Source organism: Carcharhinus amblyrhynchos, chromosome 3 (genome assembly GCF_965287045.1).
Source record: "Carcharhinus amblyrhynchos chromosome 3, sCarAmb.v2.hapA, whole genome shotgun sequence".
NCBI classification, from domain to species: domain Eukaryota; kingdom Metazoa; phylum Chordata; class Chondrichthyes; order Carcharhiniformes; family Carcharhinidae; genus Carcharhinus; species Carcharhinus amblyrhynchos.
This window is the reverse complement of record NC_137326.1, coordinates 84,945,847-85,090,025: the sequence shown is the minus strand read 5'-3', so window position 1 is coordinate 85,090,025 and position 144,179 is coordinate 84,945,847. Positions and strand designations below refer to the sequence as shown.

Sequence of the window (144,179 nt, the reverse complement as noted above, 5' to 3'; positions counted from 1 at the left end):
AATACACTTCTCGTCTGCAGTATGGATCTTTCTGTGGATCACAGGAGTATGCTTCTGCTCTGCAGTATGGATCTTTCTGTGGATCACAGGAGTATGCTTCTTGTCTGCAGTATGGATCTTTCTGTGGATCACAGGAGTATGCTTCTTGTCTGCAGTATGGATCTTTCTGTGGATCACAGGAGTACGCTTCTGCTCTGCCATATGGATCTTTCTGTGGATCAACAGGGTACTTATCAGTTCTGCAGTATGGATCCTTCTGTGGGTCACAGGAATATGCTTCTGCTCTGCAGTATGGGTCCTTCTGTGGGTCACAGGAATACGCTTCTTGTCTGCAGTATGGATCCTTCTGTGGATCACAGGAGTATGCTTCTGCTCTGCAGTATGGATCTCTGTAAGGGTCACATTGCTTCTGAGTAGAAACTACTTGCTTGTGAAGAACAGTTGGCTGACATTCAGGATCTTTTTTTGTGTCGCATTCCTCTTCACGCAGACGCTGCAGACGTGCTCGATACGAGTCATGGAACTCATCTCTGTTCTTGGCCTTAAGATATTGCAGATAAACTGAGTCCATTTCATTTACCTGAAATAAAATGGAATTAGTGGTGGATAATAGGGGGTGTTGCAAAAGTCTGGCATATTTTATAATTACTTTTCACTAACTTGTATCTACTGACCAAATAGTTGATGTTCCTGTTTGATAAACTGCAATTCATAATTTCCTTATCCTCCACTTTATTTTTATCTGATACACTCAATCCAGAGGTTAATAAGTCTTTCTAAAGCCAGTGATTGTGAGATAGGTGAGAATATCTGTGCAGTTGGTTTATTTGCTATGCATTCTCTCTCTACTGCAAAGTTATCAGTTCATCTTAGTTCATCTCTCTGGCAATCCAGTTGAGATTAGTGAGCCACCATTTGATTTTGCAACATTCAACCTGAAGTTTGAACTCCTAATCACTCCAGGCAAGTCATCGAAGAGGAGAGATTTTGAGGTGACCCAATTGCAATTTGTAAAAAGGAATTAATGGAGTGAATCCAATCAAATTGTTCAATGCGCTAAGTGAAATAATTAGGAAGACACAACCCAAAAATTGAGAACTCTCTGCAGATCAGAAGGGTGCTTATCAGTTCTGCAGTTTGTATCTTTCTCTGGATCACAGGCCTATGTTTCTGTTCTACAGAGCAAGAAGATGGTTGGGCAAGATTTCTCACCAAAAAATTGTGCAATAAATGAGCAGAAAGGACCACAGGCTTAGACAAGTTAATTCCATCCAATTAGATACTTCTACGGAGAGAGAAGGAAAGGAGGTGCATGATGAAAGATGGAAATAAGAGATTTATTCAGTGTCACAGGGTTCAGCAATATTTCTCCATAGCATCATCACTCAGGTTCCACTGAAAACCATTTCTGTTGTATTATAGGCAAATACCATGCAAAGATAATTCTGTTTTCTATCTAAATAGTACCTATGAATCATTTCCATGGTTTGCCCTCAGAAAAGAATATCATATAGATGAAGTCCATAGATTTTAATATGTGCCTTTAGATTAAACAGATATGAGTGGCTGAGTGCTTCAGGTAATTTACTGGGCCAGAATTTGCTGTAAGAGAGCATCTCATGGCATCTGCCATTACTTTGACTTATCCTTGTCTCACTCAGCTCAAAAATGTGTTGTCCAAGAGCTTTTGAAAGTGCAAACAAATAAATATACAGAAAGAGATACAGAGAATCTGAGACCTGAGAGCACAGGATATCCCTTTAATATCTATGAGTTTTAAGGATTGGTTAATAAATGCAGGAAGGATGGAGTGGTGACGACAGAGCATTGGATATAAGTGGGGGAATTCAATGTTTAATCAGATAAAGCATGAAACAAAGAAAATAAATATTAGATTAAAAGTGAGAATAAAGATGCAGAAATGAGAACTGCTTAAAAATACTTGACATTTCTAAAATCCCAAAAAGTTCAAAATCTGAAGGAATGAAACTCCAAACTTCTAAAAGTTTTTTTTGGTGCCAGAGGGATTGACAGTCATTTACACTTATCACATCATTAAAAAAGTAATTACACGTGTAATTACAAGACTTAACTTTTTATTGTAAGTTCAATGGACAAATACAGCAAGTTTCTAAAAACGATGGGGAGACTAAGGGCAAGACATCAGTTTCCGTTAATGGCAGAATAGCACAACATAGGCAGCAACTATTTAGATATTGACATTTAACCATGCACCTGCTCCTCATCAGAGGTTTACCCATAAGTAGAGGGGCACAGTGGTTAGCACGGCTGCTTCACAGCACCAAGGACCCAGATTCAATTCCAGCCTTGGGTGACAGTCTGTGTGGAGCTTGTGTGTTCTCCCTATGTCTGGGTTGGGTTTCCCCAGACACTCTGGTTTCCTCCCACACCCCAAAGTTGTGCAGGTTAGGTGGATTGGCCATAATAAATTGACGATTAGGGGGTGATTTTACCATCACGTTGTATGCATTTTCAGGCAACTCATGGTGGTAAAGTTGGGCATAAAGCACTTAGCACAATTGGTGCCGGTTTTCGCGACCAGCGCCATTTTATGAGCGCCGGATTTCTAGCACGGTCAACCTCTTGCCGGAAATGTGTGGGAGGCAGGTTAATATATGGAAATTTATTATAATGCTATTTTACATATGCTTAGCGAGCCGGGCACTCAATCATGATCCGTCCCCCCTTTATGATCTCAACAGGAAAGGTTCTTGCCGGCGAGGAATAGACATGCTCCCAGTGACTGGGGAGCAGTCGACTTGCCCATGCCTTTGGAACCTTAGGCCATTGAGGGCCCCAGGGAGGCCAAAGGCAAGGAGGCTGCCCTTTAGGTAGTGCCAGACTGGCAATGCCACCCTCCCATGTGGGCAATGCCAGTCTGCCACCTGGGCAATGCCCACTGGGCACCTGGGCAATACCCAAGTGGTAGTGCCGGGTGTGGGACTGAAGGAGGCAAGACCAGTAGGGTGAGGCCAATGGGAGAGGGGCTAATGGGGGAGGGTGCCCACTGCCAGTCTGCAGGGAATAGTGATGGGGGAGGGAGAGAGAGGGGGCAGTGATCAGTGGGAGGGAGAGCAGCAGGTCCATGACCAATGCGGGGGAGGGCAGTGGGTTCATAGTCAGTGGAGGAGGGGGAGTCCACAATTGGTCTGGGCAGCGGAGGGTGTCAGGCAGGGCCATATCTCAGTTGTGGAGGTGGCAGCTGCTTCAGGCAGCCTGCACTAGCAGAGGCCTGACAGCTGTCTCTTTTCTGTCTGATCCCTGCCACTGATAATGCACAATCTCGCTCTGCAGAGTTTTGGGTGCATTAAGCCCCACCCACTGGCTTCAGCAATGAGCAACAGGCTTGCTGATATTTTTGCAGGCAGGCCGCATATGGAAGGGAGGGTGGTGGGGTTAGAGCCTGAAAACATGCCCAAAAGATGGGTCTGAAACGTTCCAAGTTTCAAGTCTGCCCAGCATTTAGAAAAAAAATGGTAAAATAGGGGCCTTAGTGTCCAAAATATGTGTAAGTTAGGGGAATTAGTCGGGTAAATACGTGAGGTTACGGGGATAGGGCCTGGGTAAGATGCTCTCTCAGAGAGTCGGTGCAGACTTGAAGGCCATTCTAACTGCAAATGTCATTGGCCTTGCTATTATTCTGACATTGTCCATTGTCTGATAACTCAGGTAACTCTATCTATTTTGCATACATAAATCCCTCTTTCATAAGAACAATGGTACTTACTCCTTCATAAAATCCAATATCACTGAAATGATGATATGCAGCCCAGAAATCTGGGTGCTGTTGATGTTGATGCTTTTTTGTGTGTCGCTTGGAACGTGTCAGTTTCTGTAAGAAGTTTGTTGCTTCTTTGGGCTCCACAGTAACTTTCTGTTCATCAACTGGGAGAGACAGAAAACATGGAGTTGGCTGAGATCAAGGCTATTAGTCTTGCCAAAGTCCACCAAGTCTGAAAAGTCAGATCTGTGGAAAATAAATTGGAAACCTTTCCATTTTCATGAGTTTTGGCTAAAACAAACTTCTGCTAATTTAAAATTTAAAGAGGACTGTAAGCAGCATTTATTTAAAATAAATTTTTAAAGTTGTACCAGAACTCATTCTGAAGCAAAACTTGTTACACTACTTGTCATTCATTATTACACTACTTCATATGTCTCCAGGCAAGATACTTCTAAAAGCATCCAGATACTAATTTCCATTTCCAGTAAAGACAATGGAACATAATTGCCATCCCATCTTGAAGACCCTGGGCATAATTGCCTAACCGAAACTAGTCTATTCTGGTCTTCTTGAAATACAGTAAAAAGTCTGACAACACCAGGTTTCAGTCCAACCGATTTATTCGTCGGTTGGACTGAAACCTGGTGTTGTCAGACTTTTTACTGTGTTTACCCCAGTCCAACGCCGGCATATTCACATCACTTCTTGAAATATACATAGGAGTTTAAAAGTCAGCTTGCTGCTGGCCTACTGGTGTCCATCTGTCAATCTGTGTGAGTATGCCGTGTGAAAAAGCAGTTGGAAGTTTTCCATACTGAAAGTGTGATACAATAACTGAGCACAGCCCCTGCAAAAATAGCCAGATATTACAAGAATAGCTCAAAACTCTTTCTTTGACTATGGAAGTGAATCAGTCAGCAGAAGGATCGCAGCATGAAAAAGAAATTAAATCTCCCAATCAAACTACAGATCAACTGAATTGAAGAGTCAACTACCCAGCTACAGAAGTCAACTTTCCTAGAGCTAATTTGTAATGGCCGCAACACTCATCATCTACTCCTTACAACTCTAGGACTTTTCTGTATAACTTTTTATTTATATTTACTTACTATTGGACTCGATTCATAGTTCTAATCCATACAAATGTAGATGCATGTGCATTACTCCCTAGCCTTTTAATCATTAATAAACTTATTCCATCTTAACTGAAGTAAACCTAGTTGAGTTGGCTCTTTTTAAAGGTAACTGTTGGGTCTGAAACAGATATTCAAGGGGATGGGTACCTTGTTAGATTAAACCTTTGTGGCTACTAACAGAGAGTAGGTTGAATAAAGGCATGGAATCAGTCAGTGCCCCTCACCCGGGCTTGTAACAAGTTTGTGGGTAAACGAGCTGGACGGTGACAGATCAAGGGGTCTCACCCGAATCAATAATTTTTAGGGATACTTACCTAGGACTGGTCATAACAAGGGGAAAACCAATTCGAAGAGGGAGAGAAAGAAGGCTTGCTCATCAGATGACAACAACAATTTATATGTTTAAAGTGCACAGAGCAAAACATCCCAAAAGCTCTGACAAAATTAATAACAATAAAAACACCAAGCCACAGAAAGAGAAATCAGAATAAATGACCAATAATTAGGTCAAAGAAGTAGATTTGCAGAAGTATCTTAAAGGAGATGGAGATAGAGGCAAAAAGGTGTAGGGAGAGAATTTCAGATCTTAGCTGAAAGCATGGCCACCAGTGGTGAAACAATTAAAATTGGGGATGCTACAACGTTTCAGAATGTGAAGAGTGCAGAATCTACTGATGACCATGAAAGCATTGTTGATTGTTGGAAAAACTCTTCTGGTTCATTAATATCCTTTAGGGAAGGAAATCTGCCATCCTTCCCTGGCCTGGCCTATATGCGACTCCAGAGCCACAACAATGTGGTTGACGCTCAACTACCCTCTGAATAAGGACAACTAAGGATGGGCAATAAATGCTGGCCAGCCAGTGATATCCATGTTCCACTTATGAATAAAACAAAAACTATGGAAGGCCACAGGTAGGTTAGGGAGGATGAGGAGGAATAGTTCATCAAAAAACGTAATCTGTGACGGGTTCAAAGATGGGTTCAAATTTAAAATGACAATGTATTTAGAGAAGAAACGTTTGGAAGTATTTGTGTGTTAACATAATAGAAATCAATGGAAAATCTGTTGTTCGAGTCTCCATACAACTCAATTTAGCAGAAAATTTTAGTTATATTTAACTTTTCTAGTGTTAACAAACAGCTGATTGTCACTAAAAATACAATCAGTACTTGGATACCTGGTACCAAATCACTATTCATGCACAAAGTTCCACTTCTCCAAGAGACATAACTTAGTACTGCAACTCATGCCAGATGGGAAATAGGTACTGATGTTGAATCATTAGGTATAAATTTATACACAATACTTCCAATATCATTTATAGGCAATAAAAAAGTTATAGTTATTGGATGAAAATTAAACTAATGAGTTTCCTATAATTTAAGAAATTATTTTAGAAAGAAATACAAGTTGAATAAATAATGTGAGTTTCTTGAAGAGATCTGTCAAGAGAGTTGATCAAGCCAGTGATAGAGCCATTGATCTAAAAATAAGACATTTTGAAAAACTCAGCAAGTCTGGCAGCATCTGTGGAGAGAGAAACAGAGTTAATGTTTTGGGTCCATCTGACTCATCTTCAGAGCTGAAAAGAGGTAGATGGAGTTTTCTGCTGTTGAAAAGATGGACTGGAGCAGATGGAGCAAATTAGAAGGTCAATGATAGAGGCTGAAGCTCAAGACAGATTAGATGACAAAGATGTCATGGACACAAGACAAAGAGAGTGGTAATGATAGTGTTAAAGACTAAAGCAGATATCAAGAATTGCATGAAGGTCAGATGGCAGAATGTGTTCCTAGCAGAACAAGGGTCAGCACTTTCTGAAAGCAAAACATGAGAGCAAGTTACAGACTGGTGATCGGGGATTGGGGGGAGGGGGCTGGGGTAGAGTGAGGGGTGTGGGGGTTTGTGGAAAAAGTATAAAACAGCGGACAGTTGTTGCATTCAATGTTAAGTGCAGATGCTATAAAGGGCCTAATCGGAAGATGAGATTTTGTTCCCCTAGTTTGCATTGAGCTTCACTGCATCATTGTAGCAGGCCAAAGACAGAAATGTGGCCTTGAGAACAAGCCAGAGAATTGAAATGGCAACAACAGTAAGGTCAGAATCAAGCTTATAGATTGAGCGAATGTGTTCTGCAAAGCAGCTACCCAGTCTGCATCTAGTCTCCATAATGCAGAGGAAACTGCATTATGATCAGCGAATAAAGGAGACCAAATTGAAAAAAGTGCAAGTAAATTGCTGCTTCACCTAGCTGGGAGGAGTGTTTTGAGCATTTTAGTTAAGTTATACTTCTTGCGACTGCATGGGAAGGTGCCACGGGAAGAGGATGAGGTGTTCAGGGTGACAGAGGAGTGAACCAGGCTGTCACAGAGGGAACAGTTTGTACAGAATACTGACAGTGGAGGTAAGGGGAAGATGCATTTAGCGGTGACATCATACTAGAGTTGGCAGAAATGGCAGAGGATGTTGCTTTAAATATGGAAACTGGTGGGGTGAAAGATGAGGACAAAGAGAAACTTATCAAAGTTATTGGAGAGAAAGGGAGAGCGAGGGGAAAAGTTCAAGAGATGGGTCAGACACGGTTGAGGGCCCTGTCAGGCACAGTGGGGGGCAAATCTCGGCTCAGTGAAAAGGAAGACACATCAAAAGTGCCATTGTAGAAAATAGCATTATTGAAACACATGCAACAGTGGTGGAGGAACTGGGAGAATGGGATGGAGTCCTGGTATGAGGAGGTGTAGTCAAGGTAGCTATGGGAGTCAGTGGGCTTAAATATTGGTAGACAGTCTATCACCAGAAATAGAGACAGCGAGGTTAAGGAAAAGAAAGGAAGGGAAGTGTCAGAGATGAACCATGTGAATGTAAGAGAGGGGTGGAAATTGGAAGCAAATTGGTTAATTTTTCCAGGTCCAGGCAAGAGAACAAAGTGGTATTGATGTCAGTTATCAATGTACCAGAAAAAGAGTTGTGGAGGGGGCTGGATTATCTCAATCTGTTTGCTAGTTATAGTGTCACTGCAACCAGAGATATGTTCCTGAGACAAGGATGGGAAAGTCAATTAAGGCTCCCACTGGTGTTCATGAACCAGCACACGTTGCTAGATGTGAATGTTCATAGATGTTATAGGGGACTAATCAAGCTTGGCTGTGAACTCTCTCCATGCTTAAATAACTTTCCCAAAACTCACCTTTAATGCCGGACATGAATATTGGACACTCAGTGATCTACCAGACTATGCCAAATAACAAGGGCCATACCAAAGCAAAGGATAAATCCTTTCAGAAGAGAAAACAGGCTGATTTGAAGTATAGAATGTCTGGTTATGTTATGGCCTATCATTTTACCGCATGTGATTTTTAAAGTAAAACATTCAAGTACATTGTCTAATCCACCAGGATCCTCAGGTTTTAACAATGGCCCATTTAAAATAGTACTTTACTGATTTACTAATTGTGACTATAATGGTAATTTAAACATAAATCCAAATTTATGAATGGAAAAAACACTAGTTAAATACTCCATCATAAAAGCTAAGTGGCAGACTTACTGATCTTTTTTAGATTTCCCAATTCCCCTCCCCCCACACTTCCTTGAAGGCGGTGCCTCAAATTGAAGGGATGTTTCTTGGGCACTGACACCTTTCAGCTACCTCACCCAAGAACGGCTCCTTTTCATACGTGAGCTCAGAGATTGCCAGCAAGGTCTTTCACTTTCACCAGGAGGTGAGATTGGGGGTGGAGGGGATTGGATGGGGGTGGGGGGGGGGCGGTGGGTGGAACGCAAAGGGAAGAAATACACCAAAATTATCTCCAGCAGAGGTCATTAGATAGTGAACAACTGCTGGAATTCTCTTTGACTGTTCTCTAGCAGGGTGTATGGGGGATTGGTGGGGGGGGGGGGGGGGGGGGGAGGTGGGGATGGGGTGTAATTACAACATTCTTCTGTCTGTTCCAGCAATGGCCTGCTCACTGGTCACAGAGCAAAGATCAAACCTGAAACCCACCTGCTTGATATGGCTTAATAACACACCATGCAGCACAGCTACCAACTATATCATCTGGGAGAGCCCAAGACTGCTTTTTAACTAGTTTTTGCTAACAGGAAAGCAAACGGATTGCCCCCTCAGTAATTCCTAGCTGCGCAGATGGTTCCTGCCATGTTTCATTAGCATGCAGCCAGTTACTTACCATTCCTCTTAAAGAGCTGGCGCAGCACGTTAGCCTCCAGCGTGTCTGAAAGAGAGCAGCAACAAAGCAAACCAGATGTGACAGACTGAAAAAACAAGAGTAGGCTCACTACCTGCTAACCAGGATGTTCTCTGCACACAGCAGGAACCTCATGTTTCAGGGCTACAGGTGGTATTTTAGTGAAGTAACCTTCAAATGCTTTAGGTCTTTAATCCCAGTACTAAATCAGCAGGAGTTAGTTGTTAATGTGACTGAATGGAAAACCAGGCCTAAAACTACAAAGTTAAACTAATCTGCCCGAGGCGTTATAGAAATAAAACCTACTACCGCCTCCTGGCCAGGCATTTTGCATATTTATTCCAGATTTATAAATTTTAAAAAATGTTTGCTCAACAACAAAGAAAATAACAGATTATTTTTAACAAAGATTGAAAACTAATTAACAAGGCAATTCAGATGAACTGTCATCACCGTTGAAGCTTGACTCCTTCTCAACAAATTTAAGGGTAGAATGATATCTTTAAATTGTATCTTAATTTTAGTTTAATTTAGTTTTAATGATATGCATATTTCCTGTCCCATAACACCTAAAATTTAACATGCTGGAAATTTTCAGTGTTGCAAAGTGGTTAAATGAATCCTGGAACCCCGTACCCAACAGTACTGTCAGAGCACCAGATGGATTACAGCAATTCAAAAAGGCAATTCTGAAGGGCAATTAGGAATGGGTGATAAATGCTGGTATTGTTAGTGATGCCCAGATTCTAAGAATGAATCATATATAAAGATAGTTGTGAGTTTCATTTAAAGCTGGAATTTAGTTACTGTCTTGCCAAGATCATCCAAACATTGACATTGAATTTATTATTCATTATTCATTCATGGCACATGGGCATCACTGGCTGGGCCAGCATTTATTGCCTGTCCCTAGCTGCCTTTGGAGAGTAGTTGAGTGTCAACAACTGCTGTAGCTCTGGAGACCCATGTAGGCCAGACTGGGTAAGGACGGCAGATTTCCTTCCCTAAAGGATATTAGTGACAATCGACAATTGTTTCATAGTCATCAATAGGTTCTTAATTCCATTTTTTTTAATTGAATTCAAATTCCACCAGCTGTCATGGCACAATTCAAACCCCGGGTCCCCAGAACATTAGCTGAGTTTCTGGATTAACAGTCCAGTGATGATACACTAGGCCATCACCTCCCCCAGTACAGTATAGTATATCTTTTAATAAATTACAAGTGATTTGTTTACATTCATACACAATATAGACATATTTATTGTTCCCTCCATCTAAAAATGGCAGCTGCATAGATCAGACATTGTGACAAGTGACTTGAAGATAGATAACGTCACAAAGGGCTAGTTTTGCAATGCTTCATTTCAACAAATTGTCAGTTATTAAGCTATTAATTAGAATATTTTTATTTCCATTATTTAATGAATAACTTACAGAACTGTATTTTTCAGTCCGGCCCAGCTGGGGTGTTATGATTATCAAAGGCTTACTTTTACTCACTCATGAATCAAAATGGAACCAGAGCCAATGACCCTTGAGTAATGAGGAACTCATTACTGAGCAACTCGTGTTACCATGTTTTTCCCATTAAAGAAAATAGACATTCAATGAATTTCAGGAACAATGGAACAAAGAACCTTTGTTATATTCCTCTCTAGTTTTTATTTTGTTCCTATCCAATGATTCACAGAAACATTGAAAATACTTAATTTCAGGATTCCAGGTGGTGTAAGTGCATCGATCTTTGATTGAGTCTGATCAGAACATGAGTTCATCCCCCCAACATGACTTCCCACAGTGACTCCCTACGATGGCTAAGCTAACCTGGAAAAGTACTAAAGAACTGTCTTAGGTACCTTTTAAAGAAAAGAAAGGAGAAAAATATCAGGAGATAAAGAAACTGATGCTTTTCTTGATTATTTCTTTGAAGCCAACCCATGTTTAAAGTTTATTTATTAGTGTCACAAGAGGCTTACACGCTCTGGCACCTGTTCAGGTACACTGAGGGAGAATTTAGCATGGGCAGTGCAGCTAACCAGCATGTCTTTCAGACTGTGTGAGGAAACGGGAGCACCCTGAGGAAACACATGCAAACTTGGGGAGAACATGCAGGCTCCACACAGACGGTGACCCAACCTGGGAATCTAACCCTGGTCACTGGCGCTGTGAGATAGCACTGCTAACCACTGTGCCACCATGCCTGGGTTACCTTCTGTGGAACTCTAAGAACAAGTCACGTGTCTACACACAACCAAGGACAGGTGCATGACTTGGATTGGGGTGTACATAGAAGGAGCAAGTTGATTCATTCAATTAGGAGAGTTCATTTGCAAAAAAAACTTAAGTAAATTGGCTGATTCTGAAAAATGCAACATTTTAGGTTTTGATTTTGATGTGATTGTTCTAGTAGTTTTAACAGATGCTGCAAAGAAAGATTGTTTCCTCTGGCTGGAGGGTGGGTTACCTGGAGGACACAGATTTAAGATAATTGTAAAAAAGAACTGGAGAGGAAATGAGTTTTGCTTTTACATCCAGTGGGTTGTTATGATCAGGAATCTACTACTTGAAGGGGCAGTGAAAGCAGAGTCATTAGTAAGTTTCAAAATTCAATTTTGGATACATATATATGATCAGGGAAAACTTGTGGAGAAAAGAACTGGACAGTGGGACCAATTGGGACCTCATTCAAATAGCCAGTAAAAGAGATATGGGCTAAAATGGCATTTTCCTGAGCTGTATCATTCTATGAAGCAGGAAACTTTATTGATAGCAAATGTTAAAAATGGCACGAGCTGATGATATCCAAAAACTTTTAAGCTGTCAAACGATTTAGCTAAATGAGTACAATTGGAAAAGCCACAATTCCAGTAAGTCTATTTTAAGCATGAGGACAGGGAACCACCTAAACATAGCTGATATCCGTAAGAGCATTCTTGTGAGGTTACGATCAAGACTTTAAGACAAAGCTGAAGGAAAGTCCAAAATTACAGACTTTTAAAGTGTGAACTAATTGCATTAATGCATTTTCAACAAATAGCCAACATTGTACAAAAGTAAACTGACCTGTTAGGAAAATATGCAATTCATTATAATTTGGTATTAAAACTACTAATTTAATATATAATGATTTAATTCATACTAACATAATGTATAATAATTGGCTTTGAAATTGAAACAGTTTGGATATTCAGCCAGATGCAGTGCAGGTGTGTAGCATTTAATCACCATAAATGCAGAAAGAAAATAGAAAATCTCTCATTAAACATTGAAAGCGGCTAAAATAAGCCCACTCACCGGGTAAGAACAAGACGGTTAGAACCATGGTAGCCAGGATCAAAGACAGCATGTTCCCCTTTGTGCAGCCCATGTTAACCTATATTTTAACACCTGTGTACACTGTGGAAAAACATAATAAAAGATGTGTTTAATTGCCTCTTATGATGTGGAGTGCAAATTGATGGTTCATTTCCACGTACAGTCTGGGATTAATAACATCCTATTGACCAACATGGAGGAAAATTATAGATGCAGTATATGATGTGACGATTGTTAGAAACAGGAAAGACTGTAAGCACATTCCTTTTCCATAAACCAACTCCACTTTCTCCATTCATCTTCCTTCTAAAATTAATTCTTCCCTTCAGTGACCATCCCAGGTCACACATTTTAAAATTCTATCGCATAGGTACAAAGAACAAAGAAAAGTACAGCACAGGAACAGGCCCTTCGGCCCTCCAAGTCTGCGCTGCTCATGCACCCAACTCAACTATTCATTTGTATCCCTCTATTCCCAGTCTGTTCATGTGGCTATCTAGATAAGTCTTAAATGATCCCAGTGTGTCAGCCTCAACCACCTTGCTTGGCAGTGCATTCCAGGCCCCCACCATCCTCTGTGTAAAATACATCTCCCTGACATCTGTGTTGAACCTTGCCCCCCTCACCTTGAACTTGTGACCCCTAGTGTTCATCACCCCCGACCTGGGAAAAAGCTTCCCACTGTTCACCTTATCTATATCCTTCATAATTTTATACACCTCTGTCAGGTCACCCTTCATCCTTTGTTTTTCCAGGGAGAACAACCCCAGTTTGCCCAATCTCTCCTCATAGCTAAGACCCTTCATACCAGGCAACATCCTGGTAAACCTTTTCTGTACTCTCTCCAAAGCGACCATGTTCTTCTGGTAGTGTGGCGACCAGAACTGGGCGCAGTATCCCAAATGTGGCCTAACCAACGCTCTATATAGCTGCAACATTATATGCTAATATTCAGTCCAGCTTCCCTTCTTATTGATCAACTTGAACCTTTTCTCCTGTTACTGTCTTCAACTTAGTAAATAATTAATTGGTTCCTTTCATAATTTTGAAAACATAAAATAGGTTGAAGAAAACAAGCCTGACCTCTTTGACATTCCTGTGGCTGGACATCTTTGTTGAACCCTGAATCCCATCAGCAATATTAAGGAAATCACACAGAATATATATTTTTTAAAGAGGCACTAAAGAAGCAATAATCCAAACTTACATATTTTGCAATATTATGGTACACAGATCTAAGTGGTCATTACTAAAACATTTTAATATGTTTTTATATTGGATCGAAGAGGTGTAGCATTGTGCACTTGTGATGGGCCAGTCTAGAAAAGGCAGAAACAAAGCAAAACGAATTGCAACTTGGTTTATTTTCACTGGGTCAAAATCCTGAAACTTCTCCAACAGCATTGTAGGAGAATCTTCACCACAGATACAGCAGCAGTTCCAATAGAAAGCCTGCTACCATCTTCTCGAGAGCAACCAGGGAGAGGCTATAAACATCAGCCTTGCCCGTGATGCCTAAATAGAGTGAATGATCACGTTGTACTTGATGTGCACTGGATAATTACAGATGTGTTTATTCTCCTCAATGTATTTTCACAAATGCTCTTCCCTTTTTAGTGATAGCATCTACTTCTTGCTGGATGGTATGTAAAGTTTACTTGCCCAAATAGCCATTATTTATGTGTGTTTAGACAGTGACTACCAGTAGCAATTCCACTGCAGGGGAGCACCACAGTTAGGCTTGACCCTGTCTTCACTGCCATGGAACAGCTTTAGGAATGTTTAGGGCTCTGATGAAGGGTATTTAGACTTGAAACATTGGTTCTATTCTCTCCCCACAAATGCTGTCAGACCTGCTGAGATTTTCCTGCATTTTCTATTAGGAATGTCAAACTTCACTGACTTTCTGTTCCAGGATCCCAAGATCAGAGGCTAATTGTGGTAGAGCTACTACCTGTGTCACCCTGATTGGCTAACTCAGGGATCAAACATGAAAACCTTTCTGGTTTGTCTGCCTGTTCAGCAGAATGACTTGCTGACTCCTCATGAGATTTGGAATTTAATATTATTATTAAATTAAATTAATGCAAGACCACAATCACTGCATCACAGAGTTATAGAATCATTCAGTCCATCAGACCAAAGCCCTACAATCCTATCACATCCAGTCTTAAATGGTGGCAATTTAACGACTATCATGAGGAGATGGTTTCAGGAACATACCCATCCCCAACAACAGCAGAGCCTAGCTTGTAAGTTCAAAATACAAGCATGAAATGATTGTAACTATCTTCAGCCAGATGTGCCCAGTGGATGATCCAGTTGTGCCCAACTGATGATCCAGCTCAGTCTCCTCCTGAGATCTCCTGAATCACAGAAACCAATCTTCAGCCAAAGTGATTCTCTTCACGAGATGTCAGAGATCGGTTGAGCACTCTGGATACAATAAAGGCTCTGGGCTCCGACAACATTGCCCAGGTGTGACAAATAGCATGTAAAATCCACTCCAGCTAATTACTGCCCCAGCAGGTTACTCTCAAACATCTGCCACATGTTGGAAAATATGTTGACGATGCCAAGGAGCACCTGCTCACCAAAGTCCAGTTTGCATTCCATCAGGATCACTTAGTTTCAGCCTTGGTCCAAGACCTGGATTTCAGAATTCCAGAACTGAGGTGAAATGGCTGCCCTTGACATCTGGGCTGATGGTGGATGGAGCTCTAGCAAAATTTGAAGACAATGGGAATCAGGGATAACCATGACTGGTTGGAGGCGGAAATAGCACAAAGGAAGCTGGTTGTGGATTCAAAGGCCAATCATCTCAGCCTTAGAACATCGCTGGAGAATATTCTCAGGGTAGTGTCCTAGGCCTAACCATCTGCAGCAGTTTTGTCAATGATCTTTGTTCCAGCATTAAGTCAGGGATGGCATGGTGGCATGGTCCCTTACAGCACCAGGGACTTGGATTTGATTCCAGCCTTGGGTCACTGTCTGTGTGGCATTTGTACATTCTCCCCTTGTCTACGTGGGTTTCCTCCGGGCACTCTGCTTTCCTCCCACAGTTCAAAGATATGCAGGTTAGGTGGATTGACTGTGCTATGGCATTACCATTGCCAATCCCCCACCATCAGTACTCTAGGGGCACCCTTGACCAGAATCAGAACTGGACCGGCCATATATATGCTGCGCCTACAGGAACATGTTAGAGGCTGGGATTCTGCAGCCAGAGGGACTCATTTCCTGCCCCCCAAAGCTTCTTGACCTTCCACAATGTGCAAGTAAGAAGTCTCATTCAAGACAAAGCAGTCCATTTGATTGTCATCCTATCTGTCACTTTAACATTCATATTAATTATGATAGACTGTTATGTCTGCTATCTACAACTTGCATTCCAAAACTTCCTTGACAACACCTCTCACTTAGAATTGGAGTAGGCACTTGGGAATGGCACCAGATTCTCATTCAAGACACACATTATTCTGACGTGGAAATATATCACCACTCCTCTATGGTTACTGGGACACAATTCCTTGCCTAACTGCATTTTGGAAGTATCTCCACTGCAGACTACAGCAGTCCAAAATTTCACCACCATCCTTTCAAGGGATGGGGGCAACAAATGATAGCCCTGCGAACAGCAGCCATAAATAAATGATTTTCTGACTCAGTGTATTAGGACATTTTACAAAAATTATGAAAATCGAAATTACTTCAGCTGAAATGGATGTGACTCAGTGTGAAATGTAAAGTAAGCTGCAGGGGTTTCTCAAAACAAAACTGGAAATTCTAGAGGAGCTTTGATCATGCTTTATTCAAGAATATATTGTTTTATAGCATACTAAAACAGCAAGTTTTCTGGCAATGAATCTGGAGATTACTAGTCAAAATGTGTGTCAGATGAATCTGTAAAATTGCCAGATACAAACCAGCAACAAAGCAAACTGCTTTAATCTGCTTTACTATCTCCTTTTACTTGGAGTCATCTGAATAATTCTGCTGGTAATGAGTTTTCAGTTATTGTCAGGGCAGTACAATGTTCCCCTCCGTACCAACTGGGGCCCTTGAGTTTTCTTTAATCATAGGATGAAAGGAACATATAAACTAGCAGGGAAACTACTGGATGATGTGATAAAATACTAACACTTCAGACTGCTTACCAAAAGCAGCACAAACCATAATGCTATAAATGTTTCTCATTATATAATTGCAGACAGCCCAGTAACTCACTGATTTTTCTGCTGAGGTAAACACTTTTTTTACAACTGGATCCTATCTATCTTCAGAATTCAGCAGATGTTAATATGTCTGAGATTTCAAATTTAAAAGTTAGTGAGAATTTTAAATGGTGTTTTATTATTTTAAATGAGGGTATTTTCCGTAGGTAGCAAAAATAACAAAATCTGACGAAATCTGAGGAAAAATTGAAACAAAGATATTGGAAATACTGGCAAGGAAAAAGAGGTTTGTCAGCATCTGAAAGAGACCTTGGCAGGGGTGTGGGTGGGGAGTTGAAGGGATGGATTTTCTGCCAGTTGGAGAACCAGTAACACTCCCATGATACTCTTTTCAGGACAGTCCACCAAACCTGATCAGATAGTGACAATGCCACTGATGATACTTCCCCAGTACCAAGACTCCAGAGGCAGAAGTCCCACCTAGTGGGCAGCTCTTGTATGCAACAGCATCACTGAGGAGTCGCTGCTGCTGGAGAGACAACTCCCCCAACCCCACTCTCTGAAGTCCCAGGATCCCAAAGAACCTAGGCTACGGATCAGTAATATGATTCAGGAGTTTCACAGGGTGGGGGAGGTCAGTGGGAGAGGGAGTAGGGGGGGTGCAGAAACAAGAACAGGGCTTAGTTCTCAATGGCAACCCTCACCCCGCACTTCTTTATGTCCAGTCCCTCGGTCAGGCACTGATTGCTTTTGTTTGAGGAACACCCCTCCCGGTGGCAAGCAGCCCATATAGGTTCACGTGTCATGGCGACTGACCCACATGGAGCTTAGTTAATCACACTGGTAGCAGTATGAAGTCCTTAAGTAGTCATTAATTGGACAATTAAGGACCCCAATAGAGGTTGACCTCGGGCCTTCTAGCCTAGAACTTAATTCTGCTGGATCCGGAATGGTCCTGGGATTTCAGTATGACGTCCAAGTAAGTGCCCTTCCTGCCTTCAAGATCACCACCAGCGAGAGCAAAAGATTCTGCCCCCCTGTTTTAAATACCCAAGAACCATCTCTCTCAAATAATTACTAACTCAGCAACCCCAACGCACGGAAAGTCTACAGGGTGCCTCAAGTTAACATCGCTTTGTCTTTCTGATGTTGATATACCCACACCAACAATTTTATATTGTAGAAAAATGAAAGCTTACAGAAGTGAGCAGTTCACCATATTCCATTTTAATCATGACAATGTGCCACGTGTCAAAGTGTTTGGAACTGATTTACGTTGTGTCAGCTGTTCAAGACACAAATGGCTATAATAGCGATTTAACATTCACTATAAGGACATTGCTGTGAAGAAATCAACAGCAAGGAAGTAATCCCTTTGTGTATTCCCGAACCACGTTAAGTGTCAGTTCTGCGTATGGCGTCTACATGGAAAAGTCTGAAAACGATCGGCCTTCTAACCTTGTGCTGTCGTTATGTGTGTAACTGAGCCTCAGTAAAATGTCAGCTGGCAGTGCTGCTTTAGTCTGAAGCTTTGCCCTATCCCTCAGTATTTGCAGTAGCAGTGCTGGTATAGTCTGAGACTTTGCCCTATCCTTAGCATTTGCATTACTTGAATATAAACAGATGATAGTGGTGATTCTGAGCCTTTTTCATTACCTGAGCTCTCCAATGCAAAACTTAGAGAATGGTATAAACCATCTCAGTGGTACTTGCCATGCCACACAATGAATTATTAAAAAAATCCCCTCCTTGGCAGTGGTACCACCACATAAAGAAATGGCAGAAAAGATATTTTACTGAAAATCGCAGGATGCATTTCTATTATTGTATGAAGAATTTTCCAAGTTCTTATGCCACATTTAAGAATTGCATTTGAGCAGAACTCAATAGCCTTCCTCCTTCGCTCCCACTAAACAACTGTTTTGGAGGATAATTTTTGGATTGGATTGGTTGTGGGGACAAATACTGACTGAATCTTAAGATGCCAATCTTGCATGATTCCTAGAGTGAGAGCTTACAAAAGCAAGCAGTCTTTATGTTATAGCAATCTATCTTCAGTAAAACCGTCCCTTTAAAAACAAATTTCCTAATTTTACCCTACTGCCAAATGCCCTGACTTCTTGATGGCTTATAATTGTAAATTCTTCACTCAAGCACCTATTTTTAATGCGTGAGTTGAGACTGCAGAAGTTGGTAAGCTGTTCAACTATGGGGGCATCACAATTAAGCCCAAACCATTTTTTAGAATGGGTGGGATTCTCCCAAAGAAATTCTAAATGCCAAATTTACGTAAAAACTGGAGTAAATCTCGTTTTTTTCAGCAGGATTTTCAAAATTAATCTCCAACACTCTGAGTACTGCAGAGTGCACTGGCGTGAATATCATTTAAAAGCTATGGACAGGACCTATTCCCACTAGAGAAGCCAGAGGCATAGCGCTGAGCAGGCCACTGTGCATACACCAATCTGTCAGCGTGGAGATCGATGCGTGTGCAGTAGCCGTGCTCTGCTAGTCTTCTGATCACTGGCCAGCTCAATCACTGGCCAGCCCCACAAACCCCAATTGGCCCCTGCACCAACTGACTGCTAGCCTCCCAGATGCGTTCAGGCTGGCTTTGACCCCCACTCCATCCCTTCCCAGCAGGCTAACCCACCCCTCACCCCAATGCCCAGATCTGATCACCAATCTCCCTCCCTCTGTCACCAAGCTGAGTGCAGAGTGGACCACCCCCACCCCTGCTGATCTCCACCAGAGGCCCCAGCAACCTCATTTGGCGTCTTTGGCCACATCCCCTTGGCACTGCCAGAAATTGGCGCACAGCTGATTAGTAATTTGAAATTTGGATTTCCATATGACTAGCAGGCACGGGACGGTATTCTCCTGGCCTGCTTGTGTCTCCCCCCTCCACTACACCCCCTGCCCTCCGCCAGGAGAGGCCCCCATGGCATTTGCAACTCTTCCCCACTAACAGGAAACAGGCGTCCTCACCTTGCTGGTGGGCACAGAGGATATCGAGGCCCTGGGAGGTTAGGGGCAAGGAGGGGTGCCCCTTGAGCAATACCAGCCTGGCAGTGCCAGCCTGGCACTGCCCAAGGGGAAAACTGGCAATGCTCACTGGGTATCTTGACACCAGGCAGGGATGACACGTGGTGGGGGGACACCTGCTGCCGCTCTGCAAGTGGGATTATGGAGGGGTGATCGGGTCTGGCAATGAGGGGGAGAGGGATTCAAAGTTGGCTCAGGAGGAGCTCCAGTCAGCCAGCAATTGAGGGGGGAGGTATTTGGGAAGATCAGCGATTTGGGGGTTCCGAGAAGGCCAACAAGCGGAGGGCTCATAAAAGGTCAGTGATCGGGGGGTTCCAGGGAAGGCCAGCAATTGCAATGGCACTTCAGCACCGTGCTGTCAGCCTCTCAGGTGGGAACCCGAGCCCACCACTTTCTGGTGTCTAGGCATTCAGCCTTGTGGGAAATTCATTCCTGTAATCCTGTCCGTTGGGCAGTTAGTTTTGTTTTGGGAGAATCCAGCTAGGATATACAGAAATCAGAATATTCCTTCACCGACAGAGTATTTTAGAATTCAATTTTTCTAAAATCAGTTTTAATATATTTTGTTACTAAAATTTGGATTGCTGATCAAAACTCAAAATCATTAGCGCCCCTTAATTATACCATCATTTTCAAACTTGAAAAACAGCTGCTATTCTTTTTGAACCATTAAAAATATTTCTGACTCCTCAGCTGGTTGGAGTTAGAATATGTTATTTTTCCCTGCTGCTAGTCTCCTGCTAAAGTAAATGTGTCTGTGTGTGTGTGTGTGTTTTTAATATAAACATTACATTTATAAAGGTACTAGGGAAGCCAGGAGATTACATTGAATTAGTCCTCCTTTGTGCCTCTGAACTAATCTGCTCATGTTGAATGCTGCTAAGTCAACAATGCACTTATTTCACTTGTTAAACTCTGTCCTTGCAATTTCTCCAGCACTTCATTTGCTACAATGGAATTTCAGCCAAGCTGTAAGTTTCCTTTCGATCAGTCATCACAACTATCCCACCAGACAGAAGGAGAAAAACATTGTGGTGGGAGCAAAAACATATATTGCTCCCATTCCATGCCTTTGTGTTTCCGACCTGCCCACTCGGAATAATTTCATTCAAAATTACCATTGATTTTAAGTATTGTTCAAACGAAAAAGGTATAATAATGAGGTGAAAGTGGTCGATCTGATAGTTAATTAATAATGTGATGGCACGTGTGGATGTTCTGACTTTTTCGACAACTTCCTTGCTGGAACACTGACACAAAGTTTAAACTAAGGAGATGCTATTTACAAAAAGCAAGTTCTGCTGTTGAACATTAAAGTTGGATGCTCATCTTGGGAATTAGTTATGGAGCACTTATTCCCTTAATTTAAATGAGGAGGGTATGATCTATATTCAGTTGAACACTGTGATAGTAGCACATTAGATAGCACTGCTGCCTCACAGCGCCAGGAATCTGGGTTTGATTGGCAGACTATCTGTGTGGAGTTTGCATAAATTCCTTATGCAGGATTTTATAATCTCGCTCAGGCAAGATTTGTAAGATCCCACCCGAGGCCAATGGAGAATTGCGTTCTGCGAGCATCACTCACCCTGATTCTAGAATGGGTGAGGCGGTAAAATTCCTGCCCTCATATCTGCCTGAGTTTCCTCCAGGTGTTCCAGTTTCCTCCCACAGCCCAAAGATGTATAGGTTAGATGGATTGACCATGCTAAAATTCCCCTTAGTTTCCAAAAATGGTAGGTTAGAGAGATTAGCCATAGTAAATGCACGGGGTTACAGAGATAGGGTGGGGTGGGAAATGGCCTGAGTAGGATGCTTTTTCAGAGAGTCAGTGCAGACATGATGGGCTAAATGGCTTCCTTCTGCATAGTAGGAATTTTATGTTTCTATGTGGAAGGTACAAGTGTTCTTATTTCATGCATTTTTTGTGGGTTCCTTTGTATACACTGTTGAAACCAAAGTGGAGTGTGAGATAGACATAATTAGTCATGGCCATGATAATCCTCCTTAGCAATTATGGCTGGAATTCTCTGACCTCACCCCCAGCTAGGATTCTCCAGTCCCACTGCAGTGAATGTAGATTTAGCTGAGCACCAAATTCTCCATTCTTGCTGGCAGTAGTAGTTGGGTTTGCGAAGACTGGAGAATTCCAGCCCATAAGTGTGTAAAGCCTTTTGTAATAATGACTTCATCATCTACAAAACAATAAACATTACCAAAAAACGGATTTAAAATACTCATAATTCAACAGGACCATGTTCAGAAAACAAGGGCACAGTCACACAAATTTACCCCCTTTTCCCACATCAAAAGCCATAATAAATAACATATTGATGAGGCTTAGCTAACTGATGCCAATTAAACCTGCATTGCAAGCAACCTTATGTTGTGAAATTGTGCCCACTGGGAATTCAGTTAGAATTCCTCAAACTGTTTTTATTTGGGTTCACGAGAAACTATCTGAGACATGAAACCTGATGTCCATCCAAATGAACTGTACTAAAAAGTTCCAGATGCGATAGCGGCTGTTCTAACAAAGCACAACTCTGACCTCGAATTTGAGCTCTTCCTGCTATATTGTTGCGCACTAACTAATTTACATGTAACTCCATATTCACACAATCAAACAGCACAGTCTGAAAGTTTTTTAAATTGAATATATCAGTATTTTTCTGAAGCAAACCTTATAATATTTTAATGAATAGAACTTGCGAGGTTATTGTTTTCCTCTCTTCACGCTCTCCAGGAGTATGGTGCAGAAAAAACTTGCAGGCTGATGGGCACTCTGAGAACATTCATTCCATGGTCATTACTAACTTCACACAGCCAACAAGTTGATGAGCCCTATATTGTGGGTTTAATGAGCCCCAGTTTGTGAAATGGGGCATGTATAATGGGTGTCACAGTGGCACAGTGGGTAGCACTGCTGTCTCACAGCTCCAGGGACCCGGGTTCAATTTTGGTCTTGGGTGGCTGTCTGTGTAGAACTTGTACATTCTCCCCGTATCTGCGGGGGTTTCCTCTGGATGCTCCAATTTTCTCCCACAGTCCAAAGACCTGCAGATTATGTTGATTGGCCATGCTAAATTGCTCTCAGTGTCAGGGGCATTAGAAGGGTAAATATGTGGGATTACGGGGATAGGGTCTGAGTGGGATTGTTGTTGATGCAGGCTCAATGGGCCGAATGGCCTCTTTCTGCACTTTAGGGATTCTATGATACTGTGATTCTATAATCTTGGGGAAGTAACTAATTCCAAAGCAATGAATCTCAAAAATGCTTTCCGAAGATGTATTGTTGCAGTGTAATTTTCTCTGCAGGGCTAATGATTTATGGGCAGCATGTTGGCACAGCAGTTAGCACTGCTGCCTCACAATGTCAGAGACCCAAGTTTGTTTCCAGCCTTGGGTGACTGGAGTTTGCACATTCTCTACATTACTGCGTGGATTTCCTCTGGGTGTTCCAGTTTCCTCACATACTCCAAGATGTGCAAGTTAGATGGATTGGCCTTGGTAAATTGTCTCTTGGTGCCCAAAGATGTGTAAATTAGAGGATTAGTGGCATAAATGTATGGGGTACGGGGATAGGGTGGCAGGGGTGATCCTGGGTAAGATGCTCTGTCGCAAGGCTGCTGGAGACCCGATGGGCCAAATGAACTCCTTCATAATGTATGGATTCTATGATTCATGCCGATACTTTAACAGAGGAGGCAGGTAGGAATTAACTTCTGATGCATTCATTTGCCTGTGCCCAATTTTATGTTGCAATATCTTCACAGATAACAAGGGTGGCTAATCTGCTTGTCCTATTAGAAGAAATCCCACCAATAATTTTTCAAGCCTGGAAATGAGCGTTTTCAATTGAACCAGTAGAAATCTGAGTCTTACATTTGAAAATATTTAAGAATGGAGAACTCCAATTGGCTATCTAGGAGGCATTCACTCCCAGCTTAGACATTAGTAATGGTTCAAACATTTGTACATTCTTGTGTCTGAACCGTCCACTGATGTCCAGCACTAAACTACATTACTAAATAACAGCCTAAAGCTGGTTAAAACATATGGTTAGATAGTCCAGCACATTACCTTTAGGGGCATATAGGGTGAACACCAACACATCTACATGGCAAACAACCACACCCAGATTAGGTTACCAGACATTGGTCCAGATGACTCTCTCAGCTCCAACACTGGTGGCTCCAAGTGCCAGACTCTGGGAACTTGCTTCTGTTAGCATACTGAACATAGTGAGTAGTCAAGGAGTAATGGCTAAACACTTGGCCAATTTCAGACCTTGTCAGCCCCATCACCACAGCTTAGCTGACCTTAGCTGATACCAAGGCTGGAATCAAATCCAGGTCTCTGGCATTGTGATGCAGCAGTGCTAACCACTGTGCTGCAGTGCCACCCATAAATCATTACCACTGCAGAGAAAATAAAACTACACTGCAACTATAATCTTCAGAACGCATTTTTGAAGTTCATTGCTTTGGAACTGGTCACTTGCCTCAAGATTATGGAATCATGGAACCAAAGAATCCCTAAAGTGCAGAAAATGGCCATTTGGCCCATTGAGACTGCACCAACAATAATCCCACTCGGACCCTACTCCCGCAACCCCATGTTTTGACGTAAAAATCACCTAATATTCACTCAAAGTACATACAAATGCATGAGCAGAATCGGCAGTAGGATATTGCATCCTCCTGAAATTTGGTTCTTTTAAGCATTGGCACGCCATTTAATTTGTTTGCTATCTGATCTTGTCCCAATCTATACTCAAGCTGCTGAATAGAAAAATGAACTGTTTCATCTGGTCAGGTAAAGCACCATTACAGACAACAGCAACTGATAAAGGCCACCGAGACTTTTTTGTGCAGTGTTAAGTATGTCTTATTAGAAACAAAATCCCCTTTTTGGACTGGCAAGCACAAAAATTGTCACAGCAAAGATTTGTCCAACAGAACTAATCACTTTGTAGTTTGTACTTTGAGTGTTTAATTTATGCCAATATCTACATTATTTTCCAAACAAACAAAGGTTATTCTTCATTTTCTCAATTATTCAAAAGTATTCCTTTTTTCCACTGATAATTTAAAAATTATTATTAACAAAAATTATTATTTTGTTATTTAGAATTATAGAATCCCTACAGTACGGAAGGAGACCATTCGGCCCATTGAGCCTGCACCGATCACAATCCTACCCAGGCCCTATTCCCGTAACCGCACACATTTATCCTGCTAATCCCCCTGACACAGGCATCAATTTAGCACGGCCAATCAGCCTAACCCACACATCTTTGGACTGTGGGAGGAAACCCATGCAGACATGGGGAGAAAGTGCAAACTCCACACAGACAGTGACCCGAGGCCGAAACTGAACCAGGGTCCCTGGCTCTATGAGACAGAATGTTAACCACTGTGCCACCATGCTGCTGTGTTTTCAAAATATTAATTTAAAATGGTAGAATAAGCCGGGGTGGAACATATGCCAGATACATAGGAGGATGTGGGACCACTATCCTGAAATGGAAAGACACCAAAGTGACTTGGATCCACATCCTGAAAACTCACTCAAGTAATTCCCCCTCATTAACCCCACAACACCTCACTGCGGACAAAAAGTGGTCGATTGGTACAAAATGCACAGGAATAATAATCCAATCCAATTAAAATCCTAGGAAAGAGAGCATCATACTTATACCCACTGACCAACTATTCCACCCACAATCTTATCCTGAAGCACATCATGAGCAAGTTGATAGACTCATTGTATAAAACACTTTTATAAAAATGTTTAACTTCACAAATATGCAAAGAAGAATAACTTAATTTAAAATTTCATAATATTGTATAAAATCAAAAGCAGCTCACCGGTTTTTCATAGGTATCATTACCTAGATTTCTTTCCCCCCCCCTCCCAGTATCTCTAATTTGAGTTAAGCAAATCTTCAGTAACTTCACAGGGTAATGTTGTCAGCTCTCCCAGGCGACACTGCTGTTGCTGCTGGTCTATTGGAAATCCTAGGGACCACCTTGCTCCTGTGATCCTGCAACCTTTCAGAGCTCTGCTGAGTCTAACAGGACTACAGCTCAAGGAGCACCTTTTTAAATCAGAAACAAATAAGCACCTCACAAGGAAGGAGAATGCAGGAAACTGCAAAGTGATTGGTTCCTGATATCTGTCCAATAAACTCCTGTAACCAACCGGCCAATTAGGACACTAAACACACACGTTCTGGTCTTCCAGGCTGTAACTTCTGTTACAATTTTGCAGACTACTTTTGAAAAAATATAAAATTCACCACAGAAAGAAGATGCACAGTATTAAGCAGCAAATATTTAATATATCATTTTAATACACATAGCTAAAATTAAAGGAAATATAAAGGGCATTCATACAGAAGTCGTTTTGTTTAAAACACGTCAGATGTAATTTTTCCAATGAAATAGCTTTTAAACAATGAAAAACATGAGAAGGACATTGAAAATGATGGTAACAACTATTTCTGAACTAATATCTACCAGTAGGTAAATTCCAGAAGATATAAAGCCACCAAATCTCAGGAAATAACAATTAATAATCCAAATCATTTTGAACCATTTTGAAAAATTTTGTAAAATTGAGATTCAAATCTTATAAGAAGTTTGATTTCATTGATTTCTCCCTAAACTTTCATTAATGCCATATGTGTTTTAATAGGGAACACAATGCAGACTAAATTCTACCGCCCCCAAGAATGGGTGTGGTGATCACAATGCAGATGAACCCATGCCTGTGACTTCCGGTTCAAGCAGTTTGCCAGTCCGTTGCTGTCTGCTAACTTGAATGCAGCTTGAAGCCAGTGGTCACCATGATGTTGAATTGCTAGACATCTAAGCAGGGGTGCCAAAGTTATGAGAGGCTGGTGCTAGTTAAATCATTTGAACTGATGGCATTTACCCTCATTCTGAACATTTTTTTTACTATAGTCATCACCACTCCCTTTGCCTTCTGTTTTATGACATTTTTATGATTTAATCTCTGGCATAGCCTACCCTAATTCCAGACCTTCCCTATTGTTCTTCCCCCAGCCCCTTTGGACATCACACCACCCACCATGTCTGCTCTCCTTCAGTTCTGAAGAGACATTTTCAACTCAAAATGCTAATTCAGTTTCTCTCTCCACAGATGCTGTCAGACAAGCTGTGTATTTCCAGCACTTTCTGTTGATGTTACTTAAAGCCAGCCTGCACGTCTTCAGGGTGAATTGCACTGTGTTTAGAGCAGCTAGTCGAAGTTGTTTTGGAACACATTGATGTGGAAAAGTCCTCATTAATGGAACTACATGTGGGAGAGACACTGTTCCAAGTTTCTCTGATGCTGCACTGGAAATTATGGCTCAGGATGTGGAAAAGGAGAATAGCGAGGGGCCAAGGAGACCTAGTGGAGAAACGCTCGAATGATGGTGGGAACAGATAGCCAGGAGTTGAACCCTGAAGTCCTGGATACAGTGCATCAGAAACGCAGAGAAATTGAGGACAAATTCCATATCCCACCAACTACCAACAATCTCTACCAATCACAACTCTTGCTCAACATTAAATAAAAACAGGAAATGTAAGAGCAGGGTGGGGAAATCAGGAATAGGCTGCATCTCTCCTCATGAAACCTGAGGGGCCCCACACTCGGAGCAGAATGACTGCAGTGTGAGTGGAACCCACACTCAGGTAGCGGAATGAGGACAAAGAGGAGAAGCTGCCCGACAGTCCAAAACCAATTGAAGGTGCTTGCCTAAAGGTAAATCTCAGTGGGTCATGGAAGGCTGCTCAGCTCCGCACCTCTTGCGAACTAGGAGGAGCAGGGTGCCCTCTGGGAATGAGCTAGATATGCTAGTTGCTGATCTCATGATTCAGGCATGCCTCCTCTGTCACAAGAGGAAGATACTTGGCTGTACAGCCGCCCGAGCCTCCCTTCATTAGTGATTATGCCATTAAATGCTGTACAGCCAATTAGCTGTTTAGTGGAGGCCAACTGTTAACTCTTTGCAAGGCTGCAACATCACACAGGTAACAGTGATGTGCCCCCCTATGCAAGGTGTGATAGTGATGTCTATCATCATGCACCCCAATCAAGGACACGATGAAGTGCATCAGCGATGTCCCCCATCAGAGTGCAAACACTGGTGACATGCAGCCACTCTAACGTGATGCCAGGTTTCTTTTGGGGGGGCTTGAGGGATGGGACAATGCAGACTTTTGGTGCTAGTGATACCTTAGTGGGTCCATGTGCTGCATCCTGCTGGAATTGACAGACGTCAATGCTGAGATGTAGCTATAGTGTCCGAGTGGAGGGTGTGAGGGATGGCATTGAAGCACTCACCAAGTGTTCATTCATGGTAGTCCCAGAGGAATTGAGGGATGAGGGTCAGGACTCTCTTGTGAAGCCTTATAGAACATTGTAATGTTCTATACAATGCATGGTCTGGAGGATCATGGAGCCTGTCAAGTTGGCTATCCTCCTTATTGACATACAGCAATGGCAGAGACACTGACATGCTGCGGCACCTGGCCAGGACCAATGCCCTACAGAAGAGGAAGAGGCTGGGTCTGTTGCTGTTACGGGAGCAGCACCACAGACGCATAAGTACTGGCTGAGGGTTTTCTGAAGTCGGTCATTGTACCTGCAGATGTTAGAGATGCAGTGTCATACAAGGTTGTGTCTGTACTGGGAGACAGTGGACCACCTCTGCCAGACCCTCCAAGGGCTGACACCACGTGGAATGTGAGGACACCCACTGCCTATGGCCCTTAAACTCACAGTCGCTCTGAATTTCTACATGGGTAGCTTATTTCAAGGCAGCATGGGCAACATGTGTGGTATCTCCCAATCAGCCACAAACAAATGTATCTGGGGGATTACAGGTGCTCTTTGTGCGAGGGATTCAAAGTGGACAAATCTCCAGATCCTGATAATGTTCATCCCAGGGTACTTAAGGAAGTTGTCCTGGAAATAGTAGTTCCATTGGTGGTTACTTTCCAAAAGTCTTTGGACTCTGGATTGGTTCCTACAGATTGGAGAGTAGCTAATGTAAATCACTATTCAAAAAGGGAGGTAATGAGAAAACAGGGAACAATAGACCAGTGAGCCAAATGTCGGTACTGGGGAAGTTGCTAGAGTCTATTATCAAGGATTTCATATCTCAACATTTGGAAGACAGTGGTATAATCAGACAATGTCAGGACAGATTTACAGAAGGGAAATCATACTTGACGAATCTATTGGAATACTTTGAGAATGTAACTAAAAGAGTTGACCAAGGAGAATTGGTGAATGTGGTTTATTTAGACTTTCAGAAGGCTTTCGACGAGGTCTCACATGACAGACTAGCATGTAAAGTTAAAGCACATGGGATTGCAGGTAATGTCTTCAGATGGATAGAAAGCTGGTCAGCAGATAGGAAGCAAAGAGTTGCATAAATGGGTCTTTTTCCAATTGGTAGTCAGTGACTAGTGGGGTAACGCAGGGATCTGTGCTCGGATTCCAATTATTTACATTATATATTAATGATTGGAAGAGGGAACTAAAGTTCAAGTTTGCAAACGATACAAAGTTGAGTGGGAGGATGAGTTGTGAGGAAGAGGCAGAGATGCTTCAGCATGTTTCAGACAGGTTGAGTTTGTGGGCATGTGCATGGCAGATGTAATATAACATGGTTAAGTGAGAAGTTATCCACTTTGGTAGCAATAATAGGAAGATAGATTAATACCTGAATGAGTGTAAATTGAAGGAGGTGGATACTCAGTGAGACCTTGGAGTCCTTGTGCATCAGTCACGGAAAATAAGCGCGCAGGCTTTTTTTCTATTGATTCATTGGGCATGGGTGTCACGGGCCGGCCAGCATTTATTGCCCATCCCTAGTTGCCTGAGGGCAGTTGAGAATCAGCCACATTGCGTGGCTCCGGAGTCACATATAGGCCACATTAGGTAAGGATGGCAGATTTCCCTCCCTAAAGTACATTAGTGAACCAGATGGGTTTTTTACGATAATTACCAATGGTTTCATGATCATCTTTATACACTTCATTACATTTTTTTATTGAATTCAAATTTCACCATCTCTGATGATGGCATTCGAACCTGGGTCCCCTGAATTACTAATCCTGTGACAATGCCACTATTGCACCGCGTCTCCTTTGATTATTTGTGATAAGTTCACCCCAACGAACTTACAAAAAAACAGAGGGCGGAATGCTCTGGGACAAGTGCTGTGGTGTGTAGCTCCAATGGTACTGACAAGAATGGCAGGATCCCACATCAAGTTCTGTGCGGAAGGCTCATTAATTATGCACAGGTGAATTTCCCTCCAACTCTCCTTGCAGGCTGGTTGCTGATTCATCTGCTTGCCCTCAGCTGGTGTTTTGAAGGTCCCAGAGCCATATTTAAATAACCGTCCAGTACACTCATCAGAAAGGATAAAGGAGGATAAAGGCTAGCAGTCTCAAAAGGAAGTCTATTCCTTGATTCAACAACCCTCCCTCCAACCCCATCACCATATCCCCTTTAGACTCCTACCCATTGCCTCTGGAATCTTTGTGCATTCCGTTTCGATAAACGACGGGGTGTTCTTTTGATATCCCATCATTTGTGAGCTTTTCATGCAGCCTTGATGGGATCCAGCTTCCCTCTATGTTCCATTGCTCATCTTCTTCACTCACTCCTTGCCCCTCTGCCTGCCATCACACGTCCTCACCCTTCCAACCCCACCCCACTTACACAGCCCTCCTTCCACATTGCCTTCTTCATCACACCACCACCACACCATTCACTGTGTACTCCACTCCCAGTTGAACTCTGGATCTTTGTTGCAATGGCTGCTTGAGTCCCACAGCACAGTGCTATCCAGATAGACACTGGTGTGTGCCATTAGGGGGGCAAGGAGACCCCTGTACTCCCCAATCCCAGTCATTGTACTGATCCTAGCTGATGGCACAGGAGAGTGTTCAGAAAACTGGCTTATAATTTGTGGTTATTAACTTTATGCCAATGCTGTGTTTTACTTGTTATTATACCAATTTTACACCTTCTCAATATTGCAACTTTCCTCCTGAATCATTTGGCAGGGCAACATGTTTCTAGACCTCCTCCAAGTTATTGTATTTCCACTGACAAATCAAAGTTATGAGGGGCAGGGATTGGCAGCTGTGTGTATGCCTGATTAAACTATAGTCACCAACGTTAAATCATTACTTTTTATTTGAAGTTAGGTTATAAATTGCATTTCCACGCAGTGTAACTCTTGGTATGATGCACTTTAAAAACGTATTAAACACTTTCATTAGTTATTGTAAACGTGATTCTCTTTGGCTCAGGGATATCAATCATTCCTGGGGAACTTTGCCTATCCTTGATCAAAACTGTAAGTAGAGTGTTTCAGCAATGGAGAACTTAAGCTTCAGATAAACTGATAGCAGGGAGAAGAATAACAGCTCCAGATAAATCAATAGACTGGAATACTATTATCACAGCAACATGACAGCAATTTGGCACAGGCTAAAAAGTTGGAGGGATATATTGTAAGCTTTCCAATCCATCTCTGTGCTTCTAATTCTGATATTCAAAATTTGCACCAAATCTCCCTTGTGTTTTGATCTGAAAGGCATCTCAAAAGTAACCAGTTTGTTTTAGGAAAAACATTTTCAAATCTGTTCCATCTGTCATCCAAGTTCCCTATCCCTATAACCCCACGTATTTACTGTTCTAATCTCCCTGACACTCAGGGACATTTTAGCATGGCCAATCAACCTAACTTGCACATCTTTGGAAAGTTTTTCTGAGAGATATAGTAATCTTTCTGTTGGGACTTTCATTTCTGTCACCATGCAGTGATGTTGCAACTGCATGCAGCATTGCCTGTAAGGAGCTGGAATGATCCAACCAGCCTTTCAGAGGATTTTCACATTCCACTCAGTTCCCCAAAATAACACAAAAAAACACCAAAAATAGAATCTATTTAAAAAAAAAGAAAATCAAAGAGCAAGTGAAGATAGAAGATAAAATATTCTGAATTATTTTTACATTTCAAAAATTTGGTTTTAAAAACCTATTCATTAATCAGGAATTAGCACTCTCTGATTATAACATTGTTTCATTAGAATTAGTTGTTGAGCAAATTTTATTAGTCAAATCGCCAGTTAAATCACAGTTATACCTGATTGAATAAGGTATAACATTATAAGAGGTTTTGAATGATGTGGGAGGGATAAAGTTGAAGTTCATATTGAATTTTAGTGATTACTGGCTCTGTATGCATCCACAGTGCAGCCAGCATTGGAGCCCAGAATGACAAAAGTACACACTTCACGTCCTGAAATTGCGGTCAATTTCAGAGATTAATGACAATAAACTGTCAAAAATACCCTCCCCTCCCATACTACCTCACCTTGCCCAGAAAATATGACTCTTTTTCTGTCTGGGCACTGACACATACTGCTGAGTAATTTCAGTGTTATCATGGAGAAATCCACAGGGGAACCGTAGGCTTCCCAGGTTCCCACGTAACTCAGAAAGAGTGTGAGATTTGAGCATATTCTGTTGATTTGCAGAAAATGTGTCCATGCTTCTGAATGTATGTTACTTTTAGCAAGTGCAAATCAACCAAATTACAAGCTTGATAATCTTAAATCGGTTGTTATTTGCACACTCAGGGTTTTTCAGCAAGTGCTGCCCAACTGCAGAATCACATCTAACTGTAGATATTTAGTTTATCAAGCATGGACTGTTTGGATATGGTCTGTACTCTGACTGTAACAAACATCTGAAGGTATACAAAGAACAAAGAACAAAAACAGCTCGGGAAACAGGCCCTTCGGCCCAACAAGCCCACGCCACCATCTCAACACCACCAGTCCCCCTCTCCACCCACGACCCTTGTTCAATGTTTCATGGAATATGCTTTGAATCAATCAACCATTGATTGTGACATACCTGGCATCACACTGACACTGAAATTCATATACAATGTTGCTCAACTGTGTGGCTCAATTTTTTGTAATTACCCATGTACTCGGGGAGTACACAGTTCCCCATCACTTTTTCCACAGGAACACCTTAATCAGGATCAACTTGCAAACCAACCAGTAGCCTTTTCTCCTGTAGCATAAGTTGATGTGCTGATTTGAAATTTTGTATTCTTGCTTTTGTCCTGATGAGTACAAGATGAAAAGCTTTGGCAACATTTCTCCCTTTTCAGCAATATTCATTTTCTGTACTACAAAGTTACAGTTTCAAAGTACTGTGTAAGACAGCAGAATAGGCTACTTCAGGATATTAGTTTCATTTTCCAATAATAAACACAAATAATTTCAATACTGCACACAAGTTTGACAATATAATTCAAGCTGTTTCCAATTATGGGATTGGGACTGAGGAAGAAGTAAAACTTCAAGTTGCTACTGTTTACCATTAAAACAAATTCAGAACAATTGTTCTTATGTATATGAGATGGCTTGTGATTCTGATGGGGAAAATAAATCAAAATAGTTAGATGGTTCTACTATTGTGACAGCTCTGCAGATATTCGTGCTCATTTGCAATAAATCAAAGTCAAATTGCTAGCAACATCAATTGTGACCCATTATAATCAATTTACTTATACAACCAAATGTTAATGTCATTCCTAAAAATAAACATGGTTCTTATTTAAATAATTTAATATTTTCCACTGCTCCTGCTGGTTTTCTTTCCATTCTCAGGCTGTGGGTGGAAGCGTAAAACATTTTTTACCCATGCTGAAAGATTTCCATAATTCAGCAGCATTTAAAACAAAATTCTTGAGATTGTATTGAATTGAATCCTACATGTGGTGGTTAGCACTGTCTCACAGCGCCAGAGACCCAGGTTTGATTTCCGGCTTGGATCACTCTCTGTGTGGAGTTTGCATGATCTCCCCGTGTCCGCATGGGTTTCCTCCTGGTGCTCTGGTTTCCTCCCACATTCTGAAAGGCATGCTGGTTAAGTGCTTTGACTCAAACAGGTGCCAGACTATGGCAACTAGGGGAATTTCACAATAACTTCATTGCAGTGTAAATGTAAGCCTTGCTCGTGAGTAATAAATAAACTTAACTCTAAAATGTTTGCATTCTGAAATGATACTTTGTTAAAGAAACATTTTAGAAGTGTTTAGAAGGACCATGGCTATTATAAAGGCACCATGAAAGTTGCAAGGCTTAAAAGAGATGAGAACAATCACCAAACCTGGCCTTTAAGAGCCTAAACGTTATGTCATGTGCACTTAAAACTACATTTCCAGTCAAGGCAACAAGACTTTATATCATACATCATCAGGGTTTTCATTTTGAATATATTAGAATCCACAGGCAGAAAGCAAAAGAGATTTAAAAAAGTTGGTGATCACACCTCACATGTGGCCGTCACTTTGTGTCAGGGTGGGGACATTTAAAATAAAAACATTGGAAATAAAAATGTCAGGATGTGGAGAATTAATAATCTGAACTAAAGTGAAATTTCCTTGCAAACAACTGAGCAGAACACACTAGGGGTACTTGTGTGTCGCTCTGGTCCCTTGTTTCAGTTATAAAGAAGCATTCTCTATACCAGGGGTTCCTGGAATGGGGTCTGTGGATCCCCAGAGTTCAGTGAAGGGATATGGCCTCATCAATTCCCTATACAACTGAGGCCACATACCATTTGCCTTCTTTACTGCCTGATGTACCTGTGTGCTTACTTTCAGCAATTGATGCACGAAGACAAGGTTTCACTGAGTATGCACCTCTCTCATTTTACATCTCTTTGCTTCCTATCTGCTAACCAGCTTTTTATCCATCTCAAGGCATTATCTTTACATTAACTTTACATTATCTTTACATTAACTTTACATCATCCATAGTTTGAAGTCATCCTAACATTCATATTTTATATTAGTCTTAGCATAGAACCCCTACAGTGCCGAAGAAGGCCATTTGACCATGGATAATCCACCTAAGCTACACACTTTTGGGATACCAATGGGCAATTTAGCATGGCCAATCCATCTAATCTACACATCTTGGGACATCAAAGGGCAATTTAGCATAGCCAATCCACCTAACCTCCACATCTTGGGACATTAAAGGGCAATTTAGCATAGCAATCCACATAACTTGCATGCCTTTGGACTTACCTTCCCCTCAATTTTATTTCCTCCAATGAACATTGAAATGATTATAAACGAAGCAGCCAATCTGCAATTATGTGTTTACCACCCAGGCTCAAAGTGAAAACTATCCCAAAATTATTATTCCACCAGTCTGATCTTTGACACAGACTGTATGCATGTTCTTGTTCAATGGAAACATCGGAAATCACAACAATATTCAAAAGGCAGCATTCTGATTCAGAAATCATTAACTATATTGCAACCAAAATTTGGATCCATCTCAACAGCTAATCTTTTAGCTCTGAGGTAATTCAGTTAGACCAGAAGGATCAAAGATATTAACAAATCTCATAAACACACCATTTGAGAGGAGGCAAAAAGAGATCTGGATATTATTGTATACTTAACAAGCAAGTTCAGCAGCAAAGAAAGCAAATAAGATGTCAACAATTTGTATTTTTATTGACTCTCTTACTAATAAAATATCCTAAGATACTTTGAAAGAATATTATGAAGCAAAATTTGACACTGAGACACATAATAAGATCAGATGATCAAAAACTAGGGTCAAAGATGAAAGTTTTACAGAGCATCTAAAAGGAGGCAAGAGGTAAGAGAGGCAAAGCATCTTAGGAAGGGGATTCCAGAGCTTGGGACAAAAGCAACTGACGACATGGCCACCAATTTGGAATCATTAAAATCAGGAGTGCTCAAGAGGCCAGAATTGGAGGAACTAAATATCTAGGATGGTAGTAAGGCTGAAGGATATTACAGAGAAAGGGAGAGACAAAGCCATGGAGCCAATTAAAAACAAAGATTGAACTTTAAAAATCAAAGTGTCGTTTAACTGTGAGGCAATATCAGTCAATAACCTGATGCAGCTAAATGAATTAGTGCGAGTTAGAATCAGGGCTGCAGAGTTTAGATGATAAAGTTTACGGGGGGGCTAGAGTCTGGGTCAGTGCTCAGAGAGTATTTGAATGGTCAAATCTACAGATAACAAAGGCATTGATAAGGATTTCAGCAGATTAATTGAAGCAGTACTAGAATCAATGTAAGAAGTCTCACAACACCAGGTTAAAGTCCAACAAGTTTATTTGATTTGATATTTGATATCAAATAAATTTGTTGGATTTTAACCTGGTGTTGTGAGACTTCTTACTGTGTTTACCCCAGTCCAACGCTGGCATCTCCACGTCAGACAATGTTACAGAGTGGAAATAGCCGATCTTGGTGAGGCAGCAGACATGGCCAGAAGCTCATCTTGGGATCATAAATGCAACCAAGTTTGCAAACAGTTTGGATCAGCCTCAGACTATTGCCAAGGTGAAGGAAGGAGTGAGTGGCTTAGGAAGGATTTAAAGTAGCGAACAAAAGCGATAGCTTTGATCTTTCTAATATTTAATTGGAGAACATTTCTGTTCATTTAGTCTTTTTAGGCAGTTCCTTGTGGATCAAGAATGACTTGCTTCTGCTCTGGTTCAATAGATTCTGAGATGACTGATAAATCCAATGTGTAAGCTACAAACCCTACAATAACAGGATACGTGGTGCTTGAAGAGTTGGATAGATGAGCTGTTGAAGCTTATGTGGTCTGTCCAAGAAGGCCAGAAGAAATAGGAACAGGAGTAGGTTGTTTGGCCCATTGGGCCTGCTCCACGAATAGGATGATGGCTGATCAAATATTCCTCATGTCCATTTTTACGCCATTTCCCCATAACCCTTGATTCCCTTACTGGTCAAAAATCTATCTCAGCCTTAAATATGCACAATGACTCTTTCCCCACAACTTTATGTGCCAAAGACTCAAAACCCTCTGAGAGAAGAAATTCTTCCTCATCTTCATCTTAAATTGGCACCCCTTTATCCTAAAACTGTACGCTTTGGTCCAGAGCTCTCCCATGAGGGAGAACATCCTCTCAGCATTTACCCCATTGAGCCCTTTAAGAATCCTATGTTTCAATGAGATTGCCTCTCATTCTTCTAAATTCCAAGGAGCAGAGTCCCAACCTGTTTAACCTTTCCTCATGAGACAATCCTTTCATAATGGGGATCATCCTAGTGAATCTTCTCTGAGCTGCCTACAATGAAAAAATGTCTTTCCTTAAATTCCATTAGCCTTCTTGATTACCTGCTGCACCTGTGTTGAAGCTTTCTGCAGTTTCTCTCCATTTAAATAATAGTGCCTTTTTGTTCTTCCTTCCAAGATGAACTTCACATTTTTACACATTATACTTAATTTGTCAACATTTGGTCTACTTATTTAATCTATCAATATTTCTTTATAAATTTTGTATCCCTCTCACAACTTGCCTTTCCACCTATTTTTGTGTTGTCTTCAAATTTGGCTATGGTGCATTCACTTCCTTCCTCCAAGTCATTAATATATAATGTAAATAGTTGAGGTTCCAGCACTGATCCCTTTGGAACTATACTGGTTACAAGTCACCAACCTGAAAAAGAACCCCTTATTCCCACTTGCTATCTCTAGCCCTTTAGTCAATTCTCTATCCAAGCCAATATACCACCTCCAACACCATAGGCTCTTATCTTGTATCTTATACCTTTTCAAACAGCTTCTGGAAATCCAAATACAACACATTTACCTATTCTCCTGTATTCACTGATTGAGGCTTTCTTGAAAAACTCAAATAAATTAGTCATGGAGCTATGTTGACTCTGCTTGATTAGGTTATGGTTTTTCAAATCTGCTACTATTACTTCCTTAATAATTGATTCCAGCAATAGATGTTGGGCTAATTGGCCTATAGTTACCTGCTTTCTTCCTCCCCCTTTTTTTAACAGGGGTGCCACATTGGCAGTTTTCCAATCCTCCGGTACTTCTCCAGAATCCAAGGATTCTTGGAAAATTACAGCCAATGCATCCACTATCTTGGTAGTTACTTCTTTTAGGATCCTAGGACTCAAGCCACCAGGGCCAGGGGTCTTATCTGGCCTTGACTGTTTTAACTGTGCCGCTGCATATTTCCGACAAAGTCTCTTGGCACGGTCGGTGTCCTTCTAATGAATCTTTTACATTTTGGTTGACCACAGACTCCCCTAAGTCGGCAGGGATGCTTGATCTCTTCAGAGATGAATTGGGGACATCCCAAAAGTGTCTCTGTTCCCCTGGAAGTCTCATGCCACAAGTAAGTTCTGAATACAGCAGTTACTTCAAGATTCTGATGTCGGGCATATGAACAATATGAATGATTCGTGCCTCAATGCTGTAGGTGTTTGCTTGGGAAAAGACACAAGTGATGGACCACCTTCCTTGCCAATAGATGTGGAGGTCTGCTGATAGTTCTCCAGTGCTTTTAAGTATCAACTATAGGCTGTCCAAGTCTCCGAATTCTACTAGATGCTGTACAGGCAATTTGATAATTTAGAGTGGAGGTGGTGAGAGGTGTGGTAGTGAAGTAGAACTAAAGTAATATTTTGAAACTACTGCACCAGTTTGAAATTTCAAGCTGTATTGCACTCTTAGTTCTGGTCACCACAGTACGTGGGAAACAGCCAATTCCTGAAGGGATGCATAAAGAATTATCTTGATTAGCAAAGGAAAGGAATTAAAACTAAAGGGAACCTTGGACATATATGGAATCCTAAGCACCAGTTCAATTTAAAAACCACGGGTGGGTTTTTCCAACTGGTGGGATCTTCAGATCCTGCCAACAACATATCCCTGCTCTGTTTCCCAACAGCATGGGAGTGGATTCACTGGGAAATCTCATTGACAGTGGTGGAACCACAAGATCCCACTGCCAGCCAATGGCGGGCAAACTTGTGCTGCCAAGAAACAGGTGGGGTAGAGAATCCCACCTCATGTATGTGATATTCAAAGTTATCAACACCAAATCCCCCACCAATGTCCTGAAGTCACCATTAGCTAGAAATTGAACTGGACCAGCCCTATGAATAATAGATACAAAAAGCAGGTCAGAGGCCGGGAATTCTGCAGCAAGTGACTCAGTTCCTGACCCCACCCCACCCTTCCTCCTTCAGTGGCACAGTGGTTAGCACTGCTGCCTTACAGCTCCAGGGACCTGGGTTCTGGACTTGCACCACTGCCTGTGCATTCCTCCCATGTCTGCACAGGTTTCCTTAGAACATAAGAAATAGGAGCAGGAGCAGGCCATCTAGCTCTTCGAGCCTGCCCCGCCATTCAATAAGATCATGGCTGATCTGTCGTGGCTCAGTTCCACATTCCCGCCCTCTCCCCATAACCATTAATCCCCTCTCTTATCAAAAACCCATCAACCCGCGTCTTAAAAATATTTAGCGAGGTAGCCTCCACCACTTCAACGGGCAGAGAATTCCAGAGATTCACCACCCTTTGAGTGAAGAAGTTCCTCCTCAACTCTGTTCTAAACCGCCCCCCCTTTATCTTGAGGCTGTGCTCCCTAGTCCTACTATCCTTTCTGAGCAGGAAGAGTCTCTCCACCTCTATCCTATCCATCCCATTCATCATCTTATATGTCTCAATGAGATCTCCCCTCATTCTTCTAAACTCTAATGAGTACAAGCCTTATTTATTCAGCCTCTCCTCATAGCTCAACCCCCTCAACTCCGGCATCAGCCTAGTAAACCTCCTCTGCACTCCCTCCAAGGCCAAAATACCCTTGCGTAAGTACGGCACCCAAAACTGCACACAGTACTCCAGCTGCGGCCTCACCAATGCCCTATACAGCCGCCAGGTGCTCTGGCTTCCCACAGTTCAAAAATGTGTGGGTTAGGCTGATTGGCTATGCTAAATTGCCCCTTAGTGTCTCAGGATGCATAGGTTGGAGGGATTAGCGGGGTAACTATGTAGGGTGTGTAGGGCCTGGGTGGGATTGTTGTTGGTGCAGACTTAATGGGCTGAATGGCCTTCTTCTGCAGTGGAGGGATTCTATGATTTCTAAAAACCAGAAATTAGGGTGGAATGACTTTCCTGGATAACCACAAATCCAACAACACTCAAGGAACTCAACACCATTCAAGTCCAGGCAGCTTTAACTCTCTGTTCATCATAAACATTCACATCTACAAGACGCACTGCAGCAACAAAGCTTCTTCAAAGCCTTCCAAATCCGCCACTTGGGGAATAAGAACAGTAGACGCATGGGAATACCAGCACCTGCAAGTTCCATCTTGACTTGGGACACCTTGCTCTTCCTGTAGTGTTGCATAGTTTAAATCCTCCAACTTTCTAACAGCTTTATGGGTTGTACTTGCACCCCGCGGACTGCAGTAGTTCACCACCTTAGAACCACAGAATCTCCACAGTACAGAAGGCCATTGGGCCCAAACTCTGCAGCAACTCTGAAAGAATATTTTACCCAGGTCCACAGCCACCCCCCTCCACCCCACCCTATCCCCATCACTCCATGCATTTAATGTGGCCAATCCACTTAACCTACACACTTTAGGACACTAAGGGGCAATTTCACATGGCCAAATACCTAACCTGCACATCTTTGGACTGTGGGAGGAAGTCAGAGCACCCAGAGGAAACCCACACAGACATGGGGAGAATATGCAAATTGTACATGGTCACCCAAGGCCAGAATCAAGCTCTGGTCCCTAGCACTGTGATGCAGCACTGCTAATCACTGCTGTGCTTTTCAAAAGTAATCAGGGATGAGCAATAAATGCCAGCCATGCCAGTGATACCCCCATGTCCCATGAATAAATAAGCCAGAATTGTAAAAAGGAAGTTAAAGACTAATCTCAGGAGGCAATTATTCACATACTTATGAATGCTTGGAGTAGTCTTTCAAGTAGGGATAATGGAGGTAAACTGATATTGGCCCCTGTGAAGGGCTGAATTGCTTTCTTCCATCTCATATTTATTTTTGTGGTAATTAGGTACTCAAAGATGTGCACTTAGCACCAGCGTCAACCAAAAGAAAATTGGAAACCTCCACAATGTGTTTAACAGACTTCTCAGCTTTGTAATATTCCCAGCCTGTATTTTTGAACAACACATGTCCTATTCAATCTGTATCCTCACATGCACAGAACATAATGATACTGAAATGATTTGCTACGAGTACAACTAAGAGAAAGACTTTACTCAATTATAAGCAACCTTTGTACTCAAATCAAGCAGGTGTTTTTTGCAAAGCTCAGCCCTTCAATTACATTTAAACTGTGATTAGGATCTGAAAAACCTCAACACATATGCTGTATGCATGATGAAACATCAGGTTTGTTGGGCAATAAATTGCACTTTATACGTAATATTTATTTTTCAAAACAACACAACATTTTGCCACATTTTACTTTAATAAAATAAATTCATAATTTTAAAAAGACAAAAAATATTAACATGGTGACTGTACATAGGTCTATGCACGTTTGTAAAATGCGGACTCTTTCTCAAGGAAATGTCCTGCTTTGTGTATTTGTCCATACAACATTAGCAGCAGTCTTTCCAAGGTGCTGACTATTCTTTTCCCTCCTCCTTGTTTCAAAACGTACAATGGTTCAGATGAAGTATGAAGAACAAATCACTGAATATCGTCATCATCAAATAGGTCTTCAAAATCTAAAGAGTTTGAAAAGAAAGCACAATTAGTATCCTCAAATCAAGCTTTGCTGTACCCTCTCGGCTCTCATTCCCTTCTTTGTTTAATCCCTCCCTTCTCCCCCACCACCCCCATCCTCAACAGTTACCTCCCCACAATAAAAATGATGAAAACTGTAAGCCTTTTTAATATCTCCATGAATTCAATTATCAATCCTAAGTTCAAAAAGAGAAAAGCACACTTGATGATTCCAAAAGGACTCCTCAGCAATGCCTGATCAATTTCCCTCCCTTTATTTGAAGCAAATGATAACTGACAGAACGCATGCTTTTAAGAAATTATTAGTGCAGATACCAGTCAAGAGTAGGATTTTACCGCAGCAACTGAAGTCATGTCATAGGGTTGCCTTTTTTTTCACTCCATTCATTACGACAGATTGAACTCCTCTCTATTCTGGCACCTGTCAAAATGCTCCCAGATCAACTATGGCAGAGCTTGTTGCAAAGTGAAACTACTACTCCTTCGAAATAACCATCAGCATAACATACCATTGTGACACCCACTTTTCCTTCCAGCATTAGCTTCTAAATGAAATTTAGTGCTCTGTGTAACCACCCTCCAAGATCTGAGAGTTGCTTCAATTCCAGCCACTTGGACATCCCAAATTTTGATCAGTTTACCACTGGCAGATGTGTCCTTTGTTACTCAGCCCTCAGCTCTGCAACCTTCCCTAAACTTCTCAATCCCTGTGACCTTTCTCTCATCCTTTAACATACTTATTAAGCCTTACTCTTTGACAATGTCCTTATGTTTCGATATCTGGCTCCGTGTCAACATTTAACAGTCCTGTCAAGCACCTGGGATGTTTTACTAGATTAAAAAGGTTGTGGTTGCTGAATTTGCAACAGTTGTGTGCCACAGGCCCAAATTGATAATTAATAATTTATGACCCTTCAAACTAATTTCATACGAGGCCTTTGAGGGTGGGATGCCTAAGGCTGTTAAAAAATCTTCCAGTGTCTCACACACAAACCAATTATCATGAATCAAACTGCTAACCTACAGGCCATTTATTTTCTTTCTCTTCACTGAAACCTTTCAATCAATGGATTTTTCAGTTGACAAATTTTACATGGTTTTAAGCATTCTTCTTGTCTAGTAAGCTATTTGAAACTAAGCACCTTTAAGCTCAGACTACAAACTTAATTTAGAACGCCACTCTAAAAGGCGGTTCAATTCAAACTGCTTATTATGATCTAAGATTATGAATAACAATGGTTATAAAGAAACACCACTGTATCTGCAATGTCATTCTTAATTGAATTGGAAATTGACAAAGACCAGCCACATGACCTTTCTACAAACCTTTTGATTATTCCCTTCAGAGAACAGAAAAGGATAATAAAAGTCAGGATATGCACTGTGCTGCAAAATATTAAGAACATAAGAAATAGGAGCAGGAGTAGGCCATCTAGCCCTTCAAGCCTGCCCCGCCATTCAATAAGATCATGGCTGATCTGTCGTGGCTCAGTTCCACTTTCCCGCCCTCTCCCCATAACCCTTAATCCCCTCTCTTATCAAAAACCCATCAACCCGCGTCTTAAAAATATTTAGCGAGGCAGCCTCCACCACTTCAACGGGCAGAGAATTCCAGAGATTCACCACCCTTTGAGTGAAGAAGTTCCTCCTCAACTCCGTTCTAAACCGCCCCCCCTTTATCTTGAGGCTGTGCCCCCTAGTCCTACTGTCTTTTTTGAGCGGGAAGAGTCTCTCCACCTCTATCCTAGCCATCCCATTCATCATCTTATACGTCTCAATGAGATCTCCCCTCATTCTTCTAAACTCTAACGAGTACAAGCCTAGTTTATTCAGCCTCTCCTCATAGCTCAACTCCGGTATCAGCCTAGTAAACCTCCTCTGCACTCCCTCCAAGGCCAAAATATCTTTGTGCAGGTGCGGCGCCCAAAACTGCACACAGTACTCCAGCTGCGGCCTCACCAATGCCCTATACAGCTGCAGCAAGACCTCCCTACTTTTATATTCAATCCCCCTCGCTATGAAATATTGCTGCCATATTGTGCATTTGTTCTGGAGGAACAGATGTACACTGGGATCTCACCCGAAAACAAATATCTTTAAAAACTTTCCTGTTTTGCTCATTGGCTGTTTGTCCAAGTTCATCCATATAATTCTGAATTCACAGGAGTTTTAAAAATGGTTTAGCTTACATCAGCCTACAATTTTGTCCTCAGCCCCATTCCAAACACTCTTGCTACCTTCCCAGTCTGGAAATCGATTATTTAGAAAAACCAGCAGTCCTGAATTTTTTTCTGCAGACCCAGCCTCATTTTTGTACAGTACATGGGGAGCATACACATGTAAGATAACAGTTTTTGGATAAGAAAAACAGACATTATAAAGCAGTAATAAAATTACCACATTTTAACAATTCCAATAATTTTTAGAACGTTATTCTATAATCCACAAAGTTCCAAAATCCAGAAATGATTTGGATCCAAGTAACTGGAGCTGATCCAGTATATTTAAATAAGATCTCTTCTCCTGCAGCTATCATTCAATAGATTTTCTTAACTTAAAATTTATTGACATTTAATGCATTTTGTTGCTGGAGATCTAGGTGCTTTAATGCCACCCGAAATCTACACTATATAGTCTGATTCAAAGAAAATGCCTCTCTTCATTACACCAACTGTATCAGCATGCATTTCCCAAAATAGCAACTGAAGTCGCCAACTGAGCTTTTCAAGTTAGTGCCAATCGTGGGCAGATTTGTACAGATGGCAATGTGGGGCTACACAGGAGCAGTGTGGTAGCAATGCACTATAAGACTGTGAAAGCAACAATTAATAAGAAACATCTAATCAAGCATATCACCTGCTGACTTCTAAGGAACAGAATGAAACCACCCCCACAATTTGACACCTCCACAACTAGACCCTTCCTTGTCAGGACAAGCCAAATAAGGGACATTAGCAATACCTACACATTCCATTTAGCTCCTAAGCAAGCAAAAGATTTTTCATAGCTAGATATATTGGATGTGCTTACTTTAAGTCACAGATTCCTGACATTGTAAGATACTTAACTTCATAATTTCCAATAATATATTTGAAATTAATGTGTTAAAATGTTAGACACATAGTTGGACTTGAGTTTGTGAATCATGTATGGTAAATTTAGCTCAGCTATCACTGGGACTTAATAAATTTCAACCTAATTAATTGTACTTACAATATAAATAGATATAATAATTATCCAATTCAGATTTGCAATTATCCCTTGAACAGATCAAATGAAAAGCAAATGGTCTTTTGAGCCTTTCACATAACAATTTAGAAAAATGCATAGAAATACTTTACTTTTGTTGTTGTTTTGCTATACACAAACACAGCAACTGTTACACTGCCATTCCTGGGTAGAAAAACATCTCCAGGAGCAGTAGGAAGATTAAGAGAAATGTGGCCCTACATTTGTAAGATGTTGCTCCACAGTTGCAATACTTACAGCACTGCATACTGGAATTTTTTTTAAAACTAAAACATAAATGTACACAATGTTTATGCCAGTGTGATGGAATCTGACAATTTGTAACACTTTGATTAAAAAATTGTTCTAAAAGGATCTTTAAGAAGGTTGTTTATTGCCATGTTACAGTATTCTAATCTGTCAATACCTTTGCTCAATATTTGAAAACTGCTAACACAGAACAAAGGTTGCAACTTCGAACGGAAAAGAAATTCATATCCACAGGAATCTTACTGCCCACCAACTTTTCCACTGTAAAATGATTTTATAGTGATTCATCATTTTTAATTATGGCCATGTCATTTCCTCTGTAAATCTGACGTGTAAACTATGAGTAGTTGGCAGCACTGATCGTAGGTACCCAAAGTAGATATCTAACCATCATTTAAAAATGCTAGTTGTGGATAAAAGAAACATGCAATTTGCAGTCTTGTCATGTGTGAGCTTGCTTGAGTGCATCAATATTTTTTCATATGGCTTCTAGCACTGTCAGGTACTGAAGGAACATTTAAAAAATGAATTGGTACACAAAATAGATTTTAAAAGCAACATAATTCCTCTATCAAATGTAAAATAGTATGTTTCTCAGGGTCACGATTGGTCTGTGATAAAGTTGCCCCTTTCTACTAATATAGCTGACCTTCAACATCCAAAGCTTGCCAGAAAACTGGAAGCCACTACTGGCCAACAACCAGCTTCTGGTCTCTTCGCTACTTGAAAATCTCAGACTTTTCATGACATATAAATGTTATTAATTTTAGTGCCAAGGACGTGAGTTCAATTCCAGCTTTGGGTCATTGTCTGTGCGGAGTCTGCATGTTCTCCCCATGTCTGCGAGAGTTCCCTCCGGGTATTCCGGTTTCCTCTCCCAGTCCAGAGATGTGTTGGTTAGGTGCACTGGCTTTGCTAAATTCTCCCTCAGTGTACCTGAACAATTACCTGAGTGTGGCGACTAGGGGATTTTCACAGTAACTTCATTGCAGTATGAATGTAAGCCTACTTGTGACTAATAAATAAACTTTATTTTAAGTCCCACTTCCATTGTATTTTGAATCACTTATGAATCTAAACTCATATTCCTAAGCCATTCTATGATCTTTGACAGCTGGAGTTACTTCGGATGTTAGCATTACTGAAGAGAGAGAGAGAGAAATGCTGTCCAAGTTTTTCATCTTACCCTCATCACTTAGTTCCTTTGAAATTAACATTCTCCACCTGTTCTGATACAAGCAAAGGACTTATATCTTTGACAAATGTCTCTCTTTTAAGCAATACTCCTTTTCTACCAAGCAACTATTATTTATTTATTCTTGTGAGTAATAACTGCCCATCACCAACTGTCCTCCATAACGTGGTGGTGAGCCACCTTTAATGGCTGAAGTCTGTGTGGTCTAAGTATACCTGAACTTGCTGAGCCAGAGGACAACACCACTTGGCTGGATTAGCATGTAAGCCGGGCCAGAGAGCAGATTTCCTTCCCTAAATGAAATGAGACAATCGGCAATAGTTTTGTGATCATTAGATTTTTTACATTGATTTTTATTGACTTCAAGTTTCACCATCTGCTGTGGCGGAATTCGAACTTGGGTCAAACCTGAGTCTCTGGAATACTAGTCAAGTAACAACACCACGATACCACCACCTCCCCGTGTATCTTCCCAATAAGTCAGGTGTCTGGATTACTAGCCCAGTGATACTATCACTTACTACCATCTCCTGTATTGAAGTTTACTGAAGTCTAGACATTTTATTCCACTTTAATATTTCTCTGGGGTAGGCCTTGGGTTCAGTGGTAGAACTCCCTCCTGTGGGTCAGGCTTCCCACCAAATAGAAATAAGAATTAGCCTGTGAATAAAAATCTCAGACCCAGAGGACAACTCTCCTTCTATGGGAGTCATGGATGCACTCACTGTAGCTCTTGCAAGCGAGATGTCACAGTTCTAGTCGCAAAACAGGCTGACATCAGTAGTACACTAGTGCCTGTTGAAAGTGGAGCAATGACACCTCCCTCACCATCATTTCCCCTCCACTGTATCTAGCCAATCTTCCCAGTAGAGGAACAATTTAATATTTTATTCAATTTACGATATTCATATTGGCGAAGAATGAAAACATAACACTGGTCTTTTACTTTCAATTAGTGGTTAAATCAAGTGTTGATAAAAATCGCCGAACTGTGTGTCAATTGATATTTTTGAACAAATATTTCGTAGCAACGTAATCTTTGATTGCTGTTGGTCGTAGGCCTTTCATGATTGCGCCACCATTCTACAAGTGTAGCATTAACTCGAATTTTTTGCATGTCGCACATAACTTTTAACTCTCTTGTCAATCAAAAATTTGTCTAACTCAAGCTTTGATTATATTCAATGACCTAGCCACCCCTTTTGGGGGCAGAGAATTCCAAAGATTAACAGCCCTCCCTGAGAGAAGAAATTCCACCTTATTTTGGTCTTAAATGAAGGACAACTTAGTTCTGATCACGTGCATTCCTGGTGAATGAAAATTCAGTCAGATATTATCTGTTTAATAATAGAAATAAAGGAACCAAAACAACTAAGTACAATTAGTTAAGCCAATAGTAATAAATATATTTATATCGCCCCAGTAGAAAGCCCAACCTTGCTGAGCGGGAATGGATGAGTTAGGTTGTTTGAAATTATGCTTAGCTAAAGTCCACACAGGGAAAGTTTCTGCGCAAGGTTTCAGAAGTCAAAACAGGAGCAGCTGTGATAAGAGACTGAAGTAAAAAGATATCTTCAAATTGGAATTTTGGTTATACTCAACACAGTTTCAGAACGCCATCAAGCTTGCTAGTACATTATAACTGTGCGCACGACATTAGTTTGAAGCTAAAAGATGACAACCACTAAAGGAGTAAGAAGAATCAAACTATATAGCACAGAAGGAGGCCGTTCAGCCTATTGTACCTTTGCTGGAATTTTTGAAAGATTTATTGAATTAATTCCCTCCTATTTTTTTTCTTCATGGCCCTGCAAATTTCTTCATTTCCTAAAAAAATCCAATTCCCTTTTGAAAATTACATCAAATGTCCTATCACACTTCCAGCAGTCCATTTTAGATGATTACAGACAACTTAATGAAAATCTACCCTTCAACTTAGAATTACTCTCGTCAAAAGAAAGACAAATTGTTTTGTTATAACAGTTAGAGTTTTTTTGATTTTATGATTGTCCAGGGTACAGAAATAGCATAACTGCTACTTGTCATGCAGAGAATTCCTAACATTGTCAAACACATATTCTGATCCTCAAAATTACCGATGCTTTGATTAATTAAGGCTATGATAATTGGGTTCTGAACAGTTATGTTGCATCAGACGTAGTTCATATCTAAGCTGCAATTCTGAAATTACGTCCATGTTTTATGTGTGAAGTTGCATTGCAATGTCAAGAATTCCAGACTATAGATGCAGTGCAAATTTGTAGTTATAGTACATTAAACCGTGCCCTGTTCAATCCTCAATATTTTGGGCTAAGTGGAGTTAAATGTGTCCTCTTAATTGGTTTATGTGGCAAGAATGAATTTAAACACTTGACAGATAAAACTAAATCTTAATCTACTATTCTTACAACTATTTAAAGGCCCTACTTTGAATGGGTTTAGTAGGGAGGGCGGGGGAAATAACTGAACCCAGTTTCCCACCAATCATGAGCATTGGCACAAAACTAGTACTCAAAGTAAAACATCAGAATCATGTATGAATACATTGTAAAGTCAATAATTTTGATCTGCAAGTTTGTCTCAGTTTTAGAATTTTTATTAAGAGAGTTCACAGCAGCTGGTGTACCAAGTGAAAAATGTTTTGGGCGGGAATTTGTTAAAGGGCTGAGCAGATTAAATTCTACCCACCATATGCCTACCCTGGGGATTTAGAAAATGGGTGCTTGAAATCTGGCAGACCAATTCACTTACTCAACAATTTTACAAATGTACATTTGAAAGAAAACACAACAGTCGGAGTTTAAATTGCTTTTGATTAATCTTATAGTGCAGAACTACTTGACTGCAGCTAACAACATCCGCCCTCTAGCTGTAAGCAATATTAACAGCAGCTAAACTTTCCAACTCATAGTTGCACTGAGAAACTATCCATTGTGCACATCAATTATCCCAAAAATGTCATATGATGGAAAATAATACAAAAACCAAATTCCATTGAAACCAGGAAATCAAAATATAAAATATTAAAATAAATATAAAAGCCACTCCACTTGTAGACATTAATCAGTCTTATTTTTCTTTCAGCTGGTCACTTTAATGATTTTACTGCAAACCTTTCATAATATTTTGTACTCTATAAATTAAGGTAACTGTTTGCTGACTAGGGTGAATTACTAAATTCTTAAAAGAGCTGAATTGTAGGCAATGTAGAACTATTCAGATAACTTCACTTGCAGTTTTTGTTCTTGTACTTTCTGCAATTTTGCATTTCCTGTCAAAACAGGTGACAGGGTGGAAAAAATAATAATTCAGCTTAAAAATGATCAATTTGAACCCAACTTTCACAATAATCCTGGGCAGCAGTTTACAAAATCACATCAGCACAAACTGGATTTTGAAGTAATGAAAAGTGAAAAACAGGAAGAGCACCTGACAGTGAAGACGATTTAGTGTAAGAATTATGATGACAGATGATTTGAGAAAAGATGAGAAAACGCTGAGCATGAATAAAAAAATTTACGCAACTGACCAAAAATTTTTTCAACAGATTAAAAATATTGGTGTTAGAGATCAAGAACCAAATGCAATGTGTGACAGAAGTATTAGAGACATAAGAAGTCTTTCAGCTCCTCGAGCCTATCCCACCTTCAATAAGATCATGACTAATCTGTGACCAGATTGTATATATGTACATTTACCCCGCATCCTTTAAATCTGACACAAAAACAAGATAAAGTGCTGATGAAGGGCCACTGCAAACTAAACATAAACTGTTTCTCAGATGCTATCCAACCTGCTAAGTTTCTGACAACAGTTTATGTCAATATTCCTTTAGATTGGAGATTGATAGATTTTTCTATTAAAGTTAACAACTGATCAGCATCAACTGCTTTTTGCAGAAAGGAGTTACAAACTTCAACATCTTTTGCAATTTGAAGATGTTGCCCAATTTTTTGTTCTTTCATGGCATATGGGTATTGCTGGCCGGACCAACATTAATTGCCCATCCCTAATTGCCCTTCAGAGGGCAGTTAAGTGTCAACCACATAGCTATGGATCTGGAGTCACATGAGGGCCAGACCAGCTAAGAACTGCAGATTCCTTCCTTAAAGGACATTAGTGAACCAGTTGGGTTTTCTTTTTCACAACAATCGACAATGGTTTCAAGGTCATTATTTGAATTTTAATTCCAGATTTTCTTTTTATTGAAATCAAATTTCACCATCTGCCATTGTGGGATCCGAACCTGGGTCCCCAGAGCAGAATTTCTAGATTATTAATTCAGTGACAATACAACTAGGCCACTGCCTTAAAACAGACACTAGTCAGACAGCCATTATAAGTTTGTAATAAAAAGGCTGAGTGCTTGAAAGGGTCTAAGAACATCTCACCATTAAAGAAATCTGCATGGACTGCTTTTTCATTAGCTGCAAGATCCATTAGAAGTCCTGAACTTCCTCCTGCCTAAAAAATAAACAAAAAGATTACAGTTAAAGATATTTTATGGTGTTCAAAGAGTGTTAACCATTTAGTCTTCGAAAAAATAGCAAAGTCTAGCTTCTCTCAATGAGTTACAAATAAGAGGTAAATACATAGTATGTTAAAAAATCCAATAACTCCAAACTTACTCATCAGCTTTCACTGAGTTATTTGACTTCAACCGTGCAGCAATAGAAAAACTATAAATGAACAAAGGGAAGGAAAATACCAGTCATGGTTTCTCCTAAGTTCCCTTCGAAAATACATCAGTGGGCATTGTGTAATGACTGGGATTAACCAAGTTGTGTTGAACTCATGATCAATCTGTAATCAGTCCCATTTGAGCAATGTATTGGGGTATTACTAGTAGAATCAGGTTCTAGTGTAATTCATTTCCTTATTGTAAGGGAGAAAATTAAAAAATGAAATTATAATCAAATGATAGAAACTCTACAGTGCAGAAGGAGGCTTTTCGGCCCATCAGGTCTGCACCGACAACAATCTCACACAGGCCCTATCCCCATAACTCCACATGTTTTCCTGCTAATCCCATAACCTCTGTATTTTGGGACATTAAAGGACAACTTAGCATGGCCAATGAGGCCAGAACTCTCCATTCACCTGACGAAGAGGGAAACCTCGAAAGCTTGTGCGTTTACTATCAAATAAATCGGTTGGACTAAAACCTGGTGTTGTCAGACTTTTTACAATGCATCTAACCCATACGTCTTTGGATTATAGACAGGAAACAATGCTGAAAAATTGTAGAATCCAGACGTCACTTTGCAGAACAGTGAATTCCTGACTTTGCAATGCAAGCATTGAGAAGCCTGCCTTTAAGGTCATTTCAGAGGGCAGTTAAGAGTCAACAACATTGCTGTGGGTCTGGAATCACACGTAGGCCAGACCAGGTAAGAACCGCAGACTTCCTTCCTTAAAAGGACATTAGTGAACCAGATGGGATTTTACAGCAATCATAGAACCATTGAATCCCGACAGCACAGAAAGAGACCAGCCATTCTGCTTACTGAGTCTGCACCAACTTTCCAAAAGAGCATCCCACTTGCCTCTCCTCCTATCCCAGTAACCCTGCACATTTACCATAGCCTGCACATGTTGGGACATTAAGGAGCAATTTACTATGGTCAATCCACCAAACCTCATCTTTGGACTGTGGGACAGCACCAGGAGGAAAGCCATAAATATATGAAAATATGCAAATTCCACACACACCCAAGATCATAATTGAACCCAGGTCTCTGGCACTGTGACACAGCAGTGTTAACCACTGTGCTGCTGTCAATCAATGATAGTTGTCTTGGTCATCATGACTGTGACTAGCTTTTAATTCCAGATTTATTAACTGAACTTAAAAAATTCCACCAGCTACCAATCTGGGATTTGAACTCACGCGTCTCACAGCATTAGCTGTGCCTCTGGGTTACCAGTCCAATAACATTACCTTGATGGCACTATCTCCCCCTAATCTCCCATTTATTTGTGTAGTGTTGTAAATGTAACATACTGTTCCAAGGTACTTTGTTATATATCAAGAGCTCACCAAAATTTCAGCCTTGCATATAGAGTACAGATATATTTCAGGAATAACAATGAAGAGGTGTAGTATCAATAATAAACAAATATTTATGTTGATTTAACACCCAAGGAAAGAAGAAAGTTCATGAATACCAAAAGATAATTCTGCCAGGAACTAATTTGCAAAACCTTTGACAGAAATAGAAGTGCAAACGATAGAAGTTCCACTGCAAAAGGAACAAGAATAGGCCATTCATCCCCTTGACTCTGTTCTGTCATTCAATTTGATCACGGCTGACCTGTATTCAATGCCATTTATCCATTTTTTTAGTCCATATCCCTCAACTCCCTGGCAAAAATCTATTAATCTCAGATTTGAAAATTCCCACTGACCCACCATCATCGCCTTTCGATTGATCCTTTTCATTTCCCTAAATGGTCTGCCTCTAATTATAAAGTTAAACTCTCTTGTCCTTCATTCTGCAACAGAGGAAATAGCTCCTCTGTACGTATTCTATGGAGTCCTACTATCATTTTAAGCAGGTTTACACAATCTGGTTTCAAAATCTGAGCCTTTGAGTTCTAAGCATTCTGCAGTATATCTTGACCAAGGCAGATACCACAGTCCTGAAGCATGGTGCCCAGTTGAATCTCTGTATAACTGAAACATAACTTCATCCCTTTGACTTCGCCTCACCACTGTCTCTTTTGACCGCTCTACTGCTTCTGACTTGTTACACTGCTTATCCAACATTAGTTTTGGATGATCAGATATTTTCTCAATATTAAAACATTAGGGAGACCAAAGTCATTAATCTTCCAGTTGTTTATGCCGGTGGGAACTTCTGGTCCCACCAATGGTGCAATCCTGCTGCAGGATCCCCAGCAGCATAGGGGAAGTTGATGCGAAGATCCTGCCGCTAACCAACGACGTGCCGCCTCCTACCCTGAGAAAGATGCTGAGAGGGGGACTAGAGAATCCTGTCCATTGTCTTCCATCTCTGCCACAAACTATTCACCATTAACGTCTCTCCATAGCAACTAGTTGAGGCTAAGTCAATCTGTTTGCAACCTTAGCTTCCTATCTGAAGCCAACATAAACTGATCCTGCACCTGCTCCATCACCAGGAACACCTACGTCTACCTCTGTAATCTCTATTTCTCCAGTTTCAGGCACATCTGACTTGCTGATTCTAGTATTCCACTGGCTGGTCATTTCTGTCCCACCCTCCTTGATCTTGACCAAAATTCTGTTGCCCATGTCCTAACTTGTACCAAGTCCCATTCACCCCATCACTCGCTGACCCAGATTGAGCAACATCCCAAATTTTGACATTTTCTTCTTTGTTTTCAAATCCTTCTACAGCCTCACCTCTCTCAATCTTTGTAAATTCTTCCAGCTGCACAACATCAGGGTGACTAACTCTTGTGGAGAAAGTTAAGGGACAGGGACATTGGCAGTGAATGCTGCCAGAGATAAGAAAGCAGGTGGGAGGGTTACCAAGGCTGTAGGAGCAAACCCAAGGTGATCTGTTGCAGTGTATGTGTTAAAGTTAAGTTTGTAAGATATAGGAGGAAGATTAGGCCATTCGGCCCATCAGGTCCACTCCACCATTTGATCATGCTCCTCATCCCTATTTTACTGCCTTCTCCCCATAACCTTTCAACTCATTACCAATTAAAAATCTGTCCATCTCCTCCTTAAATTTACTCACTGTCCCAGCATCCACCACACTTTGGGGTAGCGAATTCCACAGATTCACAACCCTTTGGAGAGAAGTAGTTTCTTCTCAACTCTTTTAAATTTGCTAACCTTATCGGAAGACTGTGACCTCTTGTCCTAGAATACCCCACCAGTGGAAGCATCTGCTCCACATCTACTTTATCTTGAATGCCTCAATTTGATCTCCCCTCATTCTTCTAAATTCCGGAGAATATAGGCTCAAACTGTTCAATCTCTCTTCACACGACAAACCCCTCATCTCTGGAATCAATTTAGTGAACCTCCTCTGAACTGTCTCCAATGTCACTATATCTTTCCTCAAAAACAGGGACCAAAACTATGCAAATACTCCAGGTCCGGCCTCACCAATGCTTGTATAGTTGCAACAATACTTCCTTACCTTTTTATTTTATTCCTTTAGCTACAAATGCCAACTTTCCATTCATTTTCTTTATTATCTGCTGTACCTGCACACTAATTTTCTGTGACTCATGCACGACTCCCAGATCCCTCTGCACCGGAGCACCCCAAAGTCTCTCCCCATTCAGATAATAAGTCACCTTCCCATTTTTGCGACCAAAATGCGTGACTTCACACTTATCCACGTTAAACTTCATCTGCCACATTTTGGCCCACTCTCCGAACCTATTTATGTCTATTTGTAAGGTTATTTCCTCATTGCAACTGACTGTTCCACCTATTTTTGTGTTATCTGCAAATTTGGCTATAGAGCCATCAATGCCTGTACCCAAGTCATTAACATAGATTGTAAATAGCTAGGGCCCAAGAACCAAATCCCATGGCACGCCTATAGTTACATAACGTCATCCAGAAAAAGCATTTATCCCAACTCTGTGTCTTCTGTCCATCAGCCAGTCACCTACCTAAGCTAATAAATTACCCCAAATTCCATGTGATCTAACCTTGTGAACTATCCTCTTGTGCGGCACCTTATCAAATGCCTTCCAGAAGTCCATCTTCTACATCTACAGGATCCTCATTATCCACTTTGCTCGTTACATCCTCAAAGAACTCTAGCAAATTAGTCAAACATGGTTTTCCTTATAAATGACTGAATTATGGCATGAATAGCACCCTGGCACCACACAACCCTGGACAGAGTCCAATAGAATCAGATACAGGACAATCATGCAAAACAAGGGGAAGTTGGTCAATTTGTCCCCAACCCCACAAGATCTCTGCACTCCTTTAATTCTGGCCTCTTGTGCATGCCCAATTTTAATCACTCCACCATTGGAAGGTGTGCCTTCAGATGCCTGTGTTTTCAGTTATCTGGAATTCCTTCATTGCTGCCCCTTTCCAAAGATGTGTGGGTTAGGATGATTGGCTATGCTAAAAAAAATTGTCCCTTAGTGTCCTGAGATGCCTAGGTGAGGGGGATTAGTGGGTAAAAAGGACCGTAGGAGGAGAGGTAATCAGCTGTGGATAACGAAGGAGGTGAAGGAAAGTGTTAAATTAAAAGCGGAGGCGTTTAGAGTAGCTAAGAGTAGTGGGCGAGAAGAGGATTGGGAGAGGTTTAAATGTCAACAAAGATTGACAAAGAAGTTGATAAAGAAGGGTAGGAGAAACTATGAAGCTGGGCTAGCGCTTAATATAAAAAAGGATAGCAAGAGTTTTTATAAATATGTAAAAAGGAAGAGGCTGGCTAGGGTGAACGTTGGTCCCTTAGAGGATGAGAAGGGGGACTTAGTGGTAGGGGATGGGGATATGGCTGAGGTCTTGAATAACTTTTTTGTTTCAGTCTTCACGGAGGAGGACGTGAATAATTCGCCAGATGTTAGAGATGGAAAGGTGGTAGGACTGGAGGGTCTCGATGACATTACTGTTACTAGAGAGGTGGTGCTCGACAGACTGGAGGGGCTGATTGTGGTCAAGTCCCCAGGACCGGATGGAATGCATCCGAGGGTCCTGAAAGAAATGGCGGAGGTGATAGTGGATGCCTTGGTGGTTATTTTCCAGACGTCGCTGGATTCCGGGGAAGTGCCGGAAGATTGGAAAACGGCTAATGTTACGCCGTTGTTTAAGAAGGGTGCCAGGCAAAAGGCGGGGAATTATAGGCCTGTTAGTTTAATATCTGTTGTAGGTAAAATGTTAGAATCCGTCATCAAGGAGGAAATAGCGAGGCATCTTGAGAGGAATTGCTTGATAGAGAAGACGCAGCATGGTTTCCTAAAAGGGAAGTCATGTCTGACAAATTTACTGGAGTTCTATGAGGATGTGTCTAGGGCGGTGGATAGAGGAGAGCCGGTGGATGTGGTCTTCCTGGATTTTCAGAAGGTGTTTGACAAGGTACCTCACAAGAGGTTATTACAGAAGGTCAGGGGGCATGGAGTTGGGGGTAGGGTGTTAGCGTGGATAGAGGACTGGTTGTCAAATAGGAGGCAGAGAGTGGGGGTCAATGGGTGCTATTCGGATTGGCGGATGGTGACTAGTGGAGTGCCCCAGGGGTCGGTGCTGGGGCCTCAACTATTTACCATTTATATAGATGATCTGGAGGAGGGAACCGAGTGTAGGGTATCGAAATTTGCTGATGACACCAAAATTGGTGGAAAGGCAAATTGTGCGGAGGGTGGGGAGAGTCTACAGAAGGATCTAGATAGGCTGGGCGAATGGGCCAGGAAATGGCAAATGGAATTTAATGTTGGTAAGTGCGAGGTGGTCCACTTTGGTAGGAATAATGGTAGGAAGGATTATTACTTACGTGGAGAAAAACTGCAGCAGGCGACGGTGCAGAGGGACCTCGGGGTCCTTGTGCATGAGTCGCAAAAACCCAGCCTGCAGGTGCAGCAGGTGGTCAGGAAGGCGAATGGGATGCTGGCTTTCAACGCGAGGGGGATTGAATATAAAAGTAGGGAGGTCTTACTGCGGCTGTATAGGGCGTTGGTGAGGCCGCAGCTGGAGTACTGTGTGCAGTTTTGGGCGCCGTACTTGCGCAAGGATATTTTAGCCTTGGAGGGAGTGCAGAGGAGGTTTACTAGGCTGATGCCGGAGTTGAGGGGGTTGAGCTATGAGGAGAGGCTGAATAGATTGGGCTTGTACTCGTTAGAGTTTAGAAGAATGAGGGGAGATCTCATTGAGACGTATAAGATGATGAATGGGATGGCTAGGATAGAGGTGGAGAGACTCTTCCCGCTCAAAAAAGACAGTAGGACTAGGGGGCACAGCCTCAAGATAAAGGGGGGGCGGTTTAGAACGGAGTTGAGGAGGAACTTCTTCACTCAAAGGGTGGTGAATCTCTGGAATTCTCTGCCCGTTGAAGTGGTGGAGGCTGCCTCGCTAAATATTTTTAAGAAGCGGGTTGATGGGTTCTTGATAAGAGAGGGGATTAAGGGTTATGGGGAGAGGGCGGGAAAGTGGAACTGAGCCACGACAGATCAGCCATGATCTTATTGAATGGCGGGGCAGGCTCGAAGGGCTGGATGGCCTACTCCTGCTCCTATTTCTTATGTTCTTAAATATGTAGGGATATGGGGGTAGGGCCTGGGTGGAATTGTGGTCGGTGCAGACTCGATGGACCAAATGTCCTCTTTCTGCACTGCAGGGTTTCTATGTTTCTCTCCCCTTCTGCAAGTGAGCCACTCGCTCCCCTCCCCCTGGCTCCGGCCCTCGGCTGACATCTCTGTGAGGCGCCTTGGGAGGGTTTTCCTCGGTTACAGGCGCTACATAAAAGCAGCTTCTTTGCCTCAGGCGCCCCCCCGCCCCGACGAACCTCGTCCAGATCCACGTACGGCCCCGCGCCCTCCGGGAACATCTCGTCCACCGCCGGCTTCATGGTGACGGGAATTTTCTGTCCCAGACCGTCTCCGAAACCCGGACTCAAAAAACAGACGGAACTTCCGGTGTCCGGCCCTCGCTCTGGTCCGCCGGAAACTGGATCCGCGGCTAAAGGGGCCGCCGGGTACCACTCAGGGGAAACAGCAGCTGGTGCATTAGTTACAAATCCAGCAAAGACACATCTCTATATAAATATTATATTTCATAGATATTGACGGGCGCTTTAGGAACATTTTTCTGTAGATCTCATCTATTAACAGCAGCATCTGAAACTTTTATTTTGCTAATAATCCAATGCAAACCTAAACAGAATGCAATTGGGGAGTTTTGTTCAGCAAAGAAAATTCTACAGAATAAACAAACTTATAAAAATAGAAAACGTTTGCAAATCTTGTCACTCCTGTACGTTAAAAATGTGGCTTTATGTTCCCCTTCGGATTTTGTTCATGACTAAGCAACAATGTCAGGCAAAGGCCAAGTAGACTCAATTCAATATTAATATAGGAGTTTATAAAGTATAAAAGGATGAAATCTGGACTCAAACGTCAGCTATTTTCTCTCCTTATAGATGCAGCCAGACCTGCTAAGATTTTCCAGCATTTTCTCTTTTCACTTCAGATTCAATACATAAGAGCAAAAGAGTAACAAGGGAGAGAGTAGGGCCTCTTCAGGATCAACGAGGTCACATCGATCCACAAGAGATGGGTGAGATCCTAAATGAATATTTCTCATCACTATTTACTGCTGAGAAAAGCATGGATGTTAGGGAACTTGGGGAAATAAATCATGATGTCTTGAAGAGTGTACATATTACAGAGAAGGAGATGCTGGAAGTCTTAAAGCGCATCAAGATAGATAAATCCCCAGAATTTGATGAAGTGTATCCCAGGACATTGTGGGAGGCTAGGGAGGAAATTGCGGGTCCCCTAGCCAAGCTATTTGAATCATCGATTGTCACCGGTGAGGTGCCTGAAGATTGGAGAGTGACAAATGTTGTGCCTTTGTTTAAAAAGGGTTGCAGGGAAAAGCCTGGGAACTACAGCCAGTGAGTCTCACACCTGTGGTGGGTAAATTGTTGGGAGGTATTTTGAGCGACAGGATCTGCAACTTCTCCCAGTCGCAAGACCCAGTATCAGATAGGGATATAGAAAAACTCAGCAAATCTGTGCCTTGGTCCATTTATGGCAGATCAGTCACATCTCTACTGGAAATTCAGTAGTGTGGTATGATGGAAGAACAAAAATTTTGAAGCCCTTTCATCTTGATATTCCTCAGATGCCAGTTTGAAATATCACCAAGTATTGTCTCCTTGAAATGATTAGGTAGTCCTTTAGGTTGAATCACATATAAAACTCCTTTTTTTCTCCTTACTTACTGTGAAAGTAAATAAAATACTTAAGTGCATACAATACACTTTTGTGAATCATTGTTTGATGATTTAAGAAATTTAGAAACTGAGCTATTTTAAATAAATAAATTACACCTAAAGGCAATCTCTCTCAGAGAATTCAACCAGTACATCATCTTATGAGAACAAACATTGTCACTCTGCCTGTGATTACCAAAATACAAAGTTAGTGAGGAGCTTACTGGAAGACAGGAAAAATGCCCATGCACACAACTGTACTCTGACAGAACTAGGGCAGTTTGAGATTAGCTAATTTTACAATAGTGCAATTGTGTGACTTTGATTTGGATTTATAACCCAGTAGAATACTCTTAAAATAAGAACTTTCTTTAGGCTGTTAGGTACTTTTCAATAAATATATATGAATAAAAAATACTTTTCTGTAGCACCTAATTATGGGGAAGTTATACATTATACAGATATAAAAATATGGGCATTTAGATTCCATTCTGTTATTTCTTTTCATTGTTATATAGTATGATCTATTTATTTTATGATTATGAGGGACACATAAAATCATGCTTTGCTGAAAATAAATCGTGGTCCTTCTGCAAATTAAGTCCAGTACTACGTAATTAAAGGAACAGCATCTCTATTTAAAGTAGTGAAATATAGAATTGCTGGTTACATATGTGATGTTATACCTATTTGTTAGACACTTGTATTTAAATTCACCTAGTTATTTGGATACAAATTGATCTATGCACATTGGCTAGTAAATTCTGAATTTATGACATTGTGAGTTTGACAAGAAATAACGTCCTTATAAATAATCAGATAAATTGTTAAATGTTACACCAACACTTCCATACATTAAAAAATACAATTTTGAGTCACAAAGGTTAAAACAAACTATTTCTTTCCAAAATAAATTGAGAGAGCATAGATGAGAGAAACTTTTAATACAATGCAAGCAAATTCTGTGACAGGATTATAAAAGAGTTATACAATTAGTGTGCTACATAGATGCAACAGAGAGATGAGGCAGATTATAATATTACAATAATTCTGTTCTAATGTTGTTCACTAATTTGATTTGTTTACATATTAAATCAAAGGGTGTGCTTTCTTTGTATCTTCTCTTTCCTACTCATGTGCCTCCTTTGCAACTTCAACTTGTATTTCGTGTTGTATTTCTTGTTGTTCAGGAGTATCGTAGCCCATTGTATTTCCCAAGGGGAAATGAGCATAGAAAGTGTGTGCCAGTTGCTGGATCCTTTCGTAGTCTCCAATGCTTCGGAAATACTCCACATATCTCCAGAAGTCGGTAGTGGAATAAGGCCAGTATGGTGGGCTTCGTTTTTCCACATGGTGGGCTAAATAAGGAGGGAAAATCCACAAATGGGTGTTTCTCACACAAGAATACAGTCTGTGTGCTTGTCAGTAAAATTATTTCATAAAATAGGTACACGGTACTGCATAATTACCAAACAAAAACATATCCACATAAACTGAAACTTCCACAGAACCTGCAAAACGATATGACCATAATATGGGCACCCTGGCATATTAATATGGTATCATCATAACACTAATACTAATTTAAAAAACACTTTGGATGAACTGCCGGTATTTGTACCTGCAATACATAATAACATAAAGATAACACAGGTACATTGATACCTTAATTATGCATGGGTATCAATGATCTATAGCTGTAGTGTATCCTTATACCGGTAAATTAAAAAATGCATTTCAATAACAATATAATATCACTGCAAATTAATTAATATATATTCCCTAGCTATTGCTACTTCTGAAATGAATAAAACCAATTGCATCCAAGACTTAGTGAAAAGCCCACACTATAATTAAGTTCTAATGGTACGATTTTGCTCACATGCAGTATAAATATATTATAAAAATGTTGCCAAAGAAAAATGATTTGAAATGTTATTTCAGCTGACCTTTTATTGCTGGCCAGGTTTCCCATGCCCATGCAATGATCCAAGTATTTCCTACACAGATGCCCATTTGTATTCACTAAAGACTGTGCTTCAAGCTTCCTTCTGGCATTTAAGTAGTTTATTTGTCCTCTAAATCTAAAGGAACTTTAATTTACCTCTTTTGTTTTTGCTTTTTAATCATTATTTAATGCCAAATGATACTTGAATAATTCAATGGATCAACTCCAAATTCCACTCCTACACTTCGATAATTACAGAATATGTAAACTTAAACAATAAAACAAAACCTTGCTGGAATAAAGTACTTTTATACATTTCCAGAGCCAATAAGTTTTTATTGCAAGAATGTCAAATAACATTTTATACCGTCTGACTGTCGGATCACGCTGGCATCTGCAAATAAATAAACGGAGAAATGATCAGGATTCAGCGCCACACAACTCACAAAAGGGCTTTTCATAGCCCTGAAATAAAACACTTCACTTGAGTAATGCCAACATGGCATCTTAAGATTCATCTAGATTACTAAGTAACATTAATATAACCAGCGTCAAATTACCCTGAAGAAATTTAAAATATCAATGATAATCAAGGTTATAGCATTTTTAAATTATTATTCATACTTTTAAATTATTTTCAAGTTTATAACAATTTAACAGTAGTTTCTAAAACAGATTTTATTAAACTTACCAGTTAGGACATTCAAGATGAGAAATACAAACAGCCCAAAACAGACAAACCACTTCATTTTGGCTATTAAAACAAAACATAATAATCAGACATCCAGCCAGTCACAGCTTCTCCAAATATTTAGCAGTGATTACAAATTAAACTTTTCATAAGGTTTTCAAATATTAAATGAAATCATATTTTGGTTACTGATCTAAGTCTTAACTTACACTTAAAGACTTCCAAACAGATGTTTGATACTTACATATTTTGTGAGGGATTGCAATAATTGAAAGAACTATTTAGAACTTAAAATTTAGCTTCAGACCTTGAATGTGCTGCTGGCTAGCTGTGGGATCAAATGTTTAAATTGGCTCAGGCTAAATTACGAAAAAAAAACGTCACTTCTCTTGTTGGAAGACTTTTATAATGTGTCCTTTTTATAAACCCAGGTCCACTGCCAGTTGTGAACGTGATCAGTTTGCTCTTTAATCCGATAGCGCCCTCTTATGTTAAAGCAGAAGATGTGCATTTGTAAGGAAAAACAGAATTTGTATGAATTTAAGTTTTTAAAATTAATTTACTGGATATGGACATCGCTGGCTAAGCCAGTATTAATTGCTCACCCCTAGTTGCCCTTCAGAAGGTAGTGTTGAGCTGCTTCATTGAAAGGCTGCAGTCCTGAGGTGTAGGTACACTCACTATGCCGTTAGGGAGTGAGTTCCAGGGTTTTGACCGATTAACAATTTAATGGCCCACATTTTGCTGGAAGGGGGACATCTCACAGTGTACTTCGTTAGTTAGAATTGTTTATGAACATTTATCTTTTAAAATATTTTGCCCACAAAGTTGCTGGAAGTATGAGCCTATAATGACAGAATGGATTACTGGAAAGCAGAGATGGAGAGTAAAGGATAGTTATTCAGAATGAGAGAAACTGGTGGTGTTCCAGCACTGAGAACATTGATATTCACAATTTACATTAATGATTTGCACTTTGCAATCAAATGCAATTTTTAAATTTCTGGATGAAACCAAATTGGAGTGGAGGGGTGGGGTTGATAGTCAATACTGAGGAGAACTGCAATAAATTACCAGAGGACATTAATAATCTTGCAGCATGGACAATAATTGGCAATTAAAGTTTAATGCGGATACATGTGAGGTAATACAATCTGGTAGGAAGAATAGGGAAGTCTCATTACTTTGAAGATGTGAGTCTGGGTGGGGCTGAAGAACCATAGGATCTCAGATTACTTCAAACACACCAATCACTAACATATATGCCATACATTTGCAAAGCCATAAGCACGAGGCTTTATTTCTAGCGGGATTGAATTGCAAAGTAGGAAAGTAAGGCTAAACCTGTACTGAACATTAGTTCATCTACACTGGGAACACTACTTACAGTTCCGTTCATCATATATAAAAAGGATTTGGAGGCACTGGAGGGGGTACAGAGCAGGTTTACAAGGATAATAGGAGGAATGTGTGGGTACACATATCAGGAAAGCATTAATGGGCTAGATCTCTGTTCTCTTAAAAGGCAGAAGTGCGGCATAATGGAGAATGTTAAAATAGTAAAATGTTCGATAAGAGTGGAGACAGAGATAGAGGGCTGTATCTTACCATCATGCCCACCACGAGAATTGTAATGGACGAGACACAGAACATGCAAAGGTTTATTGACTTTGGGTGGGATTTTCTGGCCTGGGGTTTCTACTTGTGAGGAAGAGCAGAACCAGAGTCTAGGAATTCAAAAGAGATTCAGGAGATAGAGGGTTGAAAATATGGAGCTTGCCACCACTGGGAATGATTGAAGTGAATAGTGTTGGGTTCCTATGACATAAGAAGAAATCCAACGCTGTATTTTCAAAACTTTATCCTGATTACTATTTTTAAAAATGGATTTCTTGCTGAACCAAAAATTGCTACAAGTCACATGACAACGGGGTTGGCCCATTGTCTGGAAGCTACCCCCAGGAGTGATAAGGACAAAATAATTCTTTTTGCAGCTGTGAAATCTCATACTTCATTGCAGAGAACTCTTGTAATCATGGAACCAGGAGGCTTGCACATTGAAATTCATTATGCCCGCAAAGCTGCTAAATATTTATATCGTACTTGGGGCTGTCCACGCTCATTTCAAAAAGGAACCAAAGGAAATCCATTTGCGTCTGATAAGCTGCCTTGCTGGTGGGTCTGCCTAGACAATGGGCCCAAGTAGCACAATGTCCACCAGCTGGTTCCCCCTTTACCAAGGTTCAAAAATGGCCATGATCAGGACTGCACCCGAAATGGGAATGACAGCCATTTAAATGCAATTGCATACATTTAAATTGACTTAATGGGCTGCACACCCAACTTTACTGGCACTTCCCCCTTTACCACCTTATTCACCCATCCGGAATCGATGCGAAACAGACATGTTCCATACAAGTCTGATTCGGGCACTCCAGTTAATGGGGGTTAGTGAGGAGATAAATGTCAAGTGTCCAACGGCTTGAGATCAGTGGCGGGAGGGCGGGGCAGGAGGTGGGTCTGCCGCCACTCTGCTTGAGATCGGTGGGGGGGAGGGGGGTCTGCTGTCACTCTGCCTGCGATCAGCGGAGGGGAAGGGGGGTCTGCCGCCAACTGAATGAGAGTCCTTTTCAGTGATTTTGTTGTGACCATTTCTTTAATACCATTTTTTAATACCAGGATGGTGGCTGCTGCCTGACCTTTATGTCTGATATCTAAACTAATGAAACTCATTGAAGCTTGAGGACCAGCACTTCATCTTTCGACTTGGCAATTGACAGTCTCCTGGATCCAACACTGAGCCCAACAATTTTTAATCATTACAGTTGCATCCATTTTATTTCATTAGTTTTTGTTGGTTCAGTTGCATTCTTGTTTCTTTTTTAACCTCTTTATTTTGCATTTGGACAGTTGGTATCTTGCCATCCACGCCTCATTTAGACAAATCTTTTATTTATGTACATGACTCCACTTCCATTCCCCCATGGAACATTGAACATAAAACATAGAACAACACAGGAACAGGCCCTTCAGCCCATGATGTTGTTCCGAATATGACACCAAATTAAACTAATTCCTTCTGCCTGCCCTTGGTCCAGATCCCTCTATTCCTGGCACATTCATGTACTTATCTAAAAACCTCTTAAACACCCCTATCGTAACTGCCTCCAACACCAACCCTGGCAGCGCGTTGCAGACACATACCACTCTCTGTGTAAAAAACTTGCCCCTCACGTCTCCGTTGAACTTTCCCCTTCTCACCTTAAGTGCATGCCTCCTAGTATTAGACATTTCAACCTTGGGAATTCTATCTATGCCTCTCATAATCTTATAGACTTCAACAGGTCTCTCCTCAGCCTCTGACACTCCAGAGAAAACAGTCCTAGTTTGTCCAGCCTCTCCTTATAGTTCATACCCTCTAATTCAGGCAGCATTCTGATAAACCTCGTCCAAAGCCTCCAAATCCTTCCTGTAACATGGCGACCAAAATTGATTGCTCCAAGTGTGGCTTAACCAAAGTCTTATAGAACTATAACATGACATCCTGACTCTTGTACTCAGTGCCCCAACCAATAAAGGCAAGCATGCTATATGCTTTCTTTACCACACTATCTACTTGTTTGGCCCCTTTCAAGGAACTATAGATTTGAACCCCAAGATCCCTCTGTACATCAATGTTGTTCAGGGTCTTGCCGTTAACTGTCTGTTAATGATCTCCCAAAGTGCAGCACCTCACACTTGCCTGGATTAAACTCCATCTACTATTTCTACACCCATATCAACAACTAATATATATCCCACTGTATCGTCTGACAACCTTCTCCACTATCCATAACTCCACCCACCTTTGTGTTGTCTACAAACTTACTAACCCACCCATCTACGTTTTTATCCAAGTCATTTATAGATATATCACAAAAACAGAGATCCTAGTACGGATCCCTGTGGAACACCACTAGTCACGGACTACCAGCCAGAAAATTACCCTTCCACATTACTCTCTGACTTCTCTGGGCAAACTAACTCTGAATCCAAATGGCCAAGTCACCGTGAATCCCATGTATCATAATCTTCTGAATGAGCCTATCATAGGGGACCTTGTTGAAAGCCTTATTAAAATCCACACAGACAACTCCCTCTGGTCTATTCTCATCGATGAGCTTTGTCACCTCCTCAAAAGAATTAGTCAAGTTGCAAAGACATGACCTGCCCTGCACAAAGCTACACTGACTTTCCCTAATTAGGCCATGCTTTTAAAACAAGTTAAAAGCTTATTTATTAGTCACAAGTAAGCCTTACCTTAACACTGCAATGAAGTTACTGTGAAATTCCCCCAGTTGCCATACTCTAGTGCCTGTTCAGGTCAATGTGCCTAACCAGCACATCTTTCAGACTACAGGAGGAAACCGGAGCCCCCAGAGGAAACTCGCACAAACACTGGGAGAACCTGCAAACTCCACACAGTGACCCAAGCCAGAAATTGAACCAAGGTCCCCGGCGCTGTGAAGCAGCAGTGCTAATCACCGTGCCACCCCACTTTTCCAAATGTGTGTAAATCCTAGCCCTGAAAATTGTCTCCAATACCTTACCAACCACCAGTGTGACACTCACCGGTTTATAGTTTCCTGCATTATCCCTTTTTCCTTTCTTGAACAGAGGATCAACTTTTTATCATTTAATTTGACTTACCAGAGAACTTCCCCTACTCTCTTAGACTTTCTCAAAACCTATCACTTTTTTAGGTTTTCTCACTTCTGATGAAAGGTGACAGGTTTGAAACTTTAACTCTGTTGCTGTCTGCACAGATGTCACCTGACCCGTGGAGTATTTCCAAGCACTTAATGTTTTTATTTCAGTTTTCCAGCATCCGTAGTGTTTTGCTGTTCTGTTAGCATGGGGAATGGTTTCTGTTTTCCCATTATGTAAGCAAAAAATAACAGCACTCAATGGTGCAATGCCCAAAATATGCAAAGATAGGCTGAACACTTTATAAACCTGACTGAACATCAGAATTTTGAATGCTTTAATGGAAGAGGTCTCAGGTCTTTAATGTACATTAATGCATCTGAAGTCCAAGTTACATTGTCACACTTGCAAAAATACTTACGTTACTCCAAACCTCTCCATGAGGTACAATCGTAGCCAAGTTACTGGATTTAAAATCCAGGAAGCAGAATATTGCTATGCATTCCTTCTGATTGTATTTTTGTCATATTCTGCAAATAATATATATTTTCAGGACAGATTTATTTCAAAACAAAAAAATCAGTTGTGCAGAAAATAATGTGAGCCTGAGATGCTATTTATTCTCCACTCAGGAGAAGGATGGCACAGTGGTGCAATGGTTAGCACTGCTGCCTCACAGCACTAGGGACCCAGGTTCAATTCCTGTCTGTATGGAGTTTGTACATTCACCATGTATCTGTGTGGGTTTCCTCTGGGTGCTCCAGTTTCCTCTCACAGATGTATGGGTTAGGTGAATTGACCATGTTAAATTACCCCTTACTATCAGAGGGAATAACACGCTAAATATGTATGGGAAGGGTGGGATTGCCGTTGGTGCAGACTCAGTGGGCCAAATGGCCTCCTTTAGCACTGCAGGGATTCAACATTTTGCAATCTAAGTTGATTTGGGGTCTATTTAGGAAATGGTTTGAGTGAAAGGAAAAATATGATTGAGAGTTATTAGTTTCTAGAGTCCTTTGTGAATGTTTATGGAGATGGGAATGTGGAGTCTGTTTTTCTATAGGTGTAAATGTTGTATTATTGTGTTTAAATGCATCCTTCTAATGCCTAATTTAATGTGAATCAGATTGGTGTCTACTTTGTCGAAATGTGATGTTAACTCGTGTAATTATTGTTACTGCATCTTGTTTCTCCTCTGCTCTGCAGTTACTATTACTCAGTTGCATAGCAGCTCTGAAGTCTTGCTTCCATATGCAACCTGTAGGCTTCTGAAACTTGCCACCACCTGATCATTTCTTCTTATTTCTTTCTCTAGTTATAGATTTTAGGAAATATTCCTCATCACATTAATGGCATGTGGCCTTGCATTTGTAAGTAGTTCGCTCTATCTCAGTTCAAAATGCAAAAAATCCCTGTCAGTTGAAAGTTGAAAAATCTTATTTTCAGAAAGTGCATAGCCTCATGACTGAAGTCATATTGTGCAGCACAGTTTTTAATCTGGTGCACACTGCTGTCACCTTGTGTCAGTGGTGGGGAAAGTGAATATTAAATTGCACAAGATGCCAGACAAGTAGACTGCTTTGTCCTGGAAGGTGTTGAGCTTCTTGAGTGCTGTTAAAGCAACACTCATTCAGGGAAGTGGGGAATATTCTATCACACACCTGACTCTTACCTTGTAGATGGTGGACAGGCTTTTGGGAATCAGAAGATGAATTATTTGTTGCAGACTTCCTGCCTCTGACCTGCTCTTGCAACCACAATATTTATACTGCCTGTTCAGTTAAGTTTCCACCAATGATAACCTGCAGGATGTGGACAGTGGGTGATTTAGAGCACAAAACATTAACTAGAGATAATTAAGATTCCCTATTACCGGTGATGATCATTGCCCAGCACTTGTATGGCATGAATGTTACTTGCCCCCTTGTCAATCTAAGCTTGAATGTTGTTCAGATCTTCCTGCCTTCCAAGTTACTAATGTAAAGAAACTATGCAAAAGAAGGCAGGCCCTGAAAGGGGTAGCCCCTGAAGGCGACCTATTGGGAGAGCCCTGATATCCTGATGCTGATGAACATGTTGGGGGGGGGGGGGCGGTGGAGGCAGGGGCATTTGCCAGCGAACATTAAATGATGGGAGGTTATGCTAACAAACATAGGGGGTGGTGTTATACTGATGAACCTTGTGGAGATTATGCCAGTGAACATTGTGGGGGAGGTTCTTGACATGTGTTGGGGAAGTGAGTCCTTTAAATTCAATTTGATTTGGGGCTCCTTCCAATCTCAGTGAAACCGGTCATGGTGGCATCTTTAGGCCCCAACCCTCACAATGCCAATGCAAAACATGTCTCCCTTTAAAAAACTGGTGAAATGTGGGAAGGAAAACCTGTGTGTTTCTCTGGAGAAGATGCCAGCTTTCTGACTTAACCTGACACTTGGTAATTTTTGAAAAAATTCCAACCTGGGTATATTAGGAGAATGGTTTTATGTTGATTTGAAGGATCACTAGATGGTGTTACTGCACCCCAGGAATATAACTCACCAGTTCTCATTTTGAAAAGTAATGTAAAATGTATCATTTTGCACATGGTTTAGTTAAACACTGTCGGTTGTATCTTGCACTTTGTACTTTAAAGGTAATGACAAGGTTGCTATAAGAAGTGATCAGTCAGCAATTCTTGATCATCAATAAAGCTACAATAAAAAATAACTGTTTTACATTTTTGTGCCTAATTTTAAGGTAATTTTATTTTTCTATTTTAACTTCAGCTATATTATACATGATTTTCTGAATCAAACACTGGGACAGGTAACTTGCTACTGACATCTGTTCATGTCCCTTTATAATTGGAGATGAGATGTTCCTTAACCATCCTTCTCTCTTTCTATGGAATAAATGGCGATTTGACAAAGGTGGTTTAAGGGGCTCAAGTGTGTTTGTCCCTCTCCAAGAAATGAGGGCTATTGTGCCTACTTGGCCTTTTGGTTAAGATCAAGAATCAGATCAAGCTCAAAACCAGGTGTAATGCCATTTCTTGGCAGCTAGATCTTCTAAATCTCTTTTGTGGGGACCATGAATTGGATTCAATTTGAATTGTTTTTGGAGCAAGCAAGGAGTTAGATAAATGACTTCCCCTGTCTGCTCTGTGCATTGGCTTTGTAAGTTTGAGAAAGGATTTTTTTAGAAGACCATCACTCCAAGGAGTGGTGTGCCTACCATTTCTATTCTATATGATACTGATGATTTGCCTGCATTATGTAAGTGATGATATTCATTATTTTCTAATTTAACCAAAAGTGTCCAAAGAATAATGATTGCATATCAAGCCTGAATATGACTGAAAATACAATTCATTAATAGTAGTTTTGCATATACTCAAAGGAACACATTTAACTGACTGAAATTTGTCTAAACCTGGACATTGTGTACAAAATAAACGTGTCTAATAGTCTTATATTAGTGCGATGGAAAGCAAAGATCCTCCCACACACCCTCTCTGCAGGCAGCATTGCTGGTCCTATTTGTTTAATGTATTTTCAAGAGCTGAACGGAAAATGTCAGTGAGGTCAGTAAGGTTACTCTCCAGGAAGTGGCTGGAAACATATACATTTTAAAATAAGGGCAACTTTTATTTCTTTTTACAAAAAATGCTGGATGCTTATTCTTTGTGATGCCCAGTGCAATGGGAACTGGTGATCGCCCTATGTAAACATAAAATCAGCCCACATATCAGTGAAATGTGGCAAATAAATATATGACAGTTAGAAATTCGCTCACACCAGTGAAGAACATTTGTAAATACACAAGTGCGTGAGACGGCATTTTTCACATTTGCACAATGCATTCGGTTCACACGCCGATCAAAAGACTTTTTTTTATATAATGACACATTTCTAATGATTTGCTAGTTTTAGTGAATTGACGCAATAGCCAAAGGAAAGAAATGATGATCATTATTCTGAACTATTTACCCGGTTACTATGTGTGGTTATTTTTAACAATCAGTAAGTCATTTCTAAGACCCTGTGATAAATCAAAGATTAAAAACCTACAGGCTCTAGTTCTGACTGCACCTAGGGGTGATTCAGACCTTGTTTGATTCAGGTATTCCCCATAATCAAATAAGAATCATTTGATTCTATTTGATACACGCCCAGGCTGAAAAGTAATTGGTAAACGGTAAGAAAGAATCCGAAATGAAAACAATTTCAGCCCTGATGAAAACAATTTCAGCCCTGCCAAGAGATTTAAAGTGTGAAATATCTGCATATATTCGTAATTGAACGCAGCTCCACATGCATGAATTCACAACATGTCTCTATCTGTTACATTCGAGTTCCACAATGTCCACAGGTCGGAATCACTTGAAAGACAGAGAATGTGGGACAGAATTGGTCACATGTCACTCAGCCCAGAGCTGCTGGTGTTTGTGTCCAGGGCCAGGACATTGCAAAGAGATTGAGCTTCGGAGAAAGAATCTGCGGGTGGGGGAGGAGTGAATGACTGGGTGGGTGAATCTCAGAAAGAGACAGTGACACTCGAGCTGGACAAATGGTCAAGAGAGAAAGAGAGAGCAGAGAGGGTTCATCATCAACTCCCTGAATAGAAACTGCGCTCTTTGCTTTCAGAGTGGAGACAGTAATAAAAAAGAGCTGGTGACAATATTTGACCCAGAATTTACCTCAAAGCAAAGGAATTTCCGAAGAGCGGGAACAAAATTAAAACATTTTGGAAACATCCGGTTCTCCTTCCGATTGAAGTGAAATGCATTCACCGATTTCACGGTAAAGATTTTCTGAAATTATTTTACTGTTTGGAATATGAACATTTTCAAGCAATGTTTTTGACCTGGAATAATAATACTTTATAATTCTTTCAAACCAGTCTATCTGGTGTTTTAGAGATATTTTCGTCTCGAAATATTTCACTGAGGTGACTTACTTTTGAATATTATTGTGAGCATTATAAAGTAAGCCGGGTATGGAGGGTGGATGGTGAAGTGGGAATATCTACTAATCGAGATGAACCGTTAAATGTCCAGACTCCAAACATTGGCTCTATTCTCTCTCTACAGATGGTGTCAGACCTGCTGGGATTTTCCAGCATTTTCTACTTTTTTGTTTCAGATTCCAACATCCACAATATTTTGTTTTTATTTACATTAAATAATTGAACTGTGGAAAAAAATACAATGAATGCTGGAGATCTGATTTTACCTTTGTTTCTCTCTCCACCAGTGTTGCCTGACCTGCTGAGTCAGCATTCTGTCTTTATTTTTTTCTAAGCCAATGCTCAGATGGAATCCCAAATCCAGTCCTTGCTTGCTCCAAAAACGTGATGTGGAGATGCCGGCGTTGGACTGGGGTAAACACAGTAAGAAGTCTCACCAGACCATATTAAAGTCCAAAGTTACACTCCCACTTACCTGATGAAGGAGCAGCATTCGGAAAGCTAGTGGCTTGTGCTACCAAATAAACCTGTTGGACTTCAACCTGGTGTTGTGAGGCTTCTTACTGTGCTCCAAAAACCACATTCAAATTCCATTGAATCCAATGGCCCCATCAAGAGACCAAACAAATACTGCGTCCAGCAAGAGAGACAAAGAAGATCCAAGCTGACAAGATAAAACATTGAACCCCATCTTGTTTAAGGAATGGATATATTCTGAAGTGTCGGGGAGTCTGTAGTTTCTCTGGGATTAGTATAGGCGGTGGGGATTCACACTGTGACTGCGGCTGCTCTTCCTCCTTTATACTCCCCCGGGGTTGATAATGAGAAGGGGAATTTAGACAGTGTATCTCCGGGTAAGTGGTCAATGGAGCCCAAGGACAGAACAGATTTAGCGGGAAAGCTTCTGCCGTGGAGACAGTTAGACTGCCCCTGGATGAAAGGTGAAGTGGCGATAATGATTAGGAATGCAGCTAGGGGATTGCTGCCGGCGCCGTTCTGTGGATTGTTGCTGAAAAGTAAATGGGATGTTTATACGAATCAATCTCACATAAATTTTATGCGAAGCTCCACAATAAAGACGCTAGATAAATGCAAGCTGTTTTAAAATGTGAACTGAAAATTAAACTGTCCTGTAATGTTAATTAAAATTAGAAAGGACCATGGAATTATTACTATGTGAAAGCAAGTGTTTAGCTCTGGACCTGTTTGGCTCCTTGGTGCTTGCTTCTTGCTTTGAACTCTTCCAGCAGAGATTGTGCGAGATGCGTCCCCCCCCAAACAGTTCAAATCCCAGTCCTTTGACGTTTCCAGTGTAAAGCGGATGGGTCAAATGGCCTCCTTCTGCTTCAATCCTCTCACAACTGGATTGCATTCTTTCCATTTATTTTCAAAAGAGAAATCGGCAAAACCTAGTTTATGACCCACCACGCCTTAACAAGTAGAATAAAATTTGAAGTGTATTTTTGTGAATTGTAAGTCTCGATGAAGGACAATTTCTAACACCACCTCATTAAAACTGACCCTTTTATCGGGAATTAAGTCAATATTCACCGTTGGGGCTAAATGCTTTCACATCTGGTTCAAGTGAATCATGGTTCCATTTGTAATTTGCGTTTTTTAATGGGATGATTTCCTACAGCGAGCGAAGATTTCCACGGCGCAACATCCCATTTCGTCCACAAATCTTTGCCTGATATTTCCAATTAGAATATATGATTAGAATAATAAGTGAACATTAACAAGGATAATGGGAGATTCTGAAATATTTCAGAATCTCCCATTATCCTTGTTAGAATATTTCACTTATGTGTGACGTTGTTAAACTTCGCTAAATAACATGTTCATTGCCAAAAGAGCAATGTTTGTTTTCTCTCTGACTCCTCGGCTATTTTTCAAAACCGATCATTTCACTTAAAAGCTATGATCCGAAAACTGAAGAACATGAGTATGTTTTTATGTCGGGTGAAAGGAAGAGACAGTTTGCTTTCTCCCCCACGCACAGTATTTGGATTATAGGTTAAATAGTAAGTTAAAGATAGGCTAAAGATTTTAACGCCTTTCTTAAATAACTGGATGGTGGGGCAGCATGCTGGCATAGTGGTTAGCACAACTGCCTCACAGCGCCGGGGACCTGAAGTCGATTCCCGGCTTTGCTCACCGTCTAAGCAGAATCTGCACGTACGCCCTGTGTCTGCATGAGTTTCCTCCGGGTGCTCTGGTTTTCTCCCACAATCTGAAAGATATGCTGGTTAAGTGAATTGGCCATGCTAAATCCCTCAGTGTGCATGAACAGGTGCTGGAGTGTGGCTACGAGGGGATTTTCATCGTGACTTGAATGTGAATAAATTAACTTTAATGACTAATAAATAAACTCTAACTTTAAAGATTGCCAGTATTGATTGGGATTCCAGGCAGAAAGTAAACGTTGATAATTAAATAAAACCCTGTCACATTTGTTCCAGTCCTGTTAGCATCATGAGAATGACCTGTGTCATGAGAACGCTCCAAGATAGCACAAGAGCAAGGTGACTTCTTGCAAGTTGTGCTCAATTCTGCTATTCTATCTTTTACTCTCCTTCTATGCTTCGAAAACATCACTCTAGCTCTTTTAAACTCTCTAAAAATGTTTTAATTCAATATTTTTCTCTATGCCCTAGCTATAACTGTTACACTACATTCTGCATTCTCTCATTTCCTTCTCTATGAACGGTAAGCTCTGTCTGTATAGCGCACAAGAAATAATACTTTTCACTGTATCCCAATACATGTGACAATAATAAATCAAATCAAATCAGGGCAACTGGGTCCTTACTCGACTGGCTACGTGACAATTTTCTTGTTAATGAAATATTCTTCTATATATTAATGACAGAGTTAAATAGAAGAATATAACAACTTAATCCCTGGTGTCTGCTCTACTATTTAATAAGGTCATCGCTGATCTGATTGTGACCTTAGCTTCAACTTCCTGCCTACCCTCTGAACCTTTGACTCCTCTCTGGATCAAAAACCTGTTGAACCCAGCCTTGGATATATTCAATGAACCTGCCTCCATTGTTTCCTGGGGAAGAAAATTCCAATGACTAACAATTTCCTCCTTATCTTATTCTTGGATGGCAGATAGTCTCTAGGTTAAATTCCCTCACAAGGGCAAGCATTCTCTTAGGATTCACCTCTCAGGATTATATATGTTTCAGTAAGATCACTTCTCATTCTTTTAAACTCCAATGAGTATAAACCCAATTTACTCAAACTTTCTTTATAAGATTACCCCTTGATCCTTGGAATCAATCTTGTAATTCTTTTTCATGAAATGTCTCCAGTGCTAGTATTTATCTTAAAATAAAGAGAACAAAACTGTACACAGTTCTGTATGGTCTCACCAATGCCCTTGTTATGATCCCAGTTGGTGTTACTATTAAATGGGAAGATCCCACAATGGAATCTTGGCTCGGGAGACAATAATAATAATTTTTTGAGAAAATGTGGAGGAACAGCCACAAGACTGTCAAGTAGCTTTTAACACCAAGAAAATCACATTTATTAAACATTGAAAAAATGACTACAATACAAAACTCCTTCACTCCTCCATCTTCACCAATGTATATGGATTTCAAGGACAACACAGGTAACAATATACCTGATGCTATGATGGTTTCAATAAACACAAAGTCCCTGTAACTCAACAGGTTAACTATGGTCAGATAACATTCCACTCTGAAACTCAGTGGCAAATGCCACTCAACCAATCCATTGTGGGTTTCTCCTCAAATCCTCCCAGATGATTTGTATACTGTGAGGCAACTTGTCACATTGGAGATCCTTCTATAGAAGGATCACCTAGATCAGAAATGTTAACTGTGTTTCTCTTTACAAATGTTCCAAACCTGATAAGTTTATCTTACATTTTCTGTTATTATTTCAGATTTCTACCATCAGCAGTATTTTGTTTTTATCTCATTGGATTCTGGTTCCACATGAGTGTTTCTACATTCCAGTTCCCCAAAAGACACACTTTAAAACCTCATTTTAAACAATATTTTTCTTCATCTGTTTTGTTTAGGATTCCCCTCCAGGGTTTTCCAACTATCCTTTCAAAAAGACTTCCTCTCCAAGGATCCACCTCCAGTTTTTCCAACTCTCCTTTCAGTGTTTCTTTGTCTTGAATTGCCACAGCAACCACGCCTCTACACAAAATTTCAGTTACTCAGCTTTCAACAGAATACTATTGTTTCCACATGCTGGAAGTAAGGACACCAAACTTACAATTGCTTTTGATCTCTGGCTTTTCTCTAATGAATTTCATCCAGGTTTGCACTTGCAGCTCTGTTTTTCAATTCAGTGACCAATACCTTGTTCCAACCGCAGTTCCTCTTTTAAGTAACCTTAACTCTTTAACTTCAAATTTCCTGGGAATTTCTAGTTTCTAAAACTAACTGTCCTTTAGCTTTACTGGAGCTTACTTTGATGTCCATTACTCTATTATATAGGTTTCCTGCTTCTGGCAGAGCTAAGAGGTGTTCTCTCTCGAGCTTCCCAGCTACAGCCTGGGATCCCAGCCTGAATCCAATTAAACACTCATACTCAAAAGGTGTTCTCCCTAAAAGTGGCCCCTGGTTGTCAAGCAGCATCACGTTCTTTCCCCAAGCTCATGTTTACTTTTCCCGTCATAAACTCTCTTAGCACAATAGAAACATAGTTTGAATTGAAATCAAACTCCCATAAGTGTAAGCATCTTTGTTTAACATTAGTCAAACTAGGATTTTACCCTTTCCACAAAACATGAAATTTAATCTACTTAAAACTATTGAACAATACAACCACGAATCACTTAAACCTACCTCTGCTTTTCTGATACACTGTGCAGTTGTAACAAAACTTTCTTACTTTTATATTCCATCTCTTTGACAATAAAATCCAATACACATATCTTCACAGTCATTATGCATCACATTTACCAGGGGGGTAAAATTTAATTAGAAATGCAAATTAATTTTTTTGGTATTTACTGCTGCACGCCTAAAATTAAAGGTTGAATGAGAAAAAGTTTATTATTCTTACTATATATTTTAAATACGTTGAGTTGAAAATATTTGTATTGTATTTTGTGGAAAGCTAGGATGAGAAAATATACAATGCCATGCTTCACATTTGAAATGATCTGTGAATTACTTTGAATGTAGCCCATGATGAGGTGAGCAAAAATCGGAACCTACCACAAAATTAACAGAAATGTTGTCGCTGCACGCAATCATTTGTCTAATAGCTGCAGATTCTCTGTGGTCCCAACCACAAGCTTCTCACTAAGCAAATCATCTCCTGATATGTCAGTAGGGGATCTCATTAATGGCATGAAACAGGTGAAGAACATTTATTTTCTCATGTGGCTAAATGCTTTGCTGTTGCAAATACCTTTGCAAAATTGAGATTGGAAATTGTAATTTTGCACCCCTATTTTATAAACATTTAAATAGTCATATCAATCCTTAAGCATTACGGTATATTTCTTCTTGGAGTTAGTCACCATTAGAGAGAGAGAAAGAGAGTCTCATAGCCTCTTTTTCAACCAAATATACTGTACAAGATAAAAATTGACATATGATAGATAATACTGTTTTATAAGAACATAAGAACATAAGAACATAAGAAATAGGAGCAGGAGTAGGCCATCTGGCCCTTCGAGCCTGCCCCGCCATTCAATAAGATCATGGCTGATCTGTCGTGGCTCAGTTCCACTTTCCCGCCCTCTCCCCATAACCCTTAATCCCCTCTCTTATCAAAAACCCATCAGCCCGTTTCTTAAAAACATTTAGCGAGGCAGCCTCCACCACTTCAACGGGCAGAGAATTACAGAGATTCACCACCCTTTGAGTGAAGAAGTTCCTCCTCAACTCCGTTCTAAACCGCCCCCCCTTTATCTTGAGGCTGTGCCCCCTAGTCCTACTGTCTTTTTTGAGCGGGAAGAGTCTCTCCACCTCTATCCTATCCATCCCATTCATCATCTTATACGTCTCAATGAGATATCCCCTCATTCTTCTAAACTCTAACGAGTACAAGCCTAGTTTATTCAGCCTCTCCTCATAGCTCAACCCCCTCAACTCCGGTATCAGCCTAGTAAACCTCCTCTGCACTCCCTCCAAGGCCAAAATATCCTTGCGCAGGTGCGGCGCCCAAAACTGCACACAGTACTCCAGCTGCGGCCTCACCAATGCCCTATACAGCTGCAGCAAGACCTCCCTACTTTTATATTCAATCCCCCTCGCTATGAAGGCCAGCATCCCATTCGCCTTCCTGACCACCTGCTGCACCTGCAGGCTGGGTTTTTGCGACTCATGCACAAGGACCCCGAGGTCCCTCTGCACCGTCGCCTGCTGCAGTTTTTCGCCACGTAAGTAATAGTCCTTCCTACCATTCTTCCTACCAAAGTGGACCACCTCACACTTGCCAACATTAAATTCCATTTGCCATTTCCTGGCCCATTCGCCCAGCCTATCTAGATCCTTCTGCAGACTCTCCACACCCTCCGCACAATTTGCCTTTCCCCCAATCTTGGTGTCATCAGCAAATTTCGACACCCTACACTCGGTTCCCTCCTCCAGATCATCTATATAAATGGTAAATAGCTGAGGCCCCAGCACCGACCCCTGGGGCACCCCACTAGTCACCAACCGCCAATCCGAATAGCACCCATTGACCCCCACTCTCTGCCTCCTATTTGACAACCAATCCTCTATCCACGCTAACACCCTACCCCCAACTCCATGTCCTCTGACCTTCTGCAGTAACCTCTTGTGAGGTACCTTATCAAACGCCTTCTGAAAATCCAGAAAGACCACATCCACCGGCTCTCCTCTATCCACCGCCCTAGACACATCCTCATAGAACTCCAGTAAATTTGTCAGACACGACTTCCCTTTAATGAAACCGTGTTGCGTCTGCCCTATCAAGCAATTCCCTTCAAGATGCCTCGCAATTTCCTCCTTAATGACGGATTCTAACATTTTACCTACCACAGACGTTAAACTAACCGGCCTATAATTCCCCGCCTTTTGCCTGGCACCCTTCTTAAACAACGGCGTAACATTAGCCGTTTTCCAATCTTCCGGCACTTCCCCGGAATCCAGCGACGTCTGGAAAATAACCACCAAGGCATCCACTATAACCTCCGCCATTTCTTTCAGAACCCTCGGATGCATTCCATCCGGTCCTGGGGACTTGTCCACAATCAGCCCCTCCAGTCTGTCACGCACCACCTCTCTAGTAACAGTAATGTCATTAAGACCCTCCAGTCCTACCACCTTTCCATCGCTAACACCCGGCAAATTATTCACGTCCTCCTCCGTGAAGACAGAAACAAAAAAGTTATTCAAGACCTTAGCCATATCCCCATCCCCTACCACTAGGTCCCCTTTCTCATCCTCTAAGGGACCAACGTTCACCCTAGCCAGCCTCTTCCTTTTTATATATTTATAAAAACTCTTGCTATCCTTTTTTTATATTAAGCGCTAGCCCAGCTTCATAGCTTCTTCTACCCTCCTTTATCAATTTTTTTGTCAATCTTTGTTGACATTTAAACCTTTCCCAATCCTCTTCTCGCCCACTGCTCTTAGCTACTCTAAATTCCTCCGCTTTTAATTTAACACTTTCCTTCACCTCCTTCGTTATCCACGGCTTATTACCTCTCTTCCTACTGTCCTTTTTAACCATCGGAATAAATTTCTGCTGAGCACCAAGAAAGATCTCCTTAAAGATCCTCCACTGCTCCTCAGCAGACCTACCTTCCAACGCGCTCCCCCAGTCCACATTCGCCAATTCTTCTCTCATCCTACCATACTCCCCTCTATTCAAACAAAGGACGCGTGTCCGGGAACCCACTTTCTCCTCCTCCATCTGCAACAGAAACTCCACCATACAATGATCACTCTCTCCAAGAGGATCCTTCACCGCAAGGTCCCTAATTCTACCAGCCTCATTACATAGCACCAGATCCAAGATAGCTCGCTCCCTCGTCGGCTCCAACACACACTGTTCCAGGAAACTATCCCGGCAGCATTCCAAGAACTCCTCCTCGAGCCCACCTCGTCCAACATGGGTCGACCAATCAATATGCAGATTGAAATCCCCCATAACTACTGCCGTCCCATTCCTGCACGCCGCACTTATTTGCGCGTTAACAGCCCGCCCCACCTCCAGATCATTATTCGGGGGCCTATAGACGACACCCACCAGCGTCTTCCTCCCTTTGCTGTTCCTAATCTCCACCCACAACGATTCCACTTTCTGCTCTTTGGCTCCGATATCATCCCTTGCTACCACCTTGATGCTGTCCTTAATCAGCAGAGCTACGCCACCCCCTCTTTCCTCCTGCCTATCCTTCCTAAACACTTGATAGCCCTGTACATTCATCTCCCAGTCCCTGTCACCTTGCAGCCACGTCTCTGTAATGGCCACCAGATCATATCCATTTGTGTCGATCTGCGCCACCAGCTCATCCACTTTATTCCGAATGCTTCGTGCATTCAGATAAAGCGCTTTCATCCCAGCCTTCTTTTGGACCCTATTTGCCGTAACGCCACCACTTGGGACATCCTCAGCCTCTTCCCTTACCTGTACCCTATCCTTAACTGTAGACCTCCTAACATCACCTACCCTCGCACCCTCCCCCCCCCCCCCTAATTAGTTTAAAGCCCTGTCTACAGTCCTCTTTACTCGATTCGCCAGCACTCTGGTCCCAGCACGATTCAGACCAACCCCATCCAGCCCGAACAAGTCTCACCTACCCCAATACTGGTGCCAATGCCCCATAAATTCGATCCCATTCCTCCCACACCAATCTCTGAGCCACCCATTCACTTCCTTAATCCTGTCAACCCTACGCCCGTCTGCACTCGGTTCAGGCAGTAGCCCAGAGAAGACCACCTTGTCGGTTCTACTTTTTAATTCCATTCCCAGCTTCTCATACTCCCTCCCCAGATCCTCAGTCCGCACTCTGCCTACGTCGCCGGCACCCACATGTACCACCACAACCGGGTTCTCACCCTCCCACTCCAGATTCCTCTGCAGCCCAGCTGCGACATCCTGTACCCGAGCACCAGGCAGACAACACACCCTTCTGTGCACTTTGTCATTGTGACAAAGGACAGTGTCAATACCCTTCACCCCACTATCCCCAATCACTACTACGTTCCTTTTCCCCTTCTCTTTGCCTATGTCCTGCTGCATCACTGTACCGTGTGCAGTTTGCTCACCAACCTCACCTGCCTCGTCCTCTTCCAGAGTGGAAGCAAGAACCTCAAACCTGTTATGCAGATTGAGAGGCTGAGGCCTCCGCTCCTCACCCCCCTTCCTCCTCCCAGCAGCCCCCTTTTGTTCCTGACCCTTAGATTTAGACAGTCTAGAGGGGGTGGATGTCACTTGCACCCCATTGACAATGGCACCCTCTCTCCCCCTGATGAGCCTCAGTGTCTGTAGCTCAGAGGCCAGCTCATCCACCTTGAGCTGGAGCTCCTCCAGCAACCTGGACTTACTGCAGACATGGTCTCTGGGAAGGACCCTGGGGTCCACCAGTTCCCACATCGTACAGGAACCGCACATCACATGCCCCTCCATTATTCAATATAATTTGTTGTGGGAAAAAATTTTTCCTTGTTTCTTGCTGTAGTAGTTTTGAAAAAAAAAAATTTTTTTTTTCCTTGTTCTTTCAACCTGGCCTTTTTCCCTTCAAGCCCTTTTTGATATTAAGCCCTAATAGCTCACTCTGCTTCCCTCTCACTCCGCTGCCCGCTCCGACGCTGCCCGCTATCTACACCAGGCCTCCTTTTAAACTTGGCGCTGATTTAAAGCTGATGGGCCACAACTGCCTGATAATCACTCCCTCACAATTCTTAAAGCAGTAAATACATCTCAAACCTTTTTGTCATTTTATCTGCTCTTTATATTCTGTATAATATTACATATTATTCCTCAAAACTGTAGAGCTCATACATTGTCTTTCCAATTTCTGGTTCTGTTCTATACATTATATTTTTAACCCAAGATTGGAAGAAAATGACAGCTAGTTCTCAAATGATCAGGTCTCCTACTCCTCTCGGTCTTGGTAGTCTCACGTACTCTGACCTGTGACCTGTGCTCAGTTCTAGATACAAAATACCTCAACATAATCCAACTGGGAGAAAGATATATTTGCATGAATGGACACCCAACAAATCTATTTTATTCTTCTCTAGATTATGTTCTTTTAAGGTCAACCCCTGCAACAAAAAGTAAAAACAAACAGTACACAGCAAAAATATAAAGAACCTGGGCCTCCTCATTGCAAAAATGCTGACTCTACTTTCAGGTAAAATACTTTATGAATTATTAATCCATTGGTCATTTAGAAATATGAATGCTTTCCAATTTAATGTGGACATGTTTATTTTTCAGTATGGGTCAACTAAGTGAGACAAAGGATCCATTAGAATCAATGCTGGGATCACTACTCTTAACCAGATTGGGCGAGTTTTCACTCCCAATCTTATGCATTCAATCATTGAAAATGTGGGCTAGACCATTTCTAGCCACTAGGGGCAGTAGGCATGGCTTAACTCACCAGACAGCCAGCAGCTCAGATTGGCATCACAAACTGCACATGTGCAGAAAAAGCACAGAAAAAGTGGCTCTCCTGACAGAGCTCCCCTGCTCCAGATACAGCCTCATCCTTCCCCCAACCAACATTGGTGACCACCCCCCCCACCCCCACCAACAATACTGACCACCTTACCTCCCAAATCCTCTTGCACATGGCCCCTTCATCACCACCCCCCCGCCCCGATTGCTGAGTGACATGACCCTCTCTCTTCCCTGCCCCTGGTCATCATAGAGGCACAAAGCCCCCACCATTTCATCAGCATACCTGCAACTGTTGAATTGGCTTCCCCTCCATTGTTACAAGGCAAAATGCATTAAACTCACTGGGATGCTCGAACAAGTGTGTGACCCACCCAAAGTGCCTGCAGCTGATCTGCCCTAATAAGGGACAACTCGATAAAACTCCAAGGATGGACAGTCAGGCAGGCAGTGAGGGACAAAATGGTCCCCAGGAACACAGCCCCCATATTCTTGCACGGAGATCTCACCAGATTGCTGGGGGCGGTGAAGGCAAGGCTGAATATCCTCTTCTCCCAGCAGAATGCCATACTGGGGGAAGGGATGGACACCTGGAAGGCGGTTGCAGCATGTGTTTGTGCCAGGGCACTGGCCAGGAGGATCTGAAAGCAGTGCCGCAAGAAAATGAATGCCCTAATCTGGGCAGCAAAGGTGAGTGTTTAACCTCATCTTGTATCTTCCCCCTAAATGACACGCAGCTCCCTCCATCCACAGCACCCTACATTCTTCCAACCCCTGACCACCAAGCACCTCCCTTCTCACCCCACAAGAATATCCCAACACCTGCCCTCGGAGGACCACCTCTGATACCCTCCAGGACTCATGCCATCAGATTTTACATGGCTCCTTCTGCCCCCACAGGAGAAGAATGCCCGTAATCACTGGGAGAGGGCGAAAACAGGGGTGGTGTGCCTGAGATCCAGGTCCTCACCCATTTTGAGGAGCGGGCACTGGAACTTGTGGGAGCAGAAGGGATCCACACCATAAGCAACAGCATGGTCGGGCTGGAGCATAGAAGTAAGCATCTGCCAATCCTCCACTCATTGGAGATATCTGAAGCGAGTTGCATGATGCCCAGATTCCTCTCCCTCCCTTGCACTAAACCTTGTATCCTGTGTTGCAGGAAGGGACCCGACACACCTGGGCCAGCTGGCACTGCCGCCCACACTGCTGCACCCATCTATTCTGCCCTTGACTGTTTGGAAAACTCTGCGGAGGAAGCGGATGTAGGGACCTCCAAGGCGGCACCAGTTTTGCATCAGCTTCCATTTCGCAGTTCACCATCCCAGAGTCTCTCACATCGGTTGGTCAAGTTAGTGCCGAAGCATCTGGGTCACTCTCCAGTGTGCATGACACATCTGCTAATATGCATCTGGTGGAGGAGGGAGTATCTGATGCCTCTGGAGCTCAGCTGGCCCCAGGCTATATGCTAGGCTTCTGCGATCACCTCCTTCAGCAGTTGGAGATGCAGCAACAGAGCCAGGGAATGCAGGAGGGGCTGACAGAAACACTGGACTGACTGGAAGGCTGTCGGGAGGAGTCCCAAAGCTTTCAAGTGGACCAGCTATTGTCTGTCTTGCATGGTTCCCAGGCCAACACTGCAAGGGTGGCATCTGCAGTGGAAAGCCTGGGGCAGGAAATCCTCATCATGAGTGGCAGGCTCCAAACGATGGCCAAGTCACAGCAGGCCACCGCCAAATAAGAGCAGGCCACACCTGAGGGCCTCAACAGGCTTCTCAAGATTCTGCAGCCCATTCCTGAGAGGCTCGAGAGCCTGCAGGAGACCCAGTGGGACAGCGCTGAGACAGAGCAGGCTATGGGTGCAGCCCTTGAGAACATGGCCCAGAGGGTCACGGCTGAGGGGCTGCAGAGCATGGCCCAGTCTCAGAAGGCACTTGATGCAGCCATTGACAAGTGGGCCTCGACGAAGAGGGCCATTGCTGAGGATGCGGCCACCATGGCAAGAATGCAGTTGATCCTGCGGGACTGGCAGGGCTCAGTGATACCAGAGCTTCGGGGGCTCACTGCAGAAGCACAGCATTCCATGGAGTGACCCGGGGAGCAGAGGGTCGGGGGAGGGGAGTTCTGAGAAGGGATGGTTGGACACAGGTGTGGCAACGCAGGGCCCTTGTGACTAAAGGACATGGTGATCAGGGCCTCCCTCACAGCCCTGGCATGCTTGATCCTTGCTGCCGCCAGCCCTCTAGCCATGGGCAGTGTTGGTTGTCGTCATCTTCCTCTTCCTTTTGCTCTTCTCCTTCTCCTCCCCTTCCTCCTCCTGTTGGTAGGCCTCCTCCCCAGTGACACCCAACTGCTCATCCTCCACATCTTTCTCCAAAATGTCTCCTTGCTGCTGTGCCAGGTTGTACAGGCTCATGATATTGGTTCCCCATCTCAGTCTCAGGCCTCTGCACAGGCATCATCAGCCAAGGTATCCCATGTTCCCCATGAGCCATCCTTGCATCCTGGGCCCCTGCTTAAAAATCTCCCGGACATTTAAACTCCTCAATATAAAACTGTCATGTACGCTACCAGGGTGTCTGGTGCAGATGTGCATGATATGCAGCAGATGATCAAACACCAACTGCACATTGCTTGAATGGAAGCCCTTTCTGTTCTTGAATCTTCCTGGATTTTTCATCAGGGCCTTGAGGGCAACATGGGTGCAATCTATAGTTCTCTGCATATTTGGTATCCCCATGATGGCCATGGATCTTGCAGGCCAGTCTTCCTGCTGGGCCTTGTCTGAGTCAGCCCGGGCAAACAGAACATCCGTAACCACCTTCAGACACTTGTGAACGAATAATTGGGAAATGCCACAAATGTCTCCACTGGCGGTCTGGAAGGAGCCAGTGTTGTAAAGATTTAAGGTGGCTGTAACTTTCATAGCTCTGTAATAAATGGCACAGGTATTGCACTATCTCCTTTCAGAGCTGCAACTGTCAGCAGCATACCATGTCTGACATTTGCTCAAAAGACATGTGTGGAACTGCCAGGGACTCTGCTCCCTCTTCCTACACCCACCCCCAACCCTTGGGCAAATGGTGGCCACCTCCTGCCTCTGGTGGTCATCTCCCTCTACTCCTCCAGATGGTAAGGCTTGGGCCTCCTCTTCCCGCAATTTTTCCTCCAGCTCCTCCTCCGCAGCTCCAGCAGCAACCAAAAGAACAGTAAGATCAATAGGTTGCATTGCAAAAACCATTCCATCAATTTGAAGAGGTGGGGAGTAATTGGGGAAGGGGAGAAACAGATGGAGAGGTTGAAGAAACCTGCTCGGCTCCAGCCCAACAACATACACTCCCCATACCTCCCCCACAGACTCCCAGCACACATACTCTCCATACCTCCCACAACCCCCCCAGCAACACACTCTCCACCTTCTCTCCATAGCAGCCCAGAAACTCACACTCTCCACATTCACCCCCCCAAAAGGCCCCCAGAATGGTAACTTAGCCCTCCCCCTTATTCCCCCACCCTCACTCACAAACACACACCCAGAACCCATGCAGTAGTGGCCACAGACAGTGCTGCTTGACAAGTCCTGAGGCTGCAGCACTGCCACTTCAGAGAGTTTCTAGCCCATCCTCTACCAGCAACATTGATTGTTGCTGCCAACACTAGGACCCAGAGTCAGCGCTATGACCCGAGGTCAGCGGTGTGAGCCGGGTCCGTGCTGAGAGCTTGAAGTCAGAACCCATGAGCAAATAGTCCCCAAGCCCCCTTCACACTCACAGGGCCCCTGACCCAAAATGCAACAAGGCCGCCATGACACAACCCCCACCCCCTGCAAGCATCACGGAGCAGTTTAAAAGCAGAGACTTACCCCTTCACTCACCCTCACTGCTTCAGCACCTGAAACTGACTGTTACACTTGAGATATTTTCCTGACTGATTCCAACTGCAGTGACTGAGATCTTTCAGACAGGTGAGCTGGGACGATTAGGAGTGAAACTCACTAATTACATTGTGATGAATGCAAAAAATTGCAAATTGATGTTTTGCCGATTTTGGGCGGGCTCTTGTTTGTTCCCTTTTTTTGGTGGTAAAATGGGAATGGGTGTGAAAATGGGCGCCATTCCTGATAGATGCATCACGCCTGATTTTATGCCATTTTATGGATTTTCTCACTGCAAAATGGACGTGATGAAGTTGTAAAATTTCACCCACTCACTCACCAATCCACTTATTTACGCACCGACACACTGCAGTCACCTGTTTTCTCACCCATCCACTCATTCATCTACTCACTGACTCATTCAGTTCCTCTCACTTACTCACTCACTTACTCATCCATTCACTTAGTCACTCATTCAATCATTTACTCACTCACCCTCACATGCACTCGCCCATTAACTTACTCACCCACCCAGTCACTTAGTGACTCACTCATGCACCCATTCACTCATTCAAACACTATCCACTCACTCACTGATCCACCCACTCACTTACTCTCACAGCCATATACTCATCCACTCACTCACCTACTCACCTTTTCACTCACTCACCCATCTATTCACTCACTCATCCATCTATTCACTCACCCACCCACCTATTCACTCATCCACCCACTTATTCACTCACCTACCCACTCAAACACCCATCAACCTACTCAGTCACGTACTCGCCCACTCACTTACTCATTCACTCACTCATTCACCACCAATTCATTCATTCCGTAGCTCAGTCACTCATTCACTCTCACACTTGTCACTCCCTTACTCACTCACTCATCTACTTACTCACTCTATAACTCACTCATTCATCCACTCACCCATTCACTTAAACTGCTTACTCGTTCACTCACTCACTTATACAATCTCCCATTCACTTAAAAAATCACCTACTCACCTACTGACTCACTCTATAACTCACTCACCTATCCATCCATCCACCCACTCACTGAAAAACTTCTTACCTGAATACAGCAGCCAATGTTGTAGAAAGTAGTTGTGTCCTCTCTTCATCCATTTCGTTTACACTTGTGTATCTTCTGTGGGAGTTGTTGCACTCACCCGTTGCTGCTGCAGCCAGGAATGGAAGACCTGGCTGATAATGAGCAGTACCGTTGGGTAAGAGTGAGTGTTGCAGACAATGACAATTTCCCACCAACTGGAGAATCTGGGCTAATGTTTCACCTACAGGTGAGAGCTGGGATCATAAATACATTAGTTACTCATAAATCAAAAGGGAGATTCAGATAAAACATTATTACCCATAGAGTACTGAGAATATGAAATTCACTACCAAAAGGAGTATTTGAGGTGAATAGTATAGTTGAATTAAAGGGGACATTGATAAATGTATGTGGGAGAAAGGGATAACAAGTTATATTGATAGAGTTTGATGAAGAAGGGTGAGAGGAGCATAAACACTAACATAGACTTGTTGAACCAAATGTCCTGTTTCTGTTCTGCAGATACTGTGTAATACTGTATTATACCTCATTTCCATTCCAGTATTCCATTTGCTGACACTGTGTGAGACGGAGATCACAGCTGTACCCAATGCTATCACTAATGCCGCTGTGGGAGAACACGTTCTGTTTCCTGTACATAACCAATGTGCAGCTCAGTATGAAGTAACACTTTTCACAAAATCACCAACTCATGCTCAACTTGCTTCATGGGGATTCAAAACATTTGACAAACAGCCACTGTATGAAAACAGACTGCAGAGGAGCGTGAATGATTCTGTGAAACTGCTCAACGTACAGGTTAATGACACTAAATCATACGAAATAGAAATTAATTGCTTTGACAAATCAACGACAGCAGCAAAGAAACAATTATTCGATTTGCAAGTGTTTGGTAAGTTAATTTAATTTATAACTTTAAATAAAACTATGGCTTTCAATCCCAATGTGAGTCAGAGACAACTACTAAGACAGAATAATAGTGTGTTCACTTTATGAGGAGGCTCCAGACCTCCACTCAGGATTCCAGCTGAGATGAGGAATACAGTGGAGAGAGAGGAAGCAGAATGCTCACTTTATGGCTGCCCTTCTCATTATCTCAGATCTGTTATTGACAGTTCACCACCATCTGAAAACAGAATGTTTGGGTTAATTTGAATATATCCTCCTAGGTTAGGACCTGTTGTGTATTTTCAACTTTTTGTTAACCCATTTAAACTAAGGAACTTTATAGAATGAACTGGACGATTAGTTTGGATAAAGATTGTACTGATAATACATTAACATCAGGACTTGTGTTGTTTGGGTGATTCAGTTATATTCATTTCAGATTGGTGCACTTTTCTGGAATGTAACCACTTATTAATTTCTCACTAAATGTAAAATAGTGACATTCAAGAAATACTATCAAGGCTCATTATTCATCTCCTAATATTTCAGAGCCCATTTCCAAACCTCTGATGACAATAAATTGTTCAACTGCAAATGCCAGCCTGAGCTGTGCAGTCTCCAATGGAACAAATGTCACATTTCACTGGGAAAAACTATCTTTATCTGGAGCCATCATCAGAACATACAATGGGCCAGAATTCGTGATAGACCATGCAAATGAAGAAGAACAATACTTGTACAAGTGTATAGCAGAGAATCCAGTCAGCAATGCACCCAGCGTTCCTTGGACCATAAAGAAGTGTAATAGAAAAACTTATAAAAGTGAGTAATTGTAAAATGTGCATTATTTGACTATTCCAGTGCATTCGTGTCCTGCCTCCACAAAGGGATTCCATTGTGCAAGTATTAAAGTGTTGCATCTTGTATATGTTTAACATTTGTGAAATATGCCATGTTGCTTTGACTGTGCTCAATATTGTGACCTCTTGAGCTAAAGGTTTACAAGAAGCAAAAATTCACAGAAACATCTTTTAACAATTGGCCTGTGACTGCGCTAAGAATGTATATACCTAGATCACTTGCACAGTGAGGACCTTATAAAATGCCTAGTCAGGTTAAGAGCAGCCCAGCCTTGAAATCAGAATATCACCATAAAGCTCCAAATCTCAGATGACCCATGGGCAATGAAGTGGAAAATTAGCTGTTGTTTTAAAATGCGCAGGACTGAAGTTGCAGGTTAAATCTCCCACTCCTGATTTATCTTCCTCTTCCTGGAAACTGCCTTAAAATGTTTTCTCCGCTGATATTTTTTGCCTATATCTTATATATGTACATATGGTCATGTAAATTAATAACCTGCCCCATCACAGGTTTCTTATAGCCATTACAACATTTCACTGCATGACAAACTTCAATTCCACTGCTCTGTTTCAGGTCAGAAAGTGTCCTGGCTGATTCACAATGTTGTTGCATCAGGATTGCTGTTAACCTTGATTATAATCATATATAGCTGCTGCAAAATACAATCAAGCGCTGGCGATAAAGGAAGTTGTAAGTATGACTGTTATTTTCAGACAAAATGATAAAGCTTCAGCAGAAATTTTAAAAATAATTATTATTCATTCCATATATTGAAAGATTTACAGGAAAAATAACAGCTGTTAAATCTAAGATTGTAGTAGACCATTCAGCCCCTCGAGCCTGTTTCCCAAAAGGATTAAGGTGAATCTGTACATAACTCTATATTCCTTGTTACCTTACCTAGTAAAAAATATTGATCTTTGTAATGAAAGCTTCAACTGTTCGAGTATCCACAGCCTTTGGGAGACAGAATTCTATATTCCTACAACTCTGTGTGAAAATAATTGTTTCTTGATTTCCCTCCTAAATGTCCTCACCCTAATTCTAAGATTATCTCCTCTATTTTTGTTACCATGCTAGAGGAAATAGTTTGATAGTACCTCGACCCATTTATTCTTCTGATATTTAAATGCCTCAACAAATCAAACCTCAATCTTCAATATTCGAGGGAATACAGGCCAAGTTTATGTAATCTGTCCTCATCATTTAAACTTCAAAGATCTTCACTGTCAATGTGTCCACCAAATCAATTTTCTGACTCTCAAGTTTGGAGCAATCTCTTTCATATTAGGATTCAATTCATGAATTTTTCGACAAACTTTGAAAACTATCTTCTCTAAGCTTTCTGTTCTCCAGAGTAAACAATCACAGATACGCCAACTACTCGTCATAGCTCAGGTGCCTTAAATTAACTATCATTGGGGGTGACATGGTGGTTAGCACTGCTGCCTCACAGTGACAGGGACCTGGGTTTAATTTTGGCCTCAGGGGACTGTCTGTGTGGAGTTTGCGCATTCTCCTGATGTCTGTGTGGGTTTCCTCCAGGTGCTCCGGTTTCCTCCCACAGTCCAAAGATGTGCAAAATTAGATGGATTGACCATGCTAAATCGCCCCTTAGTGTCAGGGGGACCAGCAGGGTAAATATGCGTGGTTATCGGGATAGTGGCTGGGTGAGATTGTCATTGATGCAGCTGAATGGCCTCCTTCTGTACTGCAGGGATTTTATGATTATTGTTTCCCTTTCCCACCATGTATCCAATATTTGCTTATTTCTTGTCATGCTGGCTTACAAACACAGTCCCAAAGATGTGGCCATATTTGTACTTTGTACAGATTCATTACCATCCTTTGGGAATTGTCATAGATGCTTCTGCCCATGACAGTAATAGTAGAAGTGAACCCCTTGTCCTGTCTTCACACTGAGGATATCCTCCATTTAATGTGTGGTGCTATCACCATGCTAAATGGGATAGATTTTCATCACATTTAGTAACACAAAACTGAGCATCCAAGTAATTCATCAGCAGCAGCATTATAAACAACCACCATCTGCTGATTCCCCCAATGTACCGTCACCCTCAAGCCAGGTGACCACTGCTGGTTCAATGAAGAGTGCAGGGGGACATGTCTGGGGTTGCATCAGGCACCTGGCAACCTGGTGAAGTTACAATATAGGACTCCTTATGTGCCAGTCAGTCTAAGTGGCAAGTAATACTCAAAGCAAAGAACAAACAAAGAACAACACAGCACAGGAAACAGGCCCTTCGGCCCTACAAGCCCATACCGCCCATTTTAACACTCAGTGAGTGCCTCATTCCAATCCTTCTTCTACCTACGACTTTTGTCTACATCTTGTGGACTCCACAATAAAGGGGTGCAAATTTAGGGAATTATATGTGCGCCAGATTAAGGGAGATCCAATTTAGGGACAATTTATTAACACCGATCAGCCTAAAAGCACATTTTTGGGGTGTGGGAGGAAACCGGAGCACCTGGAGAAAACCCACGCAAGCATGGGGAGAATGTGCAAACTCCCACAGACATTGCTCCAAACCGGAGACCCGACCCGGGTCCCTGTAACTGCACAGCAAACAGTGATAGTCACTGAGCTGTCGTGTTGCCCATCAATTGGTCCAGTTTAAGCGTACACTAACGACATGAAGCACTAGGCAACTCTTGAAGCAACATCCAAGAGCAGCCCTCGCATGATCCACTGCATGTATGCCCCTTGTTGGCCAACAAGGCAGACCGAATCCCCTGTGGATGTAAAAAAGAGTCATCAATAAACATACAACAGCCTATACAGACATTAATGGAAGATCCCCAATAGCTCCAACGTAAGAGACAGGTGAGCCATAAAACTTGTTGGACGGCCGATAGGAATCTATTAATTCCCAGGAACATCCTGAGGCTCTTGATCCTCAGTTAGAACATTCTTTTGTATTCCTCCATCTCTAGTCTGCTCATGTGCCTATCTAGGTAAGCCTTAAACAACCTTAGCGTGTCTGCCTCCACCACCCTACTTGGCAGTGCATTCCAGGCTCCCACAACCCTCTGTGTGAAAAACATCCCTCGAACATCTGAAATATACCTCACCCCTCCCACCTTGAGCCCGTGACCCCTCGTGATTTTCACATCCAACCTGGGAAAAAGCTTCTCACTGTTCACTCTATCTATACCCTTCATAATCTTATACACCTCTATTAGGTCTCTCCTCGTTCTCCGTCTTTCCAGGGAGAACAACCCCAATTTGCCCAATCTCTCCTCATAGCTAAGACGCTCCATACCAGGCAGCATCCTGGTAAACCTCCTCTGCGCTCTCTCCAAGGCCTCTACATCCTTCCGGTAGTGCGGCGACCAGAACTGGACGCAGTACTCCAAATGTGGTCTAACCAACGTTCTATACAACTGCAACATTAGACGCCAGCTTTTATACTCTATACCCCTTCCTATAAAGGCAAGCATACCGTATGCCTTCTTCACGACCTTCTCCACCTGTGCTACCACCTTCAAGGACTTGTGAACTTTCACACCTCGGTCCCTCTGTGTTTCTGTACTCTTAATGGTCCTACCACTTATTGTATAACTCCCCCCTACATTATTTCTTCCAAAATGCATCACCTCACATTTATCTGGATTAAATTCCATTTGCCATTTCACCACCCAATTTACCAGCCTATCTATATCCTGCTGTATTGTCCGTCACTGTTCATCACTATCAGCAAGTCCAGCCATCTTCGTGTCATCTGCAAACTTGCTGATCACACCAGTTACTCCCTCTTCCAAATCATTTATATATCCCACAATCAACAAATCAGACCTGTTCACCATCTGCAAGACACTAGTCAGGAGCATGACAGAATACTCTCCACTTGCCTGGATGAGTGCAGCTCCAACACCACTCAGGAAGCTTGACACTATCCAGGACAAAGCAGCTAGCTTGATTGGCAGCCCATCTACCACCTTAAACATTGGCTCCTGCCACCACTGATGCACAGTGGCAGCAGTGCGTATCATCTACAAGATGCACTGCAGGAACTCACCAAGACTCCTTTGACAACGCCTTCCAAATCATCGACTTCACCACCTCAAAGGATAAATCGTAGCAGATACAAGTTCCCCTCCAAGCCATACACCACTTTGAATCAGAAATATATCATCACTATTCCCGCATTGTCGCTGGGTAAAAAATCCTGGAACTGTCTCCCTGAAAGCACTGTGGGTGTACATACACCACATGGACTGTAACAGTTCAAGACAGCAGCTCACCACCATCTTCTCTAGGGCAGTTAGGGAAGGCAAATAATTTTTTATTCTTTCATGGGATGTGGGCATTACTGTCTGCACCTGAATTTATTGCCCATCCCTAATTGCCTTTGAACTGAGTGCTTGTTAGGAAATTTTAAGAGTCAATGACATTGCCTTGGATTTGGAGTCACATGTTAGCCAGATCAGGACAGCTGGTTTCTTGCCCTAAAGGACAGTTGTGAATCACATGTGTTTTTAGGACAATTTACATTGGTTTCATGGTCATCGTTAGATTTTTGATTCCAGGTTTGAGTTCAAATTTCAACATCTGCCATGGTGGGATTTGAACCCAGGTCCCTGGAGCGTTACCATGGGTTTCTGGATTCCTAGCCCAGTGGTGCTACCACAATGCCATTGCTTTTCCCTATTGACCTAGCCAGTGACACCAACATCCTGTGAAATTATTATTTTTTTAACTGGGAGTTTATTTTGTGGGTACCTATTGTTGAAAAAGAACAGCTTCACAAAGGTGTTTGTTCTGTTAATATGGACTTTTAAAATTGACAGATTTGAGAGCGGAAAAAGACACAGTTCCACTGCAACTGTTATGACCTCCATTTTCAGAGTCAGCTCACCTGATAACTTCCTGAATGCCTTTCAGCTTACAGCTTCATGCCTCAGTGCAGCCTAACAGATTGCCTATGAAGTAGATAACCTGGCTACAAAGGAAAGTAACACTGCAAGGTGCCATGGACAGAATATATGTGTTCTCTTGCTTCCCGTAATTAGAATGTTTGGTATGGAAATAGATGTGTCTTTTCTTACCCTTGGAGTGTGTATTCCAATTAAATAATTCAACATAAGTTTTTGTAAGGTTAGAAGTAAAGAAGATTATTTATTCCCACACACTTAGCCCAGAGTAATGTAATGTCATCCAGTCAATTTCAACATGCATGTACATATATAGCTTAGATACATATAAAGACAATGGGAGCGATCTTACCCTCTGGCCCTGCCGGCCAATGAGAGGGACAGGTAAGATCACGAGAGAGCCAGGATGTCCATCACACCCACTTTCTCCCATTTTCATACGCGTTCGGCACTTAGAATATTTTTTGGTAAAATCACCCCAGTGTGTTTTACAGATTACAATTAATTCAATCTTATGATTTTCAGTCTCCCTCTTGGCAGGCCTGTGGTTTCTTGAATGGATTCAATGGTCTAAAGTTGAATTGAGGGTCTTGTAAAGCATTAGGTTCACAGGACATTGTGAGGTTTCTTGTAGTTGAATATCTGGGAGGTTGGTTCTCAGATCAATTTTGAGCCTGGAACAGGTTAAGCACTTCTACTGCTTGATGACTCACAGCCTGTTTCAAAGTCTGATTTTCAGACTGGGTGATAATTGATGGTTCTAATGGTTTTAGGGTAATAAAAGAGCAGTCCCTGACACTAGTTTTGATAGCATGACTACTGGGTTTACAATTCTGAGGCCCACCAATCTAGTTTGGGTGGGGGAAATCATTATGATACAATGGGTAGTTGATAGTGCCCAATGAGTCAATTGGCTCTCAGTAGAAAGACAGTCTGGAAACTGCATGGTCGTTAAGTGTTGGCCCGACACAAAGAGATTTGTTAATTTCACGGATTGGCAGTGAGATACCCTTGCCTGTTCATATTGAATTAGATATTCACTGGAGACTTCATATTATCTGTAGTTCAAATGCTAAAAAACGCATGATTTGAGCAGCCACCTTAACAGCTTGTTTATGTCCAATTTTTAAAAGTTTTGACTAAAAGTTCAGAACATGATGCCTGTACTGGGCATTATAAAGGATTTCTGTGCAACTGCTTGCAATCTTTCCAAAGAGCTTGAGCCAAAGTGGCTAACTGTTATAGGGAGAGTTTAGGAAGACATTTGATTTCCTTAAAGGTAATTTAGAAGGCGTTCTTGTGTTGTTTTTATGACAATTCTAATTCATGCACACACTCTAAAATGTTGTTTAAATTGCGATGCTTTTTTTAGTGTGTTTATAATAAATGATTGCTTTCTTCATAAACCTTTGGCTTGTCTGAAACTTCTTTAGCTAAAAGAGTCTAAATGAAATCATGTGGAGAATAAAGAGTGTTCATCACTATTGTTGAAAAAGAGTGAGTAGAAGAGCACATTTATGCAATTTTAATGTGTTTTCTAGATTCTTTACTTATTATTACATTGATTAATGTATATATGTGTGATCATTATTATGTATGGTGGCACAGTTGGTGGCACTGCTGTCTCACAGCGCCAGGAACCTGGGTTCAATTCCCAGCTTGGGTCACTGTCTGCGTGGAGTTTGCATATTCTCCTTATGTCTGCATGGATTTCCTCCAAGTGCTCTGGTTTCCTCCCACAGTCCAAAAATGTGCAAGTTAGATTGATTGTCGATGGTAAATTGCCCCTTAGTGTCAAGGGACTAGTAAGGTAAAAATGTGAGTCTACAGGGGTAAGGATGGGTGGGACTGTGGTTGGTGCAGACTCGGTGGGTTGAATAGCCTCCTTCTGCACTTGTAGGGATTCTATGATTCTATGATATTGAGAAAGGCTAAGCAGATTTTTTTTTGGCAGCTCAGATAACACAGCAACTTGACTTGTTAATCAACCTTGTAGTCCAGAAAGCACACAGCATACTTTCCTTCGTCGGCTGGGGCATTGAGTATAAAAATTTGCATGTCATGCTGCAGCTGTACAGAATCTTAGTTTGGCTTCATTTAGAATATTGTGTACAATTCTGGTCATCACACTACTAGAAGGATGTGGATACTTTGGAGAGAGTACAGAGGAGGTTTACCAAGATGTTGCCTGGTCTGGAGGGTAGTAGCTGTGAGGAGAGGTTGGATAAACTCGGTTTGTTCTCACTGGAACGACAGAGATTGAGGGGTGACCCATTAGAGGTTTACAAGATTATGAGTGGCATAGACAGAGTGGATAGTCAGATGGTCTTTCCTAGGGCAGAAAAGTCAAGTACTGGGGGACATAGGTGTGGGGAAAAGTTTAGAGAAGATCTTCAAGGCAAGGTTTTTACACAAAGGGTTATGAATGTCTGGGACGCACTGCCTGAGGAGGTGGTGGGAGCAGGTATGATTGTGGCATTTAAGGGGCAACTAGATGAATTGATGAATAGGACGGGAATGGAAGGATACAGAGTGGCACATTAGCACAGTGGGTAGCACGCTGCTTCACAGATCCAGGGCCCTGGGTTTGATTCCCGGTTCAGATCACTGTCTGTGTGGAGTTTTCACATTCTCCTCGTGTCTGCGTGGGTTTCCTCTGGGTGCTGTGGTTTCCTCCCACAGTCCAAAGATGTGTGGGTTAGGTTGATTGGCCATGCTAAGAAATTGCCCCTTAGTGTCCAGGGGCATGTAGGTTAGAGGGATTAGTGGGTATAATATGTAGGGATATGGGGGTAGGGCCTGGGTGGGATTGTGTTTGGTGCAGACCAGATGGGCTGAAGGGCCTCTTTCTGCACTGTAGGGTTACATAGAAACATAGAACATTACAGCACAGTACAGGCCCTTCGGCCCTCAAAGTTGTGCCGAGCTATGTCCAATCCCAAGATCAAGCTATCCCCTCCTATGATTCTATGATGACTCTGTAGATGCACATGGTTTCAGTTTAGGCAGGCATTATGATCGGTGGAGGCTTGGAGGGCCTGTTCCTCTGCTGCACTTTTCTTTGATTTTTGTTCTTTGTTTGCAACCATCTCAGTAGTATAGATCAGCGTGCTTTTCCGGCCTGCATAAAAACTGTGATTCCATTTTTGCTTCCACAGTATTGCATTAGTTGTAAAGCACTTGGACACGGCCTGTGGCTGTGGAAGGGCATTATATTTTATACAAGACCTAACTTCCTTGTGGGGGTTTGATTCTTGAGATAGCATTCTCTTCTGTCAAAAAAAAATGTACGATTCCTGTGTGAGTATTTGGGCCCATTAACTCCTTCTTTTCTGGGTAGTCCTGAGTGTCCATGAAACTCCAAAATAACACCCATGGCATGCGAGCACAGATGCAGCTCTACATGCTATATTGGTGTGTGCAGTTAATGTACTCAAAGGTATATAGAGCAGGGAGATCATGACATGAATCAGCGTGCCATGCTGATCTGATGCCAATGCTGCAGTGCTGAAACTCAATGCTCCAGTTGACGCATTTTCTTAAACCTGCTGAACATGCACTCAGTAGCAGGAACAATACCCAGATAACATTATTTAAAGGTAGAATAATGTTCAAAATCACGAGGGGGTTTGGACAAAGAAAAGCCACTCTCATTGGTGAAACATTGTGAACCAAAGGGCATCAATTCAAAGTCATTGACAAAATAAGCAATGGGGACATGAGGGGTTTTTTAAGTCAGTGGTTCAGATCGGAAATGTCCTGCCTGAGAGTGTGGTGGGGCTGATTCAATTGTGGCTTACATAAGAGGATTAGATCATTATCTGAGAGGTAAAAACAGGATAACCCAAGCAAAATGACACAAGATGAGTTGTTCTTTCAGCGAGCAGGCACGGAAACAATGGGCTGAATGGTCTCATTTTCTGCTGTAACCATTCTGTGATTCTATTGATTACTTACAGATTACTTGCTGGTTTATTTTTTTCCCAGTTGTTGCTATGATTCTATGGAAGTTTGGTGGTTGTTATAGTGGTTCCAATTTATTAAGGTTTAAGGGAATGATGTGTTAAGTAGAGAAAGATATGCTGACTTCAAGGTCCCTGCATAAACTAAGTTGCTTCCAACACAGGGGCATTGGAATACAGCATCTCTTTGAGAATGAACAGAGGCCACACAGAGCAGGTCCAGCAGTTGGAAAAGGGAGAAGAGGGTTCTTAGTAGGAGTCCAGATCTGTCTAAGGTTCTCAGGGAGGAAGTTTCCTATGTGCACCTCAATAACAGACAATGTGTGAGAAATCTGTGCTTCTGTAAAGGTATCTCCATTGAAATCTGCCACTTCCTGCAGTCACCGCTGCAAGTTAAGAGCAGGTTAAGAACTGTGTTAATGACGACTGAGAGGGTAGATGTCTTGATGAAAACTTATGCATCTGGCTTCTTGCAGGCTGAAGATCTTTGTACCATCTCACAATTTGCTGTCTGCTGTTGCATAAGGGAGATCACTGAGGCCTCTTCAATGATAGATAATGATCTTTTATCGTCCCTTGCCAATGACAACCAGGCAGAGTGAGCATGAGGCTTCACTAGTTTTGCAGACATTTCCATGGTACAGAGTTGTCATCATTTTATGGATGTTATATGTCAACTCTACATTATAATGCAACTGAAAATAATTCCACTCCCTCAACGTCCAGCTGCTGTGTGACCACACACACATACACGGAATCATATATGTTAATTCCCAATATCCCAGCAACAATCTTGGTGCTTTCATTCAGGATTAATTTGAGTCGCCAGGTCTTCTGAGGCACCAGAATCAGTTCTTCACCACATGTTTCATGATGCCAGAGCACAACCCAATGCAACATATAATGAAAGCCATACTGCCACATAAACAGTGGCGGACCAGATCACTAATGTGCTGAAACAATGCTTCCATTGCCTGGAACATTCTGGACAATCCCTACAGTACTCAGCAGAATGGATGCCAAGTTTCAATGTGGTTTGCTGCGTTCTGTACAGTCCTGTTATAATGAGGGCACAGCTTTTGCTGCCCAGTGGACAGTGAGTATCTGAGAAGCAGAAGGAAGATGGGCTGGGCAGGGAGGTGGCAACATAATTGCCACTTTTTTTCTGAGTTGTTTGTGAAAAACTGATCCAAGGAAAGTTCAGTTCACCAATAACCAACCTTACCTTCCCCTGTTACTGACCATCAAATGGCCACGTAGATATAATGCAAAAACAAAGCCACCACAAAATAAACATTGCAAACCAAATTCAGAAGGAACGCCTGCCATATTTCATATAAAAGTTAACAAGGCACCTTTGTCTTACTGCCTGTCCTGTGCTCCTACACACTACTACCCCAGTGACTGCAACGTGGCTGCTGGAAGGTTGCTGAATTTCACTGGGAAAGACTGCAGATGCCCGTGAATTATGGCATCAAGCAGCTCTGGTAGCAGGAGGCCCAGTGTCAGACTGCACCGTCACAGACATTAACAGCAGTTATCTGGAGTAGCTGAAGGGAAACAGAAAGCGCACAGACAGAGTCACAAAAATGGGAGGATGAATGCTTTTAGCCTAAGAGCAGGTTCATGCTCCATGGTAGCTCTACCTCTGCTCCCTTTGGCTCAGCTTGTTATAGGTACCTTTAAATACTTTAATTCTAATTTGAAAAAGCACACTCAAATTAAGCCCAATCATGGATCTCACATGAGGGACAAACCAGAACCAAGCTGATAAGACAAGACACTGCATCCCACCTTGGGCTCGATCAAACAAGATCCAAGCTGACAGGATGAGGCATTGTACCCTCTCCCGGGCTTGATCTAATGTTTCATTTTAGCCAAAAGGCCTTTGAAAACTTGTATCAGGTAATGCCTTGGTTTAACCTCATTCCTGATTATTTACTCTACCCTAGCTCAAGCAAACCACAATCGCAGGCATCGGCACGCCCCAAATACAATGGGCTAGCCTTGTCCCCTATCAGGTAATAATATCTCAGCAATTGTAATGATCTGTTAGAGGTCAGATTTCTGGACTGTTGTATCACTCTGGAAGCTGCTTTGCACTCCATAACACACAGCCACATTAGCAGCAGCCTAGCCTGGTGTCTGCATTGTTAAAAGAGGCATTCTTCATAGGCAAGGACCGCTCACTAAAAACAAAAGGAGTATCTTTAGCCATGTGCTTTTTCCAAATTTTCAAGAAGCTTTCGGAATCTGTAGTTCACCATTGCTTCCTTCATAGCAATGTCTTAACCAATCAGAGTCAACTGATTAACTAAACTGCATCCTATTCTCCTGTGGTATAAATTGTTGCGACTGTTTGAAATTAGGCATTCTTGGGCTTGCCCTGATGAGTATAAAATGAAAAAAATCACTAGTATGTCTCTCTTTTCATCAATATCATGTGAAGTATTGTATGAAACTATGTGTAATCTTGTCTAGTTGTCTAGCTGCATATGTATTTGTTTCTCTCTTTGAGGAGTGCTGCACTGTCAGAGGTGGCACTTTTCATATGTTACATTAACCCCCAGGCCCCTTCTGCCTTTGGGTGGATGAAATAGATTGAGGGTGACTCAATATGGCAACAAAGGCTTTATTGCCAAATAAAGAACAATAATATACACAAGGTGAAACAAAATTACTCGATTCCCTGGATCCAACTGCGGCTCCCTCCTTGATCCAACGGCTTCCTGCCAATTAGCTCAGCTTCTCGACCAAGCAATATATTGGGGTCTTTGCTAATCAGTGGCCCTTGGGAAAAGGCCATCCCCCTTAAAAGCCACACTACTAAAGATTTTATGGTGCTTTCTAAAAGAAAAGCAAAGGTGTTTTTGTGACTGTCCTAGTCAATATCAATCAATATCACAAATATACAGATTTTCTGATCATTATTACAGTTGCAGTTTGACTGAGTTTGTCAAATATAATTTGGCTGCTGCCTTTCCCGCGTTAAAAGAGTGACCACTCTTCCAAAAGTACTTTGTTGTGCCCTCAGATATTTGAAGAGCATGATATAAATCCAAGTCATTCTTTATTTTTGAAAACGTAACAATATTAGCATATTAGATATTAGGGTGACACAGATAGCACAGTGGTTAGCATTGCTGCCTCACAGCGCCAGGGACCAGGGTTTGATTCCGGCCTTGGGTGGAGTTTGTATGTTCTCCCCATGTCTGTGTGGGTTTCCTTCCAGGTGCTCTGGGTTTCTTCCCACACTCCAAAGATATGCAGGTTAGGTGGATTGGCCATGCTAAATTGCCACTTAGTGTCAGGGGACTAGGAGTATAAATATATGGGATTATGGGGATAGGACCTGGGAGGGGTTGTTGTCAGTGCAGGCTCGATGGCCAAATGGCCTCGTTCTGCACTGTGGGATTCTATGATTAGCAATAAGAAGAGCAGCAATTTACATTGCACACACAAATAACTTTGAGTTTAGGTCTGTTTTCAAGTTTTGGGCAACCACATTTTTAGGAAGTGACATCAGCTGTGAGCTCTGGGTTTTCTGAGTGTGATCAACAACTGGAGTCACTGCAGTGCATTCACGAGGCTGACAGCTACATGGACAGAGGCAGAGATGGAACTGATGATTGCCAAGCCGTCAACTGAGACCAGGCAAGTGGTGCAGGAGTCCCTTGAGTGTGTCTCACTCTTGAACCGGTATTCAGTTCTGAAAACTCTAGGGAGTGCAGCCGGAGCCAAGTCTACAGTATCATGGATGGCTTAGCTGTAAGGAGGGAGGGAGAAAAGGAAGTTTGGAAAGACAACGCTGATAGGGAGTCTACAGTTACAGGTATGGAAAGGTTCTCCTCTCCCACAGACAAGTATCCAGGATGGAATGTTGCTTCACTTGTGTCAGAGCTTAGATGTCACTGAGTGGCTGCAGAAAACTCTGAGAAGGAAAAGTGAACAGCCATATCAGTGCAACAACAGAGATAGAAAGAGGGCTGAAGTTCTTCAGGCAGGTTCTACAGAGATAGAAAAGAGGTTAAGAAGCTTAACGTTGAGGATTGGAATTCCCAGATTACTCCTAGATTTCAGAGTCGTAGTCAGTACAAAAATAAGAGAATTAGCACAGATGAATGTATGGCTGGAGAGATGCGACAGGAGAAAGTGCTTTGATTCCAGAAACATTGATACTAGTTCTAGAGAAGTTAAACCTGTACAGATTGGATGGGTTGTACCACAAGAGGCCCGGAACCACTGCTCTGGTGAGTCAGTTTACTGCGAGGGAATTAATTTGGCAAGTGGTTAGAAAGCAGGATATAGCATTAGAACGGAGAAAATAAGTGGTCAAAGAATTTTGAGAGACAGAAAGTGCTAAAGTAAGAAACAATAAGCTTTTACATGAGGTCAAACAAAGAGGGACTACAGCAAGATCAAATTCAGGTTTGCACGGAGCGTGGTAAGTAAGATCGGTGATCTGCAGGTGCAAAGAGGCATTTGGGAATATGATATTGTGGCAATAACGGAGTCCTGCCTTAATAGAAGGATATCAAATAATACTGGTATTCAGATAACATATAATAAGGAAAACAAGCAGTAGTATTGGTGCTGATTAAAGAGATGGTTACAGTGCTGGAGAGAAAAGATTTCCTACAGCCGCCAAGGGTTTTAGAAATTAACAGCCTGAGGCAAAATTAACAGTCACTTGATTATGTGTAGATTTGTTAAAGACAAGTTATTTTTAACCAAATTCATTTTGACTTTTTGATAAGGTCACAGAGACATTAATCAGGATAATACAGTTGATTTGGTCTAAATGGATTTTTAAAACATGCTTCAATGAGGCTTATCAGCAAAGTTGAAGCTTGTGAAATAAAATGGACAGCACAACATGAATACAAAGCTGACAGAGTAACAGGAAATAGAGACTGCATTTAGAAGCACCACAGATGAAGCAATCTGCATTCCAGTCCTGTCATACAGTCAACAATCAGCCCGTAGGTTAATACATAAGAACATAAGAAATAGGAGCAGGAGTAGGCCATCTAGCCCCTTGAGCCTGCCCCATCATTCAATAAGATCACGGCTGATCTGAAAGTGGTTCAGTTCCACTTACCCGCCTGCTCCGCATAACCCTTAATTCCCTTATTGATCAGAAATCTATCTCCTTGTGACTTAAACATATTCAACGAGGTAGCCTCCACTGCTTCAATGGGCACAGAATTCCAGAGATTCACTACCCTCTGAGAGAAGAAGTTCCTCCTCAACTCTGTACTAAACTGACTCCCCCTTATTTTGAGGCTGTGTCCTCTAGTTCTTGTTTCTTTTCTAAGTGGAAAGAATCTCTCTGCCTCTACCCTACCTAGACCCTTCATTATCTTATATGTCTCTATAAGATCACCCCTCAGCCTTCTAAACTTCAACGAGTACAGGCCCAATCTATTCAATCTCTCCTCATAAGCTAACCTGCTCATCTTCGGTATCAACTTGGTGTACCTTCTCTCTACTCCCTCCAAGGCCACTATATCCTCTTGCAAATAAGGGGACCAAAATTGCACACAGTACTCTAGTTGCGGCCTCACCAGTACCTTGTACAATTGCAATAAGACCTCCCTGCTTTTATATTCCATCCCCCTCGCAATAAAGGCCAACATTCCACTTGCCTTCTTGATCACCTGCTGCACCTGCAAATTGACTTTTTGCGATTCATGCACAAGGACCCCCAGGTCCGTCTGCACAGTAGCATGTTGTAATTTATCACCATTTAAATAGTAGTTCATTTTACTATTATTCCTTCCAAAGTGGATAACCTCACACTTGCCAATGTTATACTCCATCTGCCAGATCCTCACCCACTCACTCAGCCTATCCAAATCTCTCTGCAGACTTTCCGCGCCCTCCACGCAATTTGCTTTCCCACTCATCTTCGTGTCATCAACAAACTTTGTTACTCTACACTCGGCCCCCTCCTCCAGATCGTCTATGTATATGGTAAACAGTTCAGGCCCCAACACCGATCCCTGCAGCACACCACTAGTCACCAACTGCCAACCAGAAAAGCATCCATTTATTCCAACTCTCTGCTTTCTGTTAGATAGCCAATCCTGAATCCACGCTAACACTTTACCCCCAACTCTGTGTACCTTAATCTTCTGCAGCAACCTTTTGTGAGGCACCTTATCAAATGCCTTATGGAATCTAAAAACACCACATCCACCAGTTCCTCTCTATCAACCGCACTCGTTACATCTTCATAAAAATCCAGTAAATTCGTCAAACACGACTTTCCCTTCATGAATCCATGCTACGTCTGCTTGATCGAACCATTCTTTTCCAGGTGTCCTGCTGTTTCTTCTTTAATGATGGAGTCCAGCATTTTCCCAACTACGGACGTTAAACTAAATGGCCTGTAGTTTCCCGCCTTTTATCTACTTCCTTTTTTAAACAGTGGCGTCACATTAGCTGTTTTCCAATCAGCCAGCACTTCTCCAGAGTCCAGCGAATTTTGATAAATTACTACTAACACATCTGCTATTACTTATGTCATTTCTTTCAGTATCCTGGGATGAATCCTATCCGGGCCCGGGGACTTGTCTACCTTTAGTCCCATTAGTCTACCAAGCACTACCTTTTTTGTAGTAGTAATCGTTTTAAGGACCTCACCCCCTACAGTCCCATGACTGTTAATGTTCGGTAAGCTATTTGTATCCTCTACCATGAAGACTGACACAAAAAACTTGTTTAAGGCCTCGGCCATTTCCTCGACTCCCATTATTAAATCCCCCTTCTCATCTTCTAAGGGTTCAACATTTACTTTAGTCACCCTTTTCCTTTTTATATATATGTATTTATTTTATATATATATATAAAATATATATATTTTCATATATATTTTACATATAATACATAGAAACATGCATAGAAAATAGAAGCAGAGTAGGCCATTTGTATCATGGCCGATCATCAAATTCAATACCCTGATCCCACCTTCCCCCATATTCCTTGATCTCCCGGGCTATATCTAATTCCGTCTTGAAATCACACAATGTTCTGGCCTCAACTCCTTTCTGTAGCAGTGAATTCCACACATTCACCACCCTTTGGGTGAAGAAATTTCTCCTAAAGGGTTTATCCCTTATCCTCAAATTATGACCCCCTAGTTCTGAACTCCCCCACCCGTTGGGACTATTCTTTCTGAAGCTACCCTGTCTAATCCTGTTAGAATTTTATGTTTCGATGAGATCACTTCTCATTCTTGTAAATTCCAACGCAAACAATTCTAACTGACTTAGTCTGTCCTCATATGCCAGTCCTGCCAGCCCATGAATCAGCCTGGTAAACCTTCACTGCACTCTCTCTAAAGCAAGGACATCCTTCCTCAGATAAAAACACCAAGACTGTCCACAATATTCTGGGTGTGGCTTCACCAATGCCCTATGCAACTGCAGTAAAACATCCCTATTCCCCTGTGAAAAAGAAGCTGAAAAGCTAGTGACCAGTTTATTGGAACATAGATGCTTAACGTGCGTCAGCCATGCTTTCAGCCACTTCCCTCATCCTCTTTATCTTGAGTTTCCTGCGTGAGGTCACCAGTTAGTCTATCTCAATTCAGGGAAACAAATTACCAAAACCATTGCACAGTCAGCAATGTCTTGCCATACCCTGATATGGGTGTCGTGTGACTGTTCGCTCAGGGAACCCATGGATAGCGATGGTAGAAGTTCCAAATTTCTTCCCATCACATGGCCAACCAGGAATCTCTCCTGCTGTTATTGACATGTGTCGAAACGATTTGCAGGTTGTCCGGCTGCAGTATGAACACTCGTTCCTTGGTCACTAAGCCCTGGGGTGGGGCTCCAACCCAGGGCTCATGACTCAGAGCCAGGGCACTATCCACTGCACCTCAAGTCCTCCACAGTAAAACTAAAAAGGTTTTAAAAGATTTAAATGTGAAACAAGAACCAAACAGGCTGAAAATACATGTTTCATGTTTAAAATTAAAAAGGCGTTGATGCTTTTAATCTATTCCACTATGCAGGCTGCACACAAGCTTAAATTTGGTCAAGTGACCATAATTAAAGCGTGAGTTTGAACTGACTCGAAATGTTAATCCTGTCGCAAAAACAACCACAATTTGCATTTAAGATCTAACCAACTAGTTACAATCATTAAACCTGTGACCTCAGTCTTCTTTATTGGCTAGATATGTCCTTAAAATAAGAAGCAGATAGTTTCCAATGAGTGTCTTTGGTGGGGGGAGGGCGGGGTGTAATTCTTGATTTCAATTTGCTCCACACACTACAATCTTATTATCTTTATATCACAGGACAATTACTGAGCAGCAATCTATTTTATATTTCATTTTGTCAGTGTTCTGTGAATCTAGTCACGAGTCACATTGCTTTGCAACAGAAGACTGAGAGAAACATGGGGCTGGAGTTTACACTACCCCTCCAATGGGTTTCAAAATTGGGGGCTTGTTAAATTCAGCAGGTGGTCTGCCACATCACAGTTCTACCTGCAATGTGGGATGGCATTGGGCAGCCCACCTATCCGTGGGCAATCAATGCCCACTTAAGGGCATCTTCCCACAGCTGCTGGGATTTAATCGCCAGTGGGAGAGGCCAACGGGTTGGATAGGGAGATGAGGTCCCTTTTTACAGGGCCCCCTCGGTCCATTGGAGAGTACCTCCCAAGATTTTACCAACTCCCAGGTTACCCTACACCCATGCCCTCTCAAACCCTGATCCCCCACCCACCCATCACTCTCAACTCTCTTGTCAGGTCCTGTCTCTTTGACACCCAGAGAGGGAATCCAAAACGGTGAGCAAAACCCAATCCAACACCACACCCCTCAACTCCAAAGTGCTGAAGAGTGGTAGGCCTGTGATTGGCTGACAGCTTGGTGAGGTGGGACTTCTTGTCACTGATGACTTTCAGTCTATTAATAGCCAATGGCTGCAGGTCAGCAGTGTTTACCTAGATAGGTTCCTCACTCCTCGACTTTAGCCAGGAGTGGGCAAGGAATCAGGTGCCTTGTAAATTCAGTTAGACACCTCAGAAAATCAGATTTTACAGTAGAAAGTACTCTGCAAGCAAGCACTAACTCTGGGATGAAAATTGTCTGAATATGTCTTATCCACAAAAAGCAAGCCGATCTGATCTGGATAATTACCATCTCATATTCTATCCTTAATCAATGACAAAGTGATGAAAGGCGTTGTCAACAGTGCTATCAAGTAACACTTACTCAGCAAAAACATGCTAACTGCTGATCAGTCTGGCTTCCTCCAGTACCACCTGGCCCCTGCTCTCCTTACAATCTCAGTCCAAGCATGAACTAAAGGGTTAAAATTCAGAGGTGAGAGTAGTTGCCCTTGACATCAAGGCAATATTTCACCATCAGGGAGATCTAGTAAAATTGAAGTCAATGGGAATCAATAGAACATTTCCCGCCAGAAAAGTTGCAGGTCGCGATGGGAGTATCAGGCCCACTGTTCTACATATGGTCGCACCAAAGCCCACGCAATTGTAGCAAGACTGTATGCCAATCCCCTTGCAATTAACACCAACATGCCTTGTATCTTCCAAATTGTTAGCTCTTTCGGCATGCTACCTTTATGGGTAGGGTTTCCGGCTGCCCTCACCCAAGGCTGGTATTTCCTGCCTGAGAACAATGGACCTTTGCATGGTCCAGCCTCCCCCTCACCCTCTGTTACCATTCCCTTGGCGGGGATGGGAAAGTTCTGCCCTATGTGCTTATTGTACAAACACACCAGTTTTTTCTGGAGATTCACATTTTCAATTTCATGCCTTTTAAAAATATTTTGCTTTTTTTTATTTTAGCTAAAAAAGTAAATAAAAGCATATTCCACCACATGATACACCATCTGCCATCTTGTTGCCCAGTCACTGAACTTGTTTATATTTCTTTACAGCCTCTTGCCCTCCTCATACCTTATCTTTTCACCTAGCTTGGTATCATCAGCAAAGTCAGATACATTGTCTGCGATTCTCCCATCCCTCTGCACTAAAACAGCAGGCTGGGAGAATCGCATGTTGGCCAAATCACAGAGTTCCTGCAGGCGTTTGTATCTCCCAGGCCCAGATTTCCGGTGATGCCTGCTGGAAGTCGGGACTAGTATTTAAATAGCATTTTACATACTATTTAAAAGCTATTAGCAGGCCCGGGACCGAATTCTCCAGGCCACTAGCATCCCTCACCCTGCCAGAGTATTTCGCTCGAGATGACTTACTTGTTTTCCTGTTGGTTTCCAGCGTGGTCTGGACTGCAACTATTCTCTAGTTCTGGGAGACAGGCTTGTGCGCAAATCCCAGAGAAAGGCTGACAACGCAATTCTCCCAAAAGTCAATGGGAACCAAGAGAACATTCTTCACTGACTGAAATCAAAACTAGAAACAAGGAAGGTAGCTGTGCTTTTGGAAGCTATTTATGTCATCCCCAGAACATAACTGAAGGTGTTTCTCAGAGCTCTGATATTTCACCAGCTCCCCACTAATGGAGAACTAATGGCCTGACTCAGCTGGAGTGAAGGGGATCAATTGGGGCCCCCCACCAAGGATTGGACAGTGGAGGGCTGTGCCCCCTGGGCATTGGAACCCTGGCAGTGCCAGCCTGAGCCTCCTGGCACTATCCAAGGGGCAAAGTGCCCATGCCCAGGGGACACCTTGGCACAGCCCAATGGCTATAAGCAATGCCAAGGGGACAGGACCTATTGGGGCTAAGGAGGAGAACCTGTTGGGGCCAGGGCCTAGAGGGTGTGGGGGGATCTCACTGCCTCTCTGCCTAGGGATCAGTGGGGGCAGGAGCGAGGCCAGCGATCAGAGCAGGCTGGGGCGGGGGCGGGGAGGGAGGTAGTTGGTCAGTTGGGGATCTTCTGGGGATGGAGGGGGTCTGCCCGGGGGAGGGGGGGGAGTGGGGGGGGAATCGTCACTGTCGGGGGGGCAGGATGTGCTGGAGATCGGGGTGGGCCGGGACAGGGGGTGGAGAAGGGGATGTTCAAAGCTGGCCCGCGAATGGGTGGGGGTCCACGGGCAATGGAGTGTTGCGGGGGGCAGCACTATGGGGATCCCAGGCTGGCCAGTGATTGAGCTGGCCTGCAAATGAGAGGATGATACTTCAGGGTCACATGTGCATTCGCAGAGGTCCATTAGTTTCAGCCTCTCCAATGTGAATAGGCCCCACCCTCTGAAACCTAATAATATTCACACTGGCAACCTCTACATTGCTCAGCGTGTGGGAGATTCGAGTCTGAACTCCCACTGAAAAAAAAGTATGAATTCAACCGTTAGGATATTTTTAGGAGAATTCCAGCCATTATTCTATGTTGCTTCATCTAATCACTGATATAGATTGTAAATAACTGAGGCTCCAACACTGATCCTTGTGGCATATTAGTTGTGGCACTGAAGCTCCCCACTTCCAACCTTTAGATGGATGGAGGCTATTGATGAAGCAGCTCAAAGTTGATTTGACGTATATCAGAGCTCTGAGAAACTCCTTCAGTTATGTTCTGGGGATGGCATAAATAGCTTCCAAAAGCACAGCTACCTTCCTTGTTTCTAGTTTTGATTTCAGTCAGTGAAGAATGTTCTCTTGGTTCCCACTGACTTTTGGGAGAATTGCGTTGTCAGCCTTTCTCTGGGATTTGCGCACAAGCCCGTCTCCCAGAACCAGAGAATAGTTGCAGTCCAGACCACGCTGGAAACCAACAGGAAAACAAGTAAGTCATTTGAATCTTTTTTTAATGTAGTTTAAACATGTTTTGCATGTGATTATCGGGAACTTGCTGGGCCCAATAGAATCTCCCACTTAGCCAGGAGTATTTCATTCCGGTGGGGTTTAGAGCAGCTCCCTGCGGGAGACCCCGCCAGAATGATGAGGGGGACAATCGGGGCCCCCCAGGGGGCAAAGTGCCCATGTCCATGAGGCACCTTGACACTGCCCAGGGGGGTGCCAAGGGGGCAGGGCCTATTGTGGGCAGGGCCTGGGGCAATTGGTGGGGGTGGGGCATCCCACTGCCACTCTGCATGGTGATCAGTTTGGGCTGGAGGGAGGCCAGCAATGGGGGTGGGCTGAGGTGGGGCTGGGGATGGCAGGGGGCTGGTCTGCAGCCGGAGGTGGGGGTTTTGGGGGGGGGGGGGGGGTCTGCCACCCAGGAAAGGATCTGGCAGGGTGGGGGGACCGCCACTGCTGGGGGGATGGGCTGGACATCAGGGTGCTCTGGGGTGGGGAGGGTCAGGTCTGGTCTGGGAATGGTCATGGGGATGTGATCTGACTGTGGGGGGGAAGCTGGAGGGGCAGCACTGCAGGGCTCACGGGCCAGTGATTGAGCTGGCCAGCAAACGGGGAGACTGACGGATCGGGACCGCTACCCATGCGCAGAGTTCCAGAACGTCAGACTCTGGCGCAAATAGGCCCCGCCCTCTCTGAGTTTTTAATAAGATTCACGATTGGCACCTCTGCAGTGATGATGTGGAGATGCCAGCGTTGGACTGGGGTAAAACAGAAAGAAATCCCATAACACCAGTTTAAAGTTCAAACAGGTAGCAAAAGCCGTAAGCTTCCGGGACGGCCTGTCCCTTCATCGGGTGGCTGGGAGTTCTGATCATAAAAAGGACACAATGACACAAACTCAATTTACATGCATAATGATTGGAATGTGAGTCTTTACAGCTAATCAATTCTTAAAGGTACAGACAAAGTGAGTGGAGAGTACTTCAAGCACGGGTTAAAGAGACGTGTATTGTTTCCAGACAGGAAAGTTAGTGAGCTTTTGCAAGTCCAGGCAAGTTGTGGGGGTTACAAATAGTGTGACATGAACCCGAGATCCCGGTTGAGGCCGTTCTCATGTGTGCGGAACTTGGCTAAGAGACTGGGGAGTTTTGAGTGTGAAGCTGCACTGAGAAAACAGTCATGATCGAGAACAATTTCCCCACCAATTCTGCACTTTTGGGAGAATTGCCCCCACTGTGTGCAGTTTTAGTCTCCATTTTTAAGCAAGGATATACTTGCATTGGCGGCTATATAACAAAGGTTCACTAGATTCATAAGTTCATAAGATATAGGAGCAGAATTAGGACATTCAGCCAATCAAGTCTGCTCCTCTATTCAATCATGTCTGATATGCCCTTCATCCCCATTTTCCTGCCTTCTCCCCATAACCCTTCAACCCATTACCAATTAGAAATATATCTAACTCCTCCTTAAAAATCTAATTGATCCAAAGGATGAAAGTGTTGTCAAATGATGAAAGACTGAGTAAATTGGGCCTATATTTTCTGGAGTTCAAAAGAGAGGTGATCTCATTAAAACATATAAGATTCTGAAGGGGCTTGACAGGATGGAGACTGAGGGATTGTTTCAGCTGACTGGGGAATCTAAAACATGGCGACACAGTCTCAGGATTACGAGACAATCATTGAGTTGAGAAGACATTTCTTTATTGAAAAGGTTGCAAATCTTTGGAATTCTCTACCCCACGACCCCAAAAGAGGGTCAAAGATGCAAAGGAAGAACTAGACACTTAACGAGTGTACCCTTGATGCTCCAAAGGTGGCAATGGAATTGAGCACTTAGTGCCCTTATTTTGAATGGGATCAACACAAAAGAACAGGGGGCATAGCTATCTGCTCAGAAGAAAGGCTTCAGCTGGCAAAAGAGGCACGGCTGTCTGATTCTGGAGCCCCCGGCAACGTGAGGCAACAACTTCTGCCCTGAAGGGGTAGAACTATGAGCATGAGGGGGGGAAATGGAGGAGGAGGGAAACAGAGATCAAATTCTCAAAAGACAATCAACTGCCAAGGACAGAATTAACTGGAGATGACTGTGGACCAGTGCCACAGGAAACTGTGATTCTCCGGGGCATGATGACAGACATCTGTGCACTCGTCACCAAAGCCCTTGTATCTCACAGCACTGGGCATCCTGCCCTGCCAATGGTTGTCAGAGTCACTGTGTCCTTGAATTTCTCTGCCTCCACATCTCAGCTATGGACCTTATAACCACAGAATCATAGAATCCCTCCAGTGCAGGAGGCCATTCAGCCAATCAAGTCGACACCAACTCTCCGAAAGAGCACCTTACCCAGTTCCATTCCCCGTCATATCCCCGTAACCCATGCATTTCCCATGGCTAATCCACCTAACCCACATATCGTTGGACACTAAGGGACAATTTAGCATGTTCAATCCATCTAACCTGCACAGCATGTCGCGAATAACTTCAGACCATTGCATCTCGTTGGTCACTGTGACCCTTTTGCTAGAATTGGACAGCACATTTGTTTAATGACAGGCACTGCCTCGTGGGTACAGACTAGATTCTGCCTCAGTCACCACATTCCCCCCTATGCAGAACATCATCAATTGCACTCATCTGGCCCAATATCCAACCAGTGAGATTCATCAACAGGAAAGACATCCTTTAACTGTTCTGCAAACACAACAGGTGCTTCCTCCAAGTGTGCATTTGCTTTTCAGGCAACTGTCATGGCTCCTTCATCTTCCCCCTCTACCTCAGATTGTTAGTCCAATCCCCAAAATGCCTGGATGGACCCTAGAGGACAAAGGAAGTCTCTTGAAGACATGACTATTGAGCCCTCTACAGGATTCCCAGACAGAGGCTTGGAGGCAATCCAATCAATGCCATTTGCTTAGCATGGCAACCATTAAGTAGGCCATTGCGTTTCCATTGATACGATTTTGGTGTCTGGATTGATCGGGTCGTGGCTCCAATACCCTTCTTCAAGGGTCTCAGTTATTGTTGTTATCTGCTGAACGCTCCATAACATGGACATTCAGAAAGATGTGAACCCTGAGGGCATTCAGGCCCTAGAAGGTGACAGCAAATCAAGGAAAGCATGACATAAGAGAGGAAGATGTGATGTATTAATATTGACTCTTGGTAGCTGCACTAAGCAGTGTGTTATAATATATTCATCTAATCACCAGAATTGACATCACAGATCACTAGCACAGGAAAACTGCCAGAGTGAAGAAGCATTCATGTAGTGAACACCACCCTGTAAATTCATTATTTTTAACCCTCTGTGCTTCCTAATGTCAACTCTCCAATATACAACAGAGGAGAAATTGGAGGCAGAGGGCAATCATGCTGAATAGAGAAGTGTCTCTTCTGCATGACAAAATGTCCTCCTTCTTCCACCCTATGGAAACAGGATGCCTCTTCTTCCTCATGGATTCTTCCAGCATTAGATCCAGGTCAGCATTGATGAAGTAAGTGGATGCCCTGACCTAGGCATTAGGCCTGCAGTCCCTTTGTGACATCTCGCATTTCACTGGTGAAGTGGAAGTCTTTAGCACAATCGGCAAATTTCTTTCTCAGGTCAGGCAGCAGCCTCAGTGATGACCCACCCACATCTGCTCCCACCCACATATGTCCCATTCACCTGTTCCACCCACATCTGTCTCATCCACATCTATCCCACCCACATAGACTCGGACTGAAAATGCATCTCTAAATCAATTAAAGGTTCGCCCCCATTAAAATCTGAACTTTAATCATGTCTGACCCAAAAAAGACATAATTCCTATTTCCTGCCCTGTGGCAAAATGCAGCCTGAATCTCTGTCCATTGCCACCTATAAATACCTGCACAAATTTTGACCTTTCAAGTAAAAACTTCCAGAAAGGTAAGCAGCATTGCCTAAAGGGACACTGCTTTTGTCAAAAAAAACCTTCATTATGCTTATTTTGTGAATGCGTGAGTTATTCTAAATCCTCTTGAATTAAATGTGTCTGCCACAGTTACATTACATCATTCTCTTGACAAAGATTCATGTTTTTTCTTGTAATCAATGAAGAACTGTTTCAGTTTACATTTATTTATCAGCACCACAAGCAGGTTTATGTGAAAATCCCCTAATATCGTTAGGGTGCCAGTTCAGATGCACCAAATGAAAATTTAGCATGGCCAATACACATAATCAGCACATCTTTTGGACCGTGGGAGGAAACTGGAACACCTGGAGGAAACCCACGCAAACAAGGGAAGAACCGGCAGACTCCACACAGACAGTGACCCAAGCCGGGAATCGAACTGTGCCATTGTGCTGCCCACATTGTATGCAGATATTGCAAATTATTCCTTCCAAGGATAGTTTACTAATTAATACATATTTTTACAATGTATTCACAAAGGTTTTCAGAAGAATTATATTTGCACAATGTCATCTTGATCTCTAGTTATCCTAATAATGCTGGACACGTTGTCACAGTCCACAAACTTTTCTGTCCCTGACCAAATTGTGCTATTTCAGCCAAGTAGCAGTGATGAGTCAATCCCTGGAAGGCTGGCAAGTGTAGGAGAAAAGGGGTGGAAAGGGAACATGTCTCCTTTTACAATATTAGCTGCCATAATCCAGTAAGTTAAAGGTCTCAAGTCTTTCAGTTAATGAGTGACTGAATGCATGTGTGGTTGGGTGAATAGGTGAGTGAGCACGTGAGTGAGTGAATAAATAAGTAGTTCAGTGAGTGAGTATATGAGTGGGTGAGTGGTAGGTGAGTGGGTAGTCAGATTGGGGAGGTAGTTGGGTTGGATGGAAGGATTGTTGGACTAGGTTGGGTAATCAGGTTTGGTTGGGGGTGTAGCCAGGTTGGGTTGGAGGGTAGTCGTGTCAGGAAAGGTAGTAATGTCAGAGGGTATTGGATTGGATTGGAGGCATAGTCAGGTAGGGGTGTAGTCAGATTGTTCTGGGAGCTAGTTGGAGCAGGCCAGGGATGGAGTAAGAGAGAGAATTTGGTTGAGTTGCAGGCTTGATTGAGAGAGTTAGTTATGGTTCTCAGAATTAGTTACACTGGTTAATCACTGAGTTACACCAGAGATTAACCAATATCACAACCTGCAAGCTAAGTATCCAAGCAACTCCTGCATATCTAGCCTAAGTCCCTGACACTAAAATCAATGTAAGAGACATTTATGGAGAATCCCAGGCAGCACAAATCAGCTGATTGATAGTTTAACCTTCCCAGGTGTGTGCGTGTGTCAGCATTTCCACAAGGTCCTAATACACGCCTCATACTTCAATCCACTTTTTGCCATTCAGAACGTCCAAAGATTTAGACTAACATTTTGATGAAAGCAACAAGAAATCCATTTGACTGTGCATATGAGTTAGGATTTGAACCTTATCAAATGAAGCATTTAAAAGGAGGCCTGGTGTAGACAGCGGGCAGCGTCGGAGCAGGCAGTGGAGTGAGGGGGAAGCAGAGTGAGTTATTAGGGCTTAAGATCAAAAGGGCTTGAGAGAAAAAGGGCCAGGTAAGTTCGTGTGGAAATTTTCAATACTACTACAGTGAATAATGGAGGGGCATGTGATGTGTGGTTTCTGTATGATGTGGGAAGTGCTGGACCCCAGGGTCCTTCCCAGAGACCATGTCTGCAGTAAGTGCAGGTTGCTGGAGGAGCTCCAGCTCAAGGTAGATGAGCTGGCCTCTGAGCTACAGACACTGAGGCTCATCAGGGGGAGAGAGGGTGCCATTGTCAATGGGGTGCAAGTGACATCCACCCCCCCTGGACTGGCTAACTCTAAGGGTCAGGAACAAGAGGGGGGTGGGGAGAGGAGGAAGGGGGGTGGGGAGCGGAGGCCTCAGCCTCTCAATCTGCATAACAGGTTTGAGGTTCTTGCTTCCAGTCTGGACGAGGACGAGGGAGGTGAGGTCGGTGAGCAAACTGCACACGGTACAGTGATGCAGCAGGACATAGGCAAAGAGAAGGTGAAAAGGAACGTAGTCGTGATTGGGGATAGTGGGGTGAAGGGTATTGACACTGTCCTTTGTCACAATGACAAAGTGCACAGAAGGGTGTGTTGTCTGCCTGGTGCTCGGGTCCGGGATGTCGCATCTGGGCTGCAGAGGAACCTGGAGTGGGAGGGTGAGAATCCGGTCGTTGTGGTACATGTGGGTGCCAACGACGTAGGCAAAATGCGAACTGAGGATCTGGGGAGGGAGTATGAGAAGCTGGGAATGGAATTAAAAAGTAGAACTGACAAGGTGGTTATCTCTAGGCTACTGCCTGAACCGAGTGCAGACGGGCGTAGGGTTGACAGGATTAAGGAAGTGAATGGGTGGCTCAGGGATTGGTGTGGGAGGAATGGGTTTGAATTTATGGGGCATTGGCATCAGTATTGGGGTCGGTGGGACCCGTTCGGGCAGGATGGGGTTGGTCTGAACCGTGCTGGGACCAGAGTCCTGGTGAATCATGTAAAGAGGACTGTAGACAGGGCTTTAAACTAATTGGGGGGGGAGGGTGCGAGGGTAGGTGACATTACGGGGTCTAAAGTTAAGGTGACGGTACAGGTAAGGGTAGAGGCCGAGGATGTCCCAATAATAGAGGGAGTAGGGGGCGTTAGTATGGTTGGTGGCGTTACGGCAAATAGGGTCCAGGTGAAGGCTGGGATGAAGGCACTTTATCTGAATGCACGAAGCATTCAGAATGAAGTGGATGAGCTGGTGGCGCAGATCAGCACAAATGGATATGATCTGGTGGCCATTACAGAGACGTGGCTGCAAGGTGGCAGGGACTGGGAGCTGATAGCATCAGGGTGGTAGCAAGGGATGATATTGGAGCCAAGGAGCAGAAAGTGGAATCGTTGTGGGTAGAGATTAGGAACAGCAAAGGGAGGAAGACGCTGGTGGGTGTCGTCTATAGGCCCCCGAATAATGATCTGGAGGTGGGGCGGGCTGTTAACGCGCAAATAAGTGCGGCGTGAAGGAATGGGACGGCCGTAGTTATGGGGGATTTCAATCTGCGTATTGATTGGTCGACCCGTGTTGGACGTGGTGGGCTCGAGGAGGAGTTCTTGGAATGCTGCCGGGATAGTTTCCTGGAACAGTGTGTGTTGGAGCCGACGAGGGAACGAGCTATCTTGGATCTGGTGCTATGTAATGAGGCGGGTAGAATTAGGGACCTTGCGGTGAAGGATCCTCTTGGGGAGAGTGATCATTGTATGGTGGAGTTTCTGGTACAGATGGAGGAGGAGAAAGTGGGTTCCCGGACACGCGTCCTTTGTTTGAACAGAGGGGAGTACGGTAGGATGAGAGAAGAATTGGCGAATGTGGACTGGGGGAGTGCGTTGGAAGGTAGGTCTGCTGAGGAGCAGTGGAGGATCTTTAAGGAGATCTTTCTCGGTGCTCAGCAGAAATTTATTCCGATGGTCAAAAAGGACTGTAGGAGGAGAGGTAATAAGCCGTGGATAACGAAGGAGGTGAAGGAAAGTGTTAAATTAAAAGCGGAGGCGTTTAGAGTAGCTAAGAGTAGTGGGCGAGAAGAGGATTGGGAGAGGTTTAAACGTCAACAAAGATTGACAAAGAAGTTGATAAAGAAGGGTAGGAGAAACTATGAAGCTGGGCTAGCGCTTAATATAAAAAAGAATAGCAAGAGTTTTTATAAATATATAAAAAGGAAGAGGCTGGCTAGGGTGAACGTTGGTCCCTTAGAGGATGAGAAGGGGAACTTAGTGGTAGGGGATGGGGATATGGCTGAGGTCTTGAATAACTTTTTTGTTTCGGTCTTCACGGAGGAGGACGTGAATAATTTGCCGGGTGTTAGAGATGGAAAGGTGGTAGGACTGGAGGGTCTTAATAACATTACTGTTACTAGAGAGACGGTGCTCGACAGACTGGATGGGCTGATTGTGGACAAGTCCCCAGGACTGGATGGAATGCATCCGAGGGTTCTGAAAGAAATGGCGGAGGTGATAGTGGATGCCTTGGTGGTTATTTTCCAGATGTCGCTGGATTCCGGGGAAGTGCCGGAAGATTGGAAAATGGCTAATGTTACGCCATTGTTTAAGAAGGGTGCCAGGCAAAAGGCAGGGAATTATAGGCCGGTTAGTTTAACGTCTGTTGTAGGTAAAATGTTAGAATCCGTCATCAAGGAGGAAATAGCGAGGCATCTTGAGGGGAATTGCTTGATAGAGCAGACACAGCACGGTTTCGTTAACGGGAAGTCGTGTCTGACAAATTTACTGGAGTTCTATGAGGATGTGTCTAGGGCGGTGGATAGAGGAGAGCCGGTGGATGTGGTCTTTCTTGATTTTCAGAAGGCATTTGACAAGGTACCTCACAAGAGGTTATTGCAGAAGGTCAGGGGACATGGAGTTGGGGGTAGGGTGTTAGCGTGGATAGAGGATTGGCTGTCAAATAGGAGGCAGAGAGTGGGGGTCAATGGGTGCTCTTCAGATTGGCGGTTGGTGACTAGTGGAGTGCCCCAGGGGTCGGTGCTGGGGCCTCAGCTATTTACCATTTATATAGATGATCTGGAGGAGGGAACCGAGTGTATGGTGTCGAAATTTGCTGATGACATCAAGATTGGTGGAACGGCAAATTGCACGGAGGGTGTGGAGAGTCTGCAGAAGGATCTAGATAGGCTGGGCGAATGGGCCAGGAAATGGCAAATGGAATTTAATGTTGGCAAGTGCGAGGTGGTCCACTTTGGTAGGAATAATGGTAGGAAGGATTACTACTTACATGGCGAAAAACTGCAGCAGGCGACGGTGCAGAGGGACCTCGGGGTCCTTGTGCATGAGTCGCAAAAACCCAGCTTGCAGGTGCAGCCGGTGGTCAGGAAGGCTAATGGGATGCTGGCCTTCATAGCGAGGGGGATTGAATATAAAAGTAGGGAGGTGTTGCTGCGGCTGTATAGGGCATTGGTGAGGCCACAGCTGGAGTACTGTGTGCAGTTTTGGGCGCCGTACTTACGCAAGGATATTTTGGCCTTGGAGGGAGTGCAGAGGAGGTTTACTAGGCTGATGCTGGAGTTGAGGGGATTGAGCTATGAGGAGAGGCTGAATAAACTAGGCTTGTACTCGTTAGAGTTTAGAAGAATGAGGGGAGATCTCATTGAGACGTGTAAGATGATGAATGGGATGGATAGGATAGAGGTGGAGAGAGTCTTCCCACTCAGAAAGGACAGTAGGACTAGGGGGCACAGCCTCAAGATAAAGGGGGGGCAGTTTAGAACGGAGTTGAGGAGGAACTTCTTCACTCAAAGGGTGGTGAATCTCTGGAATTCTCTGCCCGTTGAAGTGGTGGAGACTGCCTCGCTAAATATTTTTAAGACGCGGGTTGATGGGTTTTTGATAAGAGAGGGGATTAAGGGTTATGGGGAGAGGGCGGGAACGTCGAACTGAGCCACGACAGATCAGCCATGATCTTATTGAATGGCGGGGCAGGCTCGAAGGGCTAGATGGCCTACTCCTGCTCCTATTTCTTATGTTCTTATGTTCTTATGTACCTCAGTAATATCTTATTGAGTTACCTTCCCCACCCCTCTGAAATTGGTGTTTTGATTTCTATGATTAGATTAAATACTTGATTTCAACTCTCTGTGTGTTATTTAAGATTGCAATGCGTGAATCCAAATGGCAATAGGTGGGTATTGGCTCACATTCCTCATGCTTCTCTGAAAAGAGCAATAAAATCAGACTGGCAAAAGGCAAACTGGGGTATGCTTACCTTCGCTAAAAAAGCGATCAACATCTGGAATAAATCACTCGGTAGGATCATGAAGGCCAAAGTCTGAACCAATGAAACTAATGCTCATTCACACATTACATAACAATTAGATCAGAAGAGTAATTATAGATTTCACTGGGAATTCAGACGTGTATTGTTTATGAATGTCTCTCCATTAAAATGGATGGAGGATATGGTGACTGCTTTTGAAATTCTAATACATGCTCCCCACTGGAATGACAATGTTATGAAGTGAACAGCTTGTTTCTCTTGCTTAAAATCTAGCTAAATATTTTAGTGCTGAACTTTGACCACAATTTTAATGAGGCTGCAAAATAGTTTGCATATTTCAGTGCTACCAGAATTTCATTATAAATCCACATTGAGATTCATACTGAAACTCTTGTGTTGTTGTAAAGTATTTCATGCATGGTGTTGCCCCTTGAGATCTTAATCTTAAACATCCTCTGCTCTGCAGCTACCTCAACACCTCAAAAACCTGACCTTTGTGGCATTCAACTCCACGTTGGTTTAACTTCCTCTCAACTCTATAATTGTGAGCAGTTCTGCTGCGTGGGAAGTTGCTGATCTAGGGCACTCCAGACAAGGTGATAACTGGTTCTGTATGTTATATCTAGCAGATTTGCAGTGTTTGATTTACAATCTTTGAATTAAAGTAATTCCTGTATCTATTATTGCCCAAAAACTATAACTGCACTGTGGTGTGCCTCCTTATTCAGGTTGTTAAGAAGTAATCTAAGTTACCAGTCATTTTATTCATTGTTTAACTAGTTTTAATTGCTTGTTTTACGCTTACTTGGTGATATCAACAACCTCCAACTGGGATTTGCCATCCTTTGCCTCCTCAGTTCAGGTGGATCACACCTCTTCTGGAATTGGGACCAGTTAGTGTGTGAAGGTCCTCATAGAACTGTACTGCTGGCTCTGTTACTGGGGAATGACAGGTACGTTAGTAGTCTTCAGGCATGGGATTCAAATCAAAAAGGCAAGTGACTTGGGATTTAGATTCGACACAAGTGAAAAATGGTACAATTGTCTTCAATATACTGTTAGATGTTAGATGCGAATTTTCGGTGCTTCATGGACTGTGCTTCCTTGCAACATGCAGTTTTCAGGTAAGGGAGAATTCGACTAGCAGTTTTCCAGTAGTGTTTTTTGATGCTGAATCAGAGTTGGTGATAGCATCTGCTTTCCCATAGTATTTACAAATCTCACCTCTTCTGTGGTTCTCCAGTCACAGTTACCCAGTATTTTGGTAGCACGTGCAGTCTCCTCTTCTTCATCGGTTGACTGTGCACCACTTCTCCCTGTGAAGGATTACCTCACTACATATACTAACCTCTATTTCTCAGTGTCAATGGCTTTGGAATTCAGTCATGAGGTTTGAGCCTCATTTTTGAAAACATTTATTCAATATTGGGCTTTTAAATCGATAAAAGTATTGGAAAAGACAAGGGGATGATAAAACAATGGGAATGTTATTGGACCAGTAATCCACAGGCTTGGACTAATGCCTCCAAGACATGAGTTCCAATTCCACTTTAAATTCAATTCATTGATATCATAGAATCTCTACAATAAAGGAGGCCATTCAGCCCATTGAGTCTGCACTGACTCACCTCTACCTTTTCCCCATAACACCAGACATTTGTCATAGCTAATCCGTCTAATCTTTGGATACTAAGGGACAATTTAGCATGACCAATCCACCTAACATGCACAGCTTTGGACTGTGGGTGGAAATTGAAGCACCCAGAGGGAACCCACCAGACATGGGGAGAACATTCAAACTCCACACAGTCATCCATGGCTGGAATCGAACTCAAGTTTCTGGCATTATGAAACAGCAATGCTAACTAATGTGCTATCGTGCTGCCCTAAATCTGAAGTATAATGTTAGTCTCATTAACAATGATCAGGAAACTTTCAGATTGCCATAAAATCCTATCTAGCTCAAGAAAGGGTATCCTTAACCAAACTGATTTACATGTGACTCCAGACTTGCAGCAATGTGCTTAACTGTTAAGTGCCACCTGAAGTACCTTGCAAACTGTTCAACTGTATTAAATAAGAACAGAACTGGGCGGATCATCCCGCATTGAATTAGATAACAGGAATGACAAAGGCGCACATTGCCCAGCCAACACTTAAAGTCCTTTTCACTAGTACTTGTGGACCTGTGGCAAAATTTGCAGAGCTGTCAACAGCTTGAACTATTGGCATTACTCAAAACAGGAGATTACCTGGTCCAGAGGGGATGCAACCTAGGTGAAGTGAAAGGTGGAAGTTGTGGAGGCTCTAGCAACAATAATTCTTGGTGCAGTGCCAGAGGAATGAAGAATTCCTGGTCAAAAGATGAGAAAGGGAAATCTTGACAACTATAGGCCAATCAGCCTAATATCGATGGTGAGGAAACTTTTAAAGATACAGTCAGAAAAAAATTACATTTCATTTAGGAATATGTGTACAGCCAGGATAAATTAAAGAAAAATAATGTTTGACAACCTGGATTGAGTTTGATAATCAATTAATAGATTTGTTTAGGATAATGCAGCTGATGATGTGCTTATAGCCTTTCAAAGCACATTTGATAAAATGCTATATAATAAACTTGTTAGCAAAATTAAAGAACATGGGATTAAAGAGGCAGTAGCAGCATTGATACAAGACTGACTAAGTGATAAAATCAAAGAGTAATGATGAATTTGATTTGATTTGATTTATTATTGTCACATGTATTAACATACAGTGAAAAGTATCCAGACAAAACATACCATTCATGGAGAAAGAGACGAGAAAGTGTAGAATGTATTGTTACAGTCATAGCTAGGGTGTAAAGAAAGATCAACTTAATGCAAGTAATTTCACTGAAGTAGGGAAAGAGTTAATGCACTTTGTACCTTGAAGGAGGGAAAGGGTAAATGAGTTTTGTACCTAGAATATATCACAAACATAATCTTTCATCATGGCTGATCTTCCCAGGCTTATATTGCTCATGGTGTTAATGTAAATTACTTGTTCATGTCTTTCATGCTTTAACTCTCATAAAGAGAGATGGTCAGATGTGAATATAAAGACAGATGGTCTGGCAGACAGAAGCCGTAATCACACAAATAACTTCAAAGACAGAGGTGCCGAAGCAGTCGCAGGCATTGTAATTGAAGAAGGAAGATCAAAGATTTGACCGGAATTGGAAGTTTGTGTCATGTTTGTTACATGATGTATAAATACCTGCTTGTAGTTGTATTCCATGAGAAGTCTGGCAGTTCATTCTTAGGAACCAGTTCTCCCAACGCTCTGGAATAAAAGCCAGAGCTTTGAAATAAAAACCATAGTATTTTGACTCACAGCAGTCTTAGAGGTATTATTTTATCTACAACATCACTTTTTGATATAAATTAATAATCTGGATATGGGAATATAGAGAATAATTTCAAAATTCTCGGGTGATCAAAATCTCTGAAATCTTGTGAATAATGAAGAAAGTGCAGGAAGATCTAGACAGACTGGTGAAATGGGCAAACAAATGAAACATAATACAGTAAGAGCTGCATTTTGGTAATAAGAATTAGGAGAAGCAACGGAAACTAAGTGGTACAATTGTAAAGCAGAGAGAGGCCTGGGGCTGTAGTTAAACAAATCTTTGAAGATGACTGGAGAATCTGAGCAGGTTGTTAATATAGCACACAGGATCTTAGGCTTTAGAAACCAGAGGCCTATAGTACAGTTGAAATTTATGATAAAGTTTTATAAATCATTGGTTATGCCTCAACAGGAATATTGTGGCCTGTTCTGGCAGTGCACTTTAGGAAGGATATTAAGGAAGGAAGGAAGCCTTACAGGATACAAAGGAGATGGACTAGAAGAGTTTTGTGATGAGAAAAGTGTTTCTGCATTGTTGTAACAGATATAGTTTTGACATTGGCAAGAAAAGGCCACCAACTCAAGAGATCTGGAGAGTGCTAATTCTTACAGAATACACTAATTGTTAAACCAAAAACATCTGTAATGATTGGGCCACATTCATCGGATGGATGACAGTCATATATCAAAAGGGCTTATGCACAGTGAACTAGCCACTGGATCACAACCTGCTGGATGTCCAGACTTCTGCTACAAGGATACCTGCAAGCAAGGTATGAAGATGGCGGACTTTGACAACAAACGCTTGGAGGCAGTTGAGAAGACCTGTGACCTCTGAAAGCTGTCAGCTTGGAGGGACATTGGATGAAGACAGACAAAACAGCAAGCTAGCTAGCTGACAAGAAAGTCCTGAGGAAACAGTAGATAAGCAAATCCTGCACCTTCTCAGTCCACTGTCTTCCTCTGCAGCAAGTGTGGCACAGACTGCCATGCCAGAGCTGGGGTTCTGAGCCACAGCAGGCAATATATGAACAGAGCCAACCACCAAGTGGCACAACACAGAAAGCTGCCAAATAAGGATGAAGGATACTGTTTATGTGACAAGACTGCAGAAGCGACTGCTGTTCTCTTGGAGCAAAATAAATTATTGGGAGACTTAATGGTAATGTTTTAAAAATGTTGATAGAGTAAATATCTTGAAACTCCTTCCAGTAGCAAAATGATTGATAAGGAGAGGACAAGGTTTGCTTAAGAACCAATGCAAAATGAGAAGGTATTTCTTTTTACACATAAGCTAATCAGGAAGGCACTGCCTGGAAGGGTGGTGGAAGCAGATTCAATAGTAACTGCCAAAAGGCAACTGAATAAATATATGAAGGAAAAATGTTGCACGGCTATGGGGATAGAACAGGGGAATGGAACTAATTGTCCAGCTCTTTCAAAGAATTGACATAGACACAATGGGCTAGAAGTTCCCCTTCTGTGCTTCTGTGATAAAACACTGGTTAGTTATCTTGGAAAGAAATACCTTTTGTTGATTTTGGCCCAGCCTGTTTTATGGGATTTGTGGTGTCTATTATTTTCCATTTAACCAAAAATCAGCAAAAATTAAATATATAATGGCACTAAAGAGTGACAAATCCCCAAGGCAAGATGATTCCCATTCCAGAATTTTAAGGGAAGAAATTGAAGACATTGCAGGTACCCTAACTATATTCTTCCAAAATTCATTGGATTTGGGAATTATTCCTTTAGATTGCAAAATTGCACACATGTCACTTCGCTATTTAAGAAAGGTGAGACAGTAAATCCAGGGAATGATAATTCAATTACATGTATTATTAGGAAATTATAGAAGTCTATAATTCAGGATGGGGTCACGGAACACTTGCACAATTTTCAGCTGATCAGAGAGAACAGCATAGATTTATAAAGGGTAGGTCGTTCTTGATGAATCTATTGAATTTTTTGAAGAGGTGACTGCATGCAAATGTTATCTATATGCACATGCTTTGATAATGCAACTCAAAAGAGACTGCTAACTAAAGCTGAAACTAATTGAACTGAAGACAAAGGGCAGGATTTCCCCGTTCTGCCTACAACGATGCCTGCCAAAGGTGGGATTGGAGAATACAGCCAATCCAACGAACTCAGTTGGTTGAGTCACAGGAGATAGAGAGCAGGGATAATGGACAGGTACTTGAATTGGTGGGAGGTCTTGTGGCACAGTGGGTATCGTCCCTGCCTCTGATCATGAAGTTGTGGGTTTGAGTCCTTACTGCAGGACTTGATGGCCAAGGAAGGTGTGTTTATAACACAATCACCAGGTTGAGTATCAACTTATAAAATTCTTCCAGCACACCAATGGCAGGTGGAAAATCCAGCCAGCATACAAATGGCAGATGTTAGGAGCAGGAGAGACTCTGGTCAGCCATGCTTGATGAGAAGTCGTACCCCTTAAGCTATGAGCCTCTGGCGACTGACTGGCAACCTGCTCCAGGAAATCTTTGCAAAGAGAACACACAGTAGTCTATCTTACACAACGCTGAGTCTGGGAAGTGAAATAACAACTCTAGTTGACACAATGTGATTTGTGGTGTCCAGTAAGGATCTCAACAATTTGTTGTTTTTATTAATGACTTAGATTATACACAAGTCACATCTCCAAATTTGCCAATGTCAAAGAGATATGTGGCATTATACATCATATAGGTGGATTACAAAGCAATATTGATAAATTACATGAATGGAGTTCAGTCACAGATCAGTCATGTCCTCACAGAACAGGCTTGAGGGGCTAAATGGCCTCATTCTGTTTCTATGTTCTAAACATTGGTGATAACAGTGCTAACATGAATTTCATTAAAATCAACACCATTGAATAACATGTATTCTGTCACAAAGGAACAAACTGACTCGTAGTGACTGTAATTTAGCTAAATCTGGACCTTTTAAATAGCTTTGTGCACTCTCTGAAAAGTTCTGACAATCTTATACTAATGTGACGGAATGCAAAGCACCCTCCCACACACACACACACACACACACACACAAACACACATCCTCCGCCCCCCCCCCCCCCCCCCACCTCCCCACAGGCAGCATTGGTGGTGCATATTTGTTTAATGTGTTTTCAACAGCCGAATGGAAAATGTGTAGGACTGTAAGTTTACTTATACAATGAGATGGTGAGGTTATTCTACAGGAAGTGGCTGGAAACACACACATATTTCTTAAATAGACATGGCTTCTGTATTAAATAAAAGTGCTCGGTGTTTATTCTTTGTAATGCCCAGTGCAGAGGGAATTAGCGCTCTGTAAACATCAAATCAGCCTACACACCAATAAAAATGTTGAAGATAAACAGATGAAGGTTAGAAATCGAAATTCACCCACATCAATGAAGAAAGCTGTAGATACAGCAACACAGCCGTGGGTGAGATAGGATTTTGTCAGGTGAATATTTTCACGTTGCATTTTATTGGCCTGGCAATCAAAATATTGTAGTGCACAATTAAGTGCTTCAAATTAGTTACCAGCTTTAGCAAGTCAATGCAATATCCAAAGAAGGTTCAGAAAACAGACGATTACTAAGTACTACATTTTTTTCTCAGTTTATCTACATCCCTCATTCAGAAAGGGTGTAGTAATAAACCTAGCGGCTACAGGCCAATCAGCTTAAACTTAATGATAGGAAAGATTTTGAAAAGAATAATCTAGGTCAAAATTAACAGTTGGACTATTGTGGATCGATTAAGTAAAGCCTGCACAGATTTGTTAAATACAAATCATATTTAACTAATTTAATTGAGTTCTATTGATGAGGTAACAGTAAGAGTTGAGGAGAGTTAAATGATTATATGGACTTCCAGAAATTATTCAACCTTTACCAGCAAAGTTAAAACCCATGAAACAAAAGGGACAGTAGCAACATGAATAAAATGAGAGCTGCATAACAGGAAGCAAAATAGTGGTGGACTGGAGAAAGGCATAAATTGGATTATTTAGAGCTCAATGCCGGATCACTGCTTTTATATGCATATATTAATGACTTAGACGAGAGTACAGAGTAAAACTTGCAAACAACACATAGCTTGAAAGCATGGTGAACTGTGAGGAGCATTGTGAAAGGTCACAGACAGGCTGGTGGAATGGGTGACTATGCAATAGTTCAAAGTTAATATAGAGATAAGAAAGTAATATATTTTGATTGTAAGAACAAGGTGGGGCAAGTACAAGGTACAAGAGCTGCGGGTATATGTGTAGAAATCTTCAAAGTAACTTTGCAGGTTGAGAAAATGGTTGAAAGGGCAAATGAGATCCTAGGCTTTATAAGTAAAGGTTAGAGTACAAAAGTAAAAAACTTATAATGAACCTTTATGAATCATTCGCTCAACCTCAACTGGAATATTGGCCAGAATTTTATGGGCACACAGCCCTGATTGACTTTGGGCAAGATCTTACAAGCCTCAGGCAGGCGAGGAGGTCAGATTCCAGTAATTGTGCCCAGTTCTGGGAATTGAACGTTCAGACAGATGTGAATTTAAAGAGGGTGCAGAAAAGATTGACATGAATGTCCCAGGGATGATACACTTCAGTCACATGATTGGATTGGAGCAGCTAGGGTTGTTCTCGGCAGAGGAAAAGGTTGAGAAGAGCTTTGATAGAGGTGTTCAAAATCATTAGGTGTCAAGACTGATAGAGACTTTCCATTGGCAGAATGGTCAAAAAACAAAGGACACATTTTTAACGTAGTTGGCAAAAGAACGAAACATGATAATAAAAAAGCTTTTTTTTTCTGCAGTGTGTGGTTGGGATCTGTGATACACTGCCAGAGACTGTTGTGGGGCAGACATCTTTCAGAAGGAAATTGGATGAACTGCAGAAGAAGTGAAACTCTGGGGCCATGGGGAAAGGGTAGGAGTGGGACCAGCTAAAATGCTCTTGTAGGGATTGAGCATATCTTACTGAGCCAAATGGCCAATTTCTGGGCTGTAGCCATTCCTTTATCCTCTGATTCTAGTGGTTGTTTTCGCCTATCAGTATAATGATTTCTATATGAAAATTAACTGCTGTCAGCAAAGATGTAAAAAATTACAACAAAAAAAATCAGTCAGCGCTACCAAAAGTCACTCACTCATTTAGGGTGTGAAATATCTATATATATTCGTAATTGAACGCAGCTCCACAAGCACATACATGAATTTACAACATGACCCTTTCTTACTGTCACATCCGAGTTTCCCAATGTCCACAGCTCGAAATCACTTGCAGGACAAAGACTGCGCGATAGAATTGGTCACACGTCACTCAACTCGAGGTGCAGGTGTTGGTGTCCCGGGTCCAGGACATTGCAAAGAGACTAAGCGGAGCCCCTTAGAAGAAGAAAGAAGCTGCAAGTCGGGGAGGAGTGAGTGACTGAGTGGATGAGTCTCAGAGAGAGACAGTGAGACGCGGGCTGGACAAATGGTCAAGAGAGGAAGAGAAAGCAGAGCGGGTTCATCATCAACTCCCTGAATAGAAACTGCGCTCTTTGCTTTCAGAGTGGAGACAGTAATAAAAAAGAGCTGGTGACAATATTTGACCCAGAATTTACCACAACGTAAAGGATTTCCGAAGAGCGGGAACACAATTAAAACATTTTGGAAACATCCGGTTCTTCTTCGGATTAAAGTGAAATGCATTCATCGATTTCATGGTAAAGATTTTTTTTGGAATATGTTCAAACAATGTTTCTGATCTGGAATAATAATATTTTATAGTTCTTTCAAATCAGTCTATCTAGTTAATTTCGGTGTTTTGTAAAATATTTTCCTCTCGATATATTTCACTGAGGTTATTATTATGATCAGCATTGTAAAATTAGCCGGGTGTAGAGCGTAGGTGGTGAAGTAGGTCTATCTTCAAATCGAGATGAACCTTTAAATGTCTAGACTTGAAACGTTGGCTCTATTCTATCTCCACAGAGATTTTCCAGCATTTTCTGTTTTTGTTTCAGATTGCAGCATCCGCAGTATTTTGTTTTTATTTACATTAAATAATTGAACTGTGGCAAAAAAAAATCAATAGATGTTGGAAATCTGAAATGAAAACAGTTTTGACTCTGTTTCTCTCTGAACAGATGCTGCCTGACCTGCTGAGATTTTCCAGCATTCTCTGTAATTATTTAAGAATGGATATATTCTGAAGTGTTCAGGAGTCTGTAGTTTCTCTGGGATTAATATAATTGACCAGAATTCACACTCTGATTGCAGCTGCTCTTTCTCCAGCCCGGGCTTTATTTGCTGCCCGGAGTTTATTATGAGAAGAGAATTTTACACAGTGTACCTCCGGGTCACGGGAACCCAAGGACAGAACAGAGTTAGCGGGAAAGCTGCTGTTGTGGAGACGGTAAGAAGTCTCACAACACCAGGTTAAAGTCCAACAGGTTTATTTGGTAGCACAAGCCACAAGCTTTCAGAGCGCTGCTCCTTCATTAGGTGAGTGGGAGTTCTGTTCACAAACAGGGCGTATAAAGGTGCAAACTCTATTTTAAAAATATACCAAATAAACATGTTGGACTTTAACCTGGTGTTATGAGACTTCGTAAGAAGATGCTGGCGTTGGATGCCAGTCCAACGCCAGCATCTCTATGTTGTAGAGACAATCAGACTGCCCTTGAGTGAAAGGTGAAGTGGCGGTAACGATTAGGAATGTATTTAGGCGACACCTTTTAGTGAGAAATGTGGTTAGGGAATTGTTACCGATTCTGTGGATTGCTGCTGGAGAGTAATTGAGATGTTTATATTTATCAATCTAACATTGATTTGATGCCAGGTTCCTTGGGGATTTATTAAAGGCGCTAGATAAATGCAAGTTAATATTTGACATGGATTGAAACTTGGAATGTTCTTTAGTATGAGTTAAAACTGAAACAAAAACTCAATATATAAAAATAAGCCTCTGGCTGCAAACCTAGTCTTTTTCACTAAATTCTACAGCTACTCCTGAAAAGAATTCTCTCCGGAAAAATGGATTGGCCGAATTCTTCCTGCGGGAATTTTTTTAAATGCATTATAGTTGTGTAAATTGCCTTTGGTGAAAAAGGAGAATCAAAAGGCAAATATCACATCATCAGAACAGCGCATTATACAAATAATTAATTCAATATTCCGCGTGTTGACTTTAAAACAATATAGATTTAAGTGAATTCTGTTCCCATGTTTATTTTCTGCTCTGGTTAAATTTACTTCAAAGGGTGAAGATTGCCTGCAGCAAAATGCTTCCAATCATCGTTAACATTCTAACGCAGCTCAAATACAAAAGGCGATCTTTGCCTGTCCTATTCTAAGTGGAAATATTTCAGAATGCTCTATTATCCTTTCTAATCTTCATCTACGCGTGCCGTTTTTAAACTTCGAGCAACACTTCAAATTGGCTAAGGTCAAAAACGACAAATATTGTTCTCCCACCGTGCTTTGTTTTGGCAAAGGCGATCATTTTAGCTAAAATATAATCAGAAACTCAAGAAGGTAGGTTTTATTTTAAGAAGTAAAACAACAATTAGCAGCGCCTCGCTTTCTCTCCCATAAACATTGGTAGATATTTAGGGTAGATTTCATCGTTAAGGCGCTTTTAATAAAGAGCGGGATAATTAGAAGCTACGTTAATCCTAAAAATGGGAACACTGGGCAAAAAGTAGATCTAGATAATCATAGGCATGGATCACAATGGATCAGCCCTGTAAGGATCATGAGATTGTCCCGTGAAAACCAAATGGTCTTAGTTACCCAGGTTGAAATGTTAGATTGAGCTAAAGGGATCTCTTATTTTTCTGCGACTAATGATGGAAATATAATTTATTCTGGCTATGTGATAGTTTTGTTTTAAAGAAGACATTATTTGGTCAGATTAATGTCTGGTAATATCATGCAGATCCACACAGTCATTTTGCATCCTTTTTGTTTGCTTCACCGGCCTCAGTTTGTGCGTGAAGAAGGTAACATTAAATCAGAAATGGGACCCAACATTCCTGACATTGACACCCAGAAAGGAAAGGTTGAATGAGATGAGTTTAATATTCTAATTATGTACTTTAATTATAATCATGATGCCCTGTTTCATTGAAATTTTCATTGAAAATTTGGAATGATCATTTTATAACTTTGAATGTAGTGTGTGAGGGGATTCATAGGGCAAATGAGTAAAAATTGGAACCTGTTCCAAAGTTAGCACATTTGTTGCAGTTGCACAACTCCACTCGCCTTTACCTGACCAGCTTCATCTGCAAACTCTCTGTGGTCAGAACCACAGGCTTCTCACTACAGAGAATATTTCATTTAATGGGTCAGTAGAAGGTGTGATATTGACAGCATGAAACAGATTAAATGAACTTATTCTGTCGTGTGGTTTAATGCTTTACAGCTACAAGTTCATCCCCCACACTCAGATACTCAACAGGCTTGAGACTTTGGCAAATTGTGGTGATACCTTGCATTCCCTTGTAGATGGGCGGCACCGTGGCACAATGGTTACCACTGCTGTCTCACAGCTCCAGAGACCTGGGTTCAATTTCCACTGTGGGTGTGGAGTCTGCACATTCCCCCTGTGCCTTTGTGGGTTTCCTACGGGTGCTCTGGTTTCCTACCGCAGTCTGAAAGACGTGCTGGTTATGTGCATCGGCTATGCTAAATTCTCCCTCAGTGTACCCGAACAGGCACTGGAGTGTGGTGAGTAGTGGATTTTCACAATAATTTCATTGCCATGTTAATGTAAGTCTACTTGTGACACTAATAAATAAACTTAAAAACAATAAGCAATCATACCACTCCTGAAATATTACATTGTGTTCCTTCATGGAGTTGGACACTATACTATATATGAAGGATCTTTAAACACTTCAGCACGCTCATGGACAAGACATAGTATAATGCTTGTCATATGATAAACTATATTTTTCTGCCTCAAACCTCCTTCTTCATCATACCTTTATTTGCCTTCCTTAATTTTATCAAAACTATTCTGACCACTGATCCTCTAAACTCCCTCCTCCTAGTTAGTTCCAAATGCATAAGTGCATGCTCTTTATCCTTGTTGTATGCTTACTGATTTTCCCCAGGAGCTCACTGTACATCTCTGCAAATTTACTTCCATTATCTCTTTCTTCTGCAATAGCCAGTTTGAAATCCCATGTGTGGCATCAAATAATTACAGCACTCAAATGATCAGAAATCTTGGTGCTCTTATACAATGATGTGTGCCAATTACTCACATTTAACAATTTAATAAAAAGGAATCAATATATTCCAACTGGGAGAAGTTAGATTCTGATGAAAAGACAGTGCCCTGACTCAACAAATGTATTTTCTTCTATAGGTGACTGAAGTTCTTTTATAACAAGTCATGGCAAGCAGGAAGAAAAAACAAACAGTACACAACACAGATTGGAAGAAATCGGACCACCTTAATGTGAACATACTGCCACTGCTTTCAGGTAAAGGGAATTAGTAACTTAATTGTTGCGCAGAAAGATAAATATTTATCAATTTAACACAGATATTTGTGTTCCATTCCAGTATTCCATTTGCTGACACTGTGTGAGACGGAGATCACAGCTGTACCCAATGCTATCACTAATGCCGCTGTGGGAGAACACGTTCTGTTTCCTGTACATAACCAATGTGCAGCTCAGTATGAAATAACACTTTTCACAAAATCACCAACTTATACTCAACTTGCTTCATGGGGATTCAAAACATTTGACAAACAGCCACTGTATGAAAACAGACTGCAGAGGAGCGTGAATGATTCTGTGAAACTGCTCAACGTACAGGTTAATGACACTAAATCATACGAAATAGAAATTAATTGCTTTGACAAATCAAAGACAGCAGCAAAGAAACAATTATTTGATTTGCAAGTGTTTGGTAAGTTAATTTAATTTATAACTTTAAATAAAACTATGGCTTTCAATCCCAATGTGAGTCAGAGACAACTACTAAGACAGAATAATAGTGTGTTCACTTGATGAGGAGGCTCCAGACCTCCACTCAGGATTCCAGCTGAGATGAGGAATGCAGTGGGGAGGGAGGAAGACAGAATGCTCACTTTATGGCTGCCCTTCTCATTATCTCAGATCTGTTACTGACAGTTCACCACCGTCTGAAAACAGAATGTCTGGGTTAATTTGAATATTCTCCTAGATTAGGGCCTGTTGCGTATTTTCAACTTTTTGTTAACCCATTTAATCTGAAGGAACTTTATAGAATGAACTGGATGATTAGTTTGGATAAAGGTTGTACTGAAAGTACATTAACATCAGGACTTGTGTTGTTTGGGTGATCCAGTTATATTCATTTCAGATTGGTGCACTTTTCTGGAATGTAACCACTTATTAATTTCTCACTAAATGTAAAATAGTGACATTTAGGAAATACTATCAAGGCTCATTATTCATCTCCTAATATTTCAGAGCCTGTTTCCAAACCTCTGATGACAATAAATTGTTCAACTGCAAATGCCAGCCTGAGGTGTGCAGTCTCCAATGGAACAAATGTCACGTTTCACTGGGAAAAGCTATCTTTGTCTGGAGCCATCATCAGAACATATAATGGGCCAGAATTAGTGATAGACCATGCAAATGAAGAAGAACAATACTTGTACAAGTGTATAGCAGAGAATCCAGTCAGCAATGCACCCAGCAATACATCGAACATAAAGAAGTGCAGTGGAAAATCTTTTGAAGGTGAGAAATAGTCTAAACTACCATGGTACTCTTCCAATGTTCATCTGTCCAGCCTCTCATTTTCCAAACTCCACAAACTTAAGCTCATCAAAATTCTACCATAAGCTCATCACCCCTGTGCTTGCTGACCAACACTCACAGCCTGGACAACAATATGTCAATTTTAAATTCTCTCCTTTGCTTTCGAATTGCTCGATTGGCTCATCTGTTCCTATTTTTGTATCTTCTCCAGCTCTACAACCCAATGAGATATCAGCATTTCTTCTTTTCTAACCTCTTGCGCATATTCAATTTAAATTCTCTTCCATTGGCAGCCATTCGTTCAGTGGTCTAGACTCTAAACTCTGGCATACTGTCTGTAAACCTCTCTAAGTATCAACCTCTCTCTTGTCTTTTAAGATGTTCCTTAAAATCTATCTCTTTGACCAAGTGTTTGGTCATCTGTCCTAATGTCTGCTTTTACAGCTTAGTTTTGTTTGATAATCCTTCCATGAGGTGTTTTGGGATGTTTTACTATATTCAACTGACTACATAAATCCAAGCTGTGATGGCTGTAGTAATGAGAAACAGGATACTTATACCTTTTTAGACAGATCTTGCATAAAATGGGGATAAGGCGGGAAAGTGGAGCTGAGGATTACCATATCAGATCAATCTTGACCTCATTGAAATTCAGAGTAGACTCAATGGGCCAAATGGCCTACTTCTGCTCCTATAGCTAGAATTCTCTGATGTCATAAGCTCTGTACTGCTGCCAGTGTGAGCAGAGAATTTGGTGCTCAGCCAAATCACTATCACTGCAACGGGATCCAATAATCTCAGCCATGGAAGAGGTTGGAGAATTCTAGCCTAAGTCATACAATTATGCTGTCTTAACAGGACTTATTCCATTCAGGTACCAACAAGCTGAGTGAATATAGATGTAACTAGATGTGAGAGAGAGAGTTCCATTGTTCTGGTGATTTACGTATGGTTTGCTGAAAAAGCACGGTATTCTGAACACATGTTATCATGAATTCAGATCACAGCCTTAATGAATTGTAACTCATATGGCATTAATTTCCAACTTGTACCTCTTCATTATTGTTCTTTTACAATGGAAGTAACAGTGCATTGATGCTGTTAATTGGCTGCACTGGCTTTTGTTTAAGTTTAGTTTATTTATTAATATTTCAAGCAAACTTACCATTAAGTAATGTGAGTAGGCTTACATTAACACTGCAACAAAGTTACTGTGATAATCCCCGAGTCATCACACACTGGCGCCAGTTCGGGTACACTGAGGGAGATTTTAGCATGCCAATGCACCGAATCAACATGTCTTTTGGATTGTGGGAGGAAACTGGAGTACCTAGAGGAAACATGCAGACACAAGGCCGGAATTGAACCCAGATCCTTGGCACTATGAGGTAGCAATGCTAACCACAGTGCCATTGTGCAATTCATGCTTCATTACAATGGAATTTCAGAGAACATTACGTTAAATATATTTATGTTTCAGTTTTGGCTCAGCTATATTTTCTCACCTCATATAACATATTGAAATTTCATTTTTGAGGGTGCAGTACTTTTTTTTAATAAGATGTTAAACTATCTCAGATTGAAATAAACAATTCCATGCCATTATTTGATGAAGAGCAGTGAGTTCTCCCAATGTTCTGACAAGCATTTATTCCTCAGCCAATATTACAATAACATATTATCTAGTTACATTTCTTCGTGCAGTCTGGGGCCTTACTACATGTAAATTGCTATGTTTTATTCGGAGGCAGTCCTGATGTTGTGAGAGGCAATGTATAGTTGCACATTCTTACTCCTTCTTTACACTTGTTTCCTTGTTAGCATTTGTTCACCCATTATACCTTTCACATTTTCAAGTCAATATTTGTGCAAACTCTTTGTCCATAATGACTGAGAATATTGAGGTTAATTCTATCAAAAAAAACCCAAGTGCCCACCAGGCAGGAAAATGGGAGATTTTCTTGTCCATTTTTTAGGTGCACCTACCAGAACGAATCTCCGATACTCTGTGCATCACAGAGTCCCTCGGAGTGATTCACACCGGGAAGTGAGGGGCGGGCCTCACCCCATTGCAGAAGCCAGAATCAGTGTGCTGAGCAGGCCCTGTGCATGTGCGGATCTGTCAGTGGGGACATTGGTGCATCTGCACTGCCCCTGCACCCAAATCGCCAGCCTCCCGATTGCTGGCCTTCTAATATTTTTCCAAGCCCGCTTCTCCCCAATCACTCGCCTCCCAACACCCCCGCCCCCACACAACCCCCAGATGATCACCGGACTTCCAGACCCCCAGGCCAGCCCTGATCTCCCCCTCCCCCCAAAGGCCAGCCCCAAGCCCAACCCCACCCCTCATGGCCAGCCCCGATCACTCCCTCCCACACTAATCCCATTGTATAGTAGTAACGGGTTCCCCCCACCACCACTGATTACCTCCCACCTCCACCCCCTTGGCATGCCCAGTGCCTGGTTGGCAGTGCCAGGGTGCCAGGCTTACATTGCCAGGCTGGCACTGCTCAATTTGCAGCCCCTTGCCCCTGACCTCCCGGGGGAGTGCCTCAATGCCCTTTGACTCCACCGGCAGGGTGAGTATGCCTGTTCCCGATCGGTGGGGACCAGTTGTAAAACCCGCTGGTGGGAGATACTTTAGGCTCGGAGACTTCTGTTCCTATTCGAGCAGCACAGCAGGCTGGGAGAATCCCAGCTGTGGTTATAGATTTTCCTTCAAGCCCCACAATATCCTAACTGGGAACCATATCACTGTTCCTTCACTGCTACTTGGTCAAAATCCTGGAACTCCATTCCTAATAGCATTCTGGATGGACCTACACATCATGGACTGCAGCAGTTCAAGTCGGTAGCTCACCACTGCCTTCTCAAGGCATTTAGGGATGGTCATATAACCATAAACAAATACATTTTTTTAAATTGCCAGGCCCCAATAGACACCAATACATTGGCAATACAGCTGAAGTTAGGTCTTCAATGGCTACTTGAAAAAAGGTTCTATAGGTTTGAAAAATGTTTGGTGGCAAAAACTCTGAACACATTATATTGAATATTGAAGGGTTTAAAGGTAAAAACATTCTGCAGTTCTTATCTGCTGAAACTCTGCAGGAATTCTTATTGCCATAGACACACACATCTTTTAGGCTGCTTGTAAAAGATGACAATGGGAAATGTGCAATCAAAAGCACACTGAGCTATGCCATTGACTTGCAGTGCACACCACAAGCAGCTGTAAAGGTACCACATTCAATATTGTAATTTTGTATAATTGAACACTGCCTTCACTTGAACATTACCAAAAGCAAAAACTAGAGAGGGATTCCACTCTGCAGAAAATAAAGACTTGCTTTGAGATGTGCAGTCATGTTTCAAAATGCTGAAAGTATCAATTAAAGAAAAGAAGAAATGTCACCATATTCTGTGGGTTCATTTCTCTGAGTTTAGTAGTGGAGTCTCTTCAGTCAAGAGTTTACAAATATCAATGCTTTATAGAAACTTCCCTCAACTATTAACTTCTAATTGAGCTTAGTGTATTTATGTTTAGATTACTTTCACTGCAAGAATCTAAGCAATGGCCTGACTGAAAAAACAGAGTGAATAGAAGCAGCCCCTGAGATAGCAAACATCACCATCATGCTTCAAATCTCAGACTATCCAGAGTAATGAATTGGTAGATGAGCTATTACTTTTTCAAACAAAATATTGACTTCAAGTTGTAGGATAGATCTCTTACTCCTGTTTTTCTTGAGCTTCATGGAAATTTGGAATGTCTGCTAATGTATGCAGCAAAGTCAGAAACTAATAACTAGATAAATGGCTGTTGTTGGGAAATTGTTAGAATACATTATTAATGAAGTAATAACATTTGGCAAGTCAAAATGCAATCCATCAGAGTCAGCATAGTTTTATGAAGGGTAAATTGTGTTTGACTAATTTGCTAGAGTTCTTCGAAGATGTAATAAAGTGGATAATGGGGGTCCTGAAGATGTAATATATTTGGACTTCAGGAAAGTGTTCGATAAGGAATAGCACAAAAGATTAATACACAAGGTAAGATTACATGGGGTTGGAGTAATTTATTAGCTTGCTAGCCAACAAAAAATGGAGAGTTGGAATTGTTGGGCCTTTTACTGGTTGGAGAGATGTAACTAATGGGATGCTACAGAGCCTGGTCCTCGAGTCCTAAATATTTACATCAAGAAAAATGATTTAGATATAAGGATACAGGTACTATAGCCACATTTGCAGATGACACTAAAATAGATGGGATAGTAAGTTGCAATAAAAAGAACAATTTACAAATGGATATAAATAGGTTAGATGATGGACCAAAATTTGGCAGATGGAGTTTAATGCAGATAAGTGCAAGGTTATCCATTTTGTTCAGTAAAATGGAAAGGCAACTTGTTATCTAAATGGATTGAAACTTCAGTGCAGAGGGATTTAGGTGTCCTTGTGCATGAATTGCATAAAACTAGTATACAGATACAGCAGCTAATAAGGCAAATGGAATTTTGGCACTTATTGCTAAAGGAATAGAGTATAAAAGTAGTGAAGAATTGCTGCAATTGTGCAAAGCATTAGTGAGCTCACACCTGAACTACTGTGCACAGTTTTGATCTCTTATTTGAGGAACGATATAGTTGCATTGGAAGCAGTTCAGAAGAGGTTCACTAGATTGATTCCAGAGCCACGGGGCTTGCCTTATGCAGAGAGATTGAGCAGTTTAGGCCTATACTCTCTAAAGTTTAAAAGAATGAGAGGAGATCTAATTGAAGTGTATAAGATGAAAAAGGGAATTGACAGGACATAGGTAGAGCAGATGAGATGAAACAGTTTTAGTATCGGGGTAGCCGATCTAAAACTGAGATGAGGAGAAACTACTTCTCTCAACGGTTCATGAATCTGTGGAATTCACTACCCCAGAGTGTGGTGGATGGCAAGATATTGAGTAAATTTAAGGAGGAGGTATTCAGATTTTATTCAGTAATGGATTGAAGGGTTATGGAGAATGGGTAGGAAACTGGAGTTGAGGCCAAGACAAGATAAGCCATGATTGTATTGAATGGCGAAGCAGGCTGGAGAGGTTGAATTGCCTACTCCTGCTTTTCGTTCTTATATTCTTAAAGGAAGTGAATTACCTATGTAACAACAAGATTTAACCGACTTCTAACATTTTCATTGTATTTTCCTCATGTCTACTGGCATATAATAGTGTATAATTAATGATCGCTTTCCACTAAGGTGGAACCACATATTGGTTAAATTGTCATGTCAGTGTTTTAATGTGTGATAAATGTGAACCTCTCTCTGATTTATTTTAGGTAAGGAGGTGTATGCTGCAATAGTATCACTTTTTGTTTTGGTTTTATTTGTATACATCTTCTACAAAATAAAACGGACTACTAGTGATAAAGGAAGTAGTAAGTATAATTGCTATTATTAGTCAAAGCTATAAGGATTCAACAGGAGTCCAAAAATATTTATTATTTATTCCGTGAACTGAAAGATTTATGGACAGAGAGTTATTTCAGGATTAAGTATTGGACACGAACTACATTCTAAATCAAACAGATTGATTTAAAAATACAGAACATTAGTTATTTGCTTGCATTTTTAAAGATAATTATTAATCAGAAGGTGTCATCTTCCTAAACATTTTTGTCTTGTGGATTAAGAACATAAAGTGAATGACTCGGTGATTTCAAAATTAATATTTCCCAAATGCCCACTCTCTCAAATATGTATTGAATGCTGTCTGAAATGTTCTCACTCTGCACTCCTAGACCAGCCATTCCATACATTCACCAGCATCTGCTGAAACCATTTCAATCTATGAACAAAGGGCCAGATTTTACGAGCTCCCCCCCCGCCACACCACTCCCCCGCTGCTGTGTTTGAAGGTGGGGGACTCATAAAATGCAACTGCCCAATACCTGCCTGCCTGCCCTCAACTTGTTGGGTGACGCTCTTGCTCTTGTTTCTGATGAGCTCCTTAACTAGTCAGTAAATGGTGCTTAAGTATCTCATCACATCCCCACCATTATTTTACCTGTAGCAAGGAGACCAAGTCTATATAGGTAGACAAGGTTTTGCTAGGTGAGTTGGTGTCGGGCAAGAAAGTGAGAGTGCTTTTATACTGGATTCCCTGTGCTTAATGGAGGTATCCCAGCGCCCCTGCCCCCCAGGTCCTCAAAACTCATAACCCCCTTTAATCCTCCTCCACTAGTCTTTCAAGCCCAGGCCTCCAACCTCCAGCCCCCTTCAATGGGGCTTACTGGTATCCACAGTCTCCTCTTCCTCAGAGACTGGCTGTAGTTCCATCAGTGGCCACTGCTTGAATCTGGTGCAATTCTCTAAGGTACCAACATAATACTGAATCTTAGCCAATTAACGCCCAGCCCTGTTTAATATGGTTACTCAGTAACCACTTTTCTCATGGGCAGGCTCCAAACTCATCTTTTAGTTGGGGAGGATGAAAAGAAACATGGTGTCCTGTAAATTGCAGCCCATAGGGTCATTAGGAAGCCATTCAGCCCCTCAAGCCTGCCGTGCTATTCAGCTGGATCATAGTAATCCACATCCCAATTCTACTTATTTCCTTAGCTCTTTACCCCTTGATACTCTGATGGAATTTTAAAAAAGCTCTCAGTCTGGAAAGTTTCAATGACCCGAGCAGCAGACATGCTTTAGCAGGGGATTCCAGATTTCTACTAACTTCTGTGTGAATAAATGTTTCTTGATTCCCCTACTAAATAGCCTAGTTTGAATAGATATCCACCAGTTTTTGATACCCCACAAGAGGAAATAGAATTTGGTAAAGTGTGATTCTCCCCAGAGCCACAGACCAGTTTTATTTCCAGATCATAGAAACCCTATAGTACAGAAAGAGGCCATTTGGCCCATTGAGTCTTCACTGACTACAATCCCACCTAGGCCCTACCCCCATATCCCTACATATTTACCCACTAATCCCTCTAACCTATACACCTCAGGACACCGAGGGGCAATTTTAGCATGGCCAGTCAACCTAATCCACACATCTTTGGACTGTGGGAGGAAACCCACATAGACACGAGGAGAATGTGCAAACTCCACACAGACAGTGACCCAAGCCGGGAATCGAACCCAGGTCCTTGGAGCATGAAACAGCAGTGCTAACCACTGTGCTACCATGCCGCCCATCTTACCACACTCTTTAGGCAGGGCCTAAAGACTCCAGAAAGCCCCGCTGCACTGAGACCAGGGCGCCATGTTTAAAGGACGCCATGATCAGAGGATAAAGTAACCTCCCTCACCACCCCACCACATAGGTCTCAGGGGTTTCCCCCACCCCAAACCTCTCCCCGCCCAGAGTTGGCATTGTCCAACATCCTCCTTGCAATAAGAACCAACATTTCCCACCCTCCCTCCGCAACCAGAGCCAGCACTCCCCATCCCCACCCTAAACAGTCAATGCCGGCACCCCTAGCTCCCACACCCGTTCTACCCACCACCACAAATAAACGAATACCTCCCTCCAACTCAAACAAGGATCCCACCATGGTCCACCTCTGGCACTGCTCCTTGGCACAAGTTGACACTGCGAGATGGGTATGTTGTCAACCTGGCAGTGCCAACCTGTGCCAGGGGCATTGGCAAGGCACTGCCAGGCCATGTCCCTTTCCCCGGGTGATATACTCACACTTACACCCCCGGGGGATCCAACAACAGTTTTATGTCTGGGTGTACCTATTGTAGACTTTACCAATGTAACGTCATGTTGCTGAGGTTTGAACTTACGGTGAGGGGTCAATATCTGGTAGTGGGAGTATTTAATTCTATTAAAATATATTCATATATATTGAAATCAGGTTCACCTCCATTATGTACATGAACCTGATTAGGTTGCCAGCGAGGGGCAGTGAAAATCAGAAATTCCCGCCCTCGTATCTACCTTAATGTTTTAACTTTTGAATAGCTCAATCAGATCATACCTCAATTTCCATACTCCAAAAAATACAAGCTAAGTAGCTATAGGATTACACAGATTGCATACAAGAAACAGGCCATTCTGCCTATCTGGCCCATGCTTGCATTTATGCTCTAAATGAACATCCTCCCATTCCTCTTTATTTAACCCTATCAGGATAACCTTTTATTCTTTTTTGTCTTTATTAGGTTACCTAGCTTTCTCTCCACCCCCGCCCCCCACCGAGATACATCTGTACTGTTCTCTTCCAGTACAGCTAGTCCCAAATTCCAACCACTCTCTCATTAAGGAGTTTATGTAATTTTTCTCCCCATAAACTGGCAAGGAATATTATAGAGAAATATCGGGGCGATTCTCCCAAAACTGTGGAATTGGTGGGAAAACTGCTTTAGATCATGACTATTTTTCCTGTGCAACTTCAGACTCCAAATCTCCCCACTTTGTGCAATGCAGAGGTCATAATTATGACTATCATTAAAAATCCATGGCGGGGTGGTGGGAGGGAAGGGCCTATTAGTGCCTGAGTCTGACAGCTCTAGAGCTCTGCGCATGCGCAGTGGCCCGACCTGTCAGTCTCCCCGTTTGCTAACCAGCTCAATTGCTAGCCAGCCCGGGACCCCCGCAGTGCTGCCCCTCCAGCTCCCTCCCCACCTCCATGGCCTAATCATGGCTCCCACAACAATTTCTGGGCCAAGCCCCGACCCCTCCCAATCCCAGAGTGTCCCAATATCAGGCCTCCTGCACCCAGCAGTGGCAATCCCCCACTCCCCTCATCCCAGCAGACCCTCCCCACTTACCCCCCAATGGGAGGCAGACCCCGCCAGGAGGCGGGCTCCCCCTGGCAGACCACCAACCCCCAATAACCTGTCCCGATCACTGGCCTCCCTCCAGCCCAGACCAATTCCCATGCAGAGTGGCGGTGGGAGCCCCACTCCCACTGATCACCCCCTAGGCCCCACACACTAAAGGCCCCATCCCCTTGGCATTTCCAATGCCTGATGGACAGTGCCAAGATGCCTCCTGGGCATGGGCACTTTTCCCCTTGGGCAGTGGCAGGGAGCACAGACTGGCACTGCCAGTGATGCCAGTGATTGCCCAGGGGGCAATATTCCCCCTGCTGCCCGACCCCCTGAAGGGCTCCAATTGCCCCCTTCCTTCCAGCAGGGTCTCCCACTGGTTCCCTGAACGTGAGGAGCTCCCTAAATCCTGCCAAAGTGAAGTACTCCTGGCGGAGTGGGACATGCTATCAGGCCCCGCAAGTTATGTGCCAGGCCTGATAATCACATTTAGAATAGATTTAAAATGCATTTAAGAAAGATTGAAATTGCTTCCCTTTCTTTCCGCCAATTTTCAGCTTCTGACTGCGATTGTTCTCTGCACATGCATCGGGAACGCATGCACAAATCCCGCAAAATGGCCATCACACACATCTCCCAAACTACCCCACCAGAAAATTTGCTGGTCGCGATGGGAAATCATCCCAATAGTGCAACAGACTCCTGTGCATTGAATGGCCAGAGCTGTACACTTGCATTTTGTTAGGTTGATGGATCATGCATTTCTGACTAGTTTTCGAATAATAAAGTGATGTGAATCTCATGCACTTTTCCAGATACAGCAACGCAAATGAGGAATGAAGAAATGATTTACCTTCAAGATGGAACTATTGACGCCACATACATTACGAGAATTGATTCAAGCTAAACACTGCCCATTATCTGCAGTGTTAGTTGTATTATTAATCTCCTTGTGAAAAATAATTACCAGCAAAAATGGAAGAACTTGAATCTTACTAGACTGGAGAATGAGAATAATTGGTATGGGGTTTTAAATTCAGCTTTCGTATGCCAGGGAATGCAATACCATTATAGTAAATCCTATGCCGTTGCCTTGCTCTGAAAAAGCTATCAAGTTTATGTAATAGCCTGACCAAACATGCCTATACGCCCATGCCATTAGGTAGCAGAGGCTGAATGCTTACCAGGGCCCTGACAGTTTATTCTGCTGTCTGCATTGGGGAACACTGGTGCCAATTGCATCCTATTGTTTCTCCAGTAGCAGTGTTCAGCTCATCATTTTGATTACTGATGTGCATTTGTAAAGATGAGGCTCTTGTTTTAACTATACATGGTTGCATGTCTGTCAATTAAAGATGTAACTTTAATTCAGCATTTTTGGGGTACTGAACCATACAGAGACATACATTCAGACTGTCAATCTTGTTTTGAACTAAAGTTAAAAGAAACGTAGGCGGACATTTCCAATTTGATGCTCAGACACAAAATTGGCTTTGTTGAGCAGTTATTTCCACGAAAATTGGACAATCTGTGTGATTACCCAATTCACAATGTCATTTCAGCACCTAGGTGATAAATTAAAAATCTACCACATGAAGTTGAATGTTACAAACAGCAGTCATGATGTATTGTAGAGATAGATGCATTGTGGGGGAGATGATGGCCTAGTCGTATTATTGCTCAACTATTAATCCAAAACTCAGCTAATGTTCTGGGGACCCGGGTTCGAATCCTGCCACGGCAGGTGGTTGAATTCGAATTCAAAAAAAAACTGAAATTAAGAATCTACTGATGACCATCAAACCATTGCCAATTGTGGGAAAAACCCATCTGATTCACTAATGTCTTGTAGGGAAGGAAATCTACCATCCTTACCTGGTCTGACTCACAGCAATGTGGTTGACTCTCAACTGTTCTCAGGCAACTAGGGATGGAAAATAAATGCTGACTATCCAGTGACGCCCATGTCCCATGAATGACTAGTGGAGTGCCACAGGGATCAGTACTGGAACCATTGTTGTTTGTCATCTATATCAATGATCTGGATGATAATATGGTAAATTGGATCAGCAAATTTGCTGATGATACAAAGATTGGAGGTGTAGTGGACAGTGAGGAAGGTTTTCAAAGCTTGCAGAAGGATTTGGACCAGCTAGAAAAATGGGCTGAAAAATGGCAGATGGAGTTTAATGCTGACAAGTGTGAAGAGTTGCACTTTGTAAGGACAAACCAAGGTAGAACATATAAGGTAAATGGTAGGACACTGAAGAGTGCAGTAGGACAGAGGGATCTGGGAATACAGATACGTAATTCCCTAAAAGTGGCGTCACAGGTAGATAGGATCATAAAGAGTGCTTTTGGAACCTTGGCCTTCATAAATCAAAGTATTGAGTATAAGAGTTATGGTGAAGTTGTATAAAAAATTGGTGAGGCCGAATTTAGAAT

The 144,179-nt window shown here is 42.2% G+C and overlaps 4 protein-coding genes across 5 annotated transcripts; 2 read left to right on the top strand and 2 right to left on the bottom strand.

Moving 5' to 3' along the window:
• Positions 1–41,015: 41,015 nt before the first annotated feature.
• Positions 41,016–57,607, bottom strand: cops9 (COP9 signalosome subunit 9). The gene is made up of 3 exons (XM_080186384.1): positions 57,477–57,607; positions 50,400–50,472; positions 41,016–41,296 (listed from the first exon to the last, which is right to left on the bottom strand). The coding sequence occupies exons 1-3, from the start codon at positions 57,537–57,539 to the stop codon at positions 41,259–41,261; spliced, it is 174 nt and encodes a 57-aa protein (XP_080042510.1). The 5' UTR covers positions 57,540–57,607; the 3' UTR covers positions 41,016–41,258.
• Positions 57,608–59,834: 2,227 nt separating this feature from the next.
• On the bottom strand, positions 59,835–107,661 carry otos (otospiralin). Of its 2 annotated transcripts, none has more exons than XM_080186383.1 (4): positions 107,593–107,661; positions 61,547–61,609; positions 61,223–61,249; positions 59,835–60,265 (listed from the first exon to the last, which is right to left on the bottom strand). In XM_080186383.1, exons 2-4 carry the CDS (start codon positions 61,602–61,604, stop codon positions 60,036–60,038), a joined length of 315 nt encoding a protein of 104 aa, XP_080042509.1. In that variant the 5' UTR covers positions 61,605–61,609; positions 107,593–107,661; the 3' UTR covers positions 59,835–60,035. The 2 variants fall into 2 exon arrangements, with proteins under 2 accessions (XP_080042509.1, XP_080042508.1); XM_080186382.1 differs by lacking the exon at positions 107,593–107,661 and adding an exon at positions 61,791–61,879.
• Positions 70,899–94,742, top strand: LOC145341224 (SLAM family member 5-like; the record flags this gene model as incomplete). Its single annotated transcript, XM_080186146.1, has 5 exons — positions 70,899–71,013; positions 87,283–87,633; positions 88,179–88,451; positions 89,064–89,180; positions 93,306–94,742. Coding segments are annotated over 5 exons (900 nt in total), but the record flags the coding sequence as incomplete, so codon positions are not given.
• Positions 107,662–127,838: 20,177 nt separating the features above from the next.
• Positions 127,839–142,641, top strand: LOC145341223 (SLAM family member 5-like). The gene is made up of 6 exons (XM_080186144.1): positions 127,839–127,916; positions 131,573–131,690; positions 131,773–132,123; positions 132,669–132,941; positions 138,290–138,388; positions 142,550–142,641. The coding sequence occupies exons 2-6, from the start codon at positions 131,600–131,602 to the stop codon at positions 142,639–142,641; spliced, it is 906 nt and encodes a 301-aa protein (XP_080042270.1). The 5' UTR covers positions 127,839–127,916; positions 131,573–131,599.
• Positions 142,642–144,179: the final 1,538 nt, after the last annotated feature.

Excerpts from the sequence above, each read along its gene's own strand:
- otos (XM_080186383.1), bottom strand. The coding sequence starts at position 61,604 with ATGAAGTGGTTTGTCTGTTTTGGGCTGTTTGTATTTCTCATCTTGAAT. Across the intron at positions 61,250-61,546 it reads CATCTTGAATGTCCTAACTG|ATGCCAGCGTGATCCGACAG; the intron begins GTAAGTTTAATA and ends ATTTATTTGCAG. Across the intron at positions 60,266-61,222 it reads CGTGATCCGACAGTCAGACG|CCCACCATGTGGAAAAACGA; the intron begins GTATAAAATGTT and ends CTCCTTATTTAG.
- cops9 (XM_080186384.1), bottom strand. The coding sequence starts at position 57,539 with ATGAAGCCGGCGGTGGACGAGATGTTCCCGGAGGGCGCGGGGCCGTAC. Across the intron at positions 50,473-57,476 it reads CGTACGTGGATCTGGACGAG|GCAGGAGGAAGTTCAGGACT; the intron begins GTTCGTCGGGGC and ends TTTATTTTTTAG. Across the intron at positions 41,297-50,399 it reads CCATGCAGATTTCTTTAATG|ATTTTGAAGACCTATTTGAT; the intron begins GTGAGATGTTCT and ends CAAACTCTTTAG.
- LOC145341223 (XM_080186144.1), top strand. The coding sequence starts at position 131,600 with ATGGCAAGCAGGAAGAAAAAACAAACAGTACACAACACAGATTGGAAG. Across the intron at positions 132,124-132,668 it reads ATTTGATTTGCAAGTGTTTG|AGCCTGTTTCCAAACCTCTG; the intron begins GTAAGTTAATTT and ends CTAATATTTCAG. Across the intron at positions 138,389-142,549 it reads TACTAGTGATAAAGGAAGTA|ATACAGCAACGCAAATGAGG; the intron begins GTAAGTATAATT and ends GCACTTTTCCAG.